Source organism: Cynocephalus volans, chromosome 1 (assembly GCF_027409185.1).
Source record: "Cynocephalus volans isolate mCynVol1 chromosome 1, mCynVol1.pri, whole genome shotgun sequence".
Taxonomy (NCBI): domain Eukaryota; kingdom Metazoa; phylum Chordata; class Mammalia; order Dermoptera; family Cynocephalidae; genus Cynocephalus; species Cynocephalus volans.
The window spans coordinates 233,537,812-233,681,990 of NC_084460.1; the positions used below are offsets into that span (position 1 = coordinate 233,537,812).

Here is a 144,179-nt window from a genome sequence, read left to right on the forward strand (position 1 = left end):
TCTCTTTTATACCATAAATCTCAAGTCAAATATTTAAGTGTTCACTACATTCCAAGACATCATGCCATGAGTTTTGAAGAATAAAGAGACTTGAAAACACACTCTCTGTCCTTTTAGTTTTCTGGTTGGCCAGACAGGGATCTCCTTCGTATAATATAAACATAAGAATTACAGAATTCCAAAGAAGGAAGAACTAACTTGTAGTTAGGGTTGTCAGGAATGGCACATAGAGAAGGCTGAAGGATTGTCAGAATTTTGATGGGGGTTTTGGGCATATCAGATGACAGAATGGTAAGAATTGAGCAGCAAAGGCAGAAGGTACACAGAGCATTTTTAGTGTAATGAAATGCTTTAGTTATGCTAGAATAGAGGGCTCCTTCCTGCTATCATGAACAATCAGGCCAGAACAACACGTTGAGGCCATATTATGAAAGCTTTAAACACGGGCAATGGAGTTTGTACTTTATCCTATAAGCACAAGTGTTTCATGGAAAGCTTTTGAGCAAGCAAGTGATGTTACCAAAGAATCAATTTAATAAGATGGTTCTTGAAGTGATACACAAATTACCTTGGAGGGGGAAGAGCCTGAAGGCAGAGTGCTCAGATAAGAGGCCAAGGCATTAGTCCGGATGTTAGTTGGAAAAGACCAGACTCAGGGGACAATTAGGAATGAAGGACAGACTAAACCTGGTTTTTGTTTGTTTTTGTTTTGATGGAGCATTTAGCATATTGCTATAAATGGGTAATATAACAAAAATGCCGAAGTTAAATGTGTGGGTAATCTTCATTGTTGATGAGTGAACATTCACAGAATGTCAGTGTCGTATAAAAGACAGCCACATGAATTCTTTATCTAAACGACGATATCAAGACCATTGTTCATAACCCAGTTTTACTCATGTTCCCTGTGTAATTTTCCAAGTGAGACATTCCATTGACAGTTTAATCCTGGAAACCTTGTTGTGCTTTTGATGAACTGTTATATTTTCTTCTTTCTCATAATAAGAGCTACGAAGCTCAGGCAATCTTCTCTGAATGCCAGCAGGCTCGGAACCAGGCTTTCAGTTTAACCACCACTGCTGCGTTGACTGTGAACTCTAATCTGCTTTCTCCTTTGTTCTAATCCCTCCTCCCCACCCCTCCCACTACTCTTCACTAATCTTACTGTCTTGGTTTCTCCTCTGCACTCAATGTCTCTAAATGATTTTTCAAAGAAGCAAAGGATAAATACAGTACGTTTAATATGTGCCAATAGCTCTCCCTCCTGTCTCCAGCCTCAGTTTCTTCCCTGAACTCCAGCATGCTATTCCAACATCTTGCTTGTATTTCGCCCCAGCCTCTAAACAGGTGGCCCTGTCTAGCACTTCCTTATGTCCAACCTCCAATCTTATTCATATGTGGCCCCGGAATCAACAGCATCAGCATCACCTGAGAACTTTTCAGAAATGTAAATGCTCAGGCCCCACTCCAGAGTACTGAATCAGAAACTCTGGGGGTAAGGTCCAGCAATGTGTGTTGTAACAAGTCCTCCAGGTGACTGTAACACAGGCTGAAGTTTGAGAACCACGGCTCTAGAGAAGGACTACTCTTTTCTTTCTCTCCTGGTCTATGCGTTCTCTAGCTCATGGTGTCTGTGGTCCACTCTGCAAATTTGGCAAATTCTTTATACACTTTTTAGAATAAATATATATTCTATTACTTGGCATTATTGGAAACAGTCCAAGAAAGGCAGTTTACCCATTCTGATTTTTGAAGATGGTTCAGTTAGGATTGAGATTAAAGGTTCTATTGTTAGTGAAGTGGACTAGGACCCAATTCCTAAATTACACAAATGCCATCCAATTGATATCTTTAAAGGAAATGTGTTGCTAAATGTTCCCATTAGTATGTAAAGAGATTATTGCTCCCCACCCACCTTTTTAAAATTAAGAAGCACTTTATAAATTTAAATGTACTGACAGCTTCTAAAACTGGTTTGAAATGTTCAAGTTGTTTTGGTAAGGAAAAGAAGTAGCCAGAAAGTAAGGAGTTTCAGTGGAAATCTCTTATTAAATAGAGGCAGAAAATAGATTGGGGGAGGGGGGGTGTCTTGCAGTTCTGCAGGGTGGCAAAATAAAGAAATAGACAAGTATTATTGCAAAATAAATGAGTTTCTAAGATTTATTTAATTATAATTTGAAAGATGTCAGTAATCCATGCAGCTAATAAGTGGGTCAGAGCAGTCTTGTTCTACAGTTGATTACATTTAATTACTGGGTCAAAGGCGGTCTTGTTCTATAAACAAACAAACATTTATTAGGCATTAATGCTGCATGCATTTCTACCAGGAGCTTTTCATCTACTTGAAGAGTCAAGGTTAGCAAAGTCTAAAGCAACACCCAAAACACAAGATAATAGATGGTTAAGTGCTAAAGTATGTTATCCTTGATGTGCTTTTTTTTTTGTACACTCAGAAATCTCATCCCTCATGACTTTATCTAATAACTATGTAGGTCAGTGTTCTCAGTCTTGAGTAATGTGGGGATGGACTGCTGCAAAAATTTCTTACATTCCCTCAGTACGGGATGAAAACATTTTATTACTATTTTACCTAAACTTGTACCAATCTAAAAATAGATACAAACTGCTTAGGCTTATGACTCTTAAACTACTATTTAAAAAACCCCAACAATTTTCAATTTAAATACAGAAAAGCTATACATTCAACAGAATTCAAATTAATTTAATGGCACGGGTGATGTTTAATTGAAACAAAAGTCACCACTCAAAGCCTGAGCATGGTTCTGCCTGCTATGGTGGTTTCCTTTGTGTTCAATCGACCTTTCTCACTGTGAGTCAGGGATGACTTGGCTCCCAAACTACTGAGAAGCCATCCTTTATATACTTCCTGTGGGTTTTTCTTTCTTCTTCTTTTTTTTTTGTCTGCAATTTGTACAAACACATCGTGTATGTATTAACTCTGCTTATGATATTTTCTCATTATTTGGCAATAATTAATAGATTTCAACCTGATTGAAATACAAAAAAAAAGGTGAGAAATACAATCTTGGGCAATACTTGGTATAAGGAAGCCATCCACATGCCAGCAAGTTTTCTCTTGTTACTTTTTAAAGATCATCATAGATATGAAGACACGAAATCCTCATTAAAAGACATTAAAATTCCCCATTAAAAACTGAGGGTATCTGTGGTGGACACAGCTGTGCCTCCCAGATCCCCATACAAGGAAGCATGTGGTGCCCCAGCTGCCCCAGCCCGCAGCTCTCAGTTCCTCTAAGGTTTTTTCATCTGCAAACAGCTGCCTAGCCCAAGGCTGGAACTCATCCTTCCCCAGATGCCCACATTCACTGACTGATCGAGGCAATTCCTCTCAACAAGGACAACTCCGATGGGCCCTATGTGCTCCAGACTCCCCGCATGCATCGCAGCTCCACCGCTCCCTCCGATCCTGCTTCCCCCATTCCATTAGTGATAATCCCTAATAAATATCCTGCCTGACAAACTTTGTCTCAGTGCCTATTTCCAAAGAAATGAGTAGCCAAGAGCTCTCAGCAGCCTCTCAGAGGACTCCCCAGAGGAGTGAGGATGCATCTTCTGTAGTCCTGATTCTTCTTGCAAACTTCTGTCCTCAAAGTTCAGCTTCGGGTTGTGTATTCCTGCCAGCTCTTCAAGCCCAACAGGTCCAAATCTGATGCATAACCCATCTCATAGGCTTGAGCCTGAGCACAATTTGTGTTTTTTGCCCATGTTATAATTTATTTAATGTTGCTACCAGCACCTCCCCAGAGTATCAAGAGTTGAAAGACAGTTTTGATTCCTCATACACCTTGCTCTGCAGTCTGCTATTCATGCTTCTTAACATGGGGAGAATTTGCTCATTTCCTCAGGGATCCACTTCCCCCTAAACAAGGATGTGACTGAAATGATAATAAAGAGCTTCTGTTTGCTCTTGGGATATCTTTTTTTTTTTTTTTTTAAATAGTTTTGGGTTTCCTTCCCTTCAATTGCACAGACTTTAAAGACAAAAAAAATTTTCTTTCTCCTAAAAAACAAATATGTGAAATTCCAATCCACAATCACCTACTTATTTTGGAGCACACTGTATTGGCTCACATATTAAATAAGAGAGGAATGCTTTGAGGGGATGGCACCCAATGCTTAAAGGCTTAAGACAAAATGTTAATTTTGTCCCAGATTAATGTAAAATACATTCAATTTTTGTTTCTTCTTTATCTTTTACATTGCACTAAAGAGTAAAGAAAACCAGGTCTTGATAAGTGCCAAAATAATAATTTTATAATATAGACACCAAAACACATGTGAATGTTTATTATGTGGTTTAGAAGTCTATGAAAGCATACATATTTTTAAAAGCAGGCAACTCATTGAAAGATACTGTTGTTTAAAATTGAAAGTTGTGTTGTCAGTTGAAAATGAGAGTCCGAGATATTCGTGAGGGACAAATTATCAGGAAAGCAGTAGAACATTTCCTGCCCATGGGTGCAGTCTTGATGATTGGTGATAGCCATGACAAATCCAAAAACCATCACCACAGCACCAATGGGAAGCATGAGACAGGACATTATCTTATCTGAGTGTGTCCTCGGTTCTTCAGACAGTTTCAGATAACATGCTGATGGAATGATGAAAATTAGGGGAGCTGCACAGAGCGTACCCTGTGTGTTGAAAACAAGAAAAAAAGACATTGTTACCAGATGGAAGCATTCTTTGGACAATTTTTAAGAATGTTTAGAAAATGTATTTTTCAATGCAGATGTTAAAAATTCAATAGGTTTAATTGAATCAAACAGAGGAAAGAAAAATAATTCTAAGAAAGACTCGGAAATAGGTTTTTTTCCTTTTCTGATGGTATACAGTATTTCAAACAAAAAGAGTAAAACAGTGTGACAGTATATGGAACTTAAGAAAAGATGATCAGAAAATAACGTAGAAAATAAAGCAGATGGTAAGACTGACTTCTGGAAAGCTCTTGAAATTTTCCATATTCTAGTTACATTATATTTCCTTATACTCTTCATCTGAAATTACTGTGTATCTACTATGCACTTCAAATCTGAGTGGTCTGTCATTTGTGAACAAGTGGGGACTTTGAGAAATTGTACTGGGAATACTGTCTTTCCTCTTTACCTGAGCTTGTATGGAGCCTGTCTGTGTGAGAAAGGCAAACTGTAACCGTAAGGGCACTTAACATGAAATAGCATTTATAAATCCTCTTTCAAAGAAAACTAAACACATTAATTACCCTAAAAGATTGACAGCAGAGCTAAATAACTATAACTCCTTTACCTTCCCCCACCTTAGTTATGGATAAGTCCAACCTAAGGGGGAATGTCAGATTGAAAATAATGGGTAGTAGAGTTGCCTATTATAAAAATACTGAGTTTTTGACTTTAAAGAAGAAGACTTTCCCCTTGAATAGGCTTAATTCACACTACAAGTGTTGCAAATGGGGTAAATGTTAATATTTAATGCATTTTAGGTAATACATTTTTCTAATTATGTTACATGTTACTTATTATATTAAATAAAATGTATTAACATTTATGACAACTGTTATTCTCTTAAATAATAAAACAAGTTTTTAATAAATTGTATTGTGTATATTTGAGGTTTACAAAATAATGTTAAGGGGTACATACAGATATGGTTATTATCGAGGAGCAGATTAACATATCTATCATCTCACATAGTTACTTTCTTGTGTGACAAAAGCAGCTAAAGTCTACTTAAACAAAAATACTAAATACAATACAATTTTATTGAGTATAGTCCTCATGTTGTCCATTAGATCTGTAGACTTGTTCATCTTACATATCTTTGACTTGGTATCCTCTGATCTACAACTCCCTACTTCTTCTGTTCCTCCCTTTGTATTCTCCATTTCTGAATATTTGAGCTTTTTTTCCTTTGAATTCCATATATACATAAGATCATGCAATATTTTTCTTTCTCTGCCTGGCTTATTTCACTTAGCATAATGTCCTCTAGGTCTGCCCACATTGTAGCAAATGGCAGGATCTTTTTTTTTAAGGCTGAAGAAGATTCCATTGTATTCATATACCACATTTTTTTTAGTAGGCCATTGATGGACATTCAGTTTCCATATCTTGGCTATCATGAATAACGTTGCAATGAATATGGGAGTGCAGATATCTTTATGAGGTGATAATTTCATTTGCTTTAGGTATATACCCAGAATACAAGTTGCAGGGTCATGTGGTGGTTCTATTTTTAGTTTCTTTAGCAATCTCCATAATGTCTTCCTTAATGGCTGTACCAGTCTACATTCCCACCAACACTGCACTAAGGTTCTTTTTTCTCCACATCTTTATCAACATTTGTTTTTGTCTTTTTCAAAATAACCACCCTAGTGGGTGTGAGGTAGTATCTCATACTGGTTTTAATTTGCATTTCCCTGTTTATTAGCAGTGTTGAACACTTTTTCACATATCTGCTGACCATTTTTATTTCTTCTTTAAAGAAATGTCTATTCAGGTCTTTTGCCCATTTTTTAATCAGTTCATTTGTTTTTCTGCTTTTGAGTCGTAAGAGTTCTTTATAAATGAAATAGAATTTTGATATTAACCTCTTATCAGTTATGTAGTTTGCAAATATGTTTGCCCAGTTCATAGGTTGTCTTTTCATTTTGTTGATTGTTTCTTTTGCTCTGCAGAAGATTTTTAGTTTGATGTGGTCCCATTTATTTTTGCTTTTGTAGTCTGAGCTTTTGATGTGGTGTCCTAAAAATCATTGCCAAGGCCAACATCAAGGAGCTTTTCTCCTAAGTTCTCTTCTAGAAGTTTTATGGTTTCATGTCTTACATTTAGGACTTTAATCCATTTTGAGTTGATTTTTGTGGATGGTGTGAGATAGAGGTCTAATTTCATTCTTTTGCCTATGGAAATCCAGTTTTCCCACCATCATTTATTGAAGAGGCTGTCCTTTCCCCATTGTGTTCTTTTGGTATTTTTTTTAAAAATTAGTTGATTCTATATGCTTGAATTTATTTCTGGGCTCTCTATTCTGTTCCACTGGTCTATGTTTTTGTTTTTATGCCAGTACCATACTGTCTTGATTACTACAGCTTTGTAATATAATTTTAAATCAAAATTTTAATGTGTGATGTCTCCAACTTTGTTTTTCTTTCTCAGCATTTCTTTGGCTATTCAGGTTTGTTTTTTATGGTTCCATACAAATTTTAGGACTGTTTTTTCTTTTCCTGTGAAGAATGCCATTGGAATCTTGATAGGAATTTTGTTGAATCTGTATATTGCCTTGGGAAGTATAGACATTTTAACAATATTAATTCTACCAATCCATGAACATGAAATATCTTTCCATTTATTTGTTTCTTCTTTAATTATTTTACCAATGTTTTATAGTTTTCAGTGTACAAATCTTTCACCTCCTTGGCTAAATAAAGTGTTTTATTTTGTTTTTTGATGCTATTGCTATTGGGATTATTTTCTTGATTTCTTTTTCGGCTATGTTGTTATTTGTCTATAGAAATGCTACTGATTTTTGTATGTTGATTTTGTATCCTGCAACCTTCCTGAATTAACTTATTAGTTCTAACAGTTTTTTTTGTATGTAATCTTTTGGGTTTTCTAAATATAGAATTATGTTATCTGCAAATAGAGATAATTTTACTTCCTTTCCTATTAAGATGCCTTTATTTCTTTTTCTTGTCTGATTGCTCTGACTAGTGTTTTCAATACTATGTTGAACAGAAATAGTGAGAGTGGGCACCCCTGCTTTGTACATACTGGATCTTAGCAGAAAAGCTTTCAGTTGTTCCCTGGTTATTATACTGTTAGCTGTGGATTTTTCATAAATGGCCTTTATAATGTTGAGGAACTTTCCTTCTTTACCTAAACTGTTGAGAGATTTTATCAAGAATGGGTGCTAAACTTTGTGAAAAGCTTTTTCTGCATCAATTGAGATGATCATGTTGTTTTAAATCTTTCATTCTCTTAATGTGATGTTAATGAGATGTCACAAGGTTTATTCTCTTAAACCATAAAATGTAAGTTTTTTAAACATACAGTCAATGGCAAATGTGATACTGGTTTATAATTAAATGCAAGCTTTCCATAAAATGTGTCTCTATATTTTAAAAAGTTATTATTATGTAAATATGTAAGTATATATAAAAGTAGAAAAGACAGTATAATAAAACCCTATGCACCTATTACTTATGGTTTAAAAACTTTTTGACACATTATTTTGGAGATTTTCCCCAGGGAAAATCACAGCAAACTTAATTTTAAGTTGGATGATGTGAAACAACAGATAATACTTTAAAAACAGCTTTAAAAATAACTATTTTCTCAGTATCACCATTTAATAAAATTACTGTGTGTTTTATACTAAGCACCATCTCCAAACCAGAAATATTACAACTATAATTCCAATAATATAACTCTTTAAGCTTTTACAAAACAAAATGTGTTCAGAGAAATGGCAATTAAGGGTGATACATTGTGAAATCAGCCTAGCCAGGCAGTATTTAAAAATCTGGGTAAGAATGGCACGCACAAAACTGCACAGAAAATATTTCCACACTAAGAGCAATAAGAAGGAGAAAATACTAATTGCATTCTGATTTAAAATGTATGAACAATATACTTTTACCATTCACGGCACCTGAATACAAATGAATACCTACAAAGGTACACAATAAATAGAAGATTAGTCATATGGCTGGAATTCAATGAATTATGGATTCCCTAGATTCTATCATGATACTTAGAATTGACTATGCTTTTTAAGTTATGGAAAATACTGTTGAGTTCAGTCTGTGTTTATAACAAGAAAGTATTACTCTCTGATTTCTTTGAAATAAGTATTTATGAAAATAACAAAAAAGTAATTCAAATACAGATACATATGTGTGTGTGTATGTATATGTGTGTGTGTGTGAGAGTGCATAGATATAGGTATAGATATATACTTGTGCATGAGTGTGTAGGCTCTTTGTAGGAACAAACATGTAAGGCTAATTCATCTGGTATTGCAGAGTGTGAAGATACTATCAGGATGAAAATTGCCACCAGCTGCTGCTAAGAAGCTGTCATCAGTCAGCCTTTTGGGACTCTTCCAAACCTAACTTTCTGCACAGTGCAAAGAAATGGGTGATCTGTTTATGTTATAATTCTTAAGAGCTGAGAAAGTAGCAATTATACGGAAAACTATATAGCTAATGTTTGTACTGGAAGAAGTCCAATATCTTGTCTAGATACCAGCTACTTTCTTGATATTTGAAAGCTCAATTTTGCTGGAGGTTGTTGCTAGGACTCAAGATCATTAGTAAAATGATAGTGCAGTTCCATCTGATCCCTATAAATTAGGCCAGTTTATTTGTTCTATTTAATGCAAACTTGCTTGAGGACACACCACTGGCTTTGGAATAATTTTTGAAATTGCCTGAAAGCATGTAAAACCATAGCTGCTTATTAAAGAGACAATAAAATAGTCTTATTTATAAAGGCAGGACAATTGATAATAATACTATTGATACCAGGGCATTTTGCAGTTTTCAGTAGGGAAAGAACAGAAGGTGCTGAAGATTTTTAACGGCAATACAGATTGGAAAAGTGTCTGAATTCTACCTAAACAGAAACCTCTCAAATAATGCAAGGAAACTGAAAACTAAATGAAAGAATCCTTATAACATACAGCTTTTAAATTTCTACTTTGTAATAAGTTCAGACTTGTGAAATTTATTCCTATACTTAAAAAACAAAATTCTCTCTAGCTCAGGAGATCTTTGGCAATTTGAACTATGGTTTGCACACCCTGATGATTGTATTCCTATATTTGAGCTCTCACTAGGTATTTGGCTAGCTTTCTTCCTTCCACTGTAAGCTGTTCACAATGCTTTCTGGGCTGGTTACTCTGGCCACAGGCACCAGCTGCTTTATTTTTTTTCTTTGTACTGCTGCAGGTAGAAACCCATAGGGCCCAATTACTGCAGATGCCTCTTTTCTGTAATAGTAACATTAGTGCCAAGATGTTGGATTCTTATCACCAAGAATAAAACGTATTTACTTTATTTACTTCTAAAAATAAATCCTTTAAAGTTGAGGATGTGTTTGCTTTTGAAAAACGTTTCATTGTCTATTGCCATGAAAACCACAAAATAAAAGGAAAGCAAAGTTCTAAATGGGGTTTTTAAATAGCTACTTTGTATAACCCCAAATAATTTATCTTATATTATTTAGTTATATAACTAACTTTCCCCTCACTTTGCAAGATCTGATTCTAATGTACATCTCATCTGTGAAGGTCATTACTCTATTTAGTCATGATTCAGAAGACACAATAGAAAAGAATTCCTAAAGTACTATGATTATCACCTAAACTAAAATTATCACCTATTAACTAAAATCCTAACTAAATCCTATTGACTAAGAATTATTGAGACAAAAAACTATTAGTTCCATTTTATTTCATATTCTGGTATATATTTTAATTTATTATTAGAGTCTATCCATATGTATTGTGGATTACTCTTAACCTTACTTCCAGATAAACTCAATGCATAGATTTTTAACTTTATAAATGGATAGAGAAATGAGCATAATAATTTTACATAATTTAAAGCTTACACTTAGGAAATCTCAGACTTGTATAATGATTAAAAATGTGGGCTATCTCCAAATGCATGTGTTCAAATCTTGATTCTTCTACTTAAAACTAGTGTGACCACAGACTATGTATTTAACCATTCTATGCCTCAGTTTCATATCTGTAAAGTTAATATGGATTATGAAAGATAACGCACGCAAAGCACTTGACACAGATCAAGTACTAAATACATGTTAGTACACATTATCATTATGAAGTGGAACACAGCATGCTTTAGTTACTTCTAATGTGTTGCATTATCCAATATGCATTAGTTACTGAGAGAAATAATGCTTGATTTGGCTCTATTAGATATGGTAAGTGCCCACACAAAGGGGATTTTAGCAAAGACTTGAATATGTTATTGTGTACACCAAAATACGTTTATCACTGGAAAAAACACAATATTCTCAGGTGGTCTGACAGAGAATGGAGATCTACATTTTATTAATTCCCACAAAGTACTTTAAAACTAATGTAACATAACATACAATTTAGCATTCTTTATTTTTTTTAATGTACATCTATATAGCAGGTTTTTAAAAATCTAAGGATCTAGAATCATGTTTTAAATTTTTAAATAGTTCTTCATAGCCAGATCAGATTTTGTCTTTACAAGAGATACTCATGGTATTATTCTCCATTTGTTCTATAACACCAGAATTCTGTCTTACCACAAAAAGTTTGCAAATTTATTTTTTTATTTTTTTATTTTTTTTTTTATTTTTTATTTTTATTTTTTTTAAATATAACAGAAAATATTTAATGTGATTACATGCTTACAATTTTGTTGTGCAAGTGTCACAGAGATTAGGATTTAACTTTACAGAAAGTAATAGTTAAATTTACTAAAATATATCATTCCTGAAAAATGAGCAATAAAGGTGTGCTTGGTTAGCTCAAAGAGAATACAAAATTTTATAGGCTATCAAGATGTGGTGAATGTTCAGACAGTAGATAAACATATTTCCTCTCACAACAAAATTCTTACAATATTATAAAACAAACAATCAAAAACATTTGTGAATTAAAATGAGACATTTCGTATACCAAAAAAAAAAAAAACATTACGTTGATCATCTTCACAGGATAATTCAAAGATTACTACTACTGTCAACATCAACAATTTTTTGTAACACTCAATTTTCTGATACTACACTCAAGAATGTATCTTATGTACAGGAATATGTATAGAAATAGGTCCTAAACTGTGGTCCCAAGAGGCAATAACCCACGCAATAATTTGAGCACTGTGTTCTTAGCACTGTGCCAGATACCATGGAGGATAGAGAGGGTGGTTAAATATTCTTGTCCTCAAAGATCTTACTATTTGGCACATAAGGCAAGCTTATGGACATTTCAAACTGTACATGATATGAAATAATACATAAATCACGCTAGTGCCTTTAAGTAGCAGTGATCTACGTACACAAATCAAGATTGGTACATGAAATGATTCAGAGTGGATCTGCCAGCTTTGGCCTATGCAAAATTGGGAAGTAGTTAAAAGTTGCCTTTGACATTTGTCCACCTCTCTTATGAGCTTTCTTTCTACTATTGGTGGAACAGACAATTCCCCAGTCCCCTGAGGTTTTGAAAAGCTGCCTACTCCCCACTTTTTATTTACTTTGCTGCAAGAAAATTCCCACTAGTGTGTTCCTGACTGAATCTTCTACTGCCTTTTCCTGGAATGTCAAATCAAAATGGGATCTGGAGGGAATAGTGACTTGGGCACTGACAATAATACCTTAATCTATCCCTCAACTCTCAATGGAATGAGTAAATGGATGACTTGGGATCCCACCCATAAAAGTCTACCCTCCCAGTGGTGCATGATCAATAAATGCTAAATGGTATATGATTCTGATTAGATATTCTGTAAAGATTGTAGAAGGGGAAGATTAATGACCTTTCAGTGGTAGATCTACTTCATTCCTATCTTACCAAATGGCAACATTATCTTAGTTCCACAAAGTAGAACTAATGAGTCATTCCTAATGTGTCCTTCTATCCCTTTGTCCTCCCAGTTAAATCTGTCACCAAATTGTGTCAATCTTTTCTCAAAAATGTCTTTTGGGAGCCCATCTACTTCCCTCTGTCTTCTCATTGCCTATATAGCAGTTGAACTTTTATGTTGATTTATGAAAAGGCGTAGATCCTTTCTGATTTCCTCTATCATATTTCTATTGTGTGGCACATAGTAATTACCCAATAAGCACATGATCAATGAATAAATGAGTTAGAAGTTGCACTAGACCTTGAAGTCCTTGTGAGATGTGGACACAAGTTAAAGGAAAATAACCATTATAGGAAAGGAAAAACAGACAAGACAAAGGATAAAAGGAAGAAGTATTATGACTTATTCACAAGCAAAAAATAAGATTGACTAGAGCTGAGGGTAGATTTTGGGAAGCAAATGGGAAATAACTTTCCATAGAAGGCATGGGCCAGATTACAGAGACAACAGAGTTTATACTTGCTCTGGTACGAAAGCAGAGATTTTTGAGCAGGTTGCTGATAAATTGAAAGCAGAACTTAAATATATGCTAGTGGAAGCAAAAAAGTCAGGATTAATTCAGATGTGACATAATGAGGACCTAGATTTGGGTGGTGGCAGTGGAAACTACAAAAGAAGGTCTGGAGAGAGAAAAAACATTTAAAGAAAAAGAAAAATAAATTAGGCCATGGCAAGTGAATGTGTAATATAGTATAACTATTTCTTCCATATTTTTAATAAATCTAGACAGACATTTTTACTCAAAGAAAATTTTATAGTTATTTTTAGAAATATGTATGTATTTCAGTAAATGAGATATGTAAAAGTACTCTAAACCAGGATTTCTCAACTACAAACATTTTGGGCTGGATAATTCTTTGTTGTGGGGGGCTGTCTTGTGCATTTTGGGATGTTCAGCAGTCGCCCTGGCCTCCACCCCCCAGATATCAATACAACTACCTACCCAGTGTGTCAACTAAAAGTGTCTCCAGACATTGCCAAATGTTCACTGGGGTTGAAGAGCAAAACTGCCCCATTCGAACCACTGCTTTAAAACTATGTAGTCCTATAAAGTGCACAGTGTCATCATTATAAATATTGACTATTATATTAGAAACACATCTTCATTTCACTTCAGAAAGTGACACTTTAGTTAAGAAAAATACATCATATGCTAAGTGTAAACATTATTTTTAAAGGGATTTTTAAAATGGAAGGAGCAAATATTTACATGAACTTACACTGAGTTCTAAAACTATTCCAAGGCAATCAACCAGCAATGACACAAGTGTGACTACAGTGACGATAACCACCGTTACGAAGATGTGGAACGCTGCCGAAAGATTCCCACCAAAAAACACATTGGCAATTACCTGCCGAATAAACAGATTATTTTGAGAGGGACTCCCAGAGGCATGCAGGACTAATTGAGAGAGTATTTCATAATAGCACTTAGGACTGAATAAAATACTACCAATCAGGGAGTTAATCAAATCACAAGTCACTATGAATATTCTATCTTTTCTAATGTACTTACACATAGACACACATATCAATAACAGGTATTCCTTGCTTAATGATTAGACAGTCTGTGGACTATATTCCAGACCAAGAGTAAGGCATACCAATGTTTGAACACAGCTATTTCTCAAGTATAAGAGAGACCTTGGGAAGTTACCTTATCCTTCTTCCTTGAGTCCAACAAGGTTACTTCTAAAATGAACTATAGATGCTATTTAGATTATTTCACTGACCTCTAAGGAAGGGTTACAAGTTTCCTGTAATAATACTGGATGTGCAATATCCTTTACTAACAGGAAATTAATTCTATGTAAACTAAATCCCATTTGTTATAACTTAAGTCGTTTATCTTGCCTCCTTTCTTCAACAAAAATGCAGAAGAGTTCATCACCATTTTCCTTAATACACAGATCAGGAAATCAGTCAACAGTTATCTATTTGGTGTGTCCCACACTGTGATATGATTTATGAAGAGAAAATGTCTAGGAGATGATTCCTATTCTCAGGAATTAACATCCTATGTAGAGATATACAACCAATCTAAAGAAACAAATAGAGGACAATTTATGACAGGATAAAAAAAAGATCAAACAGAATTTAGAACTAGAAGGAGCTTTAGTTATCTAGATCTGTCTCCCTAAAAGTAATCTCCTTTATAGCATTCCTGAAATGTGCTTGACATACCTAGGATTGAAGTGGGGCTTGAAACATGGAGAGGATTTGGAGCAGAATTACAGGCTGAGGCAGCAGTGTGAAAAAGAGCAAGAGGTAAGAATAGGAGTGATACCTATGGAGGATATGGCAGTGACAGTCTGAATAGATTGGTGACCCTGTGCAAAAGAACAGTGAGACGAGAGTTGAAAATGGTGGGGGGGCGGGGGTCAGATGCTGGGGTATGGTAAAGAAGCTGCTGTCCAAGCTGTATTATCTACATCTGTGACATTTCCCACACAGCACATACTGCCATGACTCTGCCAATAATTTAATGGTGATACTAATAACTTTAACTAATTATAATTTGTAATGTCTTTCCAAATATCAAAGGCATGACCGTGAGAGGGAAAGTCATTCAGTGAGGCAGGCTAGTGAGGAATACTTATTAGTACTAAATTAAAGGGGTAGACAACCTTTCTGGCAACCTCATCTGTGGTTGGCTACTTTACCTATAAATAGAAATGGTTCCAATAATGTTTATGTCATCTGTATATTTGTGCATGTGTGTGTGGGGGGGAGGGGATATGTGTGTGTAGAAAGAAGACAAAGAGAAAAGACATGAATGGGTAAGCAATATAGGACATTTCTCTGCCTAATATTTGCTACCCTGACAGAGATCTTGATTTAGTTCTGTCTTCCTCTCATGGCAGCAAAAAGTAAATTCAAGTTCCAAGCACTAGAGACAGAAATTGTGCAGGTGAAGTGATCAGACTGTCCCAGGCAGTTTACCGGAAACCGCATGAGAATGTATCACGTGTTCTTGTTGATCTAGAGATCAAATTTGAACCTAAAGTTCCAGGTAGAAGCTAAAATAATACCATTTCCTGCATTGAGCAATAGCTGGCAAATTTTTGAAAGACTTTTAAATTTTAAAAAATCTTCATAAAGTAACCTTTGTTCAGTCTACTTACAGTAAGGTGGAGAAATGTGCTGTGAGTTACACATTTGTAAGTGAGCAGAAGTCTAATGGTAAAGGACACATAGTGCTGAATGTTTCTCTCTTCTATGTCTCAGTGCAGTTCCTTATCCCCAGTGCTGGCATCAGGTAAGCACTGGCCTGCCTGAGAAGCCTGCCTTGAAGCTCTGTAGATGTTCAACTTTACACGTTAGACCCATTCACATGGTGCACTGTGTAAACAGCCTCTGGGAACAGATCCTCAGAGTAAGCCGTTTTCAGTGTGATTCTTGAATGAACCACTGTAAAACAGGATCACATTTTATTGCTAACTGGTATGGTGGATTTTTAGCTGACAGCATAAGGAATTCCTGACAACCCATGTTATCCAATTTTATACCACAAGAATTTCCTTTTGGCTAATCTTTCCCCACAAATCCAGGTGGACTATACAACATAATTTGGAGCTGACTTTAAAAAAGAAATATATATATGTATAATATTTTTATGCATTTAAAATATTTTTAACATTTTAAAAATATATGTATTTATATTTTTATATATATATGTATGTATATATGCACACACAAACACACACACATACTTGGAACTTGAATTTACTTTCTAGCTGCCATGACAGGAAGACATATATTTTACATATATAATATACTACATATTTATATTATTATTTATATTATTTTATATGCTATATAAATGAGACTATAAAATATATTTATATAAATGTATAAATGAAATCTATTAAGTTGAATTTCAGTTCTATGGAATAGAAGACATTTTCACTTTTAAAAAATATCAAAACCAATTAGAATTTGATCAATGGTGCCTTTAATATATGTTGACTTATGAAACATCTTAGCAAAAAGACAATTTCATAAAACATTTTAAACATTGGTACTTAATTTTTTTATAAGAATAGTTTAAAAAACAGCCACCTTGGTGTGGCTGTAGAAGGCTGACATTTACTGTGGAATGCAGTTGTCTAAACATTTGTGCTTATGTTAATATAAACCAAGCCACCAAACATAATTTTCAAATTCAACTTTTGAAAAAGTTATCGTGTAAACATTTGAATATAAATTCATCTTTAAACTCTGACATTTTGTATTTGAAAAATAAAATTTTATAAATTATATCACCTGTTATATAATTGGGAATTTGCAGCATCAAATTATTTATAAATCTTCCTTAATTTAATGGGTTAAAGTGTTGAGAAGAATTGTGCTTACCTCTCTAGTCACAAAGCATTCAATTGGGTATGTTAAAATGACACTGATGCCATAAGAAAACCTCCCAACTGTTACCAGATCATCACTTCTGCAATAATTTTCAAATAAGTCTCCTAGAGAATAACATAAAATAAGTTTACTTACTAGATACTGAATATTTGAGATAGCTAATAAATGAGATATTAGATATTTATTATATAAGTGAAGCTGCATAAATTTCATTCCATTTAATTAAGAGAACAGATTACCAGGTCTAAACCTAAGTTTTTGCAGTCAATAATTATGTATTCCCTGACATTAAAACCAGTACATGTTCCACTTGAAGTTAAGTTCATCACTAATAGTTTTTCTCTTATTGTCACTGTTTGTTTTTGGTGGCTTTGCTTCAAATCTGTATCAACTTCTGAAAAATACTTTATCCATTGTCTTCTTACATCAGAATCAACTCCCTACATTCTTGTGCACTAGCTTTGTAAAATTACTTCTGGTCTTTGTTTCTGGTAAGTAAGTGACTTCATTATTTAAGAAAAAAAAAAAAAAAGTCTGTTAAAGTAAACAAATTTCCTTTTGAAATGCTATTCTTAGATCAAGAACAGTCCTGGAAGGAAGAGTAGACCAGTACATCTGGGGAGCTGAATTTCCTGTATATCATGCTATAGAGTTTAATCACAAGCTCAGGGCCACAGCAAAGAATTACAAACTTAACATTGTCTTTGATGGCATCTGATGAGCCCAAGTGTAAATGCGATGATTCAAAACTGTGAAAATATGGCTATTTCCCAGAAAGAACATTAAATAAGTTCCGAACTCAATGATATACCATATATACCTTGAACCAGTACTTATTTAGAGATTGTATTTTCCCAGATATCTATGACGAAATATAAGGATCTAACAAGGGCACAGAAATCATGGCAGTAGAAAACACTAACCAATGCTGAATCAGAGTATTTGGGCCTGTTTATTTTCTGAATATAATATGCTTACATTTTAAAAGTGTGGCATCTTTTTTCAATTGAATAGAAAATTAGATCAAAGTCACACACTACCACACTATTTAAAAAGAAGACAACTAAACACCAATATCTCTGTACTTTTTTTTCATTAAAAAGCTAAATATGTACCTTAAATGACCTGCCTCTTCCCAAGACTTACTTTAAGTGATCTTCTCCCCTCATCCCATCTAGAACAAATGTACATTCTTTCTAATTATTAAAAGTAAATTACTTTCTAATGTCCCTTTTGGGCAGAAGGAGATTAAACCACAAGACAGTAGAGGCAGAGGCCCACTTCAAGGTTGGTTGAAAAGGTTCCAGCACTCTGAGAAAAAGGGACTAAAGTTCCATTCTCACTAACCTCCACCAAGATATGGGCCCTGCATTGTTTCAAAAGTCACTAGGAAGGTCAAGAAGAATCTAGAATTCCTACTGCCTCAGAAGCTGGAATTTATCTACTGAAAAGGGGAGAACAGAAACATGCAGTTTCCACAAACAAGACCAGATCTGCCTAAGGAGAAAGGGCCTGGAGAAATAATGCCATTTTATTCCAGCTTGAATTTAAGTGTATTTTAGGGAATTGTAGCTAAGCGAAAGATGACAACAACATCAGACACCTGTCGACTTTGTTACAGAAAGATTTAATTATATCTGAGCAATTACTACTGATAAAAACATCAGGAAGGTATGACTAACAAAAAAGGCTTATGTCTTACAGAAAAGGCATTTAAAAACCAAGGTCCTCTACAGATGCAACCCATAGGCCATTCATCTTGGCAAACTATGTAGCAATAGTGATAGATGGCAATGTTTTGAAACACAATTCCTATCAAGACTTTCAAGGTCCCTTGTTACTACACACTAAGGGCACATGCATTTATTACATTTCTGACTGCATTAGGATTAAGATAATCATTATTTTTTTAAGCCATCTTTTTTCATTTCCTGAGAAATACTGCTTTCAATCATAGTGACCTGTAACCTCTATTCCAAATAAGGCAGCTATCCTCCAAAGAGCACCCAGTGTCATCAGAAAGCTAAGCTAAGAGGAGTTAGAGGCTAAGAGACAGGATTTCGTGGGCCACGGTTGACCAAATTATGGGAGGCAGAAAGAGAACAGAAAGAAAACTAGACTTGGGAGTCAGAAGACTTTTTTTACAGTTTGTCAGCAGCCAGCTTGGGCAAGTTACTTCACCTCTTTGTGTTTTAAGCAGGGGTAAAACTAGTTATTCCACTTACCTTCAGGGGTTGTTTGAAGGTCAAATGAGATAACAGACCTGCAAGAGCTGTGAAGTATGTGAATCACAGCATTTAGCCTGTGGTCAGACTACTACACAGATGATTGAGTGTAAGGGCCAATGAAAGGACAAGAGGGGACCATTCAGTTCTTGGGCCCAGGGAGATAAGAGTAAAGAGAAGTAGCTTGGGGGGGCGGGGAGGAGGAAGGGAAAGGGCTGGTTTTGTGGGAAAAATGATGTTTTGTGATTAAGGCAAGAATGGGACAACTAAGTAGAAATGTCCTACAGGCTGCAGATGAAAAGAAAGGTCTGGTCTAGAATTAACAAAAGTGTCTAGAGAATTTGTCGAGAGAAAAGCAGGCAACTTGCCTGAGCCAGTTATTTGGGTGGGGTTAAGGTAGATGGAGCGGGGGATTAGAGAGGGCAAAGATAGAAAAAAGGAAAAACATATGAACAGAGAGGAAGAATTAGGATGATGGTCTAGCAGTGTGCCCTTTTCTCTGAGGGAGGAAAGGTGGAGCAAAGAAAGGATATTCAGTACTGCTCCGTGATTCAGAGGCTCAGGAGAATCAGAACAAAGCAGGTTATTAGCTTTGAACACTGGGAAGCTATTGGCACCTTTTGCAGTGAAGCTGCAATGGAGCAGTGAGGAGGACAGACAGAATTCACGTGCTTGGAAGTGACAGCACAGAAGGACAGTGCGGACTACAGAACTAAGTATAGCAGTTTAATAAGGAAAAAATAAGGAAACAGACACAACAGAGAGGCAGGAGGGTAGAGGAAAGAATGAGTAAAAGAGAGTGATTCCTTGAAATAGAACACTGGGCATACTTGGATCAAAAATGAGTAGAGCATTGGATATACTCGTATCAATCCAGATGAACACCAAAATTCGATATCACCGAATCTCTCATTTTACCTTGAGTGAAGCCAGTAAATGTCAAGTATCCACATGTAGCAAACAGCATACAGATAAATAAAGAAACCACGATGGATATATGAACGATCTTGGACCACTTAGCTACTGTGGGTTCTTCCAAAGAACCATAGACTAAGAAGCAGTTATGGTGGCAAATAAATGCTGCAATACAAAAACAAACAAACAAACAAACAACAACAACAACAAAAACCCCACCGAGCATTATTAAGGCAAGCACCAGAGCACTGGTGTTTTCTTTTTTACTTCTGAAAATTCAAAGGTATGTACTACTTTAGAAGGTCAATGAATAGACTAATGTACTAAATATGTCAGAAAATAATTTTCTAATAGCTCTAGGAATGAGAAACTTCATTCACATCAGGTTTATGTGGTCTCTTCATGTCAGCGTTGATACAGAGCAGGCCTATCCAACCTTCTCTCCCATTTCCCTTTTCCTAATGACCCTTCCCACTTTAAGGAAAATCTAAACACCACCATAATTTTCAGTCCATGCCTTCCTTTGCCATATGGGACATAATCGATTAGCTTTAGACATCCAGCCAATCTGTAACACTTTTTGTGCAAGGTGTTAAAGAAGTTCATAACACTTGTTAGACTTCCAAGTTAAGATACAAGATGACTGTAATGAGTTTTCTGCATAAGAAATGGATTTCTTCAAATTGAAGCAAATTTTAGTGATGAGTGAGAAAAGTTTGAGCCTAATTTTATATTGGCACAAACTATATCATATGCTGCTAACAGGAAGTCTAAAACTTAGGACATCTGCTATCCAGGCATACATATCAAATACAGCACTTTTTCATGGAACAGATGACTCCATATTGAGAAATGGTCTTCAAAACCATGTACTCACCAAAAGACATAACCCCAACAGCCTCAATAGCACTGGGCTTTGCAAATACCCAGGCATCTTCTGTTTTTGGTCTAGAAGAGAAATCAGTCAATTTGATAAATTATTAAACAAATGTAGTATATCAGAGAATAAGAAATTGTCTCACAAATATAAATTATGTATCTTTAAGCCAGAAATTAATAAGGGGCCCCCATTAATCTTATTTAATAGTAAATAAATTTCCCAGGAACATCAACAGTACTCTAAAATGCATGTCAAATACTCGAACAGATTCTATTATTACTTATGTAAAATATCCATTGACTATGGAATTTTGTGAATTTATTTGCTCATCAGTTTAATGACAAACACTTAATACGCACTCACCAGTTGAGATACTTATTGAGGGGAGATACAAAAACTAATAATGCCCAGTTATTGTCTTTTAATCCCTTTTATTTTTCCAAGCTCATACTACCCAAGGAAAATTTAGTGAGCACTACAGTTTGAGGAAGGTAGACATGAACTAATACTAAGTTAGGATGCACTGACTATGTTTTGGGAACTCTGCTGTATTATCTCATTTAAATTTTCACAACAACACTGAAGCATTATTATTCAATACATGAGGAAAGTCAAGCCCTGGGTGGTGATCTAACTTGCCAAGCTTCCACAGATAATAAGTGAAGAGGTTGAGACTTATCTTCTTGGTCTGTTTTTCCTAGGATCTATTCCATGTCTGTCAGTGACCCCAAATTCCCACCTGTGATTCATTTCTCAAAGGCGTTTTGGAAATATATGCACTTTAAATAGCTTGAAGCAGACTATATCTTAGTGGAATTAAAATATTCTGTTTCACAAAAAAAAAAAAAAAAAAAAAAATATTCTGTTTCAGCAGGAATTGGCCTACCTGATTAACACACCCTTGGGTAACAATGGATAGGACAGGCTCCAAGGTTAAATAGCCTGTGTTGTTCTTCTGGCCTCTTCCACTTACTAGCTGTGTGATCTTAGGCAAGTTATTTGACCTCTCTGTGCTTCAATTGCTATATCTAAAAAATGGAGATAATAGTAGTACCTAATTCATTGTTATTGTGTAGATTAAATGAGAAAAAAAATATGTAAAACTTCCAGAAGACTCCATCACACAGTACATGTTCAATAAATGGTTGTTAGTTTTATCATCATTATGTACTCATATTGTTATTGTTATCCACTGTTATTTAATAAAAGGTAGAAATCTAAAAGTATGGCCAACTTCCCTGGAAAAGAAAGGCTTGGGCTGGCCTGTGGCTCACTCGGGAGAGTGTGGTGCTGATAACACCAAGGCCATGGGTTCGTATCCCATATAGGGATGGCCGGTTCACTCACTGGCTGAGCGTGGTACTAACAACACCAAGCCAAGGGTTGAGATCCCCTTACCGGTCATCTTTAAAAAAAAATAAAAATAAAAAAGAAATGCTTGAGAGAGACCCAAAAGAATGCGTGAAAATAGAAGATGGGGACAGGACAAGGGGCCTAGAAAACATAGAGGTACCGGGGGTTTTAAATAAAAGAGGAATTCTAAAGATTAAAACCCATCTTTTTCATAAATTTGGTATCTAGTCTCCATAAAGAAGACACACCAAAAAATGCTGTTTGTTTTGTCAAAGTTTGCAGGATTTACACATTACATTATCTTTCTTTTCCCATGTGAAATGAGCAGTTATAGACACAAAGGAACTTTACAGAAAGGCTAGTCCGCGAGGGAAGCCTCCAACTGTTACATGATTGCTCCAATTCCCAGTTTTTGGAGTGGAAAATGCTGCCACCTGCTGCCTGCACTACTCTTATTGCAGTCAACACTGAAAGACAGCATACCTGTTAAGTCAATGTTAATATGGAAAACATACGTATTTTGTCCATGATCCTTAGCAAATAATTTAGATCAGGCCGCATTAACAGCTGTGGAAAGTTAAAGATTGTCTAACTTTCTAATATGTTTTAAATGATATGCATTCTCTGTTAGGGCTTCTATATGTGAAAAATATTCATTTTTCCCCTCAGTATAAATTGTGGTGGTGTCCTACTTTTTAAATCTTATATTAGTAATTAAAATATAGGAGTTTGATTTTTTTCTCCTCCCATTTAAGTTTTTTTCCTGGTCCATATGGTTCCTTGAGTATATTCCTGGAGTATAAAACAATACCAAGGGATAATTTTGGATTTTTCATCTTAGTGATGTTGATTTTATAAGATGGAAAGTGCCCAGAAAGATATTATTGACAGGAAAATACATGTGTCCAAATCTAGGGGAAGAGAAGGAAAGAGATATTGAATATGGCTTTCCAATCATTTATAGAACAGCCAAGATTGAGTTCCAGAAACAAATAGTTCCACAGGAAAAAAAGAGAGAAAGATTTCCCTGGTATATTTTATATGAAATTGTTGAAACCTTGACACCTAACCTGGATGAAAAAAATGAAGTTATAGACCTTCTGACTTTAGCCTATAGATGCTGAAATACAAAATGAAATGTTACCAAATGCAGTCAAGCCGTTTATAAGATCAAAACTCATGACTAAGCATGGCTTTTTCTAAATAAATACAAATATAGCTTTACAACAGAAACATTAATAGATATTAATGTAATTTGTCACATTAACAGATCAATAGAGGAAAAAAAGTTTACAACCATTTAAAAATATATAAAAAGAATATGGAGCCGCAAGCAGGCACACTGCTGCTACCTCCCCAGGGCCCTGCCGGGGTGCTGAGGCAGGAGCTGGGGGAAGGGAAACCCAGCCACAACCAGGTAAAAAGCACATCAAAAACACTATTTCCACACAAGTAGCCCACAATTGTCATAGCTGCCACAAAAGCAGCTAGTTGCTATAGCAGTCACAGCCACTGTGCAGACGGCACACCAGACACTCGACTGCATTGACATACGGAAAGTCACCAGCAGAGACCAAAAAAAAAAAAAAAAAAAAAAGAAGAAGAAGAAGAGAGGTCCTTTTTCTCCACAAAACACACTCCACAGTAATAAAAGAAGCATCTGCCATATGATAATAGTGGGGGACCTAAACACAGCTCTCTCAGTACTGGACTGATCCTCTAGTCAACAAATCAACAGAGAAACAGTAAATCTATCATCAGAAGGAAAGAACAAACCTGTGGTTATTACAGTGGGAAGAGATTGGATAAGGGGCATAAGGAATCTGCTAAAAAGCATATGATTCAGTATTTTGATAAATATGCTAAGCAAGCTATTAATAAAATAGAATTTCCTTAATCTGATAAAAAATGTCTACCGAAACCTATAGCAAGAGACATATTTAAAAGCTAAAAGTTAAAAAATATTACAATTAAAGGATGAAATTATAAAAGAGAATATTTATATTGACATTGATAAAATTTTAAATTCAATGACATTTAAGTTATTTTTTGAACACCTAGTAGTTTTTAAAGAGAGCCAGAGGCTACCTACTTGATCAGAAAACTTACAGTTTCACTTTCAGGAATTATTGGAGGTCCTACATTTTGTTTTCTTGAGGTGACGTGGCCTCACACATATTATACATTTTTAGTGTGTGTGTGTGTGCGTTTAATGGTCTTTGAATGCAATGGAAAATTAGTTCCTCATGATTTTTACCAAAATGAACTTTCATTGAATGCATAAATAGGCACAAGTAATCAATTTCCAATTTGGGCTACTAAGTAAAGAAATATCCTGCAGAGCAGGATAAAATCTTATTTTAGTCACTGCCTTTCACAGACATCTCTTCCCAAAGCTTTCAGTTAGGCACTAATACAGATGATACTTGCTCTTCCTTTTCTTTCCTAATCTCTTGATCAAGTATAGACTAATAGGGGCTATATACTAAAAGGCAAAGAACGGAACTGGGTAATCCAGCAATTGGATAAATTTTAAGAGAGAATTATTTAACCATCCTTCTTTAATAGACTAACTCTGCTGTCCTTCATAGCATAGAGTGAGTCCCACAAAACATGAAATAACTCTGTACAGTGGAAAATATATTTAAAATAAAATGTTTAAATTTGTACTTAAACCCTCATGCAAATTTATAATCAAAAATTAAACTTGGATATCCAATTAAACATGGGTAGATGAGCAACATAAGTTTATTTCTCTCCTGAGACTCCACTAACATGCTACTAGAAGAATTTAACAGGGGGATAAATTCAAGGGGAAGAGGATGTTGGCAGAAGAGGCATCAGTGGAGAAGACATTTTGTGAAAAGGAAAGCGGATGTTGATGTGGTAACTGTTGAGAATGGAAGACGTTATACCACACAGAGGGAGCTTATGATGAGAGACAGCTAATTCACTTTGCAAAATCCTGTTTGTGCAGGACTCAGAGACACCAGAAAGCTATTAAGGATGTTCCAGGGGAAAAAGAGAACGCAATGAAAAATGGAAGATCTGGGATCCTGGATAGAGGGCATCTGACACAAGACAGAGGCAAAAGGAAGTGGGAGGATGACAGTGGGGTAAGCTGAGAAGTCAATCTGTCTAGAAGGAAGTGAGAGGACAGAAAGCTCTGGAAGGAAGGTCTCCAGGAAAATAATAAAACTGATAGATTATCTTATACGTTTGAGCATTTGGAAAAGGAGTAATAAAAAGATTGAATGCAAAAGCTAAACGGGACATCCAGCTAAACATGGTTACAAACTCTGAAAAGTTGTCAGAATCAAAATGGAGTCAACTGTGTTAAACAAAACCCTGACAAAGACTGCACAAGGCCATGAAAAGAGGGTTCTCCTGCATAAATTCCTGATAAGAATTACCACAGAAAACTCTGCAAAAACCACAACCTTATGCACAGGCCCTCACAACCTTACACACAAAAACACTTCTGCAAGGATATCCACTCAGCAATTGCCTGCTCAGCTGTGGACTGGCACACCCTCGTTATTGATCCTTGTAGCCTAGGACAATTATTATGTATTATGACATGTGAGAATAGGAAAGATAACTTCAGAGAGCTAAATCCTCATCTACTGTAAGAGAAGACAACAGGGAGAGTCCAGAACGAGCAGTTACAAGCATAAAACCTAGAAATAAAGACATGAATGCCAAAAGATAGGCTTAAAGGGTTGAGGTAGGAAAAGATTTAGTAGGAGGCTGCACTATTTCATTAAAAACCATTTGTCATACTTACCTGGCAGGGGAGATACCATGATCACAAAAACCATTTGTCATGTTTGGTTTTATAAAAATATGTGAATGTATTCTTTTGAGAAAAATAAATACATTGAATAAATGTAAGTACAAGTAATATTGAAAAGAAGCAGACCATTTATAATACCTTACAAAGCTCTATAAACATCATGGCAACACAATGGAGGCTACTATAAAATTCAGACCATTTTAGCAACAATGCTTTAAAATATTTTAATACGGCCTGTTTCATTTGATCGTACTTCTCTTTACTCCACTTCACAGATACCATGTTTTTATGAATTGAAGGTTTGTGGCAACCCTATCATGCCATTTTCCAACAGCACGTGCAATGTGTCACATTTTGGTAATTCTTGCAATATTTCAAACTTTTTCATTATTATTATATGTTACAGTGAGCTGTGATCAGTGACCACTGATGTTGCTATTCTAATTGTTTTGGGGGTACCATGAACAGGGCCTATGTAAGACAGAGAACTTAATGCATAAATGTGTGCCCTGACTGCTCCACTGGCCGGCCGTTCCCCCATCTCTCTCCTTCTCTTCAGGCCTCGCTATTCACTGAGACATAATGATATTGAAATTAGGCCAATTAATAACCCCAGGCCGCTTAGAGTGGCCTCTAAGTGTTCAAGTGAAAGGAAGAGTCACACATCTCTTACTTTAAATCAAAAGCTAGAAATGACTAAGGTTAGTGAGAAAGGCACATCTAAAGCCAAACCAGGCCTCTTGTGCCAAACAGCCACACTGTGAATGCACAGGCAAAGTTGTTAAAGGAAATTAAAAGTGCTACTCCAGTGAACACAGAAATAGGAAAACAAAACACTCTTATTGCTGATGTGGAAAATGTTTGGGAGGTCTGAGTAGAAGATCAAACCAACTACCACATTTCCTTATGCCAAAGCCTAATCCAGAGCAAGGCCCTGGCTCTATTCAATTCTATGAAAGCTGAAAGAGGTGAGGAAGCTGCAGAAGAAAAGTCTGAGCTAGCAGAGGTTAGTTTATGAGGCTTAAGGAAACAAGCTGTTTTTGTAACATGAAAGTACAAGGTGAATCACCAAGTGCTGATGTAAAAGCTGCAGCAAGTTATCTAGATCTGGTTAAGATCACTGATGAAAGTGGCTATACTAAACAACAGATCTTCAGTGAAGATGAAGCAGCCTTATATTGGAAGAAGACTTCATCTAGGACTTTCATAGCTAGAGAGGAGAAATCAATGCCTGGCTTCAGAGTTTCAGAGGACAAGCTGACTATCCTGTGAGGGGCTAATGCGGCTGGTGACTTTAAGTTGACGCCAATGTTCATTTACCTCTCCAAAAATCCTAGGACCCTTAAAATTATGCTCAACCTCCTCTGCTTGTGCACTATAAATGGAACAACAAAGCCTGGATGACAGCACATTTGTTTACGGCCTAGTTTACTTAATATTTTGAGCCCATTTTTGAGATCTACTGTTCAGGAAAAAAAAAAAAAAAAATCCTTTCAAAATATTGCTGTTCATTGAAAAGGTGCATTGTCACCCAAGAGCTCTGATGGAGATGTAAAAGGAGATTAATGTTGTTTTCATGTCTACTAACACAATTCTGCAGCCCATGAATCAAGGATTAATTTCAACTTTCAAGACTTATTACATAAGAACTACATTTCATAAGGCTACAACTGCCATAGATAGTGATTCCTTTGATGGATCTGGGTGAAGTAAATTAAAAATCTGGAAAGGATTCACCATTCTAGATGCCATTAAGAACATTTGTGATTCATGGCAGGAGGTCAAAAATATCAACCATTAACGGGAGTTTGGTAGAAGTTTATTCCAATCTTCGTGGATGACTTTGAGGGGTTTAAGACTTCAGTGGCAGAAGTCAGTGCAAGTGTGGTGGAAACAGCAAGAGAACTATAATTAGAAGTGGAGCCTGAAGATGTGACTGAATTACTGCAATTTCATGATAAAACTTGAACGTATGAGGCGTTGCTTCTTATGGATGAGCAAAGAAAGTGGCTCCTTGAGATGAAATCTACTCTTTGTGAAGATATTGTGAACATTGTTGAAATGACAAAAGATTTAGAATATTACACTACTTTAATTGACTCCAATTTTGAAACAAGCTCTACTGTGGGTAAAATGCTATCAGTCAGTGTCATATGCTACAGAGAAATCTCATGAAAGGAAGAGTCAATCGATATGGCAAACTTTATTGTCTTATTTTAAGAAATTGCCACAGCCATCCCAACCTTCAGTAACCACTGCCCTGATTAGTCAGCAGCCGTCAACATCGAGGCAAGACCCTCCACAAACAAAAAGATTACAACTCGCTGAAGGCTCAGATGATTGTCAGCTTTTTTTTTTTTTTTTTTTTTTTTTTTTTTTTTAGCAATAAAGTATTTTTAAATTAAGGTATGAACATTTTTTTAGACACAATGCTATTGCACACTTAATAGACTACAGTATAGCATAAACATAACTTTTACATGCACTGGGAAACCACACAATTTGTGTGCCTCACTCTGTTGTGATATTCATTTTACTGTGGTGGTCTTGAGCTGAACCTGCAATATTACCAGTATATGCCTGTACTAACAAAAATAAAGACTAACTTATGGACGTTTGCAGCCTCAGCGTGGCAAATACTTTTTAAAAAATGATTGCTCCCCTTACTCTGAAAAAATATAATTGGATGCTTAGTTATATAGTTATATAGTTTTAGGAAACCTTTTGTTCGTATGTGGACTGGGAATGAAGAGGTTTTAGGGAGCTGTCTCAATTTGGATTCCTGGATTCAGGCATTTCACCCTGTTCTGAAAGACAAACTCCTCATCTTCACAACAGTTGAGTAGCTGTAAGGTAAGTTATAGGAAGCAAGTCCTAGCAAATGTACCTTCAATCTTCATAGATTGATGACAACAAGCTTCAGGGTGATTGCTTCTAATCCTCAGAAGGTTAGACCCCTGGATCAAGAGGATCAAACAATATCACACCTCTCCAGGGTACCTGCCTGAACTCTCTACGGCTATACAGAGGAACCATCCAAATTACACAATTCTGGCAGAGCCTGCATTTTTGCTGCAAGAGCCTTATATCTTAACCTCTTCAACCAGACACATGTGGGAGTTGAGTGCTCTGGATGGCACACAAACAGAGGCTCCACATTTCCTGTCACACCACAAGCTGCGAATAGCAGATCTGACCACTTCCCCAGCTGGGCTGCAGCTGATAGCTCTTTGCCACTCCCTGGGTTCTGGCTCACTTGTTTGCCAATTGTATTCTATTGACAACTGAAGCTTACATAAACATATAAAACTGCTCAGGAAAATTCTTCTTGGCAATCACTCTAAATATCAAAACTGATCCATTTTACTAAAACACAAATTTTTTTAAAAAGCTAATTTTGAGTTAAAATTTACATGGAACTTTATACTGTTTTTGCCAAAACATAATTTTTTTTAATACAATTCATATAAAATGATTGCACAGCTTGGCCCCATAAACATCACAAATACTTCCTTTTGCCTTTCAGGACACCAAACTCTTGATTCTTATTGTTATCTACTTTTTTTTTTTTTTTTTTATACTACTGTCTCCAATTCCTCTGTCAACTCTATAAAAATTGGTGTTTATCTCTGTTGGTTAAACAGGCAGAGCATGGATGGGAGGGGGCAGGATTTCACTTTTTTTGGGGGGGTGACTGTCCAGTATGGGGATCCGATCCCCTGACCTTGGTGTTACAAGGCTGCACTCTAAGCAACTGAGCTGACCAGCCAGTCTTCACTTTTTTAATATAATGGAAACTTGTTATAACTATGGGTATTGCTTTGGTTCTCTACTGTGTTTTCCCACAAAACAAAATTAAAATACCTAAAATACCATGTGAGTTTATACTAAAAATAAATGTAATTTCAGATGTGAGCTCCAGATAATTATTCTCCATTGAGGTTCTACTTGGGTTGCACCTCTCCTCACCTTGTACACTGACCCTGTACAGTCTTGTCCACACAGAATCTCCCTAAATTCCAGACTTGCATTCCAAAACTCTGGGTGACATCTACTCCATCCCCTAAACCCCCAACACCACCAAGGGTGACACAAAATCAAGATAGCAAAATATTAAAACCTTTCTACATTTTCCCCACATCTGCTTCCTCTTCTATCATGGTAAATAACTTAAAAGAAGTTAGGGCCCTTTATATTTCCATAGGACCCTGCTCATATTTCTATTAAATAGTCTATTGAGGTTAACTTTTATATGCTTATTCACCCCACCCCACCTTCAATAATTTATAAGAGCTTTGCAGAAAGAGACTGTGCTATACTGGTCTTCACAGCTGGAGTACCTAGAGGAATGTCTGACCCAGCAGGCTTTTAATTAATGTTAATTGACTGAACAAACTCTTCCATTTTCTCCCTCTGACAGTGAGTGCTGGACCATATACCAGTCTAATTGCCCAAGCTGGAAATCCTGGTGTCACCCTAGGTAACTCCTGATCTGCTCATTCAGTCACTAAGTCCTACTGATTTTACTAGCTTAAAATTATTTGAATTTTCTCCTCCCTTTCATTTCTACCAGGCTTGTCCTTGTACTGTGCCAGTTGTCTTTTGCCCGAACATTTGCTATAGACAGCCTCCTTCCACATCTCTATACCCCTATCAGCCCTCACCTCTGCTACAAGAGAAGTCTAATTAAAATGGAGACTTGATCTGGTCACTCTCCTGCTTAAGAACTTTCAATGCCCCATCCACTAAAGAACAAGTCCCAGTTTCTTGCCACTACACACAAAGCTTTCCTTTCATCTTGGTCTCTGTCAAACTCTCTAGGCTCATTTCCTTTCACACTCTGCCAAACTTTCATCTCAGAATCACCAAAATTCTAGTTACTTCCCAGACACAGAAGCTATGTAGTTGGTGGTGATGGGAAAGTAGGGGTCAGTGGGTGCTATGGTTTGCATGTAAGTGCTCCCTCCAAAACTCATGGTGAAACAATCCCCAGAGCAACAGTGTTAAGAAGGAAGGACCTTTAGGAGGTGATTAGGCCATGAGGCAGTGTCCGATGGGATTAGCATTATTATTAAATGGCTTGAGGAGTGGGTTCAGCCCCTTTTTTCCCTGCTGTCCCTTTCACCATGTGAAGACACAGCCTTTGTCCCCTCCAGAGGAAGTGGAGTTTAAAGCACCATTTTGGAAGCAGAGAGAGCAGCCCTCATCAGACAGCAAATGCCAGTGATGTGATCTTGGACTTTCCAGCCTCCAGAACTCTGAGAAATAAATGTCTGTTCTTTATGTTACCCAGTCTGTGATGTTTTGCTATAGCAGCACAAATGGACTAAGACTGGGTGAGGACAGCACGTTCTTCGGCAGTTCAGGAGACATGACAGTTGTTAAAACTATGATAAAAATGTATCTGACAAGCAACATAAAAGCAAGATAGAGTTTTTGAGAAAATTGTCAAGGAAGAAACTTTATTTTTAAATACTAGCTTCCCCAACCAATGGCAAAGTATCCCTCCTCTCCAAGTTGCTGCTAATGTTATAAACTTGAACTTCCTCTGCTGTTATATACATCACTTTGCTGGGCCTCACCCATCTCCTCCAACAGTACCTTCCAGCCTCTCCCTACCATTACTCCTTCCTACCTCCTTTTTTGACCCAACTAATGTCCATGCATATTTTCTAACAGCAGATCACATATTATCTTATTCTCAAATATTCCCTGCCTGCACAGGTTGGGTCATTTCAATAGCACTTGCCCATGATAATTCTATTGCATATTATATTGAGATCTTTCACATTTGTTCCATAAATATAGGGATCTGAGGCGAGGGACTGTGCTTTCTTCATCTTTGCAGCCCTAGTACTTAGAAGAGGGACTGGCATCAGTTAGACATTTAATAAGTTGTTATTGGTTCAGAGGACAGGCTACTCTATTTTTGCTCTTTGGTTATGAATCTGTACCAGAGACCAGGCTGGCTTCTAAGTGGAATAACAGGCAGGTGGCAAACAAACCTCACTAAGGCAGCCATTTACAAAAATATGAGATGATAGGTAAAATGAGTACTTAACACTGAGCAGCCTGGGCTGTTCCTCCAGCTTCAGGAACACTTACAGTGACTGGATTAATCCTCTCTGAGAATTTATTGTCTTGCTGGTGTTTTTCCTATTTTCATGTAGACTCAAGTAAAACAATGGTTCTATGTGTTTTTTCATGTGGGCAATATGTCTGGTGAAACATACCGCTAGCTTGAATACTGCAACAGAACCTGCAGTCAAATGGTATTTTAGCAAATGAGTTAGAAAATTTTGCCAGCATGGAAGTAGCCTTAGGAAAATTTTCTTTGACAGTGAACATTTTTGCATGAAATTTTTACTATTTCATTATTTCAAAATTTTGGTCAGTCAATTCCCAAGTTGAATGGACTAAAACAAGAAGGCACATAGATCATCCATGTATTCAATTGATCAATCAGTAATTCTTTGCTGAATTCTAATTCTGTGTTAGGCATTCTGCTGACTAATGGGTGTACAGTATGAGCAAAGCAAATGTGATCTCTGTTCACCTGAGCTTACAGTGTAGTGAGAAACATAAGATACACACACATTTTACTGTCCATGTTCTTATCCTGTTTTCCAGGTGGACGAAGTATCCTAGCTCCTCTTCAAGGATTACCCTAACTACATTGTAAACTCCAATCTTGCAAGGGCCCAGAGGACTTTAGGCTCCATCTTTTGGCTTGGTCTATAACATGCTCAGTATCTCACATAACAAAAAAGGTATTTTTTTCCAGAGGTCTTACTCGCTCAAGCCACTGTTTTGCCATGTTACTTTCATTCATTCATTGAGGCTCTTCATAGAGGAAGAAGAAGGAGGATGAGGAAGAGGCAGAGGAGGAGGTACAGGAGGGGGAGGAGGAGGAGAAGGATTTTCCAAATTCACTTTCCTATCATTCACTTACATCTCGATTCTCTCTAAGCTGGCTTCCACCCATACCATTTGATTGAAATTCCTATCATCTGAAGTGGACTTCTGTGGTTTGCACCATGCAATGGCTACTCCCTCTTCTCCTAGCATCACTGGTTTCCTTTGGGACCATCCTTTTCTCTACACTCAGTCCAGGGGCTTTACTTGGGTTGACTCTATCCTCAGCTCCAAGGGTGGGCATGTGACCTAAACACAAGCAACTCAGCACAGGCCACGATGATAGTGTCTGGGATCATCATGGATCCTCATTTCAGAGCTAATTTTGGGAGTGAGTTGGAGGTATCCTAAAAGATGAAGCTCCCTTTTTATTGTATAAACTTGGACTTGAATGAATGTAGGTTGAGATTGCTGCTGCCATCTTGTCACAGTGAGGGAGAAAGACTTTTAGAAACTACAGCTAAAACAGAAAGCAGAGCCAAGAGATGAAAAAAGAGAAACTGTGTCTGATTTTTTTCAATTGAGCTCCTAAATCTAACCATACCCAGTAATAGAACTAACCTTAAACTTTACGGTTGAGTCAATAAATTCCCTTTCACTTCAGCCAGTTACAGCTATATAGTTATTGTAATTTGCATCAAAAAGGACAATAATTTATACACCACCAAAAAATTCAGTGGTTAGCATTTGTCAGAACTAATCATTCCCTTCCTCAAATACGTACTCATATCCTTTCTTTAATCCACTCTAGTTCTTCTTTACGTGTAGTATCAACTTGTAGAATTTCAGTGTTAGAATGCATAAGGGGCAATGAAACTAATATGTGTTGAGGTCCTTGAGGAAGGCACATTTAATATGCATAAATGCCTGTTGAAAATGTAGACACACTTTTTGGAATTATGTTTGGAATACCACATTACTGATTTCAATGCTGAAAAGAGATGTCATATGAAGGGAAAATGGTTGTGAATTTGGACTGCACGTTATCATTTCCATTCTGAATATAAAGAATTAAGTATTAATGAGGCACTGAATGAACATTTTCACAGAGATAATGCCTCTGATTCTAGTTAGAAAAAAATGGAAAAAAAATGGGAGAACTGTGTTATTGCATTTTTCTATTAGCACACTTTCTGGAAAGCAATTAAATTGGCTTGCCACCTGAATTTTTAAAAAGCAAGGTTAGAAAGTACAATAAAAATCAACATAATTTCCAATGAACTGAAAGTCATTGGACCATAAGATATCTGAAATCATATCAAAAAGCAGAATTTATAGCCTCATGAGTTACAGAAAAGGAAATTGAATTGTGTTTTATTTTCAAAACACAACCACTGAAAAGGTGTTTCCATAGTAACAAGGTCAATACCAGTAGCCATTACAGACCTTCCTCTTTGCTGATAGTGGGTTTAAGGATCTTTTTCAAACACCACTTTAAAAGTCCTATGAAAAAACTATAGCTTTTCTGATCATTCATTTGAACCAAAAATGAAGAAAACCACACATGGAGTATTGAATTTCTCATGAGACATGAAACATGAGAATATTTTATGGATTATAAGCAAACCTATGTGACTAGCTACTATGCCAACCCCTGAACATGGGATTTGATTAACCTGATTGTAAAACAGGGCAAACAGAATGTGTTTGCAGTAATATTCAAACAGAAATAAAAGGAACACAGCATTAAAAAACATTTCTTTAACATCTAAATATTGAAATAGTTAAGTAAATAATCCCTGTTATTAGAAAAATTTCAAAGGCTCAGATAAAATATTATATTGCTCCTAGAGGAAGGTCAGACAGATATAGGCTACAATTTGTTTATAACAGAAATAAATAGCTCTTTGGCCATAAAATCATTTACCCTGTCAGGAAGGGGACCCCCCATTCCTCTTTCCACTGTATCAAGACATACTGCCTATGTGATAGTCATTCGTATAGCTTTATCTTCTCTACTAAACTGTGAGTCCCTTGAGAGCAGAAATATTTTATTTCTCTTGTATTCATAACAGTATCTCCCATGACATTTTGTGTATATAAAATATTGAAAACAAAAACAAAAACAGTAACTAAAATAACTGGTTTAAAATCTCTGGTTTAATTTTAGAAGTGATGTGTCAGTTAAAAATGTGTACTCATGATTTTAATCTCTTTAAACCACGAGGCTCTAGATCCTTGTTCACAGAATCACCAACTGCTAAATAATCAATTCAATTCTAGGCCAATTTCATCAGAATCTCTGCAGGTGGGGCCCTGGCATCAGTCATTTTTAAAGCTATTCAGGTGATTCCAATGTAAAGCCAAAGTTGAACATCGTTACCTCCTTCTTTAGCTACTTTTTCTTCTCAATATTGCTTCATAGTACTATATTTACCAAATGAGACCTTTTTAGATAACCTAATGATTTGTTCCCTAGAATCATTTTTTCATAACAAAAAGTTTCAATTAAAACAATTCAGTTTTACACAATTAACAATTTTAGCCAAGATTATTATTTACTGTATTCTGTTCAATATATTGATTAGCTTTTTGTTGCTGTGAATTCAGCTTTTGAAACCCAGAGATGAATACAGTACTAATGTAAAAAAACATTAAATAAATACCAGTAGAATTGAATATATGCTTTTGTGATTTTATATATACCTTTTCCAGGCCTGTGATGCCTTTTACTCCCTTGTATATCTGAAAGAATTCCAGTTCATCTTTCAAAACACCCAGATTATATTTTCCTTCCTCCCTGATCTGGGCAGAACATTAAGTACCCTCTTCTTTGGCAATGCCTCTGCCCTCTTTCATACTTTTGTTTTGTACTTATTACATTGTACTGTCATTTCTTTTTCTTCTTTTATGTTTTTAAAATAAGTCCTTTCTCCATATTGAATTGTGAACAACTTGCAGCAGATGCTGATTTTATGCCTGTCTCTGCTTTTTTCCTCTTAGGACACAGCAGAGTAGCAGGAAACAATAGGCACTCAGTAAGTATTTACTAAATGAAAGTATAAATGGCCATGTTGAAGTGTATCAGGTGTATTTCAAAACCACTAATGCTATGGACTGAACTGTGTCCCCTCCAAATTCATGTGTTGAAGCCCTAACTCTCAACATGATGATATTTGGAGATGGGGCCTTTGGGAGATAATTAAGGTTAGACGAGGTCATGAGGGCTTCACCCTCATGATAGAATTAGTGCCCTTAGAAGAAGAGACACCAGAGATCTTGTTGTCTCCCTCTGCCATCATGTGAGGTCACAGAAGGAAGGCTACCTTCTGCAAACCAGGAAGAGGGCTCTCACCAGAATCTGGCCATGCTGGCAACCTGATATATAACTTCCAGCCCCCAGAACTATGAGAAAATAATTATCTGCTGTTTAAGCCACTCGGTTTATGGTATTTTGTTATGGCAACCTGAGCTAACTAATACAACTATGAGTCAAGATATAGCTATTTAAAGAGCAAAATAATATAGACATTACAAATATTTCTTATTTAAATCCTCTAAAAAATAGCTGTTTGCTTTTTTAAAGAAAAGGCCATATCAAATGCACTTAGAGTAGATATTGCATACTATCTTCCAAATAAACTTGAGGCATAATTTTTGGTATTTTCCTGGTAAAGTAAAAAGCTTGTTGTAAGCATATACAGTTGAAAATGAAGTAATTTCACAGAGGAACAATTAATCAATAGGAAAGCATAAATTACCTTGAGGAATTCATTATCAATTAGAGTTATTCATCAGGTTTCCGTTTTGGTTTTTCTCACAGAGACCATTCACTAAAGACCCTGTATTCCTTGTACTGAGCTAGGCCTTATGTCTTAAATTAATTTTACTTTGTCTTGTTTAATAGAGAAAATGTTTAAGATGTAATGAAAACTCCCTAATGTATTATTTATATATTCAAAAAAGATTTATTGTGCATTGTGTAAATCCAATTTTGTGTTTAAAGTCAATGTAAGCTGGTTTCATTCCAGCATTTTCTCAGGACTATGAATATAACCTACATGGTGCTTATCTGGTGAATCTATTCTCATAAATGAAGCGTAAAAATATGTACTTTAGATTAGCAGTATATACACTTGAATTTCATGGATGAGTAACATTTTTAAAATTCGAGGAACTAATGCCAAGTTATTAATATTTTACATGGCCAAATAATAACATCAAAAACAAATAAATACCACTCTCAGCTATCACCATTAGTTCACAAATGACAGGGCATTTTAACACAAAATAATTAAAGAATATAATCTTAGAAGAGAATAAAGGGTGGTTTTCAAAGTGATATATTTAGTTTAATTGTGAAAAACATCCACTATGTTCTTTATTTTTCTCATTTCAGACTAAGCTGGTAAAACTTTGGTAAGAACAAATCCATCTCTGGGACAGATATCTCTACTTTGTTCCTTTTTCTCACTATACAAAATCCCTTTCTTATTTTAATTCTTAGAGCTGGTTAATAAAATAATAAGTAAACTTGATTTAATCCCATCAGCCTTGCAGGGTCCAACTGAAAAATGCATATTTACTTACCTGTAAATATTTTCTCTCATTTTGTCAAATACTAAAGATAAATGATGTTTTTGATACTACAATTACTTTACATTTCTGCATTTATAACATGTCATATAAATATTTATGTAAAGGCTATAAATTGAAGGCTAACAAATATAACAATAAAACTTACATGTTTGGGCCTAATGAAACTATCCTTGTAATTACAATTCCAAGAATCAGAGTTGTTAAAACTGTAGAAATAAGGGAGATCTGCAAAAGAAAATGTAAAGATATTGTAAATTTAGGATAGAGATTATTTTATTTAAAACATTACGTTGTTCTCTTTTTTCCTTAAGAAAACTTATGCATAGATTTTTCTATCCAGTTCTCTAGCAGTTTATTCTTATAGTTGGTGTTGATAATCTCAGGCATGTACCTTCTTATCAGATCAGTCTTAGTCCCCCTTCCTCCCCACCCAAATAGGCAAGCAAGTATCATACGTGACTGTTGTTCTAATCTTGCAACATGGCTTTAAACATTTTTAGTGGCTTGCTTCACAGAACACAAAACTAAAGATGTTAGTTTATGAAAGCGAAAGTGAAATTATATTTTTTTTCTTCAGGCCCTATTTTAGTGTAGATTTGTGCTTTTTTCTATCTATAATCGCTTCTACGACATTTGTCTTTATCATACTCTCTCTCTTCCAGCGAAACACACATACTTCCCTGTCCCCAGCACCTTTTGGGGGTGCCTCTGCTTTTTCCTCTCTGCTCTCTAGCCCTGTGGTTTTGTCCTTTGGTCTGTGTTTCTAGGTCTGTTTTGCTTCTTCCGCTCTGTTCTGTCACTATTTCAACTGGTTAAAATATAAACAGGTCTATATGGGTATGTGCTCTGTGCACTCATTACATTAGGTCTGTGTTTCTATTCTTATTTTTTTTAACGGATAAACACACTTTAGATTTTTTCTCTGATAAAAAATAACATAAAATTGCATTTATTTCATGTAATTCTCATTAATCTTATTTTCTAAGTTGTTAATTTTTAACCAGAAACAAGTCTGTATTGTGGGTCTGCTGATCTTCTGAGAAACAGAGATTAAGTAACATGCCCAAGGTCACACAGCTGGAAAGTGACAGAGAGGGGACTCAAATGCAAGCAGCCTGATTCTAGATCAGGGTTCCTGACTACTCTGCTTTGCACATTGGGAGATTTATTTAAATATTTCAATATGACACTTTTAAAGGACATTTCAGGACAAAATGTTCAGGTGCACTGATAATATGACAATATAAATAGCTTTCTTTTCATGAATGCCTGGCTTTCTGCTCTCAGAAGACAACATTTATGTCTGCATTGAACATTTAAAATAAAAAAAAATAATTCAATCATTCAGATAATTTACAAATTCACAAAATGGCCCTTTTGATTATTCTTATTTATTTTTGTACAGCTGTTAGGGATGAAAGGTGTAGTGGTCAGAATACTCTAGAATACTGTTTCCACCCTAAGCTTTACCTGGAAGAAGGGACTTTGTAACTGGATGCATAATAACAAACATCACAGTGAAAAGTATAATTCAGTCAATTTTTGGATTTTTCAATAGAATATAAAAATGTCATACGAATAATTCTTTAAAATTTTTTTCATCAGAATGCTTAGTATCATGTAGACCTAGCACCAATAATATTTTGGGTAAAATATAAACATCCCTTGAGAATAAGGGAATAAAATACAGCCAGAGAAAGGCTCATCTTTGCAAATGAGCTTATGTGATGAGTTAAATAGTTATTTGGTTGGCTTCATTAGAAAAAGTTCAGTATTTCTTTTTTAGCAATAAGAATCATAAATATTGGCCAAATTTTCAATAATTGACCAATTAACACATTGACATTTAAATTCACTGGGTGAAAAACAGGCACAATAGATATTATGATTTACAAATAAAAATATTAAGTCATTGAAATGATTCATTCTTACTTCTTAGTTTATTGTTTAAGTTGTTTAAACTACCTACACACAAAAAAGCGCTTTTCTAACAAATTAGACTTGCTTTAAGTATAGTTCTTTATATTTTCTAAATTTAAAGTGTGCTGTCTGACATCAGTTAGGGTATCTACCTTAAAAAGGAAACAAATATATCTTTAGCTCACACTCATCAACTATTTAAGCATTAATTCCATAAAACAAGCTAATGATTCAACCACAGTTTACTCTAGCATAATCGTAAGTAAACTAAATGAAACTAAAGAAGAATAATGTAACTTTGCCAAATTGACAGTGGGTAGACAAAATTAATGTAGGTGACAAGGTGCATTTCTACACTTATTAAAATGTAAAAATTACCTTTCCAAGCTTTGCTATATTTCGGTACAAGGATAAAGGCAGAGTAAAGGTAACCGTAGAAAGCACAATAATGAAGTGGCGACCAATAAACAAGTTTTCAGGTTCAACTAAAACACAATAAATATTATTGTTTATAGATATAAGTAACATAGTGACACAACTAAATAGCCAAGCATTTAATTATAAAAATGGCTTCAATAACACAAATAATACATAAATGACAATGAATTTGAGTTAATAAATTCCAAAGAACCAGGTAAAAATAGAAATACATTATAAAAATTTAAATACAAAATAATTTAAGGATGGACCTATACTTCAAATTAAGTTATAATATTTTATGTTCAAATTATTTTAATAGCCTCCTAATAAGTATCACTGCTTCTGCCTTCTTTTGTCTCCTTAGCATTTACTTATAACCCAGAAACTATAGAGATTTTTTTCAAAGGTAAAAAGATTATGCCATTTCCTGTCTAAAATCCTCTAAAGGCAAAACCCTTCATATAGAGTGTAAGCTACATGAGGACAAAGAATTTCTTGAGGTGGTTTACTATTATAACGAGTAAATGCAAACAGTAAATAATAGTGTGTGTATACACATTCAAATAGAAATAGAAGTTGTAAACATAAAATAAAATATATAAGGATTTATATATTTTAAAAGCTATGCTAACCAAAATAGTCACTTAAGGAGCTATATAAGCTTTCCAATAAAGACGCCATTGTTTAAATGTTTTTGCTTATATTGAATTTCTTTCAGAGACCATGTCATTATACTGTGGTAATTTCCTCAGTGGTACCAAATCACTGTGCATTAATTTCTGTGAAGTCTAAAGTCTATAGGGGTCAAGTCTTAAAAAAGTGAATGATTGTGGTAAAAAAAAAAAAAAGAGTTACTATTGTGAATAATGAGACTAATTTTCTTATATGGCTAACTAACTTACAAGGAAGTTCCAAGATAGGAATTCCAAAATGACATAAATTTTACTATATACGTATGTGTATGTGAATGTGTATAAATATCTATACACATTTAAAATTATATATGTGCCCCTCTGCTGGGAAGCAGGCAAGTCAGCACACCCAGTGTCCCAGGCAAGGAGCCAAGGGTTGCAGCCCCCTCTGTCTGGAAGCAGGCAAGACAGCACACCTGGGATCCTAGGCAAGGATATGAGGGCTGCAGCCCCCTTCACCTGGGAGCACACAAGACAGCATGCCCAGGGTCCTGGGCAAAGAGCTGATGGCAGTACCCCCTGCTCAAAAGCAGGGAAGAGAGCACTACAAAAACCCCACTACACACAGGTGACCCACTACGGCCACTACCACAGCCACGGCTGCCAAAAAAGCAGCTTGATGCCACAGCCGCAGCCACAGCCACTGTGCAGGTCAACTTTATTGACACGTGGAGAGTCACCAGCAGAGACTGGAAAAAGATGTTTCTCTCCTCAAAGCCCACTTCCAGAGTAATAGAAGAACTATTCTACCAGATGACCAGACATCACTGTAGAGATACTAGAAATACAAAAACCCAAGAAAATATGACACCACCAAAAGAATACAGTAATTCTCAAATACCAGACCCTATACAGCAAGAAACCCTTGAAATGACTGAAAAGGAATTCCAAGCAACAATCTTAAGGAAACTCACTGAGATATAAGAAAATACAGTTAGAAAACATAATGAAATGAGAAAAAAAATAATCCAGGATATGAAAGAGGAAATTTACAAAGAGATTAATACCTTAAAAAAGAATGTAGCAGAACTCACAGAACTCAAAGATTCACTCAATGAAATAAAAAACAACCAAGAGCTTAAGCAGCAGGCTAGAACAAGCAGAAGAAAGAATTTCTGATCTTGAAGATAGTCTTCTTGAAATAACCCAGGTGGACAAGAAAAAGGGAAAGGAGAATTTTTAAAAATGAAGAAAATCTAAGAGAGCTAGCAGACAACCTTAACCACACAAACATTCAAATCATGGGTGTTCCAGAAGGGGAGGAAAAAGGAAAAGGCATAAAGCACCTACTCAATGAAATAATAACAGAAAACTTCCCAGGTATAGGGAGAGATGCAGTGTCACCTCTCCCAGGGTGATGGAGATGAAAAGGATTACTCAAAGCCCATTTCTCCAGAGTGATGAGAGGCCCGAAGGGGTTAATCCCAGGAGGAATTCCCTCAAGAGAGAAGGATCCCAGGAGTAACCCCAAATCAGGTTTTCTCTCAGTTTTTATTGTCCAGGCAAGAAGATTACAGAAAAGAACACAGGTGGTTAATCAGTTATAGTGTAAGCAATTTACTATCTAAGGAGTCAAAAAACTAAGCTATGTGAAATACAAAAAGAAACAATGAGATAATCGTCATGGCAATGCTTAGTTCCCTAAGAAACTTAAAGAAACAGTTGAAGGCAAGATGTGGAATATCCCTCAACCACTAACCTTGAAGTTTTTAGCTCACACGTTCCCATCATTAGATTTAGCTGCACCAAGGACAAATGCCCTTACAGCAATCACTTTTGCTGTGTTACAATTTTCTTATCTATAACAGAGACTTTAGTCCTGAGAAAGTTTTCTGTTTTTTCCAAGCTTAGCATTTCTATGTGTAATTCTAAAAAGTTAGGCTATTCCTTAAACTACAGGGCTTTGGCCCTGCTTAAACTAAGGACTGTGGTCCCACTAAGCTAAAGGTCAAGGCCTTGTGAAATACATGTGCTTTATTAATGTTAGTAACCTCCACAATGCAGACTTTAAGATCCAGGAGGCTCAAAGATCCTCAAACAGATTCAATCCACAAAGATCCTCTCCAAAACAGATTACAATCATACTGGCAAAGCTCAAAGACAAAGAGAGAATCTTAAAAGAAGCAAGAGAAAAGAATCAAGTCACCTATATGGGAGCCCCAGTATGCAGACTAACAGCAGACTTCTCAACAGAAACTCTACAGGCCAGAAGAAAATGGCATGATATATTCAAAATACTAAAAGAAAATAACTGCCAGCCAAGAATACTATACCCAGCAATGCTATCCTTCAGAAATGATGGGAAAAAGGTGAATTCCCCGGATAGACAAAAGCTGTAGGAGTTCACCACCACATGACCAGACCTACAAGAAATCCTTAAGGGAGTCCTGCATCTGGAATCTGAAAAACAATAATCACTCCTAAGTATGCACAAGAGAGTACAAAACCCACTGGTACAACATAAATGCAAGTGAGGAAGAGAAAGAAACTAAATCTTACCACCACAAAAAGCCATAGTGACAATAAATAACACTCCTATTTTATTTCTGATTTTAGTAATTTCAGTCTTCTCCCTTTTTTCTTTGTCAGTTTAGACAAAGGTTTGCAAATTTTGTTGATCTTTTTAAAGAATCAACTTTTGGTTTTGTTGATTTTCTCTATTGTTTTTAAATTCCCTATTCCATATATTTCTTTTGTAATCTTTGTTATTTCATCCTTATATTTGCTTTTGATTTGGTTTTCTCTACTTTTTTCTATTTTCTTAAGGTAGAAGTCCACATTAAAAAAAATTGTTACAAACGTATCATACTAATGTAAGATATTAATAATAGGGGAAGATGGTGGGGGATGTATGAGAACTCTCTGTACTATCTTCTCAATTTTTCTGTACATCTAAAACTGTTCTAAAAAATAAACTCTATTTATAATTAAAGAATAAATAAAATTATGTATATTTAGCTTTTATATGTATATACATATATAAAATAATTTTATATATGTGGATACAGTAATAATTTTATATATGTATATACACATTCACACACACATACATACCAGTATGGAATAATTAATCAAGAGTAATAGTTTAACTCAGCCATAACTAAACAGTCACCATAAAGCTAAGAATTAAAAGGAAGCTCCAGTTCCAAAAACCCTGAACTCACTGCTTACATATTTCATTGAACATAATGAACCAAATTATTTATATAACTGTTTCTATTTACCCCATTCAAACCTTTTGCTTCATTGGGAAAATGTTAAGGCCTAGAAAAACACTGAGACAGAGTGCTATATTAGCATGTAGGAGCCTAATAACTGAGGATCTTCATTAGTGTAAAAGACATTTTTTTACTAATGATCTGATGATGAGATCTATTACCTATACTGATCTACCAAAAATGCACCCAAATATGCATTTTAAATGTTTAAACAATAGTAAAGAAGACTGAACATTGAAATATTTGAAAAACTTCAAAATCATCTGAACATACTATTTCTTACATCAACATTTCTTGTTACTTTGACTTTTATCAAGAATCAAGGCTTTGGTTATTGGAGAAAGCACAAGCAATTACCACTTGCCAGCCTAGGACGTTAGTGATATATTTCAGAAAAAAAAAAAGTAGAGCTTTGCAAAGGATTTTATCTACTTCTAAAAATACTCTGGCCTAATATTATGCCTTACAAGATATACAAAGCATACATTATAAACTGTTACACTGAAAAATGGTGAAGAAAGTACAAGAACGAATTTGTGACCTATGTTTGAAAAGTCATTTTTGATAGTTATAAAATTGATAACCAGGAAGAGGGTTTCAAGGGGACCTTTAGCCTTATGTATAATGTTTTATTTTTATGAGTATATATTCATATATTATTTGTATAATTAAAAATCAATAAAGATTAATCAAAATGTTTCTATCAGGAAAAATTAATTATGATTTATCTAAATGTATAGTAGATTCTATATTAGAGAATACAGAACTTCCATTAAAGCAAATAGGCTAGATCTTTATGTTTTGATATGAAAATATGCCCTTAATTTATTACTAAGAGAAAGAAGCACATTATAGAACAAGATGTGTGTGTTACATTACATGAATATCTGAAATTACATGTATTCTTAAAACTCTGAAAGTATATATTAAAAAGGAAGGAAGGAAGGAAGGAAAGAAAAAAGGATGAATTTAGAAGGACTGTCTCAACCTGGATGTCCCAAGAGGAAGTAGTTATTAGTACTTTCTATTTTCTCCATTTTGCTTGTCTGTGTTTTCTAATATTTTCCCAATAAATATGTATTACTTCTCAAATAAGAAAACAGAGATAAAAATTATTTTAATTAGTAATGCTAGTTTGAAAAACCTTGGAAAATAACAAAGGAAATAAAAATCCCATGAATCTTACAATTAAAAGAAAACCACAGTTTATATGTGAATATATTTCTTTATTATTTTTTCCTAACTTATGTATGCAGAAAATTTACATAATTTAAGTCATATTATATGATGGTATTATATTCTCCCCGTCTCTCCTTAGCATTCTATCTACTCACATGATCTCATTTTATGTAATCATGATTTGGAGGTTGAGGGCTAGGACAGAAGCCACGGACAGTTCAGGGAAATATTTATGTAACAGCACTGAGTAAGCCTACCATGTGCTAGGTACTGCCTATACTATCTATTTTGTTTCACACAGTTCTATGAAGCAGGTGATATTTTAATTCGCAATTTAGAGATGAGAAGACTGGAACTCAGAAAGGACAACTAAATTTCTCAAGGTCACATAGGTAGTAAGTAATGAGTTTGTGATTTGTTAGCCAAGTCTCCTTAATCTCAGGTTCTACTAAACCCTCCGAGAGGAATAGGTGCAATTTATAGCTCTAGGTTTTGTTTCATTTTGTTTCTCATGTCTCTAGAATGAGTGATTCAAACACTAAGAGGAAACGTGTTTTTATTCACCTATAATAACAACTATAGAGTTAGATCACAATGAAATGGGGATTTATGTGGCTTGGATAAGAAGCTTTGAGCAAAAAGAGTCAGGATCTGTGAATTATTCTAATAATCATGATATGGTGAAAAGCTGAATAGGGAGTGGGATTGTGCCACACATTGAAGAGTTCTGCTTGAGAATGTTCACAGTGGCTTTTTTGCAATCATCCCAAACTGGAAACAACACAAATATCTCTCAACTGGGAGACAGATAAACTGGAATCTGTAAAATGGAATGCTTCTCAACAATTTTTCTTTTTTTAAAAAGGAGCAAATGCAAAATACTGAAACATCCCAAGACACAGATGAATTTTAAATGCACCTTGCTAAGTGAAAGAAGCCAGACTGGAAGAGCTACATATTGCATGATGCCATTGACATGGCATTCTGAAAAAAGCAAAACTATGCAGAGAAAAATGAGATCAGTGGTTGCCAGGGACTAGAGACAAGGGAGGATTTGATTATAAGGAGAAATGGTGAAAATGTGGGGAAGTAATGGAATTGTTCTGCATTGTTACTGTGGTTGTGGATATATGACTATATGCACTTGTCGAAATTCACAGAATATGCATTAAAACTGTTAATTTTACTGTATTAAATTATACCTTGATACAAATAATGGGGAAAACAGCCTGCTTATTCAAAAAATGATGTAGTATAAATAGTACATGAAAAAAATGTTCCTATAGAGAGCTGGTGATAGAAAACAAAGAATTTAGAACATGAAGTATTCCAAGTATATGAAGAATAACATTTTTTCAAACAGCTAAAGAACTTAAATTATATATAAAAGTAGATCAACACTTTAGGATCCAAACAGATCATGGGAATTGCAAGATATCTCAATTAACGCAAATTCTTCACTCTTAAATATTTTATTCATAAATTATTATGAACCACATTAACTATAAATAATTATATAAAATTAATACATTTAAATCTTCAAAATTTTTATTTTGTCTTACCTCCTGGGATTCTTTGAAAAACTTTGCTCAAAGTATCTCCGGCTATTATGTTATAACTTATCATAGCTAAAAACATAATTAAAATAATACAGTCATCACCAAGTCATCACATATCTCACCCTGAATATTTTGAAAGTAACCAGTTATTACTTCCCAAATATTGGTATAATCTTACTACTTTCAAATATATATTATGATTACCAATATATACAACCTTTAAAATAACTAGACAACAGATTTATAATACAGTATCAATTTGTATTACAAAAAGATTTTCACTTTACAAATTGATTCATCCCAGAATACCTTTAAATAGTGAGTTTGGGTAGTCATTTAAAATGCAATTTATTTTGTTGTTAACATTCAGTTTCCAAACACCTTTTCAGGAACACATGTACTGCCTAAAGTGAGGAAGAATAACACAGAAAATTTTGAAGGCACCAAAAGGAACTAGTGGTTTGAACAGTAGCTTCTGTAGTATTGATTTAAAAAAGGAAGGTCAATTTGAACATTGGTAAATATTAATATTTTACTTATTTAAGAAGTGCTGGGTGACATTTTCACTATTAAGGTACAAACTTTAAATAGCATGTTGGCCTAGTACATGGCTTCCACAAATCCTTAGGTTTTCAAAAAAAAAAAAAAAGTACTAGGAGTTAGAAGAAATCTGTTATTTTTCTCATTCACTTTAATCTGAGATCTTTCTATTTTTTACCAGATAAGAAAAGCCCAAACATTAACCCAGTGAAAATCATCCTCATTTTACTTCAAAGAAATACTCCAAAAATAAACCAAAAGGACCAGAAAATAAGGAAGAAAATGGTTAAGGAAGTAAACATTTAATTTGGAAGATATTTCAACTGCTAATATTCTTTAATGACAATTTAATGACTATTAAAATTATTTTATTCAGAAACAAATTATGTTTACACAAATAATTGCAATATTCATCTTCACAATCATCTTACCTATAAAGGGATATAAAAACTGTAGAAGAGAGAGGAGGAGATACCCTGGAAAGCCAAAGGTTTTATTAACCAAAGACTGGTAGGTGTCTGTTCCAGAGAGGGCCCCTCCTTTTATCAATAAAACAAGGGAGAAGTCTGTTGCAAAAACAATTGAACAAATGTCAGATTAGTTTTAAGACAAAAGTTTTCCATGTTTTTACTTAACTACCATTGAGAAAAAGGGAAATTTTAAAGAAGAGTTTAGTTTAAGTAGCAGCTAAGAGAGAAAGAAGAAAGGAAAGACAGACAGACCACAGCAGTGTGTTGGACTTGCAGAGAGAGGGAGCATACTTAGGGGTGCAGAATGGGGTGGGGGAAGAGAGGAGGGGGAGGGAGGTCAGGGATTAATTGGGTGGGGGACACGAGGAATAATTGCAGTTTGTGGTAATGTGCATGTTGATAGTATTGATCTGGCCATCACATCTTGGGCACAAGTGGTGATGGTCAGCTTTGCACCCCATGAATATGCATAACCAATAAAATAAAATAAAATAATAAAATAAAATTTAAAAAGAAGAGTTTAATGCTATAATATTACCATGATATGGCTAACTTTCTTTTCTAAAATACTACTTTTTATGAAACTGTAATATTTCCAGTTATATATTTTTCAATCAAGATGCAAATATACTTAATACATCCATGCAACCAACTGGACAGAAGAGGGTACACAGACCAGAGTCAGAGTGCCAGTGTTCCATTTTACTTTCCTAACCTAACCTGTGTAACTACTGTTGTTAGGATGTAGCTCGATTTTCCAAACGACAGAATGTAGGGCATCAGATATTTCGTAGACATTCAACAGGTAAAGACTGAGAATGGAAAATGTAAAGACTAAGAATGGAAAAAACAGAGTGAGAATGGAAAAGCATTTAGGAAATAGGTTTAGGATAATCAAAGCATTGTTTTATAACAAAATAAAATTAGTAACTGTATTCTATAGTTGTTATGGTTAAGAGAGCACTCTAAGAATTTTTTTAAAATTTACATTTTAGGAATTTCAGTTTCAATTTTAAAACTGAGGTTGAAGATGCAAATACATAGAAATTACATAATTAAAAGTTAATCTCTTTTTTTCATTTAACTCAATTTTTTTTTTTTTTAAATTACAGAAAGACCCTTCAGTTATATTGGTTGTGCATTGTGCTGGTACACAGTCATGTACAAGGTATAATATTTGCTCTCTATTTTTTTCTCATGCTTTCATCACAATGATTCCTTTCTATCCTTTCAGTAATTTGATAGTGCATTAAAATGCAAATCATTGCAATGTGGTTTCCACCTGATTCCCTTCCACATCAGTGAAACTTATTTCGAAAGCTCATCACTGATCTCCAAATTAATAAATCCAGTTGATCTCCAAATTAATAAATCCTTATTTATTTATTTATTCATTTATTTATTAATAAATCCTAATTTGATCTCCAAATTAATAAATCCTAAACATTAATTTTATTTGTTCTTTAAGAGCATTTTCTTGCTGCTTACCATTCTCCTTTTTCTCAACCATCCTCCCTTGGCCTTTGTCATACTCCCATCTCTTGGTTTTCCCTCTACCTTTTTGGCCATGTGTATTCAATTTTTCACCAGTTTATTTTACTCTGTTCAAGTCCTGGATTCTTGTACTTTTTTTTTTCACTCTTCAAGATGTCTTACTGAGATCTCATTCATACCCGTGGTTTCAATTTTCATACAGATCTTAATAACCCTTAAATTTGTATTTTTAGGTCAATTCCCTTCCAAATTCCAGACTTCTACATCTAACTGCCTAATAAATGTTTTACCTTGGAAATCTCTTAGACATCTCAGTTTTAAAATGTCCAAATTTTAATTTGTGTATTTGTTCTGGAAATTTATTCTCCATCCATATTTTTCCAATCTATAAATATTGTCAACAGAAACTTGAGACCTACCCTAGATTTCTCATTATCCATTACTTTCTATATCCCTTTGGTCACCAAGTTCATGAACCATTTCATCATAAATATTGAACTGTATCCCCTAATTTCTAATTTCTAACCTGCTTTATTGCAGAATGCTGGCCTAAATTTATAATGATTTACCTAAATTACTGCAACAACCTTCTGATAGTTCTTTCATCCACCAATCTGGCTCCCCACCAAGATACTTTTGGCATCCTCTCCTTACCAACGCATTCTGGACATTCCCTCTCTACCAGGCGAATCTGGTCATAGCATAAACCTAATTTATTCTGCTTAAAATCCTCCAGGGATATCCACTAATTCCTTTGGATAAAAATAAACACCTTTTCATGAGGCAGAAAAAATTATTTCTTAGCAATGTGACCTCGAGTAAAAGACTTGACTTTCCTGAGTCTCATCTGTAAAGCAGGGGACTATGTCATTGAGGATCATGGTGTTTAAACGTCTATCACAATGCCTAGTGTGTTACAGAGGGCAAATGAATGAGAATTTCTGCTATTTTTACTTATTTTTGACAGGCTAGATGTGGTGGTGGAAAAAACATAGTATTTGGAGTCTGATAATAATGATAACAATCACAAAACAATAGCAAATGCTTTCAGAACACTTTTCTGTGTGCCAGATACGTGCTATGATTACCCCCACTTAATAGATGAGAAAAATGAGTCACAGCAGGTTAGTAAGTTGCTGATTTCCACAAAGCTAGTAATGAAAGAGTCAGGACACAGGTCCTGGTGGGCTGGCCCCAGAATCCACACACTTAATCAAAGTCCCAACTCTGTTGCCAGTAACTGCAGACCTTGGGTAAGTTATTTTAACCTATTAAAGTTTCATTTTCCTCCTCCATAAAAGTAAAACATAAATATCTACTTCATGGAGTCAGAAGGATTTAGTATTGCGGCTTCATTGTGCTCAGCACCTAGCCAGTCCTCAGGAAATGGTAATGATCATCATTATAGGAGAGCCTTCATATCTGCCTCTTCAAACTCTCTAACTTCCCCTCTCTCCACTTAGAAACATCAATCCTGCACTTTAGCCAGATTGACTCACTGGCACATTTCCATCTGCATTTCTACATTTCCATCTGCTTTAGTACACATTTTCTTTGCTAACTCACATTTTTTCATAAACACTCAGTGGAGATATTTCCTCTTCCCCACAGTATTCCTTTTCCTTTGAGGATGGGTAAAATGCCAGTGTCCCTATCATCATGTAAATATTTTTATTGTAGCATTTTTCATGAAATAGTGTAAATATGTGTTTTTTGCCAATCTAACACATCACATCATGAGCTTCATAAAGGCATGGATAATGTTCTTCATTGCTATATTGGCAGTGATATCGATGCCTGCCACACTGGTGATAAGTATGTATTTGCTGAATGAATCAATATCAATATAGCAGAATTGCTAAATCTTGACCTATCCAACTCTAATTTAATGTGATACATGACCTAATACATAGATTTTATAGTATTCTGCAAACACAAAGTTGTAGCAATTAATTCTTCTTCCTTTGCTTAAAACTAGGTAATGCTTCACAGAAGAATTGAAAAGTTCCTTGGAGGATAAACAGGATTTCAACAGGTTGAGAAGAAAAGGAATGTCAAACAGGAGGACTATCAAAGGGAAGGCAGTGTGAAAGCATGGGTAGGGAATGGAAAAGTCCAGAATGACTAGAAAAGAGGGTTTGCATGTGATATTGTTGGTGACAGGGTAGGATAGAGGATAGAATATTTTGAAATGAGACTAAAAATGAAGACTGTGGCCAAACTATGGAGGATTTGAATTTGAGCCAATAATTTTTTGGTTGTTGATTTCATTATAGAGTCTTGAAATGTTTTGAATGGGGAACTAACAGAAATGAGGACAAGGTTTCATTAACATAACTCTTGCAGCAATATGGAGGACTGATGACAAAAGAAGGAGGAAGACTTAACAGCAAATAATTATTGGCCAAAGAAGAGAACCATGAGGAGTTGTGTCATAGGGAGGAGGCAACCAGTTTCATAGATGCTGTAAAGGTTTGGTGAAGAACTGGATGTTTGTGATGAGAACACTGAGAGTTTTATAAAAGTTCAAAAGGTACTGTTTAAGGTTAACAATTTGTTAAGAATCTAACCAATAATAAATATAAATGCTTTCACCTGCTTGTAAAAACAGGCCATACATATATTCCTTTAAAAGTATTAGGTATCTCAAATATCAATCACTATAACATTTTGATCTCCCTTTAAATATATTATACACAACTTTTTAAATAATTCGTGAATGAATCAATGTTATTTAACAGGGCAATTTTCTTTTAAATCATTATGTATAGTTTGGACAATAGAAATTATTTCACTCTTATCAACCAAATATAAAAAATCTTAAAGCAAATTAAAATAAAATTATTTGTTATACATATTTATAATTTTCCTCAACATTTCACAAACATGAAAAAAAAGCCTTCCTGTTGAACTGAACATATCTCATTAAAGGTCTTTAAAAGGCAAAAGAAAAATTCTAGAGACAAAGCACTGTTTAATTATAGGGTCAATCTAAAGAAAAAATCAATATTATACCCTACTTATCAATGTTGCTATTAAAAGTCAAATTAAGAAACAAAATGAATCATAGACTATAAATTCTTCTGCCTTTGTGTGGTCATCCTTTATCAAAATTATTTAAAAATCTGGATCATGCACATAAATTTAAAAAGAGTTAGCAATTTCTATAGTAATCTTGCAAAGTACTGCTCACAGTCATTGTTAGAGGCTTATATAGAGTATTAGTTGAAAAAGTTATTCACATTAAGATTTATTTATGTATAATGATTTAGTTTTAATAAACTATTCACTCTTTTCAAGTCCTGAATTCTCAGGTGATATATAGTTTTTAATTTTTTCTATCTACTGGTTTACCATATGTGTAAATGTTTACAATGCACTTAAATAAATCATGGTAATTATGCCTGGGTGGAATTATTTGTCAGCGCTGACTGACTGGGAAACAGGAAATTTTAAAATGACAAGGGTAAATCCTTGAATGGGACTTTTTAGTGTGATGAACGCTCACTATATAGAACGCAATTTTTAAATACTGGCAACTCTTAATAAGCACAAAATTATGGGTCCCACACTATTAATGGGTCTTAAGCCACAAATTAAGACTGTGGAAGCTCAGAGCAGCCTAGGTCTTGGTGGTGGGTGCAGTGAGAAGGCGGACGGAAGTCCAGTGTCTGTGCAGCTTTGAATTTTCTGTCTGTTACATGCTTTACTGTCTCTTCCTCAGCCTGAGGAAGAAGAGAGAGTTGTGGCTCGTCAAGAGAGAGTTGTGGCTCGTCTTGGAAACCTGAGACTTCATGAGGCATGGCACTTTCGTCAGGGTGTCCAGGAGCAGAGCTGAGACAGAGATTCTTGGGCAAGAGATTTATGGATGGCATGCTTTCAGGGGAAGGGGGGTGAGAGGACAGGGCAGGGGAAAGAGCTCAGCAAGGCCTGTGGTGATGGAACTCTGCAACTCCAACTGGACCAAACACTGGTCGCTCCTGGAGGCAAGGACGCCGGCCTTTGGATTCCTACCAGTCAGTCACTGGCTGAAGGCTGTGGGGACATGGGGGCTGGGAGTGACATAATCTCATAGGAGGACGGCTCCCTTGAAGCCCAAGCCAACACTCCACAGAAGGGGCGGCCAGCTGAAATGTGCACTAGCTGGTAAAAGGGCATCTAGGTGCCACACATAGCAGCCACCACAGCAGCATCCCCTGTAGGGGGGTCTACTTATGGTCATGCCTGTTTCACAGTGATCCTAAAGAAGAAGAAAAATGTTGTTTGTCACAAGTTGAGCTGGTAGATGACAGGTCAGGGAAGAGGACAGCAAGAAGCGCAGATGATTATGAGTTGTACAGCTTGCATTTAGAGGAAGGAGTGACAAAACGCAGGAGCGAATAAACATGTTATGCTAAGGGGGGAGGCAGAAGAGAAGGAGCAATACAGAAACACCTTACTGCCGCATTTAAAGACAGTGGCTGGCAGGAAGCATGGACAGGTATGGGCGAGACGGGGAGGGTGGCGAGCCCTGCTGGTGCAGCAGCGGGGCTTTCAGTGCTCCCTGCACAAGCACAGCTGAAGAAGGTTGCTCATTCGCATGCACCTGCCCACAAAGCTCTGCCTTCTGCTCTTTCAGAGCACAGTCCTCCCTCAGCCTTAATCAATCTCTACAATGACTCCCCCCACCTACCACGTTGTGCATAAAATGAACAAGGCACATGAAAAGGATTTAGGCTTGGTAATACATAATGCTCTTCTACTTTTTCTAATCTGTTTAAAGGATTAGTAAAAAAAGTAAATCTCCTCAGACATAAATGCTTCAACTCTTTAGGATTCTTTAATGGACTTTTTAATTAACTAGGAAATTCAATTGCAGGGTGTGTGTGTGTGTGTAAAGTGTCATTGTACAATTGAAGTTGCAGAAAGAAGCAGTTATATAGTATTTTACCTGTAACATATGAAACCCAGAATAAAAGCAATATTCCCAGAGGAAACCCAGCTTGCTTCATTGAATAAGGCAACCCTAGAAAAACATAAAATGCCCCCACCCCTCAAATTAATAAGACAGGAATACAGGTTTCTCTCCAATTCCTATATATAATAAGTTGAGTAAATTTACATATTTACATGACATAGTTGTAAGCGGTGCATAGGACAGTACTAAAATTAAATGTTAACATATTATTTCAGAACAAAATGTTATTAGGTTAGGGAAACGTCAAAAAAGTACATTAATGAGGTGATGCAATAAGAATTAGCAAGCAGCAAATGAGAAATAGATGCCAGTTCACACACATAATACTTTTTTCAGGGTGAGGGCAACATCTGCCCTAGATGTTGAAGAGTAATGACCCAAACCCTTCCTTACATGCTAGCCAGGAAAGCAGAGAGGATAGCAAGTAACGCACCAAGATTATAGAATATTAAGAAAGATCAACTCTGGAGTCAAAATGGGGCAACCATGTAAGAAAAAAGAGAGAAAAACGAGAAAGAAGTATTTTTTACCAAGCTGAAGGTGGTATATAAAATTATTTCTTATAATTTTGGGGGGAAGTGGACAATTTTTGATAATGGACAATAAAATATTTAAACTAAACATAGTTAAAACATTTCCACCAGAATTTTAATTCTCTGAAAAGGTTTCCCATTTAAAAAAAAAAAAAAAAAAGACAAGCTGCTGAGCATAATTAAGTGGTACTTTTTAATATTGCTGACATGAATCAGCTTAAAGTGCTCACATCAGAAATTAACTCCAGAATTCTGCCAAATAGAGCTGCCCACACTTCTGTGGCACATGGAGGCAGAATTTCAAACAAATCTTTGCCCCTACTTGCTTCTTCTTCACCTTAGATACCTCCATTTTATGTACCATTTGAGAAAGAAAAGAAAAAAGAAAAAAAAAAGTCTATATATGGAAAAATGCAAAATCAAGAAGTTTGTGAAAAATAAGAAAAGTATTTCAATCCTGATATACATTCAATGTTCAGAAAATGATGACTGAGACTCAAATGTCAAAACTTTGTACTAAAAAGTTATATTTTCAATGAGTATTGCAGTTTGAAGGATTTTGTTTGGTCCTTGCCTTTTCTCAAATGCAATGTTTTCAAATAGTGAAAAAAATAACCAACACTGAAAAAATAACTGCTTTTATTATTATAATGCAATGAACTTAAAAAAAATTTTTTCAGAATGTTTCCCTTACTTTTAATACATTGAGAAAATGTGAACTGTTTATTTTCATTCTGATTGGCTCCTTTGTTTAAAAAAACATATGTATTTTTTAATTAACAAATGTGTTTTATTGACTAAATGCTATTTAAAATTAATATATCATAATACATTTGTACTTTAAAACTTAACATTGCATAGATAAGTAAGGAAATAGAACGTGGATTTAAGTTTTCACAGGATTGTTTTCACATTAAACTTTTGTACCTGCAATATTTACAAATATCTGGATGTTTCATACGTCCAGTAGGATATACAAAGGTGATTCAAGTAATGGTGGACACTTCAGAGAGAGGAAAAAATGAGGTAACACCTTCAATTGACTACACAGCCTTTAAAAAACCTCAGCATCTCTCAAGTGCAGCTCCACTGTAATCAGGTGGAGGACCCTCTTAACTATGGAAAGGGTGTAAATCAAAACCCTGTCTTCAGGAAATCCATGCATGCTATTATATTGGGAAAAAAGGAAGGCTTTTATGGAATCAAATTAACAATTTCTTGTTTAAGATTTTTTCCTTTAAAAATAATCAACGAACACTAGGAACATATTAAGAGTTTTAAGTTTGGCCTTTTCACTTAAAATCAAAAACAAAACAAAGCACAAAACACTTACCTATCAGACCAGATCCTATAATTGAGTTGACAATATTAAAAACAGCAGCAGACTGACAACTTTTCTCTTTATACTCATGTTCAGAAACCAGAGCTGCGCTGTCATCCAGATCTCTCTGTTTTAATGGATAAAATGGCGATTAAGCAAATATATACTAGCTCATAAAATTTAAAAAGTCAAATATGCAATGCAGGATACTAACACAATATCAGTAGTAATAATAGGTAATGTCAGGAAGGATAATAAAGTAATGATGAGGATAATCATATTAAAGAATAATAATAATATTGAAAAGTTCAACAGAGCTTTGTAAGCAAACTCCATCCTAAAATGTGCTGATTACAGCTGCTCCAACTGCTGCATGGAACCCCAAGAGTGCAGGATCTGTTAGCGCGTCGGCGGTGTGATTTTTGTGAAATTAAAAGGGTTATAATGAGAAGTGCCTGCCAAGAAAAAAGAGAAAAAAGAAAAAGTAAAGAAAGATTAAGGCAAAACTTTTTCTCCGAGGTGCTTCACCAAGACCCCAGGGGAAGTAGTTGCCCTGTTGCGAGGTGAATGCAGCTTGAGGGGGACTGGCGCCAGAGCCTGCCCCAGTCGCCAGTGTTACCTGCGGCGGGGTGACAGGCTGCTGCCCCTGGTAGCCCATGGCTGCGTGCTCTTCCTGAGCAGGTGGAAGGTTCTGGGACCAGCCTCGTCCGTCACCACGCACGCCCAGGATGTCCGCGGGGGGCCAGAGAACTGGAGAGAGCAGGTTCCGCCGGCACCTCGGCTCCCCTGGAGCTCTTAGGGCTGCCGCAGCCCGGGGCGGTTTCTCATGGAGTTTGCCCAGCCACACGCACTTTTCCTCCTGAGGTGGACACGCTGCAGGATGTTTCTGACCTGGGCAGCTCTCTCTATCCCCCGACCCCGCCTCCCTCAGGGAACACGGAGAGCTACTCTTCCCCAAGCTGCAAAGTACAACTTGTCCCATCCACACCGCCCTGCCCAGATTGCACAAAGAGTTATGATGGCCTCGTTTTAGTCCACTCCTAAGATAGCTGCTCTTCTGCTGGAGTCGGATGCACAGGTAACTAGTAGACCCCTGCTCCCATAGAGCATCTTTTCTGTGAGCACCTCCTCCTTTTCTGTGACAGAGATGACGGGGGAAAAGTTAGGACTTTTATTTTAAATGGAAATTGGAAGACTTGTGAGAAGATAAACAGAAAAACCCACAAAACTTTCCTAGGATTTTAGCAGTCTTGATTGTAGAGCATGCTTTTGTCACATGCTTCCTGCTAACTCTTCAGAAGGGGAGACCTAAAGAGAGGAAGGAAAGATGGATTGTTATTGGATTCAGGTAAAGAAACTTAAAAGGGCGAAGAGGGATTCAAGGGGATGGGAAAGACAAGGCACCCAGAGTGTGTGAACTAGAAAGAGTCTTAAATGACTATCTATTTATCCTCTTATATTACAGATGGTGAAACTGAGGAGCAGAGATTATTCAATCACAAGGAGACAGAGTACATAAGAGAACAGTGTCAGGGGCAATGAGAGTGTAAGTAAGACATCAGTACTTAGCAAGTACTGAATCACATAATTGAAGAGGTTCTTTTTTCTAGACATTTATTTAAAATTTTGACAAATGTGTTAAAAGCATAGAAGAACTGAAGAGTTATCAAATAAACTCCATATACTCTCCACTGTCAAATTAACAAATATAAACATGTGTTATTTTCTTTAAATTATAAAAGTGAACATTTACTGTCACCATAAAAACTCCTTTGCTGTGTCCCATTCCTGTAACCCTCCCTTCATACCTCGAGTCATCGAATTCATGAAGTTAGTGTGTATCTTTGCTATCAGTGCTTTATATTTTAATCAATTCACTTGTAGCCATAAACGATAGATAACTCTATCAATATTTACAAAGATGGCCTATATTGTACATGTTATTTTCCCACTGGCAATTTTGTTTATTCAATATACTGTTTTGAGATGTATGATGTAGATACATGCAGATACAGTTTATTAATTTTATCTAACATAGTTCAGTTAGCCCTACCCCTACTGAAAAATATTAAGGTTGGTTCTAATTTTACGCTCTTCTGGAGCATATAAGCAACAGTTTTCCTAGATGTAGATTTGTTAGGGAGTAGGACATGCACATTTTCAGCTTCACTAAGTATTTCCAAATTGCTGTACAGATTGGTTGTATGGAATTACGCTTATACCAGCAGAAATGGAATTCCTGTTTTTCTGTATTGTGAAGAGCACCAGGACTTAGTTTCTCTTCTAATTTTTGTTGTTCCAGTGGGTTTTTAAATGGTATATAATTATTGCATAAATTTGCATTATCCTAATTTATATTGAGAAGATGGAGAATCTTTTTATATATTAATTATATATGTGTACTGTCGTGTTTCTGAATTTCATTTGATATTCTTTGCCAATTTGATTTTGGTTGTTAGCTTTTTACTTATTGATTTGTAAGAGTTATTTTTATATTTGGGGTGCTAATGCAATGTTAGTTATATATATATGTTTTATATAACTTCTCCAGCCTCTCTCTTTTAAAATTGTTTGTAGCATTTTTATTTTGTTAACTAATAATTTTGATATACTCAAAATTAAAAATTTTAATCCTGATATAAGTACACTAAAAGAAAAACACATTTATAACCTTATTTTATTCAAAAATATAGATCCAAAAATCCCAAAGAAAATATTACCAATTGAACCCAACTATGATTGAAAAAGTCAACAATATAGTGACCAAGTTGAGTATACACCAATTTGAAAGGATGGCTTAATTAAAAAAAAAAAAAAATCTATAAATATAATTTCCCACATTAACAAATTATAAGAGAAAACCATGTTGTTATTTCACTAGATGCAGGAAAAAATATTTGATAATATTGAATTATTGATTTAAAAAAACCTCTTTGTAAATTGGAAATATAATACAACTTCCTTAAACCGATAACTGTAGCAAATATCTTCATTATGGGGAAATTTTAAAAGCATTACCATTTCATTCAGAAATGAAGCAAAAACATCTATGACCATAATTTTTATTTAACATGATACTGGAGTTCCTAGCCTAAAGCAATAAGAAAGGAAAGAGAAATCAGAAATATTAGGATTGGAAAGATAGAAGTAAAACTTACTATTTCCTGGTAATAAGATGGTTTATAGAGAAAAATCCAAAAGAATCTAAGATACTATATTATTAGAAATATTATATTATTGGAAATATGAGAGTTTAGGGAGCTGACTAGATACAAGATTAGCCTAAAAATATTTTTATTCTCTATATCAACAACAAACTAGATATTATAATTAAAGAGAATATAATACTGTCAGAGAATATCCAATACTTAGAAATAAATCCAACCAAAGATTCACACAATCTATTCAGAGAAAATTATAACAATCAATATACATTAAAGAAGGCCTAAATATATGGTGAGATATGCCATATTCATGCATAAGAAAAAATAAATATCAAATGATATCAGTTCTGTCCAAATTGATTTATTAATTAAATACAATTAATTTCACCATATTGGCCGCAGATCTCTGGGACTGTAAACTTCTAAAAATTTCCTTTTTTTAAATTACAAAAGAAAAATGTTTGTTTTTAAAAAGTGGAAAATAAAAAGGAGAATTTTATAAATTATTGTATTTCTACTCTCAGTGATAACTCTTTTTTTCAATATATTATATGTGTCTGGGTATGTATGTGTTTGTTTTTGTGAATATGGGCTCTGTGATCATTTAAAACTATGTTCACAAATTCTCTGATATTCCTCCCTTCAAGAAGTGGAGCCTAATTTCCCTTCTCTTGAAATTACTGGGCTTGACTTAATGACTTGCTTCTAATGACTGGTATATGATGGAAGGTATGTGTATAAATTCTGATACTAAATCATAAATAAACTAAATCATAAGCTAAATCATGTGGCTTCTGCCTTGCTCTTTTTCAGATCACTTACTGTGAAGGTTAATTCTAGGTGTCAACTTGGTTAGATGAAGGAATGCTGAGAAACCTGGTAAAGCTATATTTTAGGTGTGTCCATGAGGGTGTTTACAGCAGAGATTAGTAAGAGTCTGAGTGGACTGGGTGGAAAAGACCCATCCTCAATGTGGGTGGGAACCATCTAATCTTCTGGGGGTCCAGAACAAAGACAGAGGAAAAAGGTGAATCTCTGTCTGTATCTGCTGGAGCTGAGATACACTCTTCTCTCCTGTCCATGGACATCAGAGCTCGCGACACTTCAGCTTTTGGATTCCAGGACTCACACCAAGGACACCGTCATCTTCCCTGGTTTTGAGGCCTTTGGAGTTGGACTGAACCACACTCCCAGGATCCAGTTTATAGATGGCCTGTCACGGGACTTTTCTTCATAATTGTGTGAGCTAATTCCCTTAATAAATCCCTCTCATGTAATTATAACGTATCCTATTGATTCTGTCTCTCAGGAGAACCCTGACTAATATACTTACTCTGGGAGGAGCCAGCTGCTATGTTATGAGAAAATTCAAGCCACCTATGGAGAGGCCCACCTGGTAAGGAACTAAAGCCTCCTGCCACTGCCATGTGTGTGAGATATATTGAAAGGGGATCCTCCAGCCCCAGTCAGGCTTTTAGATGACTGCAGCTCATGCCAACATCCTAACTGCAACTTCATGAGAGATTCTGAACAAGGATCACCCAAACAAACTGCTTCCAAGCCCTTGACCCACAGAAAATGTGAGATCACAAATGTTTATTGCCTTATTGGTCACTTAGTTTTAGGTTTATTTATTACACAGCAATAGATAACTAGTATAGAATCTTTCTATACATCTATTTAATGATCTTTAAGAAACTTTTTTAGATTTTAGAAGTATTATGTATTTAATACAGTTTCAAAAGTACTATATTCTCAATGAGAAACCTTGAAAAAGAAAGAAAAGCACACATAGGATCACTAACAATCCTCCCATGCAGAGGTAAACACAGTTCATGTTTTAAACCCTACAATTTAGTCTGATTATACAGTATTTGGTTTGTTGGATAAGTGCATGTTAACATGTACAAAAACAGTTTTATTGAATCTGGCTTAGCCCCAGACATAGGCTATGGGAGCCAGACTTTCAGGAATATAGAGAGCCTTAATTTGATCTTTTTATTGGATTGTATAATTATGTAGATAATATACCAGATCCATGTAGGATTACTACTTTTCTTCATTATTTGGTTACAGTCCAGGCTAGGTGACTTCTAAGAACACCTAGCTCTCTTAGAAATAGTCAAAGAAAGCTTTATCTTGGAAGAAGTCTGAATTTAGAAAGCTCTTCCTGATGAATAATCTGACTCCTTTCTGACATTATTAAGTTTCAAATTTGGCTGAGACTAGAGATGATAACTTAATCCATATCACTAAGAAAGAGTCACTTTTCCCTCAACTTTGGAAATGAGTCTGTAAGAGGGGTGCTTTTGCTTTTTTGTAAAAAAGGATGTTGATATTCTCCACAATATGGGGGTATAGGCTTAGTTGCTGTAACAGAGCACTAATATGTAAAGTCTCAAACAAGATAGACCTTTCTTTCTCTCTTTTTTAACTTTCCAGAGGTGGGAGTCCTGGAAAGAAAGCTCAGATACTTTCAGCTATATAATCACAGTGTATCTTTTCTTTTCATGAATTAGTCCTCTTAAGAAATTACTCTTGTAACTATTTTCTATCATCTATGTATTACTCACCAAATATCTTATTCTTGGTTCCATGTTATCATTACATAGTTAAAGTATTTTGATGTTTTCTAACTTTAATTATTGGAATTCTATAGAGCCAGTGTACTGACATTTCTGGTTAGGAGTCAGGGTGGGTGGGGCACTGTGGAATGAGTTAAGAATTAGTTTGACTGTAAGCCGTGGTTTGCCCAAGACAGTCTTTATTTAGGCTTTTTTCCCCAGTGTAATTGAGTAGCAACTTTTTCATTCTCAAAATTGTCCCTTTTTAAATGATAGATTTAAATGATAGCATGCTACAAAAGGATCTATGGGATAATAATACCACCTAATATCTGCATAGCAAGCAAGCTGTGACAGGCTGGCATATCTAAAAAACATGGACTTTTGGTTAATTCTTTAGTTAGTATAGTGGATTAGGAGCTTGGGCTCTGGGATAAAAAAACAAAAATGAAAACCTAGGTTTTAATCAAAACTCAGGGATCTCATCAAGTTGCTTAATGTTTTGAGCCTTAATGTATTTATTTGTAAAAAGGAAAGACTAACAGTACCTCTCTCATAGCAGCAGTGGTGGGAATTAAAGTACCATAAACTGGATGACTTAAAACAACTGAAATTTGTTGTTTCACAGCTCTGGAGTCTAGAAGTCCTAAATTAAGGTATCAGCAGGACTTTGCTCTCTCTGAAACCTGTAAGGGAGAATTCTTCCTCGCCTCTTTCTATGTTCTGGCAGCTTGGGGGCAATCTGTGGTGTTCCTTGACTTGTACGCATCACTCTAATCCTCCATCTTCACATGCTCCCTGTGTCTCTTGACATAATCTTCCCTCAATGTATATCGGTCTGTGTTCAAATTTCCTTTATTTATAAGGACAACAATCATACTGAATTAGGGACCACCATAGTGACCTTACTTTAACTTGACTTTACCTGCAAAGACCCTATTGGCAAATAAGATCACATTATGAGGTACTGGGGGAAAGGGCTTCAACATATCTTTTGGGTGACACAGTTCAACTCATAACACTATTTTTAAAGGGTTTAGTTGATTGCTGGGTTCATAATAAGCTCTCAATAAATGTTAGCTGTTGCTGTATCCAAAAAGAAAAATACTTTGTTAAGCCAAAATTGTATAAGGTGGAGTTTTGATTACTGCCGCAGAAACTGCTATTTGTCTAAATATTCGTTCTCCCTTCTTCTACCATGAGAGAGCCTCTGATTTTTGTCTGGACCATGAGCACCTGGAAAGAGAACTGAAATTTATATCTCTCTTGTAGCTGGTGGTCGTCATGAAGCTAAATCTGACTAAGAGGATGCAGGTGGAATGTGTGTCTTTAAAGAGAAGCTTCGTAATAACTTTAGTTCTCTTTTTTTCCCTCTTGCTGGCTGCAGCACAGAGACACGATGGCTGAAGCTGAACTGTGTCCTGGAGTGGCCACCTGTTGGAAACTTTATGTTGAAAATGGCTGAATAACAAGATAGAAAGGATTTGGGTCCCTGGTGGATACGGCAGATCTGGATTGTTTATAGTACAGTAAGAAGGAAATAAATTTCTGTCTTGCTTAAACCACTGTTATTTAGGGTTTTCTGTCATTTACAGACAAGTCTAACCATTATGAATACACCTTCTCTCTGCACCAAGACTGTGATTCTAACAGCCAAATAGAATTTATACAACCTAAATATTTCTACATAACAGCACTTATAGAGGTGCTTTAACTGAGATCCCTAAGGAGGGGTTCATTGTACTTTATTCAATTCTGTATTAGTAAATATATAGTTTACCATTATATCCAAATATAATAAACTGTGAATCATTGGACTCATATTTTTTAGTTTTGCTTCACTAATGAACTGGTGAGAAACCTTGGCTACTATAGCTAGGGGAATACTCTCTCTGTCAGTACGGTATGGACCTTCTTCCTCTTTGTGTCCTATGTTGGTCTTATCTTTAGATCCTTAGGTGTGTAGTCAGCATAGCTGTCCAGGTCTTGCTTTGGGATCTTCAGGGAATGTTTAGTCTTTGATCATTAACTCAAGAACTGACCCAGCAAATTGCATTTCTGATTCTGACTTGAGTATGCTCTCAGTTTCTCCCACTCCACTGCCTGTAATCTCTGCATATACGATGGAGAATGTCATTTTCAAAAGTGTGGAAAGAAGTCTTTTTACTGGGAGTCCAAATTGATTTGATCTTTCTTGTTTTCAACTCATAGTATTTTCTTTGTGAGATCACAAACCATTTCCCAGGCTTCCGCAGCTGGTGAGTGGATGTTACATCTCAGTCATTTCATGCCCTCTATAATGTGAATAACATTACCCAAGACAGTAGGTGGGAAAACTGAGATTTATCTTCAGAGAGTACCAGCTTTTATCACTCATTCATAAATATGCCTGACACACCCAAAGTGACAGGGATGAAGAAATGAAATTGGGTACTGTACACCCTCGAGTATCTTTTAGTCAAGGTAATCTATAAAGATCACACTAGAATAAGTAAGAGCTCACTTGCCTATTTGATCTTTTTTCTCCTTCTGTTTTAATAAAGTTCCATTTGCAGTATTTTAGCCCTGTATCAGTTGAATTAGACTGGGAGAAAGGATATTATAAAGCCTTAGGATGGGCTGGCTAGGAGGACCAGACTCAGCAAGATAGTACTATCAATAATGTCAACTAAAGAACTTGCAAAACTGGAGCAGAGAGTGGGGTGGAACCTTGGTAGTGGAAATGTTAGGGACAAGTGTGACTGTGCATCCACTTCCAGCTAGAGCATTGCCTTTTCATACACAGTGTTTTCCAGAAATACTCTTTGTCACAAAGAATGGCAAGTGGGGCTAAAATCAGGAAGTGGGAGCAAAGGGATCAAAAAGAACTTTGTGACTAGAGCCAAAATTGCCTACAGTGTAGAAATAAGGGGCTGGCAAACTTCCTAAACCTTCGCATCTGACTTACGTCTCCTTCTTTCTGGTCTTGGATAATTTCGTTCACTACTAGTACACAATGTCTAATCTTTTACTGCATGTTATAGGTAAGCGTAGTCATGTCTGTGGGAATGGTAAGCTCCTTGAGGGAAAAGATCACTTTTATGGTGTTTTTGGTTGTTGTTTTTTTTTTTTTAACCCCACTGAACCAAGCACAGTGATTCACACAATTACTGCTGCTCATTAAAAACATACCAAATGGAAGAAACACTCAAGAGGAATTAGCTAGTAAAAAGTTTTGTTGTTAAGTGACAATAAGTTTAATGTGAACAGTGATAGGACCATCAGGAGAACACTTGAGTAATGGAATTATGCTGCTCATTTGCCTCTAGGGCCTCCGAGAGACTGAGACAGGTCTGGCTTATCTCCACTTTCTAACGAAAACAGGATATTAAAAAGTATAAATTTTAGAAAAGGATGACACAAAATTGTGATACATGTTTAGATGTTTCCATTTAACACATTAATACTTTGATTTTAACCCCCAAATATAGAGTGCAATATCATTCTTTTTTTTTCTTTTTTCATTCTTCATTTTTTAATTGATTACTTCATAACTTTTATAGTAATTCAACATTTGTTTACCCGTATTAGAGAGAAGATATCAAGGGAGGAATGACGTGCAATTTGTTTCAGTAAAATTAGACAGACATCATGATATAATAATGTAACAAAACTACAAAAAAAAGTATTTATATTAATATTTTTGAATTGAAACATAACTGATTGTACATATCTGAGGGGTACTACTTTGAATATCAGTACTTGTGTGCAATGTGTGATGCTCAAATTAGGATAATTAGTATAGTCAGCATTACACAATGTGATCATTTTTTGTGGCCCTTTACCAATTTCTCACTAATCCCCGCTTTCCCATGTCTGGTAAGCTCAGTTCTGTTCTCTCCTTTTGAAAGTTCAACATATTATTGTGATTCTTTTTAATGTTGATTTATGGAGGAGGAAGAGGAAGAGCAGGAAGAGAAGGAGGAGCATAAGCTACTATTTGCCAGGCATTGTACTATTTTTTTATGAATAATCTCATATCTACAATAATATGATAATTTTCTGCGTTAAGAATCCCCATTCTACAAATGAGAAAACTTCTGTTATTCATACAATAGTGAGAAGGTATGTTAAAATATTTAGAATGCATAAAGATGGAGTGGTGGGATAATGAGACATGAATTTAAAATTCATTATGATATTTTAATTTTAGAGTATCTTGTAGCTGTAGGTATAACTTCATTTAGAGTTAAGGTCTAAATCTTTAAGCATTGAAGGCTCGAGTCAAATGGCCCTTTTCAACTACTTGTGACAGGCACTGTCTAACTTAGAAATGTTTACGAGAAACATATAAAAAAGTTGCTAAGGACACTCAGAAGATTAACAGTTGATAGTGTACATTATCTACTCACATTTCAAGAGGATTACCCACTCATGCTCTGTAAGAATGTATACTAGGCTCCATTCATTAGTCCACTGCAGTCACATATCTGGAAGCTCACAGGTGTTAACTAGAAAAACAGTGTAGAATCCACTAGATATGCTTAAATTTTTCATTTTTGATCATTACTAGTTACCAATAAAGATTTTGTGTATGACATTCTATAGGTTCTGAAAACAGTATATGTCAGCTCTATGTTTTGGAGCCAATGCTCATTAAAGGATGACTAACTTGATTAGATAGTGTAAGTGATGTACCAAATAAGTGAAATAGATGTATTTGCTTGAGCAATTTAGAGGAAGAAGTGATCGTAAGAGGCTGGGATGGGTGGACAGGGACATTTGATAGAAGACTGGAAACATAAAATTTATTCTATCAAAGATGAAATTTAAGGTTTCAGGTATCCCTGCATGTTTCCTTTTTCTGTCTATTATGGCCAGCATGATCTTTTACTGATGGAATCTTGGCTTTTCTCCATAGGTCTACTCCATTATTTTGCAACTGACCAGCTAGGTGCTCAATTCTCCCAGGCAAATTTCAAAGGAAGTGAGCCTGATAGGCTTAGCTAAATACCTTCACCTGTGTTGAGCACAGCTTTTTTGAGCACACCTTCTCCGAGGAGGCTCCCCACTATAGGTTTGCTTATGGAACTTAGGGTGCTAGAGATGTCTCAGTCTAATGACCTCCCTCAGCTTGGGTATGAGCACTCCTTGGGCTACCAATCCCTCATCCATTCAATGGCCGGACCGTTGGACCAGCTACTGTGGTTTCTCTGCAAAACAGTGTGGAGAAGAGATGAGGAAAACAGTTTGAGCTAAAGGTGGGACTGGGTGGTGGCACGCACCATGACTGGTATAAATGGATACACAAGACAGTTTTGAGTTTCCTTCCTAACATGTAATTACTCAATTCCATGATGCTAGGTAGGATTGAATTTGCCTTGATTATTGAAAGTAAGGTAAGGGGAGGGTATGGCGATTCCTGATATTGGGAACATGGCAGAAACATGAATTATTGGGGTAAATAAAGTAATAAAGAGAAAGGAGTGTTTAGAACTACATACAGGTATGTTCTGATTAGTTTTATTATTATTTCTCATTACTTTTCAGTTTATAATATTGCCTTCTATTATATACTTTCCTTCTATTAACTGTGGAGGTACCATGGGTCTATCAGTAGACAAAAAGTAGCAAAAGTGCAAAGATGTAAAAATTTTTTTAAGACATGAAGCATTATGAGTGTTTCATGAGTTAAAAATAATATGTCGTAATAAGTGGTTTCATTCATATTAGTGGCTGATTTCTTTATATAGAAAGCCATGTGGGAAAATGAGGTAAAAACAACAATCTAGCAAGGTGTTTGTTTTCCTTGATTCTTTTAGCATTTCTAGCTTTTTTTTTATCTTAAGGCATTGAATTTTAGTTTATTTTGCTCTAATTTTTCTTTCTTAGCTGTGTTCCTTTCTCATAGCTATTGCAACCCATTTCCTACTAGTATGAGACTTGAAGATGTTTTCTGAAAAATGTCAGTAAAAAGTGACCACTTGTCTCACAGCCAGCAACTCAGCCTGATCTTAAAAAAAAGTTTTAAAATAGTACGGGCAAGAATAGTAAGATTCCATTTAGATTTTTTATAAATACTACTACCTCTTCAACTCGATATCCAGAAGGACCTGCATTTCCCTTAGAGCTAGGAAAGAAATAACCCAGTCAGTAGCCATGTTCCCATGACATTGCTTTGCACGGGCCGACCCAGATGTGGTAGGAAGCACAGGATAGCAGATCTCTTACTGAATCTTTTTATGCCTGATGTTGGCCTGGCCTTAAATGTCCCCCCTACAATGACAGAAAGAAATGCCAATTAAATAATGTAAAACATATTGCACATAAAATGTAGATTATCTAGAGGGAAGAAGCCATGAACTTAAAGACTGGGGAATGTTGAACAGTAGCAAAAACAAAGTAAACCATAAGAGGAAAGTGTGTTGTGTGTGTGTGTGTTTTAAAATGTAATTGTAAAAATCAGGTAACTTTTTGGTATGAAATGTGTCTTCCTAAAAAGCCTGTAAATTTTACTGTTGGGTACCTTTGGGGGAAAAATAAGAGCAATCTAATAAGTATAATGCACACACACACACACACACACACACACACACACACACACACACAAACACACTTTAAATGTGAGGGGGAGTGAAAATAAATCATGTACACTTTTCCCCTTTGACTTAAATAGTTAGTTGCTATTAGGGCTCCATACTTCTCTGATTCTGTTAGAGGGAAAAACTACTACATGGTGGGTTTTTTTTTTTTTTTTATTGTACATTTTTCTGTGCTCTAGTTAGAAAAAAATTTCAAAAATTTCTTTTGAAATGATTTTTTATTCCACAACAAATTCTGAAATCATTATTATTCCATTATCTGTCTGTGATAGGTTCTATGTTGGCTCAAATTATCTCTAGTCATTTTTCTGGTAAGCTACTGACATCTTTTTCGTGTGATGTGTCGGATGATAAGATTCTAAGGAGGCAGTTTAACTCCTTATGTGATTTCAGTGATAAAAATATTCACAGTAAGAGAAACATGGTCTTTAGTAGTTGAATGATCCATAATTCATTTGTAAGATCCCATGATCTGGTCCTTCAAGAAGCAGGAAGTCCAGGTCCTAGGATTAATACTGTGGTGAGCTCGGATCTTCTGAGTGGTCCGCTGGGCTACACAGTATCTCTGGAAGGTTGCGTTTTGGGTCCAGAGGATGGCACAGACATTTAAAAACTTTGTCATCCCATCAGCAGCCAGCCCAGGGTCTACCTTGGGCATGAATCTAGGAATTCCCTTTATTTACTTCACTCTTCTCCTTTTTTACCCCTTCCCTTTGCCAATTTTCAATCTATTCTTTCTTTCTCTTTCTTCCCAGAGACTAGATTCCATTTTGGATGGAGTCTCTACTATTTCCTGTCAGAATTAGGTGCTTCTCACTGTGCACAGTGGAACACGAAAAGGCTAACTCTTCTCAACGCTATTGACCACTGCTCAGCTTAACATCTGCACAGCTTCTATCTGCATTTCTCAAGACTCCTTCCTCAACATATTAATTTTTAACACCTAGCCCTACCCACACACACTTCAAAGAAAAAGGAGAACCAGCATCTGCATCATTACAACATGACTCTGTTGGGCCGAGCCCGTGGCGCACTTGGGAGAGTGCGGCGCTGGGAGCGCAGCGACGCTCCCGCCGCGGGTTCGGATCCTATATAGGAATGGCCGGTGCACTCACTGGCTGAGTGCCGGTCACGAAAAAGACAAAAAAAAAAAAAAAAATGACTCTGTTTCCAGTCATAACTGACTGACTGAGGTGGTGGGAGCTTCAAGATGTTTTTAGGCAATCTGATTGGAAGCAGAGGGAAGGAAGGTGGGGATGGTGTTACCTCGTTTGTCTGGAAGTTGAGTTGGCATGGTAAACATACTGCAATTAAAACACAGCTTAATTTTTTTGTCTCTCACTTCTCTCCTTAAAGTTTATTCAGTGGAAAAATGTCCCCCTGCTACTGAATGGTATTTCTAACAGTCCCCTATGACAGTTAGGTAATAGATTCATAAGGTCTCAATTCAGTAACTAAAGCTTTGCAGGGAAGCAGGTGGGAACCTGTGGTCTGGGAGGCAGTGGGGGGACTGGTTGGCCTCTTCTCTCTTCCTCCACCCGGCCGCCTTCCTCGTTTTTGCCAAACTCAGATTTTGGCAGCTCTAGCATTTGAAAGTCTGGAAAAGGCTTCTCTTTCAAGTTCATAAGTGACTGGTGTCATTGTAAACAGGTTTCTTCTTAAAAGATGAAACCTTTCACTTTCTCTCGTGAATTGATCTCATGGGTTGTGAAAACCCCTCTAACATCACTGGTGGTTTCTCAGCTCCCTATCCCATCATTTTACCCCAAAGGCTGTTTAATCCCTCAGAAGCTCCTGGAAATCTGGCTGTGCACATTTTAAGTGTACATTCTATGAATTGTGAAAAAGATATGCATGCTTGTAACCATCTCACTAATCAGGATATAGACCATTTCCATCACTCCAAGGTGTTCCCTCATTTGTTTCTGCCTTCATTAATTTGGAATAATGAACAGATTCATCCGTGTCAATGAGTGTATCATTAGTTCATTCATTTGCATTGTTGAACAGCCATTAAATTGATATACTACAATTTGCTTATCAATTTACTTATCTATTTTAGTTGTTTCCACTTTTCAGCTGTGATGAATAAAGCTGCTGTGAACATTCACGCACAAGTCTTTGTGTGGATAATTATTTTCTCTTGGCAAATACTTAGTGGTATTATTTGGGTCATGTAGTTGATAGAGTTTGGATGTGTTGTCCCCCAAAACTCATGTAGAAATCTGCTCCCCAATGTGGCAGTGTTGGGAACTGTTTGAGTCATGGGCGTGGATCCCTCATGAATGGATTAATGCTCTCCTTGGGGTTAGGGGTTGTGAGTGAGTTCTTGTTCCCACGAGAGCTGGTTGTTTATAGGACCCTGGCACCTCCCCCTTCCTCTCTCTTGCTTCCTCTCACCATGTGATCTGCTTGCACCCGCTGGCTGCTACTTTCCATCAAGAGTAGAAGCAGCCTGAGGCCCATGCCAGATGCAGCTGTCCCAGAACTGTGAGCCAAATAAAGTTCTGTTCTCTATAAATCACCCAGTCTCAGGTATTCTTTTATAGCAACATAAAATGGACTAGTACACGGGCCGAGCCTGTGGCACACTCGGGAGGGTGCGGCGCTGGGAGCGCGGCGACGCTCCCAGCGGCCGCAGGTTCGGATCCTACATAGGAATGGCCGGTGCACTCACTGGCTGAGTGCCGGTCACAAAAAAAAAAGAAAAAAAAAAAATAAATAAATAAATAAATAAAATGGACTAGTACAATAGTAAACATATTTTGAGCTTTATAAATTACTGCACCATTTTACTCTCCCACTAACAATCCGGCTGTTCCACATCCTTCCCAGTATTTGATATTGACAGCTTTAAAATATTAGACAATCTAGTGATGAAATGAGTGATATCTCATTTTAATTTGCATATTGCTGATGACTTATAATATTGAGCATCATATATCTTCTCTTATGAAGTATCTTTTAAAATATTTTGGCCAAACATAGTATCCAGTACAGAAGATCCTCAATAAATATTTGTTGAACTTATACAAACTAAACATGGAAAATGCAGCTCATCAAAGAATTTGAATTAAGTTTAAATTATTTCCTGGTGTTTTTGAGGTACTGAGCAAGATATCAAAGGAGCAAGCCAAAGCTAATTCTAAAAAATTTAAAAGAAAGTATACATTCTCATCTGTCTGTCAAATATGGCCCACTGGCAATTGGCTCAAGGTCAAAGAGGTAGTCAGTGGAACAAAGATGAGAATCCACATTTTGTCATTCTCAATTTAATTCTCTTTATATTTAACTCAGGATATATATAAAGCATTTATTTTTCTATACTATTTTATTGAATTTATGTTTTATTTAATTACCATTTTGCCACAATTATCTCTTCATGTTCATCATTACCAAACTTTAGCTCTGTGATAAAAACCTAACCATCACCTAAAACTTATTTTCCTTCATGAAAATGTGTTCCAAGTTCCAGATGCCTAATTAACAAATGAACTTTTAAGCAAGTTTATTTTGGGAGACCTACACATTAGGTAGCATCTTTGTTTTCTGCCTTATTTTTTTTTATAAGCGATTAAAGGTTAACCAATTCAGAGATGATTGCCTTAAATAAGGAGTGCTCTGTGTATCAGCTCTGAGCCGGGTAATTGCATTTAGCCATGACTCAAATGAGTTGTATGTGTGCTGCAAGCAACTAACTGATAAGTTGGGACACGCCATTGCTCAAACGATAGCATCAGTTCCATTTAAGTGCCTTGTTAACATCAAGTAGCTAATGAGAAACAAATTGATAAAAGTCCCTGGTTTTTATACACAGATATTCAGATAAAAATTTGCCTGAAGCAAAATTCTATTTAGGCAAGGAAATACGGGAAACAGCATTATAATATGGTTCAAATTTCAAAAACAGGAAACTCCTGTAAGCATCATTTATTTGGCTTTATTTTTTTTTTTGGCTTCACTTTAATTTTAAAATTTATTTTTTATTGTAACATAGTTGATTGTACATATCTGTGTGGTACAAAGCCGAATGTCAATACCTGTGTGCAATATGTGATGCTTTAATCAGGATAATTAGTGTATTCAACATTATATAATGTAATTGTTTTTTTGTGGCCCTTTACCAGTTCCTCTCTTAACACTTCTCCCCTTTCCTCTGGTAACATCTAGTAACTTCGGTTCTGTTCTCTCCTTTTGAAAGTTCAATGTATTATTGTGATTGTTGTATCTTTCTTTTTTCTTTTTCTAAAATTTATTTGTTTATTTTTCAGCTCCCACTTATGAATGAGGACATGTGGTACTTCTCTTTCTGTGCTTGGCTTATTTCACTTAGCATGATTTTCTCTAAGTTCATCCATGTTGGTACAAATGCAGTATTTCATTCTTTTTAGTGGCAGAGTAGCATTCTATTGTGTGTATATACCACATTTTCTTCATCCAGTTGTCCAACAATGGACATTTAGGTTGGTTCTAACTCTTGGCTATTATAAATAGAGCTGTGATAAACAAGGGGATACAGGTTTCCCTTTGACATGATGATTTCCATTCCCTTGGGTATATACCCAGCAGTGGAATTGCTGGATCATATCGCAGTTCTATTTGTAGTTGTTTGAGGAACCTCCATACCATTTTCTATAATGGATACACAAATTTGCAGTCCCACGAACAAAGTGCAAGAGTGTTCCCCTTTCTCCACATCCTCTCCAGCATTTGTTATTCTCTGTCTTTTTGATAATGTCCAGTCTAACTGGAATGAGATGATATCTCAGTATGGTTTTGATTTGTATTTCCTTGATGATCAGTGATGTTAAGCATTTTTCATCTGTCTGTTGGCCATTTTAATTGATTTTTTTCTTTCTTTTTTTTAACCAAAATACCCCTCCCTTGTGGTATTCTTTAAAAGAGAAAAAAAGGGAGGAAAATACGTTCCTTAGCCCTTGAGGCATGTTTTAATTATTAGTCATTTCTACCATGGTACATTATATTGACAACTCATTTTTAAGTTCTCCTTTTGTATGTGCTGTTTTTCACTGAATTATAGTGTATAATGAGAAATGGCCTCTCAAATCATCAGATAGAATATATGATAATCAATTCAGTTTGTAGTCAATATTCATTATTCCTCCAAGATTTTTTATTTTGGTAATTTAGTTACAGTTCTTAACAACTACCTTGAAATTTAAAGGTAAAAGTGATGTTTAATTTTGCTATCCTCAGTTACAAAAATAGCTGTGGAACGAACAGTAGAGTGGGGAGATAGATGGGTGAGTCCTCAGATATCCTATCTTATATTAGTTGAAGAAAATTTATTAGGATGTTCCTGTTTCTCCTTACATTTATTAGGGGCTTGACTGTGGGAAAAGAGAAGTAAGGCTTAATTCAGTGGATTATTGATTTCTAGTAGGCACTTCACCAATATTACCGTGCCATTGTATTACCAATTCTTTCTACAGTGTGGGTTTTTACTTATTGAATGTAAACATCCCTAAGAGGTAGTTAATACTATTCCCAATTTAGAAATGTTGAAGATGAAGCTCTACAGTTTAAGCAGATAAACTATCCAAGGTTATGCAATATGTGCTTAGTTAAGCTGGTGAACCCAGGTTTTGACAATTCTGAAGTTCATGCTCTGTCTAACCCCATTGCAAAAATTTACAAAACATCTCACGAAAGGAAACACTTAAAAATTAGGAAATCCACAAGAATTTACGATTTAATATTTATGAAGACATCTGAAAATCCATACATACAGTAGATTTTTAATTAGTTACACCCTGTGTATTTTTCAAAAGGAATACTTTTCAAATATTTGCCTGGTTTTTGAATAGTTAAAATTAGGCTGTTAAAATCTATTTGGCTTAAGTTAACCACCTTTTATATTTAATTATGCTGTAAGGTCAGTGATGTTTTAATATTTTAGATCATATACATATGTATTGGAATATGAAAAAGTAACATTATATTGAATTTTTTCTATTGGTGAAAAAGATATTAGTAATTAATATATATTCTGTAAATCTAAAATACATATTATTAAATCATAATACTCAATTTACAAAGATTTCAGTATTTTGTTTTCGGGTACATGCAATTATTTTAGTGTCTGGAGCAGAGCATCAGAAAGCTTACTGTGACAAGAACTCAAACATGAACTTTCTCTAACTATGATCTTCCTCTTTCTTTGGAAGTGTTGCTATGCTTTCTAGGTATTATGAAGTTCTAGAGAAGAGATTTTCACTTTAGTTTGTGTAAAATTCATGAGTGAATAAATTGTACAATATGCTTAAAATATTCTGAGAAGTAGGGCAGGGAATAACTCTATAATCCTCTTATGGATTTACTGAAGTATTTTGTGTTAATAAAATAATAATATGGAATCTACTTTAAATCTTTTCGAAACAAGGTAGGTGGGGTATAAATAAATAATCCAAGTAACATGATATTTTGAACGTTAGGCAAAAGGACTGACAAGGGTTTGATCCTTCTTTTAGGCCTGGTGGGCCCGAAGTAATCTTATCCACATAAAAAAAAATTCAGAGTGTTTCAAAGACCTGGCTATAATTACACAGTTCATGGTGGCAACTCTTGGAATAAAAGCTCAGCTTATTCATTCTTTCGTCACGTGTTATCCATTAGTTTAGCATTCTTGGATTCCTTAAGATTAAGGTCTAATGAATAGTTTATCTTCATTTGATTGGCAAAGACGACTAATATCTTCTACAAAGTAGAATTTTTCCTTTTCTGTTCATGATACTATATTCATGTGTTCTCATGGTAAATCTTTTCTTGTTCAGTTACTCAGAAGTGATAAGGATAAATGAAGAATAATGTACCTAACATTAGCATAAGTCTATAAAGAATTGTGGGAGTGTCTTGTTTACAGAAAGCCAATTATACACATATTATTCATCTCATGATATCTTTTTGTATAAACAGTGAACTCAGGAATTCATTTTAAACTGAGAGTTTTTTGTTACATGGTTAAGTGATGTAAGTACTACGCAGCAGCCTTTCCCCTGGTATATGATGGGGCAAACTACTGAACCACATACCTATCACAGTTATATTCATAAATTTGATTAGTTATCAGTCAGGATAGGGTAGGTAATTCTCTGGTAACAAACCATAGCAAAATCTCAGTGCTTCTCCTTTGTGGAAAATGGTATGGAGTTTCCTCAAACAATTACAGATAGATCTACCACATGACCCAGCTATTCCACTGCTAAGAATATACCCAGAGAAATGGAAATCATCATGTCAAAGGGATACCTGCACTCCCATGTTTATTGCAACACTATTTACAATAGCCAAGAGTTGGAACCAGCCCAAATGCCCATCATCAGATGAGTGGATAAATAAAATGTGATATATCTACATAATGGAATATTACTCTACTATAAAAGAGAATGAAATACTACCACTCACAATAACAAGGATGGACTTAGAAAAAATTACATTAAGTGAAAGAAATCAGGCACAGAATTAGAAATACCACATGTTCTCACTTATTTGTGGGAGCTAAAAATAAATAAATAAATATACAAACAGAAAGTGGGGGGACGGGGAAAAGACATAACAATCATGACCAAAAAAAGTCTGTACATGTTGAGTACAGATGCAATGTTTTTTTCCAAATATTTTCTGTCTGAGGTTTGTTGAATCCATGAATATGGAACCCATGGATGCAGAGAGCCTACTGTATATATAACAAAAAAGGCCATTTCTTTTACAGATTGTTCTCAATTTGGATTTTTCTGATTGTTTCTTCATAATTAGATTTAGACAAAATATTTTTGGCAAATATACTACACAGGTAATGATGTGTCTTTCTAACACAGGTTTTTCAATTTTAAATTCTGATATTGCCTTTCCTCTACGAAACACAATTATCTTTTGGCCAGCATTCAAAGGAAACATAGACGTCCTTTTAAAATCAAATTTGAGCTGGCAGGTTAGCTCAATCAAGACATTGTGGTACTGATACCAGAGGAGAGGGTCTGGGGAGGACCAATAGCTGGCCTCAGCCCACCCCATCTGTTTACCAAGTTCTTGATTCCACCCCAGGAAAGAATTCAGAGCAGAATCACAGTGGAAAGTGAAAACAGGTTTAATTCAGAGAATAAGTACAGACTTCACAAGGAAATTGTGGCCTAGCTCCAGAGACAGCACCTCCTATCTGAGTACTGGTAACATCAAGGTTCAGATCCCAGTACCAGCCAGCTACATAAAAGTAAAAAAAATAAAATAAAATACAATTTATGCAAGTTTTGAATTTTCCCTCTTGAACTTCCCCTAGCTTGCTTACCTGTCTACAGGGTAATAAAATTATATCCTTGTTCATAGGAAAGGGAAAACCCTGTGGCAGCTGGAATTGCCTTAAGTTATTTATCTCCTATACTACACTTATTTTGAGGTTTAATATTATTATTTTTTTCTGCTTCATCCTGTTATATATATTCTTCTGATATCAATTTATGAACATAAGTTGTTGAAAACAGACTTAACATTTCAACTACTTAAAATTTCATTTTATTTCAGCCATCTGGAAAAGTATTCCTGAATTCTAAAACATGCAGTGCTTTTCTTAGATTCTTTAAGAAGTTTAAACCTACATCACATCTGTCCCAGACATGCCTTCTGTTAGAAAGCTCTAATGGGATTTACCTCGCATAGTTTTGTGGAAACAGAATAGCAACAGCTGCTGCTGCTCCTTCCTCTCCCTGCCTCCTCCTCTTCTTCATACTTACACATGTTTGATCTCTTTTCCACTCACCCCTAAATTAGCAGCCTAATGACTAATCTGAGGGTCAGAGCTTCTCTCCTGATCCCTAGGAAGCTTCCTAAAAAAAAAAAAAAAAAAAAAAAAAAATCCCTCAATAATTGTAGGTTTCAAGGAAACTCTATTTATGCAGTCATTCTCTATCTCCTAGGTTCTCTTTACTTCAAATTACATGATATTTTCTTTTCTCCTGAAATTTGAACTAGAGTTTCTTTGACTTTCTTCAAGTGTTACTACATTAATTCAATGCATGTTAAATATTTAATGGATAAAAAAGTGAACTTGTGCTCAAATTTCAAGTGATATAGGAGTTTCATTAATTCTGCTTAAGTTGGGCTCCCCCAAAATGAGCTTTTATTTTTTTTTTTTTGTCGTTTTTTCGTGACCGGCACTCAGCCAGTGAGTGCACCAGTCATTCTTATATAGGATCCGAGCCCGCGGCGGGAGTGTGGCCACGCTCCCAGAGCAGCACTCTACCAAGTGCGCCACGGGATCGGCCCCCAAAATGAGCTTTTAAACAAGTGCATTACTGTTTGGCCAAAGGCAGGAAATGGGTTTTCAACTTGCGTTCCCTCCACTGTCTACCCTTTCTTGGTCCCTCCCTCCTTCCTTTCCAGTATTAGCTTTAGAGAGGAGCTGTAGCAGAAGAGAACAGAAGGTTTCCAACTGACTTGTCTATTTTGTCTCTGAACCACCACTAACAGCAGTATTAGTCATTGCTCCCCCAGCTGCCCACCATACTATTTAAATATTAATTTGGGTATATTTTTTCCTACGTATCCTTTTTCACTCCATAGTCATGGCTGTGGAGGAAACACTCTAGGCAACACCTCCCACACATGACCACATAAATATTTATTAGTTTTTTTATTTGTATCAATCTGTTCTGTACAACGTGTACAGATTTTCATTGCTGACATCCTTGTTTATTGTTTCAAACGGAAGTTCAATATGATAGTTAAAAGAAGCATTTCCTTGTCCCTGTTTTGAATGGTAGAGAACTTAAATGTTTAAATGTTCAAGTTCTCTACTACTCAAATAAGAAAAGGCCAATAAGAATAAGTGCTTCCTTTTAAAACATTTAAGAAGCATAGTTTTTCCTTTATTTAACTTGCTCACCAACTCATATTTGACTGGAAATTATTCAAAGCTACCTTAGATCAGTTGATGGGCTATATTTTCTCTTTCAATTCGTATTAGTTCAATAAATATTTTATTGAGTGTTTTCTGTGCACCATGTGCTGTATCAGGTACTGGGGATGATTATGAAATGGACTGAGTTCCTAAGCACTTCATAATGGAGCTTAAATTACACAGAAAACAATCTTATTACAAACTATAGATCCTAATAAAAGCTTTCTGTATGCTGGGACCTAAAAGCTTGCTCTGTGTGTTCATGCAGGTAAACAGTTTAATCTCTCTGGACCCTAGCTCCTCTCCGAAAAATGAAAGTGTTGAATTAAGTGATGTATTCCATTATCTAACACTGTGAAATCATTTTAGAGTAGGCATGCTTGTTCTAGACCTGTTTGCCCTCAGATCCATTCCCTGCTCCTCTTTTGCTCTGCTCTGTTGTGGGGGAGAGCGGTTGATCTCTTGAAGCCTAGGGTGGCTTCTCCAGTGGCTTTATTTCCTCTGTGACTCCAGCCCCCTCTGCATCCAGGCCCACCACAGTTCCAGTTTCCATCAGGTGGTCCTTTTGGTGCGAGTAATTGCATGTTTTCCTTTGGTCCCTCCAGCCAAAGTATGATAAAAACTTCCTGCTAATGCTAATCTCCAGGATTATTTTACAGCCCCCTGTTTAACTCTCAGCTTCTCCATTCTCCATGGACCCACCCTACATTTCATTCCTTCTGCAGTGAACAGTTCAGATGGTTTCTGTTTTCTTGGTTAGACTATAACTAATCCACGGTAAATACTTGAACAGTTGTGCTTTAAACAATTGAGGAAGAAAAATATAAGCATCGATACATTAACTGAGCTGACCCAAACTAGCTCCTATAACGGACATAGGCACCAAAAGAAACACTTATTTAATGTCTCTTTTAGTCAAATATTGAAGGACATAACAGGATCCTTTATTTACTGAAAATGCCAAGTTGAATCTCTTGAAAGTTAAGACCCATGTAAATCAAGGTGAGGAAAACCTTTAATGAATTACATTACTCTGTGTACTTCTTGGTTCTTTGGACAAATGCATCACTTTTCCACCAGTAGAGTTAATTAAAAATAAAATGATAATGATAAATGTGTTAGCAACCTAAAGTTTTGGTAAGAGAAAAATATGTAATAAACTCCTTTTTAAAGACTTGCTTAGGCATCATGCTTTTCTTCCATCTCTTTTATCTCTATTATCTTTAGCTTGCTAAGTACTTTCGTCATTTCTAGCAGTTTCACCAGAGAGAGGTCAATAATACAAAGGGAGGTGATTTTTTTCTACCATATGACTCAGCTATTCCACTGCTTGGAATATACCCAGAGGAATGGAATTCATCATGTTGTAGGGATACCTGTACTTCCATGTTTATTGCAGCACTAACTTACAATAGCCAAGAGTTGGAACCAGCCCAAATGCCCATCATCAGATGAGTGGACAAGGAAAATGTGGTACATCTACACAATGGAATACTACTCTGCTATAAAAGAGAATGAAATACTACCATTTGCAACAACATGGATGGATTTAGAGAAAATTATATTAAGTGAAACAAGTCAGGCACAGAAAGAGAAATACAACATGTTTTCACTTTTTTGTGGGGGCTAAAAATAAATAAATATACAAAAAAATAAAGGGGGGAGGGGGAGAAGACATAACAATCACAACAGTTCCTTGAACTTATTAAGACAAGTGAACAGATACAATGTTGATGTGGGGGAGGGGAGAGAGGGAAGGGGTCAAGGAAGAATTAGTAAAGGGACACAAAAATCAACTACATTGTATATTGATAAATTAAAATAAAATAGAATACAATTAAAAAGATAGGTAGTGAAACTGCTCTTGTAGAGATATTCTTTTATTTAATTTATTTATTAAGGGACGTGATAGAGTGAAAATCTGTTCTATCCACCCCCACTCCCACCTTTGGACAGTGATGCAAAAAGGGGAGACATTCATGGTGATTGGGTGACAAGGAAAATAATGGTGCTGTTGCTGATACAGTGACAACCCTAGAGAGAGGAACTACATGGACATCCACTGAATACATCAGTGTAGTGGTTTCCTGTGGAAAGTGGCTTAAAACAGACACTTGGTGGCTTAAAAAAACACAAATTTGTTTACTCACACTTCTGGAGGCCAGAGTCTAAAATCATTATCACTGTACTGAAATCAAGGTGTCAGCAGGGCCATCTTCTCTCTGTAGGCTCTTGGGGAGAATCTGTTCTCTTCCTATCCTAGCTTCTGGTGGCTGCCAGCATTCCTTGGCTTGTGGCCACATCACTTCAATCTCTGCTCCCATGGTCACATTGCTTTCTCCTGTTCTATGGTGATATCTCCTTCTGCCTCCCTCTTCTAAGGACACTTGATATTGCATTTAGGGCCCACCTGGATAATCTTCAGGATTATCTCCCTGTCTCAAGATCCTTAATCACATCTCATAGACTCTTTTGCCATATACGATTATATTCATAGGTTCTAGAGATTAGAATGAGGACATATTTGGAGGTCTTTATGCAGCCTACTACAGTCAGGTAAAGTGCATAGAGAGATTGGTGTGGGTTTCCTTTGCATGTGGTCTCTAGGAGTCTTACAAGAGCCTGACTGCTAAATCAGAGTTAACTGCTGTCTTCAGGGTTAAGATCTCTTAAGAACTGGAGAATATTAGCTACTTCTTAACATTCTGGGCTATACACTACATGTGGAAATAACATTCCCTTGGTGTGGATGAGTCAAAATGTTCAAACTTTATCAAAATTGATATCAGTGTTAATAGTTGTACTTAAGGATGTTACAGAAAAGTGTGTGTTCTCTGTATAATGTAAAATTTAATCATGCCTATTAAAAATATTTTATTATTCTTCTTGAAATTCTGTTTTATTTCCTTGATCAATCTGTTACAGTTATGTTAAAGTTTTAAGTAGATTTTTCTTTTCCTTCTTAATAGTTTTTATTTTATGTATTTTCCCACTATATGGATTGTTTGTGATTGTTATATTTTCACTGTGCATTGTAACTTTTATAGATATATATATAATAAGGATTTTACCTCATTTAATATTTTGCCATGATTTATGATACTTTGTCCGATTCTAATATTTCCATCTTCTTGTTCCTCTGACTTTTTGTATTCCTTTGGACTGGAAAAACTTCTGACCCCCTTTATTTTCAACATTTCTTTGTTAATTTGTTCATATGTATGCTTCTTGTAATTAGCATCCTTGAGTTTTACCTTTTAATCTAACCTGATTGTATTTGTCTTTTATTGATACAGTCTAAGCCATTTACATTTACTATGCCTAGCAATGTATGGTCTTATTTTGCCATTTTATTTTACACTACATGGTTTATATTTACTGTTTTCTTCTCCCCTGTGCATTATATGTCATTGAAGCTTTTATTTTTTCCTATTAGATATTTTTTCTTCAAGTATCTGTAGAATGTACATTTGTACCATTTTTGTTCTATAGTGTTTAGCTATAATATATAATTATATATTATATATACATATTTTATACATATTGTAAAATTACATATACACCCAGATTACTATACAGATATATGTAATTTTCAACCAATGATAAATATATAAGATTACTATTGATTCTTCTGTATAAGAAATTCATTACATTCTTACTTTCCCCTTCTCTCACTCAACATGTATTAATTAATTAGTTTATTTAGAGTAAGTATTTTGGTATTAAGAATTTATTTTTTTATATTGTGTATTCTCTTTCCAAAGAAACATATTTGTCAATGAATTATATAGCATAACTATGTTAAAGACTACTTATGATTTATTAATGCTAATTTTAATGTACAGTACACATTATCGATTTTAAATGCCATATCACTCCTTCATATTTAATAATTTTTGTTTATTCTTTTAGTCAGTTGTAGCATTTTTTCAAGTATGAAGTAATTTTTTCCCCACATATGGCAAATGGATCCTTGCACTTTTTGATTTCCTCTCACTTTAGTAAAAGTTTGACTGGTTTCAGAACTTTTGCCTATAAATCATTTCTCTTCATAACTCAGTAGACTAATCTTACTCAGATAATGATTCTTGGGCCATCTGCCATAGAACTCATGGAGATAAGCTCCAGGAATCTGAATTTTAAACAAGGGTTTGAGGTAATTTAAATTCTTAAGAACTATTTGTATAGAAATTGCTCTCATCACTACTAAAATTTAGTTTTGTAAAAAGAAAGTATAATTTCAACTGATTATTTTTCCTTTGTATGTTATTTTTAGTTTGTGCTTACAAGATTTTTCATTATTCTTGAAAACCATAAATTTCAGGGCCGACCCTGTGGCTCACTCAGGAGAGTGTGGCGCTGGGAGCACAGCAGCGCTTCCACCGCGGGTTCGGATCCTATATAGGGATGGCCAGTTCGCTCACTGGCTGAGCGCGGTCACAAAAAAGGACAAAAAAATAAAAAATAAAATAAAAACCATAAATTTCAAAAATATTTGTAGCTGTGACTTATATTACATTGATTTTGCCAGATTGGCCCTTTTGAATTAGACACTGAAGTATTTCTTTGGCTCAGCATAATTTTCTTTCTTTCTATTTTTTAAAAAAAGAAAAAAAAAAAAAGATGACCAGTAAGGGGATCTTAACCCTTGGCTTGGTGTTGTCAGCACCAGGCTCTCCCGAGTGAGCTAACCGGCCATCCATATATAGGGATCTGAACTCGTGGCCTTAGTGTTATCATCACCACACTCTCCCAAGTGAGACATGGGCTGGCCCATCAGCATAATTTTCTTCTATTTCTCCTTGATTATTCTCTTTCTTCCACATATATTTTCTCTATATGTGTATTGAATCTTTTTGACTTGGTAACACATCTTTTACTTTTTATTCTGAAATAATTATAAATTCAGTGTGTTGCAAAAATAGTACAGAGAAATCTCCTGTATGCTTCATCTACATTTCCCTAATGATTACACCTTCTATAACTATATTCTAGTATCAAACCAGGAATACGGCACAATGTGTATGCATAGTTCTACGCCATTTCATCACGTGTATAGATTTGTGCAGTCACTATCACAATCAAGATGCAGAACTGTTCCATCTACACAAATATCTTTCTCCCTTTTTGGTTACAACCCTCACCCATCTCCCTCCTAGCCTCTGAAACCACCAATCTGTTCTTAATCTCTATAATTTTGTCATTTCAAGAATGTTATATAAGTGAATTCATCTAGTATGTGACTTTTTGAGATTGGCTTATTTCATTCATCAGAATGCCTTTGAGATCGATCTATCCATCTAAGTTGCCACAGGTGTCAATAGTTCACTTTTTTTTTTAAGCTGAGCAGTATTCCAAATGAATGTACCACAGTGTGTTTTGTAAATCTTCTAAATTCTTTATTATCTTCAACTACATTTTCTTTTCCTTTTAGTTCTGGAAAAAGTTCTCAAGTTTATGTTATAAATTACCCTGCCACATTTTTTTCAGAGGAGTTAAGTTACTGTTCATTGTTTCTATTGGCTTTCTAAATTTAATATATACTTTCTTTTGCCTTTATGACGCTAATCTTAATGACTTCAGATTTTTCTCTTTAAGTAGATTAAGTGACTCCCAAATCTTGGTAATATTATAATTGTACTTAATAGTAATATATTGTTAACATAAATTATAATTTTAAAAATGTTTTTGTGTTTACTGGAGGCAATACAGCAAAGTGGCTAAAAGCACAGTTCTCGACTCAGACTATTCTGCAAAAACCCAAACTGCATTTTTAAAGCTGGGGCACCTTCTGAGTGGAGAGAGATGTGATCAGATTTGCTGGTAGGTGGATTGATGAGACTGTGATAGATTGCAACTTAGAGAGGTAAGTAAATATAAATACCAGGAGAAGAAGAGGTCACCAGGTGGGTTATTTAGAGTTCTGTTGCTTGTCTTTTGTTATCGGAAGGTTTAGTAAGCCATCCTTCAATCTGCGCCACGTGGAATTAATTTCATCTATCATTTGCCACTGGAATAATTGATGGTGTGTGAAATTTTAACTGGAATATAGACAGTGTGAATGGGAGTGTTTCGGAGGATGAATATTTTGTACTATCACGAGAAAGCATTGTATTGGGAAGGAAGGATACACACTTGTCTTAGGATGAGTAATATAGTACCAGAGTCATTTTTTCTCTAAATTTTTTATTGTGGCAAAATACACATAAAATAAAATTTATGTGTATCTTAACCCTTTTTAAGTGTACAGTTCTGTGATATTAAGTACAGTCATATTGTTGGGCAAACATCACAACCATCCATCTCTAGAACTCTCCCCTTGCAAAACTGAAACTCCCTCCTTCTCAGCCTCTGGCAACTACCATTCTACTTTCTGTCTCTATGAGTTTGACTACTCCAGGTAACTAATATAAGTTAAATCATACAGTATTTGTCTTTCATGACTGGCTTATTTCATTTAGCATGATGTCCTCAAGGTTCATCCATGTTGTAGCATTTCATTCTGTTTTATAGCTGAATAATATGCCATTGTATGGATATGCCATATTTAGTTTATCCATTCATCTGTCAATGTGCACCTGGGTTGTTTCTACCTTTTGGCTATTGTGAATGATGCTTCTATGATGGAGTCATTTTAAAGTATGAGTTCAGGGTTTTTTTTTGTTTTTTTCTGACTGAGATATACTTGAGATAAATTACGCAGTAGAGCATAAAACATAAATATCTGTAAGGAAGCCAGAAACTGAAGTCCTAGTCTGAAATAATGCCATGGGATATCATGGAATTAAGTAATAACCCATATTGGTGGAAGTATCACTTACCAAGAAGATGATCTTACAGTATAGGAATACTAATTGTTTCGCTATAAATGTATGGTGACTTTACGTGTATGTATAAAATGTATGGTGTATTACATGACTTGCAGGATTGACTTGTAAAATCTCCCAGAGGCTTTCAGGATTCCTGAAACTAGTCCTTCATTCAAAAGTCATCTTCTTATTGTCCATACCTGAACATGAACTTACTCAATTCTAAGGGGCATACTTTCAAGGTCATGAAAAAAAATCTGTTGGGTGTGAGGATAGAGATTCAAGGACTTCCCATAATGGACCATACAATGTAGGATGAAATGACATAAGGGGAAATGACAATGACAATTATAACTTGTATGTGGGGGAACGATTGCTGCCGATCTTGGAAGATTGTTCAAGACTGCATCAAGACTGGGAGCTACACTGAAGTGCTCAGGTAATCAGACATGTATCCTTTGCTTCTGGCTTTCTGGGCTACTGGTGACATAGATTGAAAGTAAAGACAGACCTGTTGTTGACTTTGTTCAATCTACTTTTTTTCCTTTTTATCTTGTTTAATGCCTGGGTTTCCCTTCAAGTTATACCACCATGACTGTATTAGTCAGTATTCTGCAGAGAGACAGAAGCAATACAATATGTACATAAATACATGAGAGGAAATTTATTAGGGGAATTGGCTCCCACTATTATGAAGGCTGAGGAGTCCCACGACAGGCTATCTGCAAACTGGCTGCTGGTAGTATGGCTCAGTCCAAGTCTGGAACCTCAGAAGCAGGAAAGCTGATGGTGTGATTCTCAGTCTGAGGCCAAAGGCCTGAGAGCGAGGGTGCCACTGGTGTAAGTCCTGGAATCCAAAGGCTGAAGAGTCTCGAGTTCAGATGTCAATGGACAGGACAGAAGAGTGTATCCCAGCTCCAGCAGAAATAGAATGAGAAATTCATTTTTTCCTCTATTGTTCTCTCTGGGTTCTCAGTGGATTGGACGATGCCTGCCCAAATTGAGAGCGGATCTTTCCCACCCCGTCCACTCAGGTTTACATGCTAATTTCTTCTGGAAACCCTCTTGCGACACACCCCAAAATAATGCTTTATCAGATTTCTATGTATTCCTTAATCTAGTCAAGTTGACACCTAAAATTAACCATCAGAACAAGGAAACAGGGACCTTAGTCATTAAAGTGGGCATTCTAGTATTTGTTTTGACATGGTGTTAGTCCAGTATTGTATGGGTGAATTCGGGGAAGAAGTGAGCAGAGTCTGTATCCACTCTGGACAATGAGAGGATATCCTTGCTACGATGTTTTAGGCATCTGCCCTGACCCCAAATGAAAGTTGCTGTTGATATCATTAAGGAGAAAAGAGATGCATTGATATTTGTGTTATTAAACATCCCTTAGATAGTAGAGGACTAAACTCTTATGGGCTGATTTTCTTAAGCAAATCTGTGAGGGGAGTTGGCATGGTGGAGAATTGCAGGTTTAATCTCCATTAATAATAATACAAATGGAGAAAATTTAATTGAGGACAGTGTTGAATTTTTAGAGGTCCAGAGATATTTCTTTGTGGAAGGAGAATTTGCTCTATTAAATCTCCATTAGGTAAACTCATATTTTTAGAGGAACGGTAAGAGAAAATGTCTCCAAGTATACAAGCTAAGGAAAATGAGAGAGGGGAGACATGGAATTGGGTCATGTGAACTGTGAATTGCATATAAGAAGAGAAGTCAGAACCAAAGAAAAGCCCTCAATGGGTATAAGAGGTGAAGATATAAAAGGAATTATTAGAGATAGGCCAGAATAAAACTTCCAAAAAATAAGTTTCAAGGAAAAAGTGGACATTATTGGGGTCAAATATTGATTAAACTTCACTGAGATAAAGATGTAGAAAAGGTGTTGGACTTGAACATTAGATTATTAGTAATAATCTTTATGAGCAAGTTTCCAAAGTGTTGTAGAAGTAGAACCCAGCGATTAAGGGAACTATGCGTATGGTCTTTTGCCAAACTGAACACATCACCCTTCCTCTGGATAGCAAACTAGCTTTCCTATTTTCCCTGCTTTAAATCTTATTTCAGTAGAAGCCAGAGGGAGGGTGATGTGTTCAATTTGAAAATGGTAAGATTTGGATGTTCTGTAGGCAACTAGAGGTATTGGAATCCACACTTGGATGAGCAGTTAGATTTGGGAAATCAGATGGGTAATCATGAGTATAAAAATGATAATTGAACCTAGAAAGCAGGATAAGTGGGCCAAGGGAAAGTAAGTGGAGAGATAGCGGGCCTGAGGACTGAGTCTTTTGGCAAGAAGAGGCAGAGGAGTTATTGAAAGGGATGTAGAAGGCAGATAGAGAGGTAGGAGAAACTTATCACAATGGGTCTACTACTCTGGGCCTGCATACTCACACATAGCTTCAAGTTTGGATTTTGGACATGATATCTCGTGAGATCATATCACTATATTTTGAGAATATGTGTTAAACTTTTAATTTAGTAACAGTAAACATTTAAGACATGCTGAAATGTTTGAACTCTTTTTAAAAAAAAAAAAGGAAGTTAGGGCTGGCCTGTGGCTCACTTGGGAGAGTGTGGTGCTGAAAACGCCAAGGCCACAGGTTCAGATCCCTATACAGGGATGGCTGGTTAGCTCACTTGGGAGAGAGTGGTGCTAACACCAAGTCAAGGCTTAAGATCCCCTTACCGGATCTTTAGAAAAAAAAAAAAGGAAGTTGCTTCTACTTCTATTAACCACTGGCTAGTCTTAGGAGGCAAATCAGAAGGAGACTCTCTGGGAATGGGTAATTGAGGATGGAAGAAATGTCAGTAAGAACCAAGAAAAGATCATGGTATTCAGCAAGGAGACCACTAGAGCTGTGTAATAGAGAGATCTGAGTACTGTGGTCAAAGGGGGTCAAAGAATTAGTAAATAGTGAAAAAATGGGACTGGTCTCAAAGATCCCTCAGAGAAGTTTAGCAATTAGAATGGTGTGTGTGTGTGTGTGTGTGTGTGTGTGTGTGTGTGTGTGTGTGTGCGTGTGCGTGCGCGTGCAGGCCATTGTTCATTTTTAACTCTTGTGTTTTACCTCTACCAATACCTAATATTTTCTAGGAAAATGAAATCCTGGTTGAAAGACAGGCCTGTCCCCACTTGTCACAGTGCTCAAGCAGAGCACAACAGGGAGTCTCTTTTTATTTACACTGTGCTGCCGGGAGCCAGAGGTAGATGCAAAAAGATTGCCCTGGAATCTGACTTACGATGACTGAATCAATTTATCCATGAAAGGGCTCTTCAGAAACAGGAGTACACAGCTTAAAGGAATGAGGCTGAAGAGCAGAAAGCTCTAAGCAAAGGGCAGTGGAGGGGAACAAGTGGGGGCTCATCTGGAGTAATTTAAAGCCAAATAGAAATAACTGCTGTTAATGTTCACACGTTTCCAGCTAGCTGCCTCAAGGGCAAGCAGGAGTCATTTAGCACCTGAACTGAGTAGGCATCTAATACTGTTACATGTTATTATACCTCAACCACCACCATCACCATCATTCCCATCCAGTATTCATGGAGCACCCGAAATAGTACCTGAACCAGAAGCAAAAACTCAGGGGTTGACTTGGTTCTGTGGTGTGTACATAGGCTGTTGTTTGCTACATCTGTACCAACCCTCCAGGAAGCATTTGACTTGTAAATTTAGCTCTGTGGCCCACTGAACAGCATTTCCTATGGACAGTGGGTTGAGGAACCTGCCTCAACCTTCTCAAGTTTTTCTTCCCCTCCCTTGCTTTTGTGCTTAAGCACCTGTATAATTCTTCTAGGCCTACATAGGAGTAGGCAGAGCCAGAGTGTCCTGATGTCAACAGAGAATAGTAGTGTACCCAGACTTAATTTGAAGCCATCCTGTCTTCCTGGCTTTTTTTTAAAGCTATGTTCCATGGCCTCTGAGCCAGTACAGTGAGCCCTGGAGGCGTTTGTATTTGCACAAGGAATAGTATTATTTTTTCTCTGCCTAAATAAGGGAGATAGGTGATATCTATCACATATCTATTCATTCATTCATCACTCAATTCCCATTCATTTATTTATTCATTCAAACATTTATTAAGCATGTCTCATATGCTGTGTCCATCCCAGGGGCCACAAAGGGATGGAAAGTATTACTTGCCTACAGGAAGAAAGACCTATACAGATGTAGAATCCAGTCTTAATGGGATTCATAGCTGGAAAAGAACATGTCTGTCCGGGGGCAGGAAGAGGTAGGGCCTGATAAATTTTATTCTAAATGAGTGTGCTTTCTCTGGAAGGTAAGAATTGGACCAAGATTCAAGATTACTGAATCTATTAGCTTTCTGTCACTCATACCAGAATACCTGAAACTGGATAATTTATAAAGAAGTGAAATTTATATTTTACAGTTTTGGAGTCTGGAAAGTCCAAGGTCCAGGGGGCACATCTGATGACGTCTTCTTCTTGGTGGAGATTCTCTATAGAGTCCCGTGACAACACACGGTATCATATGGCAAGGGCTGAGCATGCTTCTTCCTCTGTTTATAAAGCCATGAGTGCCACTCTTGTGAAAATCCATTTATCCACTAATCTATTAATCCATTAATCCACAAATGAATTATTACATTCATAAGGGCATAATGCTCACAATCCAATCACCTCCCAAAGGCCCCAGCTTTCAATACTGACACATTGGGCTTTTATATAAGCTTTGGAGGGGACAAACATTCAGACCATAATACAGAATTTTAAGTCAAATTCTGAACACACTGAAGGAAAAATCTGTATAAATGCAGAGTCATGGTGATAGAGTATTAGGCCCCATTTTCAAACACTTTACTGTGGTCTAACTCAGAATTTTATATTTAAAAAGGTTTAAATGTATCATATCTAGGTGCTCCGGTTCTTTATTTTATTTTACTTTATTTTTAGCAAACTCATTTAAAACCTAAATACTGCACTCCATCTTGGCCTTGGCTGCTTTTCAGTAACAGGAAAGAACCCTAGATTTTCATCAGTTTTGTGCATAGGCCACTAGAGGGGAGCATTTTACTTCTTTTAAGATTTAATGCTAGGCTTCTGCAAAATGCTAAACTGTGCCTGGAGGGCTTTGTGGTGTGGAAACTCTTCGGAAATCTGCAGTGAAACCCACCATTCTCTGATTGGTCCTCAAAGAGGAGAAAAAATTATTCTATGTAACTAGTCTTCTTCTTTGGGAAGTTACCAGGACATTTAAAATTTAAATTCATAATTACAGAGCCACCAGTAAAGATTGGCTTAAGTATATATTTTTTAGTGAACTTTTGTTCTGGTCTATACTCCACTCTTTGGGGTAGAGAGCACTTCTAAATGTCCCCACATAAGCATACTGCTACAGAAACGTGTACATGTCATAACACCTCTTGGTGATGACACCAAGGCAGGCAGCATCTGCCTGTGGGTGCCACCTGTATCTGCTTCTTCCTTCTGTCCATCTTTCCTGCACCTGTCTACTTTCCATTATACTGTATTTTTGTAGCTCTTCATTTAGCATGGTTTCACATGTCTTTGCCTTGTATGTTTATCTCCTCAATTAGTTTGCAAGCTCCTTGACGATGGGGATTATGTTTTACATTTCTATTTCATTCCCTACAGTGTTCCAAATAGGGCACGGAACATATACTCAAAAGGAATTTCCTGAATCCAAGGAAGGAAGAAGTGATACCACCCAGACAAGCACCAATTTAGTGAATTACCTGAAGGGGCATCTTTTGAACCCTATAATTGTGTGTGGAGACTCCCTATTTCCATTCCTAGAGGCTGACCTGGCCTTGACACTTTATATCACTATTCCAGTCTTCCTGTTTTGAGTCTCATTTCATAAGGGTCCAAATCAGAGCACTAATGGGTACTGTCTCCTGAAATACATCTGAATGTTTTCCCGTAATGACTAGATACAGTGTCCTCTTCTCTACTTTCTTTTCCCTTACAAATAGCAATCCTAATGATGGGAATTTCTTGATCAATAATTCCTGTAGAGTTCACAGGAGAGATATTTCAGGTAACATTGTTTCTTAGAAACCCAATCCTTTTGGAAGGAGTCCATGATAAGGAGAGTAGATATATTGTTCTCCTTCCTGACTTTTATAACCTCTTAACATTGTCATTAAACACTACATTTAATTTCATACTGTATTTGATATTCTGTACAGTCCCTTTGATGAATTGTGGAAGATACACTGGATGGCTTGTTTTGTGAGAGAGCAAAAGGGCAGGCGGAGCCTAGTTACAAAAATTACTATTGAATTTCTCCCTGAAAAATCTAAGAGCCTAACCAAAGAGAGGAGGAGACCGTGGAGAAATATTAAGAAGGCAAAACTCTCAGGACCTAGTGATCAATTGGATATGGAAGGTGAGCAGGAAGGAGGACTAGGATTTCTTCTTGATTCTTGAGTGGTTTGAGGAAGCATTATAAGTACAGGGAATAGAGGAGGAAGAACAGATCCAGGGGCAAAGTGAAAGAGTCTGGGTTTATCCCTGCAGCTTGTGAGCCATCTGTGAAATATCCAAATGGAAATGTCAGGAGGCAGAGGAGGTGAGGATGTAGAATACAAAGAGAAGTCTGGGCCAGACATACAGAATTGGGACCCATCAGTGTGTGTGATGGTAGCAAGTCCACATGAGTATAAGATTGCCCACATTAAGTGAAACTTTGAGAAAACCGACATTTATGGGGTGAGGAAAGAAAGATGGAGCCGAGAAAGTAGTGTCTAGGACTGTTGTCAAGGATGCCGAGGAAGAAGATTTAAGAGGAGAACGGGTCAATAGAGCTCAGTTAATAGGAGGTCTGAGAAGACAGGGGATGCTTGAATTATGCAACTAGAAGGTCAGATTCAACAGAGCTATAGGAGGAGAACACGGTTTGTAGTGAGCCGAGGAAGGAACATGCTCTGAGATTCCCCACAGAGCCTAGCACAGTGCTAAGCATGTGGAAGATCCTCAACAAATGCTCTGTTTGTTGAACTGAGCTGGCTGGTAGTGATCATAAAACACCACAGTGATTCTTAAATGGGGAGGGGAGGGATATACGCCCTAAATGACAGCATAACAGAATATCTGGGGCATTTTTTTCAAACTATGCAGGATCCTCACTAATTGTAATTCAGACCTTGGTGACCCCTTACAACTCCTTCTCCAGATGGGAATCATTCCAATTTGTAATTACATTACATACTGAGGGGGAAGTTTTGAACTGTGAACATTATGGAGGTGGGGAAAAAGAAAAGGTGGAAACCACAAAGACACAGCTATATACATAGTTAATTGTATATGTTTAGTTACATTAATTTTTGTATATATGCTTGAGATCTTTCACAATCAGTGTGTTAGTGACAAATAAATATTTGGAGCTTACTATGAAAACATTTTATTGTTTCTTTAAATGCCTAACTGTACCATAGTCCAACACAAAGCCCTTTGCTGAGAGAGATGGAATAGCATAAAGAATTCAATGGTTGGATTTAATAAGTAAACATTTATTGAGCACTAATGAAGTATCAATTACGTATTGTGATTCATTTTGATAAAATAAGCCAGTCCCATAAATTAAAAAAAAGAAATTACATGTTCTGGGTAGAGAATTTGTTCCCTACTTTTCTTTTTCTTGACCATCTAATTTACAGAATGAACACTTCTTACCTCCTTATTTTATTTCATAGCCCTGTGTTCACAATTTGTAATTGTTTACTTACCTGTTTACTCGATTAAGGTATTGATCATGAACTCAATGAAAAGAAAAATCAAATCTGTTTTATTTATTTATTTATTTTTGCATACCTAGCATGTAGAGGAGTACCTGGGAAGTAGAAGGCATTAAGTAAATATTTGTAGAATGAATGTATATATTTCTTGTTTTATATGTAAAAACAATTTGTTATGCAAATCAGTTAAATCCTGATGTTAGTATTTATGTCAAATGATTATTATGTCATACTCATTAGCAGCTAGGCTCTAAGTAACAACCAAAATATGTTTCAAAATATGAAACAATTCATTAATAGGAAATTGAGTTTAGTCTTGTATAAGATTTTCAGGTAAAATATTCTAATCCTTCTCAAGTTATAATGTGTAAGCATATTTAAACTTTAGTCAGGGATGACATTTCTCAGTTTCCAATGGATGTTTACACCTGATGGGTGTTGTCTGTTTTGACTGGTCTGGTGTCCAAGGGTTGATTGTTCAGTGCTTGCATCATATCAATTCTTAAATAATTTTAATATGTAATATTAAAATGTATAATTTGTCTTTGATTTTTTTTTACAACAGATACCTTCATTTATCTAAACAGATATTGATATTAAAATTAGTTTATTTGAATTTTAATGCATTATATACTAGCCAAAACTTCTAAGGCGAGAGAGAGAAAAAGAGAGAAAGAGAGAGAGAGAGAGAGTGTGTGTGTGTGTGTGTGTGTGTGTAAACCACACAGATCAAAAGACAAGCAATCTTGTATAAGTTATTGAGTTCATGAAGGAGTTTACTATAGAGTTAGGTGCAACCTATTTTTAGAATTTGATTTTATATTTTCAATTGGAAGAGTGCTGATCTGAAAGTCAAAAACTCTTATTTTAAGCCACTGCTGCATAAACTTGGGCATCTCAACGTGGGCTTAATTTACCCATTTGTAAAATGAGGTGAATGGACAAGACTTCCTTAAATTCTATCCTAATCATAAATTTTCAAGTTTCTGCAGTATACGTTCCTTTTAACAAGTGAAACATTACCAGGATAAACATAGGAAAAACTGACAATATCCCCCCATCCCAGTGCCTCCAATTTCACCTCCCTTAGGTAATAATCTTCATACGTGCTGTATATCCTTCCATTATCCTTCATGGCAGAATAGAAAAAAGGAATGTTTATTTCCACTAGGAAGCATGCTGAAAGTCTCTACACACCAGACAATTACAGAAGCATTTTTGTAGGAAAAATGAATAAGAATAACCCAAATAAAGACAATTCATACCACCATAATTTTCTTTACTGAAAAAAATCTTTAAAATGGGAACCAAGGAAATTAAACCTACAAGGAAAATTTTAGGTTGCTACAATACGTGGGTAAAATCATGCATATTTCATTATAAGCACAGAGTTGTAGAGATTAATACTTCACTTGACATAAGAATAGAGTGAAAATGACTTCTATTTACATCCATTCCACTGAAACTGATAAAAAGTTATTTATGAAATATCTACATCTTTGACCATGCAAAATGACCTGCTCATGATTTGCCCATTCTGCAAGACCATGACCTATAAGGGCATAAATGTACACTTTAGATACTTTTCCTTATTCACCAGGCTTGATTTCAAGAGCACTTCTTCATCTTCTGTTTAATTCAAAGTTAATTATCCTGCAGGCAAGTCCCAGGACTCCCATGCAGGAAATGCTGCCTCATTTTTTTTTTGACTTGACCAATTACAACTTCTGGAATCCACTGAGATTTTTATATTATGAAGTTAAATATTTTGCATAATCTGAGAGCAAGGTCTATTCTGGTAACATTGTTTAAATGTGATTCTAAAACCATTTCCTGAAGAGTCTATATCATTCTATAAGAAGACTGCAATTCTAATAATCATTGGAGTTTATAGTTTCCATCTCTAATATCAGACTGCAAAGATTTTTGTATAGCCAAGACATTAACATAGTCCAAAAAGCATTTAAAGTCTGGACAATCAGCTTAAGGGAAAATGTTATATTCCAGGGTGTCTTCCTAGTTACTTTGAACCGATATATCCCACAGGAATATGCACATATACACCTTTGAGAAAAATTTATGAGCAAGGACGAAGAAAGAGTTTGTGCATTTCAACTTATCAGGGAGAAAAGATTATGTATCCTATTTTATTAAGATATGTAATAAAATTAATTACATAGAAGAATTATAGAAACCAGCAGAGTCTCTGATCACTCTCCATTCACCTATTTTTATTTGAGTTTTTAAAACTACAAATATTAGAAGTTATGTTTTCAATCAGAAATACATATGAAAGTATATTTTTATAGATCATGAACATTAGAATGAGAAAAAAAGTTGCAGACATGGGATATTTAAGATGAGTATGGAAGTGATGGGTGAACTTCATAGAAAAAGACTAGAAATTTAACAGTGAGCTTAAACAAACCAAAGGAAGAGAATATGTACTTATTGAAATGTTAATTTAAAAATGATTAGGTTTTATTTTTTTCTGTCTTTGAGGGGTATTTTTTTTAAATGCTGAGATACTTCTAAAAACTGATTTTTCTGTTCCTGTTAGTTCATAATCATATATTTAATTGTTCAACATGTCTGTAGATCGATTTTGTGGTTGAGAGTGAACTAGGATATTACTGAGATAAAATGTTCTTAGTTATAACTTTAACATAAAGGTAAAAGATTCTGAGAGTAGTGTTGGTACATTGGTATTACACAGAGAGGCTAACATTTCCTCATGAATATATGTTCTATTTCTACTGTTTTATTTATATATTGTTTATATATTATTAACCAAATTGACAACACTCTATATGAATGGTTGCTAGCTTTTTCAGGACTTGAGCGTTTTAGGATACTTTCACATTTCTATAATTCCATTGTGATATTTATAAAACACCAATGTATTAGGTAAGAAATTATATAAACGATATAAATCAACACCCCTAATTGCACACTAATGAGCTTAGCTTCTTCTGAAGGCTTTCTGTTTTGATCAGGATGTGGAGGCACTTGTGTTTAAACACACACACACACACACACACACACACACACACACACACACACACACACACAAAACCTACAAATAGGGAAAGGTTGAGGCTTGCTAATATGGAAACCAGATCTACTTGCTTAAAAAAGAAAAGTATGTAGGAAGAGCCTATAATTTTCACTACTATCTTTGGGCTTGGAGAAATGCCCAGGTTAGTGACAAAGGGAACTTTGGTGGAAGAATCTAAATCTTCCACATTGTAAGAGAGAAAATGGAAAATCAGATGGATAGCTTCATTAAAAACATAAGCCATGTAGAATCTTCAAGAATTCAAGCAATAATAGCAGGATTTCTATTGACTTTTTTCCACATTGAAATATTACTATGATTTAACCATTTAAATTATTTTGAAAGTAAGCAACAATGCAGCTGTAAACCATTAGCTACAGTCAAACTCATTTCGAATCTGCTTTTTCAGCCAGTTTTCACATACCCCCAATAACCCACTCTTTAAACCTTATTGTTCTCATGGATCTTTACCACTTTTTGAAGCACAATTTATCTTGCATCCATCCTTTTTTTTTCAGATGCTATTTTATGATGTCTAGGCCACTGCTTCTCATACTTTAATGTGCACAAAATCCCCCACAGACTGAAATGGAGATTCTGATTCCACAGATCTTGGGTGGGGCCTGAGAGTCTGCATTTTAACAAGTTTCCAGGTGCCAATGCTATTGTTCTGTGGCCCATACCTTGAGTAGCAGGAGTCTCTAGGATACTAGATCCTACAAAGGCCTCTTAAATGATTATGTAGCACTAGATTGATCTTTCCATAGTACTATTTTAGTAAAAAATTTCCTTTGCTGGAAAAAACATTCAGGGATCTACCAAATCTAATTTAAAACCAAAATCAAGTCATTTGCTACCCTTCATAATTTTAAAATAACTTTCCAAGCTTGTTTCCCACTACTCCCTTCCAAGAATGCTGTGTTTAGTCAGATTTCTTTTTTCTGCAGAGGTTCCAATTATAACCAAGGGGTGGGCCTAGCAGGATTATTACCTAAGGGAGGCTCATTCTCTGCCACCACCAAAATCCATGCCAGAAGAACAAGTGAGGGAAAAATTGAGACAAACGAAAAACCCCTGGGTCAAGGATATGGGAGAGGGAGGAGATTTGAACTCCTGTGTGAATCAGGGGGTGACTTTGGCCTAGGGCAGGAGGAAGCTCAGCCTGCTTGTAGGACACTAAAATAAAAGTTTCTCCCTCCATTCTCTTTGGGGCAATATAATGCCAAGCCCTCTGCCTGCAGCAACCCAAACCTGGGCTCAAGTATTCCCAGCAGGGAAATCAGGGCAGTGTGGATGCTAGTGCTTGGGGAGGCTAACTTCATGGCTTCCCATAGTTAGCCCCCCTGAGCCACGGGGTTGGGGAAGCACATGGTCACTTCAAATAGTTCAATGAAAGATTCATATTATCTTTCAATTCTATTTTTCCATGAACTTCTTGAAATATCCTAGTACAATCTCTGACATTTCTGGGGTGAGCAGTAATTGACTGTGGTTCTCTGGCATCCTCTTCATTAAGTTTAGTTAGCAATGTTATACTTCATAAAAAAAAGTTTGAAAGTGCTTTTTCTTTTCCTATGTTCTGAAACAATTTCGGCAGAATTCGGATTGTCTGGTGTTTGAGGGATGGGTAGAATGGCCATGTGAAGCCATCTGAGCCTGTTGCCTTTTTCAGGTTTGGATATTCTTTCTTCAGCTTGTTCTAATCTGCTGCTTAAGCTCTCCGTTGTGTTTTTTATTTCACTGAATGCGACTTTCAGTTCCAGGAGTTCTGCTACATTCTTTTTCAAGGTATTAATCCCTTTGTAAATTTCATCCTTCATATCCAGGGTATTTTTTTCTCGTTTTGTTGTGTTGTCTTACAGAGTCCTCTTTTATCTTGTTGATTTTTCTTAAGATAGTTACTCTGAATTCTTTTTCAGTCATTTCGAAGGTTTCCTGTTCTATAGGGTCTGGTACTGAATTCCTTCAGTGGTGTCATATTTTCTGGTTTTTTCATATTTCTAGTATCCTATTGTTGATTTTTCGTCATCTGGTAGATCAGTTGCTTCTTCTATTACTCTGGAGGGGACTTTGAAGAGAAAGAATTCTTCCTCTTTTTCAGGCTTATCCAGTGACTCTCCTTGTGTCAGTGAAGTCAGATGTGTAGTGGGCCACCTGTACAGTGGTCAGGGACGTTAATAAGGCAGCAAGCCATCCTTGCAACAGTATTAGCTGTGGTGGTGGCTGTTGTGAACCACCTCCATGGAAGCTTTGTGAAGCCTTGTGAAGGTGGCACAGCACATGGGGTCCTGCCTTCTGCATGGGTGGGGCAGGCCTGGGTGGGTGGCTGGCCTGTTCTCCTGCCTGCCTGGGTGCCTCCACCATCAGTGGCAGTGTGGTGCAGGGTCCTGCCTTCTGCGTGGGTGGAGCGGGGGTCTGGTGCGTGTCTGGCCTATTCTCCTGCCTGCCCTGTTGCCTGTTTGAGGTGGTTTTTTCATAATTTTTCTAACTTTTTTCCTATGGAAATAAGTCTATTTAAGTTACCTATATTTAACAGGATCAATTTTGACCAATTAAATTTACTAGGCAATTACTATTTCATCTCTATATTGTTTTCATAAAGTATATGAAATAGTCTTAAAATATTTGAATTCCCTCTCTTTTAGTAGTTATTTCTTACTGTGTGTATTTAGGCTTCCACCTTTTTTTTATCCCTAATTAGGTTAGCAAGTGATTCGCCCCCATCCCAAACCAACATTTTAATTTATTAATTCTAATATTTTAATAATTAATTTCTGCTTTTATTTTTACCATTTTCATTTTTTGCACTTTCTTGTGGTTTACATTGTTTTTCCTAGTATTCAGGGTTGGGATTTTACTTCATTTATTTTTATTCTTTCTTTTTTATTGATATAAATTCTTAAGGCTATGAATTTTCCTGTGATCATGGCTTTAATTATATTCTATATATTCTGATATGTAATACTTTTATTATCATTTTTTAAAATTCTGTTATTTCATTTAGTATTTCCCTTTCTACCAAAGAATTGTTTAGTAGGGAGATTTTATAATTTCAGATGGAACATCCTTTTTTTTTTTTTCTTATTAATTTCTATTTATATTATACTCTCAATAGAGAATATTGTTTGGATTGTTTCTATGTTATAGAAATTATTGAAGATTTTTTCGTGATATCATATATGGTCAACTTATATAAATATTCTATATGTCCTTGAGAAGAAGGTGCGTAAATTATTATTGGTGGTGAAATTCAATATATATATTTATATGATCTACTTTATTTGCTATGTGATAAGTGTTTTATACCCTTCCTTGTTTTTTGTTCACTTGATTTTCTTGGTCTGGGAACGATAAGATTCAAGGCTCATGTTATTATTTTGTTTTTGACTATTTCTCTGGGCATTTCCTGGAGTTTTTGCTTTAAAAAGGTGGTGGTTGTATTCATGGCTATTTAAAAATACTATTTTTATTATGAATTATGTCCTTTATCATTTTAACATGTCCTTTCTTGTCTCATTTAGTGCTTTTTTGGCCTAATGTATACCGTGTTTGATATCAAGACCATCAACCTGCCTCTTTATTGTTTACATTTGCCTGGTATAACTTCATCCATCCCCTTATTTTTAGCATTCCTGAATCTCTTTAAGTGTGTCTGTAGTATGCAGCATAGAGTTGGGTTTTACCTTGTGTGCTAATCTGAAAATCTCTTTAATAAGTAAGTTAAGTTCATTTATATATTGATATGATTAGTATGTTTAGTCCCAATTCTGTCATGTTATTTTTCATTTACTTTATATATTGTTATAGCTACTTTGTTTTTCCAAGTGGTCTGTTCCTTGCTTTTTGGGGTGGGGTAGTAGAGGGCACAGTATTTAATTTGGTATTTAGGAAAGTTTGTATTTTTCCTAGAGTTTTCCTTTATACCAATACCTTTTATATTTCTCTTAGTCCTTTTATTCCTTACTTAGGTTGCTACTGTATGGCCTGTCACTTTAAAAGGATGTCCTTTATCATTATGTGGTATTCAGTAAGTGCATTTCACTTTTTCCTTTTTTTCTCTTATATGCTCCCATTTCATAGTTGTATAACTTTGTCAGAATATATAATAGTTACATAGTACCCTTTCACCTTTTCCCTCACCTGTACTGTAGTCTTAGATCTACAATTGAATATATACAGTAAATATATTCAGGGCTCACCACCTTCAGAAGTTTCCCCATTCATATCTGGTGGGATGAAGCTCCACCTCTAATAGAATCCTGAGGAAGGGCTCATGAGTTCTGCATTCCTGGGTTGTTGTATGATTAAAATTATTTTCTATCACCTTGACTGTATGTGCAGGGGTGAGAGATCTGCGTGTTTGACTGGGATTCCTGGTTTGAGAATGCCTTATACTGCTGTGCAGTTCAGTACAGTTCATCTAATAGATGGCACCTTTTGGAGGAGGAAGTTGCTGTATCTTCTGGTTCTGATTTTCTTTGGTTTCTTCATTTTTCTTAATTTCTAACACTTTCTTATACTTTCCATTTACCACTAAGCCTACAAGGGTTTCCCCCTCCACTCCCTAGAGGCTGTTCCTTCCCAAGATTGGTACCTGTGATACTGCACACTTTTTGGTCCCTGCCTTTTACTTCTGCAGGAGCCAGTGCTCTGATCCACCAGGTCTGATCCCTGTCCTCAGTATTTCTCTACTCCAAGTGGAACTTTCTCTTTCTGGAGGTGACTTTTTATCTTTCAGGTTCTGCTACTGCTGAGTCCCACTGCTCTTGCCTCATTTTTGCTCTGGAATTGCCCTGGGGTGGCTCCACAGCTGTGGATGTTTATTCCCCACTTAACATGTAAACTGAGGTTTGTCACATTCTCCTTCTCCCAGTCACGCTGTAGGCATGGGTTATTGATCATTTTATTTGCTCTATTTTTGAGTCTGTGTGGGTTTTTGAGAATGTGAGCAGAGAATTTAAATTTAGGCAGTCACCATCACCCTATGGGAACTCAAAAGGCAACAGATATCACTTTTTTATTTCAGTAGTTTGAGCTCAATTATATTGTAGGAACTTTGAGAGCACACCTAATACAGTATTGGACTTATAGTAAATAATGATTAAGCATCTAATAGATAAATTAATTAATAGATAAAATTCACTTTAACAAAAGAGATTATGGAGGAACTATTCTAATGTTTAGGATAAAATAATCATGTTTTTCTTGTCTAAATTTTCTTAGTTGTTGACTCAGTGGCTTAGTCGTTGACAGCCTAACAGTTATATAATATGATGGAAATCAAATACAGAAATTGTTTCATTTATTTGGATGCAATTCTAAGAGAAAAAGTGAGGTGAGCCCATATTAGGATAGAAAATACTATGATAAAGATGATTGTTTCCTAATAATGCATAAAGTGAGATAAAATTTTTAAGCAAAGAATGAATAAGCTATGGAATTATATTTTCTTTGATTAAAAATTCACATATATTAAGCTCTCAATTTCTAGCTATTTGAAGGATGTCATGTAAAAAATAATGTCTAACAAAGTAAACATGCCAAATACAACTTTTATAGTAGATGGTTTTTAGTAGATGATGTTTATAGTAGATGGTTTTCTTAAACTTAATTGTGTGGCTCTGTGATGACACCAAAACAGAGCAATTCAGAAAAGATGAATCAGTACAACTTTTAGGGGATAAGACTGGCAGTGGCTACCATCTTTCTCAAGAGTAGAGCTTTCTTTGAACATGTTCTATGTCTGTGCTGTCCAATAATAGCTACCAGCCACATGTGGCTAATGGACTGAGGAACTAAATTTTAAACTTGCTTATTTTAATTAATTTATGTTTAAATTATGTAGCCACACATGGTGTGGCTATTGTACTGAACACTGCAAATTTCCAGAGGGACATCCATGGGTTCAGGTTTGAAATTATCTAGTTTGAGGACAGAAAAGGAATAGAAGAGGAAGTGGAGTGAAATAAGGAAGTGGGGATATCTATCTATTGATTGATTGATGATCTATCATCCATCTATCTATCCATCCATCTGTCCATCTATCTGAGAAAGGAAGAGAATTACCACTTTTCAGTGGGGAAAAAAAGAAAATGCTGTTTCATTCTCTTGGATAAGCCCAGACTACTTGTTGCAAAGTGTTGAGGACCTTTAGTTGCTGCCTCTGCTATTTTGTACTGGACGATGATATACACATTTCTGTTCATGTCTACTATTCCCTGATTATTATTTCATATAAGTAAAATCCATACATAAGATATCACTTGGTGAATTGAATATTTTGAATACTAAGCTAAAGAAAACATACACTTTCACACTAAACACACCCTGCCCCCACCATTTGTCCACTCTTACATTAGTCCTGTTGTTAGTCAAGAACTATATACGGATTTGTTAACCAGGTCTGGGGTTTACTGATTTGTTGGGTTGCCTAGGGCTTAGGCTAGGATTCAGGTCCCAGACTGAATAGGTTTGATTTGTGGATCCTCCATTTATTAGGCATGTAACTCTTGGATAGATATTTAACCTTTATACCAGTTTCCTCATAGGGCTGTTGTGAAGATTAAGTGAAATCATATTTGTAAAATCTATGCAAGCGTGCCTTGCACTGTTTATCAAACACATTAAATTAAAATTAAAATTTTAAAAAGAGATTACATGCTACCAATATTAATACCATTTTCTCATTTGTCAGAGGAATGTTCTAATATCTATCACATGGTGGACATCACAAATGCCTATCAGGTAGCCAGTCAGGCTGGTGCTGGTTTTGCAGGCCTCACATTTGATGGTCTCCATCTCCAGAGTCTCAAGATGGTTGCACAAGCTCTGTTGTTTTCTATGACTAGGTAAAGAAATAGAAGAAATATTGAGGCTTTTAGTGAGATCAATTTGAATAACCGCAAATAGGAAAAACATGTCTGACTTTGCCATTAAATTTCTTCCAATTTAGCTATCCAGAGACAGATCTGTTTGCAAAATGTGAATAGGTACCCAGGTTAGGCTGGTGGAATACTCAATATTCTGTTGCTAAGGATCTAAGCCTATTCATGGTATCCTATTTTTAGAGTGTACAAGAATGAATCAGAGACCTATGATTAATTATTAATGATTGTGAAATAACACTGTTGGATGACGGAAAGAAAGTTTTAGTAACAACTGCTTTGAGGATTACTTTTAACAAACACATAAAAGGAGTTTTGAAGTTAGATTTTACTTCTTTGGAACATTGCTTGTTTTGAAATAACTTTTCTTTCCTAAAAATCTAGGTTTAGACCTATCTTGAAAAGAAAATACCCTGGCAATGAGAAGCTTTTAAAAGATTAATGATACCTCTTTATTTATTAACATGCAAACCAAATTCCTGAAATTGTGAATGTCTGACAGCCTGTCAGATTTAAAAACAAAAACAAACATTTTTTTTCAGTTTGGCTTTTAGTGTCCATAATAATTAGTGATTTTGATTACTTAACCATGCCTAAGGTCTGTTCTCTATGAGTAAGCTAGATGAGAAAACGCAGGGGTGGAAAGATAAAATGCCTGGTGAAGGTCACGCAGGTAAGTAGTAAGGGATGAATTTGAGCCCTACCAGTCTGACTCAACAACCTGTTCTTTTAACATCAATTTCTTCTCTGGTTCACATTAAGGACCCATCATACATCACTAAACAAGGACATGAAAAGATTCTATCTTGCAATGATTTTATTCTTACGTTAATTACTATAGCCATTCATTTGTTTAACAAATACTGAACACACACTATGCTAATAATAGGTACACTTTACTGAGCATTTATTAGCTAATGGTTTAAATGTATCATCTTATTTAACTCTCACAGCAACCACATTAAGTAGCTTAGAGACCTTAACCTGCCAGTGTCTCACAGTGAGTGCTTGTGGGGTCAAGTGCTCTGACGCCACCACCGATACTCTTAACACATGACAGGCAGGGGATCGTGCTCAGTGCTGTATCACATGGAAACCGCATATATCATAACCCCTTACTTCAAAGAACTTGTAACTCAGTTTTGCCGATTAGATAAATGCACAGAAACAACCTTCATACGTGTGTTGTTAGAGATACAGATAACATGCTATGAAGTCTGTCAGAGAGAGCACTTCTGACCAAAGCAGAAAGACTTAATAGAAAAGAATATTTGAACTTATTAAAGAAAGTGACATTTGGAAAAGGAAAGATTCAAGAGATAAAATTTGGGTAATGAAAACTACCAATAGGGATTTGAAAGAGAAAAAAATCAGTACAATTTTGCTATTAACAGACTGGTTTCCATTTTTAAAACATAGTTAATACAGGAATTTTCTTTCTAAAGTTGATTTACACCTTCCTTCTTTCCTTCATTCAATATATTGATCACCTATTGAATATGAAATATTGCTCATGCAGGCATTGAGAATATGGCAATGTTCCAAAAGAGACAAAACATTTCTCTTGGAGCTATGGTCTAGTGAGGAGAGGCTGACAATGAAACAAGTAAGTGCAGTGCACAGCTTGTGTAATGGTGACGGTGCTACAGTCACACTCAAAGCACGGGAGAGGTAGAGGGAGTTGCGATAGGGAGGAAGGCAGGTTGCTATTTCAAATAGGGTGATGAGAGAAGGTCTCACCCAACGGGACATTTGAGCAAGGACCCGAAGGAGGTGAGAGGGTGAGCTAGGAGGCAGAAGACCAAGTTTTTATGCATTTAGCGTTAAGACTTTGCTACACGAGGGAATGTGCCAGGCAGCTTCCTTTTACCCACCACCCCTTGCTCCCAGGGTCCACTCTCCATCCTCTGTTCCTCTCCACCCTTCTTTCTGCCACAGGAGGTTGAGCTGTGTGGACTCCGTCAACAGATAACTTTGCACTATGGCTTACAGTTAGGTTCAGCTGACTGGGAGTTCGGCATGAGTAATCAGTGTCCCTGTTTTACAGAGTAAAAGCTGGAAGCAGTAAAAATTGAAAAGATTTGATCATGTTATAACTGGGATGGTGTAACTGGGATGAGAATAAAAACACACTCCAAATACCTAACATTTTGCTTGCTGAAATTAGCCTGCAGAAGGGCAGTAGTTATCTTTACAGATTCTTTTGAGCACTGATGACATTTATTGACCCTATATCCAAAAAAATACATGTACACATGCACACACACACACACATACACACCCCCACTATGATCCTTCGCATGAAAATCTTTAACAGTATTTATAATCGACTAAGTTCTTTTTGTGGCAATTTGGCAGCAATAGAAAACTTGTACATTTACCTAAAAATAAGCCATGAAAAGAATTAGAGCCATTTAAAAAGTACACCAAATATTTTCACATAATTCTACATTCGTTCCTTCACTATTTTTAGGTTGCATGTAAATTGACAAAGAAAAAGGGGAATAAAACAATGTGTGGTAAATAATGTCATTGTCTCATGAACCCACACCACTGATCTCTGGTTCTTTGTCATCTCTCCTTCTTTGACTCTGACTCTCCTGCCTCCCTCTTACAAGGGCCCTTGTGAATATGTTGTACCTACCAGGATAATTCAGGATAATCTCTCCACCAAGATTCTTCATTTAGTCGCAACCTGCAAAGTCCCTTTTGTCACGTAAGGTAGCAAATTCACAGGTTGTAGGAATTAGGCTGTGGACATCCTAATTGGGTGGCCCTGTTATGCTGACCACATCTTCCTGCAGGTACTGCTGATCTGCTTCCACGTCACTAACTCGCAGCTGGGACATAGCTGCCTTGGTCCAGGGCTTTATTTGCTAACCAGAGAATTACTAACCCTAGTCTTTACTTAAATATTTATTACTGAATAGGGTTTAACTCTTTTTTATTTTTTTAGTCGTAGTAGTTCATTCATTCATTCTTTCAACTAATAAACTGAGTCCTACCAATTGATTTTCTTGATAGTGCCGCTTTTTTCCAGTAAATTCTGTAAAATCTTGGCTGATTATTTTACACAGGTAAAAATTGCTATAAATTGCAGGGGTAAAATAATTGTAATTGATACTAAAGTTATTATTTGCTGTCGAATAATAGTGATATTATTATTATTTTTATTATTAGCATGTATGGAGGGAAGATTTACTTTTTGCTTGGAGTCTGATCTAAAGATTTAGATCAGATTTTTTCCCCATTAGGTAATACCGTGGAACAATCTATGTAATCACCATCAAACATCACCTCTCAGCAAGCAGTTGAGAGCATTATTTTTCACCACTTCATGTTCAATATTTTAAAGGTGGTCTCCAACAAGGACAAGACTCAGAGTAAAAATGATAGCATCATTCAGCATTTTTTTATTTTACTTCTATAGCCAATGCAAAGAAAAGACTACAAATTCTAAGATCATTACCCTATGGTAGCCATCTCAATAATATAAAATGCCTATTCAACCATAATCATTCTTAAAAATACATTCATAAAATATTATAACTACAAGAAAAATAAGAAATTACTCAGATTATTCCTTTTTTTGTATAAATGAGGATCCTGAGATCCAGAGGGGAAGTGATTTCCCTAAGGTCAAACAATTAATTAGAGCTAAAGTAAGACTAGACTCACCTTAATTCTTCTGACTTCTGAAGATGGTTCTTTTGAGCACATTTCTATTAAGATATATGCATTGAACATTCCTGTAGAAATGCGACCATGATTTTTTCACACAATGCTGTTGCAGAAGTGACTTCTTGAAGAGCTTCTTCTTTGTTTTTTTATTTTCCTTTCTTCATGACTATTGCAAATCTTACATATATTCTTGTGTGTGTGTGTGTGTGTGTGTGTGTGTGTGTGTGTGTGTGTGATACAAAAGGTACTCTGCTAGTTTCTCTTAGATATGCCAACCAATAGAAGGCTTTGAAGGCTTTGAGTGAAGCCATGAGAAATTAAAGTCCAATATGTTAGTACATGAAAAGAACTAAATTGGTATTGCAGGGCTTCCTTACGTAGTAGGAGTCATCAGTGTGTAACTTATGGAGGAAATAAGAAATGAACCGATCCTTGATGATTGATGATGTCATGACCTAAGTGGCAGCAGTTCGGGGAAGCAAGGCTGTCCAAAGAAAGGAGTACGGCTGGACAGGAACAGGGGTGATGAGAGTTAGAGGAGCAGACAGCCCAGCTAAGGCCACGTCCTCCATTTTGGCCTCTTTCTAACTCTTCTTATCTAGCACCTCTTCTTCAGGGTCCTTCTCTGTAGTCACTGAAGATGTTTTAGTGGGGAAGTGACATTACTGAAGTATTTCTTGATGGTGTTTAATTTGCCCAACTGTGCTGAATGTTTCGGAGTAGGGAGAGAGTCCAGACGCAGCATGACCAGATAGGAGGTGGACAAAATAGTTTAAACCCAAAATACTGAGGGTAGTGGGAGCAAAGATGCTACAGAGAATCAACAGAAGCCTTCACACAGGAATGCTCTGAACTGCCAACCACAGCGTGTATGAGACTGCTGTCATCTGTCCCTCTTCTCCTCCAATGACCGTGGTAGAATGCTTCTTCCTCCAGTCAAGACCAATCTCTCCTGTGTTCTCAATGCCATTCTTTTTTCACTTTCCCAAGAAACTTACATTTTATATCTTTTCTCTGTCATTAGTAACTTCCTCACTATTGACCCCTTCCTTTCAATATTCTCAAATCTCTCCCATCTTAAAAACAAAATTTCCTCTCTACTGTAGTCCAGCCTCTTTTCCCTTTACCGATAAACTTTTTGAAAGCAGTATCTAGGCTCGTGGCTTACACCTCTTCAATTATGTAAACTCAAATATTTGCATTTCCTGATTTTTAGGTAAATTGACAAATTACTTTGGTCTGGTTTTATTCCCGTTTCCTCCAAACAACTATTCTTGCTAAGGTCACCAAAGCTGTCCAGATCAATAAGTCAGACTATTTTCCATCCTGACTTGTGTGACTTTTGAACAGCTTCCAGCACAGCCCATCTTGAAATGTTTCTTCTTCTGGCTTCTACAATACCATTTTCTCCTCGTTTTCCTCATTCTTGAGTTCCAGTCCTTCTTTGCTTCTTAGTCTATCCTGTTTTCCAAAGAAATTGCATTCTTTCTAACCACTTCAATTACCACCTCTATAACTGTAGGTCTCAAATTTATACCTCCAGCCAAGTCACCTTGAGCTCTAGACATGAATATTCATTTGCTTAAGCAACAAATCCACTTCAGTGTCCCATAAGACTTCAAAGGCAACATTTTCAATGCTGAACTCATGATCTTTTCCTCAAAAACTCTTTCTCCCAAATATTTCAGTAAACCGAGCCACCATATGCTCAATTTTTTCTTGTTAGAAACCTTGGCAATCACAGATCTTTCCTGACATTTTCCTCCTCTACTCCTTAATACCTAATTAATCACTGAATGAAGCTAATTTTGCTTCCTAAATATCTTAAATCTGTTCCCTTACTTTCATTTCTTCTGCTGCCACCTTAATCCAAAAAGCTTTCATCTCTCATTTGAGCTACTGCGTTTGCTTCATAATGATCTGCTAACTAAACAGCCTCTCTTTCACCTACAATCTGTTTTCCACATGACAGCTGGAGTATTACCTTAAAAGCCCATAGCAACCACCAGTAATAATAGAATTTGGATATAATATGATTTACGATTGGTTGCTATTATCTATCCTGTTCCCATTCTCAAGCAGGGATGAGCCAAAGTTCTCATCTTTTGCTGGAGGAGCCCACAGATGGGAATGCAAGACCCACTGAGGAGATTTTAGGAATTCTCATCTTGAGAAGTGGATGAGGAACTTCTCCTCTCCCAGTATTCTCCCAGTCCAATTTCCCTAGATGATACCAGCCAAACAAGAGATTGCTGCTATTGTGCCACTGTAACAATCCCAGCCACAGCACTCGGAATCATCCTTACCAATATTTAACCTAGAGTGGACCACTGCCAGTAGATGATACCAGAGTGAAGCTAGGACATAGACCCTACTTGGAGGCATTTGGACAGCTCTTCTGGACTCCCACAACTCACAGCCTTGTAGGCTCATTCAGGTCACTTTACTAACTTCACCATAACAAAACACCTCATTGAATGGCATTGAAAATTTTTGGACCACACTCACTGTGTTGTGGAAGAGTTTTACTGTATTTTACAAACTCAAATCAGAATGTGCCACTTCCCTGGTTAAAACTTTTCTACAGGTTTCTTTGCACTTAGGGTAAAATCTCTAATCACATGGGCTCTGGGACCCAATTTCAATCTCAGATTCCTATGGGAACAGGTAGTGGGTGTGAATGTATGATCCACCTGCCCATGGACTATAGAGTATGGTGAGGCTTGGGCATCTGTGTCTGTATTTTTTAGTGAAAGACTTTCAGATTCAATTAAAAATAAAAGAGAACACACTGTAAATATGCCAAAGGGGGAAACATTTTGGCTAGCGCTTCATGTTAGCTGCTGCTTCCTCACTTTGCCCCCCTTTCTCCCCTGCCCATGTTGCAGTTTTATGAAAATGCCAAGCTCTTTTCTACCTCAGAGTTTAAGAACAGACCGTGTCCTCTGTCCAGTATGCTTACCTCCTTCTTTTTACCTGATTACCAATTTTTCATCTTGTAGACATTAGCTTAAAAAATCACTTAATCATGGAAGCCTCTCCCTTTTGTCCTCCTGCCCTGTATCAGACTCCATTTCCCTGTTATAGTACACTTATCTTCTTAGCCTTTGCTCAAATTTATGATTATTTGTCTGAAATCTATCGTTTTTCTCTCCATTCATCCATCCATCCGATTATCTATTCTATAAATCTTTATTAAGCATCTAATTTTCACCAGGAACCTCCAATGTGTTGTAAGCCCCTGGCATTGACGAGTTGGAAATGAGTGAGGAAGAAAAGGGAAAGGAGATTAAAAAATAACTGTTGGGTATTAAGCCTGGAAAAACAATGAGACCCCCCCCCAAATATAGAAAAATGATGGTTATTTTTAATCTCCTTTCCTTATTTCTCCTTATTCATTTCCAACTAGTTAATGCTAGAAAAATCAGGATGAAAGCAGGTGTAGGGGCAGAAGGAAATATCTTTTTATTCTGAGTGTGGCATGACATGTAGATTAATGTCTTGTGCACAAGAGAAGCTGGGAGCCGTGTGCGAATCATCTACAGAGGTCTGATTACGAAGCTGTGAAACTGCTTACAATCTCTAAGGCATAGAATAGAATGAAAAAAAAAAAAAGGTTGACATATTTGAAGGTCACTCACTGTAGAGAAATTAGCTCAAAAATGGAAAGTTTCCTTCACATTTTGCATAGAATATAACTTGGCAAAAAATAGCTTATCTTTTTAAGAAAGTAAGTATATTTAGCTTCAGTAAACTGGGAAGATTAAAGTCCCTGAAGCACATCATTCCACTAGCAAATAACAGTCCAACTAACTCTTCTAAGGTGGGAAAAAAACGTGGTAAGGCTTAGTTCCTGGCTGTGTGATAATTGTTTTGTAATTGTAAAAGTTGGAGACTTAATTGGCCAATTAAGTCTTGCTTCCTCATCTTTCCTATTTCTAAATATATATTTTGAGTTCTCTTCTGATGTTGGAAAAACTCTTCTCTCTTTGAGACAAAGCCTGAAAATATTATTCAGTAGAAACCCATCTGCAAAGTGATGAAGTCACAACAAATCCAGATTCCTGGAAAGGCGTGTGCTTGTCACATCCCTCCCTTTTTGTAGTTCGACACTGAGGACCTTGCAGGTTTGTGTTTGAGAGACAGGATTTTCTGTGCTGTTATACTCTGTCGTTTCACACGAGGGCAGCAGAGAGTCAGAGTAGAAGGCCCTGAATAGCAAACCAGAGGAGCCTGAGGCGCTCATTTTGGGCATAGTGTTTTCAGAAACACTCCTTCAAAAATTAAATCACATGTTTTATCTTTTTAAACAATCCTAGTCAATTGATTTGCCTACTTTTCTCCTTTAGAAAAATCAGACCTGTATTTAAGAGTAGGTAAGTACACGTGAATTCATCTGATTTGCTCAGAATACATTTCCTAATTTTTCTTGGGTAGTTACAATTTGACAACAGGCTTTTTAGTAATTACTTGATTATATTGTCCTATATCCTTAAGAATAATTATTTGAACATAGTCCAAACCTTGACACCCTATTTTGAGATGTACGAAAACACATTTTGGTTAAATGCAGTTTGAATAAAAGATTGGTGAAATAGTGTTTGTTTTGCATTTGTGAACTGGCTTTGGCTATAACCTAGGTTGCAGTAAAAAGTTATTGGGTCAGTCTGAATATCGTGAAAAAGTATTACCATTGAACTACAAGGACAGAGGGTAAAATATACCCCAGGCTTCAGGCCCCCTGTGTCTTGAGAATGTCTTTGTTCTCTCTGCCCATCCCCAGCCCAGACCATTTTCCAGCCACTCCCACCCTTTTGCTTGACTGACTTCTGCAGACTTCAGGTCTCGGGGTGGAGGTACCATCTCCAGGAAGCCTCCCGCCGGCTTCTCGATTTTCTTGGCCATTATGTGCCTCTCCTATTTACTCCCATGGTGCCCTATAGGCTCCTTATGAGAACTGTGTGTTTTTCCTAATTTTATCTTCAGCACCAAATACTATGTACTTAGTAGGGGTCCAATTAAAAAAAAAAGAAGAAGAAGAAGAAATACTTAGAATCTTTATCGAGGTGGGTGGAGGTGGGGAGAAAGAGGAGCAGATAACTATCCAAACTGTAAAGAAGAGGTTAAAAGAGGATTTGCCACCCTGCCTATTTTAGGGTGGGGGGAGGAGCTTAACATCTGAGGCTACACAGCACAGATGATGAACATCAATTCTTCTTAACAAATATTTGACAGTCTCAGATAAGAACAGATAGACCTTAGTCAGGTAGTCCGTCATATGACTCAGTATTAATTAGAACCAGAGGCTTAAAAGAAATAAAAGCATGTTTGTGGAAATGCTTTGTGTAGTCCTAAGCACAGAGGAGTGAGCACTGTATATCTGTTGAAAAACAAAAAAAGCTTAGACTTCATAGTGATCCCAGCAAAACTCTTCTCTTGTAGCTTTCTGGTTTTTAAAGTGATTCTCTCAAGGGCATCAGTCTGTGCTGGAGGTCATTGCAGCGGGGTGGGGAGAGAGGGAGGGAACTCTTTCTAGAGAGGACTCAGCTGCCTTCTTAGCATCTTGTTGCTAGGGAATGGCTCCTCCAGTGAAAGCTCATCTCCCGCTTTAAAGATGGAGTGAGGGCTTGTGGGGGGAAATGCAGTTTGTATAACTTGAACCATATGCAAACAGTGTCTTGCTTTAGACCTCAGAACTGCTTTATCTTATAAAGGAGACAAATATTTCCTACTTAAAATCCTGTCACTTAGCAACCAGGTACTATAACTCCTCTCTCTCTTTTCTGCAAAGCAATAGACTTTCTTTTTAATCTTATTGATTTATTTTTACCTTTCTACCCATAGGCCTTTCCAAATTGATTTAATGAGATTCGGCAGGGCATTGTTTGTGGTAGTATTTCCCTAGACTGCTGAATTAATTTACATTTGAAAAATTACTTCGAATCTGCAGCTTCTAGCCAGCATCTAACCTATTGCTTTTAACTGCATATTATATTATAGTAAAATATAATGGGTTGTCAATTTTAAGGGCCAATATTTAAAGAATATAGGGTTTTTTAAAATATGAAATGTAGTTGGATGGTACTATTTGTATATATCTGACAAACCTGTTTGCTAGACTATAAAATTTCAAAAATCAATATAGAATAATTATCTGATGCAGACCTGCAAAATATCCTTCAGACTCTAAGAGCTTTCTGCAGTAACCTTTTAACATTTTAAATTGTTGTTCAGTTTAGAGAGGAAAATTTGTAGTTTGCTTTTATTTTCTTGTTTTGTAATAATATTATAGATTTTTGGAAGCTAGTGACCAAATAACATAGCCACAGTATATCAACTTTTATTAATCCTGGAAGACTTGAATTTATAAATAATTAGAGAAATTTAAAGTTAGCTTAGTAAGGAGTTTTAAAATTCTCTTCTAATTATTATTGTATGATTTACATATAGATCCTTGTGGACATTACAATAGTATTTTGTTTTGTTCCTCCAATTTGATCCTGGAGGCCTGACACATAATTGCCACCCAACACCAATAGTTCAGATTAGAAGTCAGAATTTTTGAATCCTTGAGTGAGTTTAGTGAAGTTGAAAGGGTTTCCTGGGGGGCTGGTCCGTTAGCTCACCTGGTTAGAGCTCAGTGTTATAACACCAAGATTGAGGGTTCAGATCCCCACTGGAAAAAAAAAAAAAAAGAAAGAAAGGAAATGATTTCCTGAGTCACTTAATTTTCCTTTCTACCGTCTTCTATCATCCAACTTGCACTTGTTGATTTTTAATCTCTATTAATTAGCATATTTGGTAGTGATAGAACTCTAACTTGAACCAGCTTAAACACAAAAGGGTTTATTTATGGTAGAGCTGAACACCCCAAACCAGTATCTGCCACCAGAATGCTTTTTCTTAACTCTGTCATTTTCAGTTTTTTCATCATGTTCATCCTCTTAAGCTGTCTTTATCTCTGTGTCTGTACCCAGGGCTTCCAGCAGCTTCCTGGATTATATCTTCTTACTTTAAACAGAAAGGAAAGACCTCTAATTTACCAATATTTATATTCTTAGTAAGGACTCAGAAAGGTAATCTTGAACCACATACCCATCGGAATACCAAATCCTGAGGCCATGAAAGCAGAGAAATGAAAGAAAATGGCCCTTCCAAATGTTTGAAAGGGAAGAACGGGGGAATAGAACGGTGATGATGCTGATTGCCAGGAGGGGAGGACTAAGCAAATAAAACTAAAAATAGCCACTACTCCACTGTTTGCCAAATACTTTGAGAAAAAAGATGAGTTAGATGTACTCTCTGCATATAAGGAACACATCTTGTAATGGGACAACAGATTTATAAACTGATAACTCTAACACAGTGTTACCTGTGCAACAATAAATTTGCATAGAGTTCTCTGGGATTTAGAGAAGGGGGAACCAACTTTTCTAAGAATATGTAGATAAGAACTGAGAGGAAATGTACATATGGGGTGTGGGGATGGTGTTGCCAAGAAAGCATTTGCAATGATAGTTGTTTACATTGAATCTTGAATAATATGTAGGATTATGATAGGTCAACAAAGGAAGCTGTTCATTTAGGCAAATGGGAGAGCAAAGACAAAAAGAGCATAGTGTGTTTTTGCAATGTTTGAGGTTCAGTATGGGTCAAGAAAAGGATAAATGTTGGGACTTCCTGGGAGATATCTGCAAAGATAAGCAGGAGCAGTATATAAAGAACACTTTGGGCCATGATAAGAATCTTAATTTATCTTGGATTTGAAAAGGAGTTTTGAGAGATTTAAGTTGAATATAGAAAATCTGGCTGAGCATTATGTGTTAGTAAGTAAACTTTGTGGATCAATATTTAAAATAAAAAATACATTGGCGTCTCTGGTGTTACCTGCATTTTATACCCACCTAGGGATTACCTGGGAGTGGTAACCCCACACTCCAAATACCCTAAGAATTTATTTTAAAGTAGTACTTGCAATGTTTCAAGATGCTGCACACATAGAACATAATACTATACAGCAAATTGAGATAGCCTGAAGAGGGTGTGTGTAGACAGAGGGTGTTTGACCAGCACAGGAGTCCTGGCTGCTCTAGGTCCCATCTATTTGTCATGAGGACTGAAGAGATGTTTCCTGTCTTCTCCGATTTTAACCCATTTGCTGCACACTAGCTGAGAAACTCTAGTTTAGAGATCTGAATTAGAGTAGGGACATGATACCTTTTTCTGCAGAATAGCAGCCTCTTGTTTTGACAGGGAGTACAAACAATGTTAAAGTTTTTGGTGGCAGTGAATTAAATTGGGACATGGTTGGCTCCTTAAAGATCTTTCAGAATTCCACATTATGTGTTCCTTAACAACTAGGGAATGTTTATAAACAAAAACTTCTTGCACAAGGGTGAAATGTGTTTTAAAATGTATGTTTTATTATTATTCAAGTATGATGAGATCCATAGATCAGGAGACAATTGCCATTGAAAAGATAGTTTGTAACTCAGTTCCCAAGAAGGGGGGTCAGGTCAGGCTATGCAGTGCCACCTGGGGAGGACAGAGTCGGTCAAGAGGTGGAGGGAGTGAGGGGGAAATGAGGGCAAGAGCCTTTGTTGTAGTTTCTGTAGGAAAGAATGAGTGAGACAGAGTAAGGAGGCTTAGGCTTGGCCAGTTTGAATAATTTCAGTGGGCTCCGAAGTGTCAAGTGTCTCTAGCTGTCTGTTAACTGGCTCTGGGATAATCAGGCCAGGGGAATAGTGCCCCAGAGGACAAGAGCCCAATAAAAGAGGTGGTTGCGAGTGTAGACTCTGGATTGGTTGTATATGAATGGCACATCCCCTTCAAACTTGCTTTCTCTAGGAACAGTCTCTTCCAGTGTCAGCAAGTCCCCAAGATGTCAAAGCACCAGAAATACACAAAATAAAAAGCATGGTTAATACAAAATTTAATACTCTTGTATTTTCTTCAATACTTTTACATGACAGAGATAAATAGCACAGAAATTACTAAACTTTCTCAGTGGAACGAAGGAAAAAAATTAAAACTCAGACATTTTCTAGATAACAGATGTTGAAAAGAAAGTATAAACAAGACCCTGATAAAAGGTATGTTTATAAAGTGATGATAAAAATTCTACAAACCATAAAATATCTTTTCTTGTATTGTCTAATGATGAAAATACGCCCATTTTGCTGATAAAATGAGCCATTTAAGCACAAAACATTACATGAAAGTAATGTTTGCAATCTTGATAAGCTATCAGTTATCTTATGATAGAAACAATACCTATTCTGAGAAATATTGAAATACATAGTTCAAAATAGTGGTAGATAACTGAAAAACACTTTGGACATACTTTATGATTTTGCTGGCAAATCTCTTTTCCCAATAATGTTTTGCATAGGTAAGTTTTAGAATTAACTTTTACTTCCTGACTAACCACCAATGGAGCAGAAGAGATAGACAAGCAGGACGAGCAAAGAACACATTGGGTAGGAGCAGGAAGCTAATCTGAAAGTTATGAATGCACAGGAGTCTTCCATTTCATCTCCGTAGATTACCAGTTCACCATATAAAGGATTTTAAAACATTGCAAAAAAAAAATTAGAAGTTATAGTATTTTATGAAGATCCATCTATATATATATAATAGAAGTAAAATATGTGAATAATACAAATGTATTATTGTAATGGCAATTGTTTTTATATAGTCTTACTTGTTCTAATTCCTAGTTTAACTATGTAACATAATTCTTTCCCTTCAAGTGATTTTTTTTTCATTTTGCCATTTTTTATTTTTCAGATTTTCTAAATAGTACATACATGCCACTTATCAACTAGAGATACAGTCAGAGGAATATTCTAAGCAAATAGGTCTTTGAACTAAACTCAGATATTTGCATTGAATATGCTGCTTAAAATTTATTTATTCAGTCTCTTAGGCTGTTTAGTATAGTAGTACGCATATAACGTTTGTCAGTTTGCTAAAATGTAGCTAGAAAAATTCTGAACTTAATAATGCTCATAATATTTTTACTGGCAATAGATATATACCAGTAAGTGTATTATAAAAACCATTTGAATTTTAACTTCATTTATTCACAAGAAAGATTATAGCTCTACCTACCATAATTTACTTGTGTGCCTTTCTCTGTGTTTTTTTAAAAAATTCACTCACATACCAATAGATTTAAATAACAGAGAGAATTAAAGACTTTATCATAGACTTATGATTTGTGTCATGTTCCTGGTTGAGGTACTGGGAACTCAATTAACAGAAACTTCATGTTCCTGAAGTTAAAAAGTTGAAGAAAATGCTGTCCCATTTCACGAGGTGGGGTGTGGAGGCAGGGAGAATTACATAAAAATGGTATTAGGAAGTAATGGCCTTTAAATAATGTGCTTAGATATTCAAAGTTAGGTGTTTGAATGTGATTTCCAGGAAGGGAAAATTTCATCAGAAGATCATTAGAATGGCAGAGTCATAGGTGTAGTTGAATTAGAGAAAGGTACAATATTGTAGAAGTAGCATTTATGCTGAATTGTAGAGAATGTCAAGGAAATTACAGTAGTTCACAGCACAACACCTCTGATTATCACGAACCTTTAAACGGAATTTGTTTTCAAATTCGAATGTTAATGCAAATGTTTTATTTGTAATGCCAGAGATGGAAATGTCAGGTTAGATCATCTCCTGCCAATGCAAAATAGACTCCTGAAGTCTGCTTATGATGACTTTGTCCATACCGGTTTAACATTGTTAGGTCAAATTTAATAGTGCTGGAAAAAATATATTTTAATGTAGAATGTAGTCATCTTGATTTTACTATCCTATTAAAAACACCAGTAGAGTGAAATATCACTATTCTGATTTTCAGATAACCCAATTACATATGAGGTGACTCAGAAGAGGTGTCAAAACCAAAAGCAGCTCTGCTATGTCTGATAAACTGCCTGTACAACACTCAAAGTGCTTCATGAATCTTTGATGCTATTTAGGTTAATATGTAAATTATCTAGCCCAGCATGTTCAAAGAGTCACTATGCTTAACACCAAACATCAAAAGCAATATGAGTTGTTCCTGTATCGAACTTCAAAGACTAATAAAAAATTATGAAGAAAGTTAAATAAAAAGTATTTTATATTTAATGCTAAGAATGCTTTAAAAATGTAATGCATACAGTTTTCATTGAACTAAAGATATTCTAGCGAGTTCTTGGTTAAAAGATCACTAGCTGGTTTTCACTGCAGCCTCTTTGACTTCTCCGTAGCTACGAAGACACAAATAAAGAGGAATTCTCACAGTGCAATCCCAACATAAAAATGACATTTAACCTATTGCCAAAATCTGGAAGAAATTTTCAGTAATGGCAAGAACCACGAAAAGGAATTTTAAACTACAGGAAATAGACTTCTAATCTTATGCTGTTTTATTTTTATCAGCTTGAAAGTAGAAAACAATTATTTTTCCTCCTTAGGGCCTCCTTGTCATCCTTTCCCTCCAGACACATACAGCTCAGAGAGACTGACTGAGAAAAACCTGGTGCAAAACAAAATTGTTATTTTAGTGAGTCCTTTGACAAACACACATACATACCCACTATAAGGACAGTTGAGATTGAAGGAGTATTAGACAGAAGGAGGGTGGTGGTGTATTTACTAGCTCTAGCATATTGTATCCTGGAAACCGTGGTCTGCACAAATCAGGTACTGTAGAGGAGATGCCCAGATCCATCTGGGAGAACGTATCAGTCCTTTCTGTAATTTGTAGCGTTCCTGACTTCCCTGTGAAGAGGATCTGAGAGCCAGTGAGTGGGAGGTAGCAGAAGGTTCCACTTCAGGGCAGAGGAACCTCACTAGATTAAAAGCTGCTGGTATTTTGAGAGTGGAACTAAGAACGTGTTTACCTACTTGCCATAAAACTGTATATAATAAAGGGAGATTGTATGAGGACAAGAGGGGCAGAGTTTAATTCGCTCATTTCCTATCAGTAAATGTTTGCTATCAATAAATGTTGAAAGTCTGGAGAGTCATGACTTCCTCCATGTTGAGTACCTGAAAAGAACAAAAATCCACCATGGAGACTATTAAAAATTACCCAGGAAAGAAAGACCTGGGGGAAAAAGTAGTTCTAATAATTAGATTTTAGAAAAATAATTGGCATCCTTGATATGATGCCAAAAGACTTTTTTTTTTTTTTGGTGGTGGAGGGAGTGGTGATTAGGAGCTGGGATGGCAATAGGATAAGACAAAAAGGGATATTCCTGGAGTAAAAAGGGATTATAAAGAGCTAAAAATTCAATATTTGGATTAAAATTCATATTGGAGATAGTAAAAGACAGATTTGACACTGCAGAAAATTGGATCAGTAATGTGAACAATGAGTAGCTCTCTCAGAATATAGAGAAAAAGGTACTATAATAAAAAAGATGTAGAGATATGAGTTCCCTGGAATGGAAAGCTGATCTCAAAATTACACACGTGTGACAAATGGTTCCAGTTTGTCTGGGATGAGGGGTGATTGAGACTTAGGCCTTTCAGGGCAGAAACTGGAAATGTCCAGGACAAATAAGGACCAGTTGTCCACCCTACCTGTTCATTAAATATATAACTCAGATATTGTACTTAGATGATAAAGTAAAATGGTGTTAGTTTATCTCATATTTGGGATTACCTACAACATTGATCAAAAACTTGTGTATATGTAAAGTTTTATTCAACCACTTTCCTGAGAGAAACAAAGCCAAATGCATAGTGGTAGGAAATCCTGTGGCTTTTGATTACTGCTCACTTATTTTTATAAGGTTCAAAATTAGCCTATATTCACAAATTGTTCTGGGCTAGAGAGCCACCGTGAGTCTCTGATCATTCTTTTTTTGATTGAAAATGTTTACCCAAGAGATTATTAAACACAACATGAAACTGTGGAAGCTAAAGTTTATTTTTTTATTTTTATTTTTTCCTGGTAAGCTGTTTTTTGTTTGTCTGTTTGTTTTATTGAAACATAGTTGATTGTACATATCTGTGGGGTACAATGTTGAAAATCAATACCTGTGTGCCATATGTGATGCTCAAATCAGGATAATTAGTATATTTGACATTACACAATGTAATCATTTTTTGTAGTCCTTTACCAATTTTTCACTAACCCACCGTACGCCTCCCCCTTTCCCACCCCTGGTGACCTCAGTTCTATTCTCCCCTTTTGAAAGTTCAATGAATTAGTGTGACTGTTGTATCTTTCTTTCTTTGCTAAAGTTTAATTCTTCCAAATTTTCATATCAGCTATCTACACCCCAGACGACTATGAGTAGGTCACAAAAGATGTTTGTTTTGTGATCTTAATGGATATCAAAATCTTGTCAAACTTTTTCTTAGCCATTGCTAAATATTAGAATTTCTGCCTTTGATTTATGAACTCTGCACATAGAGTTTATAGTCAATAATAATACAATTAAATAATGTAGACAATTGGATTTTGTTTTCCTCTAGTATTGGGTCCTGGTTAGAAAACAAAAAGTAAATTGCCTTTTTTTCTTTCTTAATGTTGTATAGCCTCTAATTACACCCACTTAGTGAAACCAGGAGAACTCTCTCAATCTAGATTCTCTCTTTCCTACATAATGTTTCTGGACTTGTTCAGTGAAAACCAATGCTATATGACAATCTAAAATCTACTCTGTAATTATTTCTGATTATTTTAGATAAAAGTGAAAGGAGGCAGACCATCTGGCTCAGGAAGGCAAGTTACATCTCAAATGCCAAATCTAATTGATTATTAGCGGCTGTAAGGTAGGCTCTGCTAAGGAGAAATGTGAGGTCTGGTGCAGTTTTCTGTGAAAAATTTACTGAAGATGTTGGCAGCGGCTGTGGGAAGTGGGGGCACATATGCACGCCCTAACCTCTCATTAATGGCAAGCCTCACAAAGATGGTAGAGGTACGATCATTATTTCAGCAGACTGTCTGGAAATGCAGGCAGTATCCTGTGAAAAACCGCGTCAGTCGGATGCTAAGCCTGAGGAAAATTTTGCTATTGGAATTCTGCAAAAAGATGTAGAATCCTGTCCCATATGCTCACAGGTGTGTATATTATAACCAGTGGGCATTAGTAGAGTATGGAATAATGATGCCAAAGAAGATCAACTTTAAAAAGTGGAAATCTCTTAAAATATTATAGGTATGTATAAGACAATATTGAAATATTCTAAATTAATTTTTATCAGCATTTTAATGGAGGTAGACTACATTTGGATCTTCTTACAAATTGTGATCTTTGAAATGTACAATCATAGATTATAAGAACTGGAAGTGATTTCACTAATCCACCCTCACCATTTAACAGACAGACAAGCAGTCCAAGGAAGGTGGGTTTAATCCAAGGTCTGAGAGTTTATGTATATCAGAACTGCCCAGAAGTAAGGCTTTCTGGTTCTCAGAGGGCATTTGATTTGTTAAGTGATCAGAATCTGATTTTCAAAGGCCTGTTAGGACTCAGTAGAAGTTATTTCATTTTGCTTCCTATGGGTAGAACTTTCCTAAAATTATTTTGGACAGGTAGCTTATTATTGTCTTTAAAGAGCCCTATGACATTTTGTTGTTTCTATCATCTAAATGTAAGAGAGAAATAGTTTTCTTTGTCTCTTACCTATCTTCCACTAAACTCCTTTCTTTGAATTTTTTTTTTTTTTTTTTGGAAGAAATTCATGAGCATCTTTTGTATATCACCTCATATTTTTTTGGTATGTAAATAATTTCAATATTTTAGTCATATTTTAGGTAAGAAAAAATCCATAACTAGTAAAAAGTATCTACTTTGTAATGCATAATTTAGGACTTTCTTTATTCTAGTGCATCTTAATACCTAATCACTGAATGACTCAGTCGGAAAAAAAAACATTAATTATAATTATATGTAAAAATTAAATTGGTTTCAGGAATGCTTTAAAATGTCTTCATTTTAGCCAAAAAGTAATAAGTTTATTCATTCACTAAAGATTTTTGAATACCAGCAGTATGAACCAGGTACAGTGAAGAATTGAACATGAAATGCCCACAAAATGCTCATGATTTGGAGCATAGAAATGCACAAATGCGGCTAAACATAGTGTATTTCATATAAATAACAAGGACAAAGTGCTCCTGGAGTACAGAAAATATGGTCTAGTAAGATGTCATGAATAAGGTGAGTTTGAGGCCTATAGAGAATTCCCAAGGTAAACAAAACATAACAGAGAAAGGGTACAAGCAGAAGCAAGGAGGTATAATCCTATATGTCATTTTTAAGGAATAGTGAATAGCCTAGTATGACTAAAGTGCAGTGTATATGGGATGGGGTGGCAGGGAACGATCCTAGAAAAGCATATTGTATACTGGTACTATATCCTTAATACATGGACAGTCATCAAAGTTTTTTTAAACAAGGAAGTGGTATAATTAGACCTGTATTTACAAAGATAACGCTAGTGGCAACATGGAGAACAGATTGGAGAGAAGAGATAGATCATAAGCTGCAGGGAACTGAAGTTGGGAGATTTAAGGAACAACGCATTGCTTGGAGACCCCATTGTCTCTTATATTTGCTTCAGTCTTTCTTGTTCTCTTCCTACTGCTTCGCCTTACTAATACATCATCCCAATTACTTAATGCAACTTACAAGATTTGTTATGATTTGGCCCCTGCCTGCCTTTCAAGTCTGGACCAACCGACTTTCCATCTGTGAGGAAAATGGGATAGTTTAGTCAGGCCCCCTCGCCTCAGGTCTGGCTGGGTGTGGTGCAGCACATCCTCTGTAAACATGTTGTGTGGGAGTAGAGTTAGTGCACATGCATGCCCCATGTATCTTTTTGGCTTGTTGCTATTTGTGTGTGTTCTTTGGTGTGTGAGGCAGCGGCTCTGAACTACTGGTTGGCAGAGCTTGCATCTAGAAATAAAGCCTATTATTTCTTCACCCATGGCTCCAAGGACCTTTTCTGTTACATAGCTTGTAGACCTGCATGTGAAGGGTTTATGACTGAGTCTGGACAATGGGCTTGAGGGGTCTGAGCTCCAGCCTTAGCTCTATACTATCTATCACCAAGCCTCCCACATGCTGTTTTTCCTTCCATTATACTTATATTGCAAACTCCTTCCTGCCTCAGGGCTTTTACACATCCAGGGTCTCATGCCTGAACTATTCACTTCCTCCCCCTTTGTATGACCAACTAATTATTTTTTAAGTTGCAGCTTGGCATTACTTCCTTGTATCCTCTTCTTTCAAAACATTCATGCATGCATGCATAAGCGTACACCACTCTCAGTTTTTTTATGTCCCTTAACTATCTTCTCCTTTGCTGTGAGGTCATCTAAAAAGAAAGCCTAGTCTAGACTTTTAAAATAATTACCCATGCAATTGTTTGCTTATTGTTACTCTCTTTCGCCGGAAAAGTTTTGGACTGTGCATATGTTATTTATTGCTTTATGTGCTCAGTAAATATTTTTGAAAAAATGAACATGGCTACCATTTTAAGAGCTACATAACACTAGTGCCCCGCACCAACTAGCTTTTGTCTTTGTATCTTTGAGACAGAGAGACAGAGAGGCAGAGAGGGAGGGAGAAGAGAAAAATTCTGACTGGTTTGGTCATCCTTGTATCATGTTTTCTTTGAAGACAGAGGCTGCAGGTATACTGGGTGTGATGCTCACTCAGCAAGAGCTATGGACATTGGCAGATTTAGTGACACTGGGCTTGAGCATGACAGATACCCCAAAGTCTACTTAGCATGTTAGTAACCAGGCAGGTGGAGCTGAGAAATTCACATGTAGATGTGGAGAGGACATTTAAGAATAAAAAGCAAACTGCACAGATGGAGAATGACTGACCAAGCAAAAATATAGGGCCAAAATTGTTTGGACTATATTCAGTGACTAGCTATGAGTCAACAGTACAATGCCATTTGAAATTTCAGTGACTGAAATGTGTTAATAGAAGGATAGTATGTAACTACTTTCCATAGTCATCATTTACCATAATGTATCTGTTCTAGGCTCCTTTACCTTAAAATGGTAGAAGAGATAATGATTGGTGTAGATGTGAGTAACAGAAACTAATACTGTCTAAACTAAACCTATTAGAATAACTGAAAAAGAAAAATATTGCAAAAAATTGTAATCTCTCTTTGATTTAAAAACAGTTGTTATACATAGAATATTAATGCACCAGTTTTAATTATTCTATGGGACAAGAGGAAGTAGGGTTAACATGATCATAAGCATGTGGGTAAGGACCATGTTATATGTATGTTCACCGTTATTGCCCCAATGCCTACCATAACACTTGGCAAATAGAGAATGCTCGACTAATGTAAATTGAATGAATGAATGAAAGCATTGGTGCTCACATGCATGTACTTCCGTAGAAATAATACCAAACAAATTAGGTGATATTTGAGTGTTTATAATATGAAGCACTGTTCTAAGACATTCCTATGTAAAACTCATTGGATATTCATAACAACCTTGTTTTAAAATGTGGGTTTTATTATTATTCAAGGATGGTGAGGCCAACAGATCAAGAGATGACTGCCGATGTTAAGATAGTTTGTTACTCACACTTCCCATGAGAAAGAGGAACGGCACACTCTACAGGGCCACACGGGAAAACACCAGGGTCAGTAAGGAAACAGAAGAGGCAAGGGGAAAGCATGGGCCACAGCTTTTATTATGGTTTTCTTGGGAAGGAATGGGCAAGGCAGGTTAAGCAAGCTGAGCAGGTTTAGGATTGGGTAGTTTGAATAATTTCTGTGGGTTCTGAGCTATAGGGATGGTCCCTAGAAGTTTGGTACCTGGCCCTAGGGTGATTTAGGGCAGGGGGAATAGTGTCCCAGACTGCAGGAGCCTGATAAAAGGAGGTGGGTAGGGGTAAAAACTCAGATTGGTTGGTTTGCATATCAAAGATGTGCTTACAGGCAAGTTATTTGTTATCTTTGGGAATTAGTTAACCCTGGGAGGGGCGGTTCCTTGTCAGATATACAAGGCTCAAGATGTTAAACATCATCAAATACAGAAAATTAAAAAGAAATGATTAATACACAACCTCATGACGTAGGAATTATTATTATTCACATTTTCAGATAAGCATGGAGGCAGGGAGAGGCTAAATAACTTTCCTGAGGTAGCACAACTAGCAAGCGGTCAAACTGTGATTCAAACCAGTTAAAATGGCTTCAGAGACTCAGTTCCTAACTTCATATTGTACTTTCCATATACATAGTGAGCAACAGCAAATAAGATAAAAGAAACCCTAGGAAAAAAATACAAGCAACCAATACCTGATTTAATAAAATCATGAATATAAATGTATTTAGTTCAATGATTAAAATCTTGGTGAGAAGTGGTCATTAGATGAGAGAAGAACTTTTACTTTCTTTTTTATTTGATGAGGAAGACTTCACAGATGATGATTGATGATGTATTTTTTTTTTTTTTAGAATGAGAAGAAAGATACCTTCATGACAATAAAGACTATATTTACATTTTCTAAATACTTACTTCATGGTTTTGTGATTTTTTTTTTTACATGAATTTTCCACATTAGACATTGCACATGTGTGATAGAGAATGGATGTACGGTATTCTAACAAAATGTGTGAAATATTAAAATTCTGGTGGTAGAATAGTTACATGAATAGATAGATGGTGTCATAATGATAGACATACATACAGACAGATATATATGAGGTGCAGGGTTTTTGAGCACAATGGCCTGGCCTGGATTGTTCTGAACTCAGTGTTCCAAACACAAATTTTTTCCTTATTATAATAGCACAGAAAGAAATATCAGAAATAAAATAGGCACTTAGAGAGGCTGAGATTAGCTCCTGATTGCAGTTTGGTTATTCAGCAACCCAACATACTCCCTAGATCATCGTTCCCATGGTCTTTGTTCATTAGTTATACAACTGGGAGCTAACGGTTAGAATGGCCTAGCTGTGCTAAGGCCAAGCTCAAAGAACTTGGAAAGATGATGACAGGAGACAGTTAATATTTAAAGATAATAAAAGGAGCAAGGATTAATATTATAATAAAATGCCATTAAACTTTTTATATTGGATTAGCATATCTCTGTGTAGTGCTGGTGGTTCGTTTTATATCCCTTGATCTATAGGATGAAATTTGTTTCTCATGGGAGAACACTTCACAAAGCATACTAGAGTTAATTGCATTTAGCTACTATAAATTGTGAAATGAATGCACATTGAATATTAGACTGTTCATACCACAGTCTTTTGCAGAAACTGAAAAGTAAAAGGGCTTATTCCCACATGTTTGTTTAAATTTTAATTGCATTTTAAAGAAACCCAGAAGCTTGTAGCCAAGATTTGCAGATATTGGAATCTAGGTCATTATACTAGTGCACAAATTCTATCTCTAGGACTGTACGAGAGTGATTTACAAGAAATAATTTAAGTAACATTTTTTCTATTGTTTAGCACATTAATAGAAATATTTCAGAGAATTATTATGCTAGGTAAGAAGATGGATTAGTCCTATACACCACATCCTGTGGATTATTTCTCTTTGGTGCCTGCTTGTGTGCAAGTGGTTTAAAACACATGATTCATTAATAATTGCTAAAGCTATTAATTGAAAATGTAGACTTTGAAATCATTTCCTTTATATTACCCTATCGAAGTCTACAGCTTCTAGCTTCTGGTTTTATAATGAGACAACCCAGTTTGACTGACTTCTGTTTTTCTTTTATAAATATTTATGGGGTAAGAAGAGAATAAGTTCAAAGAAGTTTCTTTCTTTTTTCTGATCTATGTTAGACCAAAGTGGATATGACCTATTATTTTAATTACTTATTTTTTTAATACTTCTTTTCATATTCTTATTTACTCATGTGAGTGTCATAGGAGAGGCATAAGGGAGTGAATTTTCCTGAGTCCCCTGTTTACTGGGCAACATAATTTTTAGCATGTGGCTAGGCAAAGTTGCACTATTATTTATTATGTGTTTAAGTTACTTGAAATTTTATACTTTTCAGAGAGAATTTCAGTAAGCAGCAGGGCATTACATATTGTTAAATACATTTTTAAAGGATTTTCAAAAACGTTTCTAATTTATGCCAGTAATGAACTACTCACTATGCACTATGTTGGGGTCACGTCCCAATTATCTGGCAACACATTTAAAATTAATCAACCAAAATTATCCATGAATATATAGTCATTGAATCAATGAGTATATATCTATTACTTGGAACTACAGAATGGTCATACTGTAGATGCCTTATTATGTCTGCTGTAACATAGATTTGTCATACCCTGTCCAATCACATTAGTAGCACCTAAGTAGCTCCTGCTCTCTGCCAATATCCTTCTTGAGAGGGCCTTGGACTGCATGGTGAAGGCAAAGGAGAGCTTGTGCTATAGTGGATAAAAACACTGCTGAGTAAGGGTGGAGGAATTAGGCTCTGGAAAAAGGATAAGAAAAAGATAATTTATCTGTCACCAAAAAGGATATTTAATATTAAAAAGAAAAAAAAAACTCATCTAAAATGTGAATCAACAGTTACAGAATGGTTTTATTAGATAGTAAGCTTGTGGCTGTTTTTGGAAGTCATTTATGTGATACTGAGTATTCCTAAACTACCATGTTATTTTTATTTTTTGGCATGATGTTTATAGAGCAGTAAAAACATTCTGATTTTTTGTATGTCATTTTAACCATACATTTCTATTAAATCTATTTTTATTTTAACTTTGATTTAGTCTTATCTTTACCTTCCTACATTATCCTTCTCTCACCTATTCACCAGGAAATCAAGAGCTGACTATATTACTTTTATAGTTTCAGATGGACTTTAAATAATTGCCAATTTATTACATTAAATATTAATATGTTTAATGAGGAAAGTTACTCTTTGGGTTTTATTATTTCAGGTGTTGTTCCTTGTTATTGGAATTATTTAACATTTCCAGGGGACCAAGTTTAATTTCCAGTGTGAGTTCATGCAACTCAGATAGTTAATATACATATTTTCCTTCTGCAGAACTACAGGTAGAAAATGCCTAATGTGAGTTAAGGAAGGGACTAGTTCACCAGGATAAGATAAATCCATCAGGCTCAACACCTTTTTTGTCTAGAATCTGATGACAAAGAAGGCACCACATTCTTTCTTTACCTTCTGAAATGTTTTATCAATTCATCAAAAATATCTCTATTAAGTGGTGAAGTTTACACTTCCAAATAAACACCAATCTATGACTCTATTTTCAGTATTTTGCTTTGTGTGTATGTAGGTATGTGTGTGTGTGGGGGGGGGGATGACGTTAGTGTGAAGGAAGGAGGAGCTAATACAATGAGCTCAAATAAACTTAAAGGTTATATTCAGTAAGATTTTTCATAATTAGTGGACAGTTCTTTTTTGAACACAAATCTAATCAGAACTTTCTCATAAACAGCATTCTTCTATTTATCAAAATAAAAAAGCAGAAAGCACTTTTAAAATTAGTATACATAACTCATGGTCTAAAGCCTTAAAGGTTCTTTAAGTAAGTACATATTTGAAACAGTTAATGATGTAGTCTTGGGAGTTTTTGAGGAACATAAAATATTTAAAGGTATGTTGTTACTTATATCCATGAAAGTGGCATTAGTGAGAAATAATCTTTACTTGTCGGAAGTCAGGAAAACATATTTAAAATATTGCTATTTGACTTCTGGTTTCTGGTCCAGTATGTAAGGAGATTAGAAGTTGGTACTCTCTCTTAAAAAGTAAAAAGCTGGGGGGAAAAAACTAGAAAATTAACAACTCTTCTTAGATCTATAAGAGTTGAGGTCATAGGGCAAATTGCTGCCCCCCTAATTGGGGACAGACAGATGGATACAAAGAATCACAACTCACAAGAACAGAAAATTACCAGCAGAAACCTCTGAGGGAACCAGTGCTGGTGTGGGAAAACCTGAACTGTAATTGAGGAATTATTGGAGATTCAGTGTGGACAGCTTTTAGAATTAAAATATACAGGGGGACCCAGTCGTAGGACGGTTTGAACACTTTTGTAAATTTTATGTCCAGGAGCTCTACCATGTCCTCCCTTATAGTGAGTATTGAAGAAAAAGCCCATTGTGTTTCGGGCAGGGGTGGGAGAAAATAAACCATTTTGAAATATGCCAGAGCATTCTGTTCTTAACAACACCTGACCTCAGGAGAAGTTATTTTATTAGAGCCTAACATTCTGGGGTTTTTTCAGAGTTTAATTGACCTGGGGGAAGGGAAATAACCAACTGCAGGTCTTTCTAGCCATTCTGACCAACCTAAGGGGGAGGGGGGGTTGTGGTGGAAAACAGAGAAGCACTGGTGAAGTTCACAGTCCAAGGGAATAGGCTCACCAAAAGACTGAAACCTAATTATAAGACTACAGAATGCTTCCCCCCCAACACCTTACCACTACATTACTAAAGGTCTATTCACCACACTTAATTCACCCAGTACATCATGTCCACTTTTCAACACAAATTGAAACAAGGCATACTAAAAGGCAAAAAACAAATAAAGAAACAAAAACAGTTTGAAGAGACCGAACAAACATCAGAACCAGAGTCAAATATGGCAGTAATGTAGAAATTATTACAATAAGAATTTTTAAAACTATGATTAATATGCTAAGTACTTTAATGGAGAAGTAGACAACACGTAACTGATGGACAATGTAAGCAGAGAAATGGAAATTTAAGAATGAATCAAAAAGAAATGCTAGAGATCAAGAACACTGTAACAGAAATGAAGAATGCCTGTGATCAGCTTATTAGAGGACTGGACACAGCTGAGGTAAGAATCTCTGAACTTGAGGCTATCTCAATGGAAACTACCAAAACTAAAAAGCAAAGAGAAAAAAAGACTGAACAAAACATCCAAAAACTATGGAACAACTACAAAAGATGTAAATATGTGTATTGGGAATACTAGAAGGAAAGGAAAGAGAAAGAGGAACAGAAAAAAAGATGAAATCAGTAATGACTGAGAATTTCCCAAAACTAATGTCAGACACCAAACCACAGATGAAAGAATCACAGAGAACACTTAGCAGGAAAAATGTCAAGAAAGCTACACCTAGCCATAATATATTTAAAGTACAGAAAATCAAGGATAAAGGAAAAATCCTGATAGAAGCCAGAGGAAAATAGCACTTTACTTATAGAGGAGCAAAGATAAAAATTACATCTAATTTCTCCTCAGAAACTATGCAAGGAAGAAGAGAGTGGAGTAAAATAAAGTGTGAAGAAAAATAAAACACCAAACTAGAATTCTGTACCCTGCAAAATTATCTTTCAAAAGTGAGGGAGAAATGAATATAAGTAATGACACAAGGGATGTGAGGGAGGAATTAATAATATTTTGTTGTTATAAGATAATTTCGCTACCTGTGAAGCCATTAAGTAGTATTTGAAGGTGAACTTGGATTAGCTGTAAATGTATATAAACTCCAGGGCAACCACTAAAAAAAGTGAAATTGCAAAGTATAATTGCTGTGCTAAGAAAGGAGACAAAATGGAGTCAAATAAAATGCTCAATGAAAACTGTAAAGGCAGAAAAAGTGTGAAAGATAAAAATAGGAACAAAGAACAAGAGCAACAAATAGAAAACAGTAACAAAGATGATAGACATTAATCCAACTATACCAATAGTTACTTTAAATGTTAATGCTCTAAATACAACAATGAAAAGACAAAAATTGTCAGAGTGGATGAGAAGATAGGAACCAACTATGTGGTGTCTACAAGAAACCCACATTAAATATAAAGACATATATACATTAAAGGTAAAGGTATGGAGAGTGATAACATGCTAACACTAATTCAAGGAATGCAGGAATACCTATATTAAATTCAGACAGAGCAGACTTCGGAGCAAGGAAAGTTATCAGGGGTAAAAAGAGACATTGCATAATGATAAAGGGGTCAATTCTCCAAGAACATGTAGCAATCCTTAACTCGTATGTGCCTGTAAACAGTGCATCAAAATAAGTGAGGCAAAAACTGATAGACTTGCAAGCAGACCTATGTAAATCTACTATTAGATAGTTTAAGATTTCAACACCTCTCTATCAGAAATGAACAGATCCAGCAGGCAGATAATTAGTAAGGACATAGTTGAACTCAACACCACCATCAATCAACTGAATATAATTGACATCTATAGTCTATTCAAGGACAGAAGAATACACATTATTCTCAAGCTCATGTGAAATGTTCATCAAGATAAGCCACATCCCAGGTCATAAAACATACCTTAACAAATTTAAAAGAATAGGAATCATGCAATTTTTGCTTTCAGACCACAGCAGAATTAAACTAGAAATCAATAACAGAAAAATAATTGGAAAATCCCAAAATACTTTGAAATTAAACAACACACCTCTAAATGATGAGTCAAAAAAGAAATCTCAGAAGTTAAAAAATGTTTTGAACTAAATGAAAATAAAAACACGACTTATCAAAATTTGTGGAATATGACAAAAGCAGTGCTTAGAGGGAAATTTGTAGGATTGAATACATGTATTAGACAAGAAGAAAATGTAAAATTAATAATCTTAATTTTCATCTTAGGAAACTAGAAACAGAAAAGCACATTAAACCCAATGTGAGTAGTAGAAAAGAAATAAAAATTAGAGCAAAAACCAATGCAAGTGAAAATAAGAAATCAACAGAAAATCAATGAAACCAAAACCTGGTTCTTTGCAATAATCAATAAAATTGAGAAGCCTATAGGCAGGCTAAGAAAATAAAAAGAGAGAGAGAGGACAAAAATTACTAATATCAGAAATGAAAAAAGGGTCATCATCACAGAACCCATGTACATTAAAAGGACAATAGAGGAATATTATACACAACTCTACGCCCACAAATATAATAACCTCTGTGAAATGAACCAATTGCTTGAAAGACACAATCTGCAAAAACTCATACAAGAAGAAATAGACAATCTCAGTAGAATTATACCTACTGAAGAAATTGAATAAATAATAAATAACTTATAATTTTCCAAAACAGAAAGCACCAGGCTCAGATGTGTTCACCTGTGTACTCTATCAAACCTTTAAGGAAGAAATTATACCAAATCTCTACAGTCTCTTCCAGAAAATAGAAACAGAGGGAACACTGCCAAATTCATTCTAAGAGGCCAGCATTTCTATTATATTAAAATCCTAAACAAGGACATTACAAGAAAAAAAAACAACAACAAAAAACTACAGACCCATATCTTTCATAAACACGGATACAAAAATCTTCAACAAGATGTTGGGAAATTGAATCCAACAATCTATATAAAAATTATGCACCATGATCAAGTGGGATTTATTCTAAGTATACAAAGTTGGTTCAACATTCAAAAATCAATTAATATAATAGATCATATTAACAGGTAAAAGAAGAAAAATCACATGATCCTATCAATAGATGCAGAAAAAACATTTGACGAAAATTCAATGGCCATTTATAATAAAAACTTTTAGCAGACCAGAAATAGAAGGGAACTTCCTCAGCTTGATAAAGAATATCTATTAAAAAACCCCACTAAAACTACCATATTTAATGATGAGAAACTTAAAGCTTTCCTACTAAAGTCAGGAACAAGGCAAGAACATTCCTTCTCAACACTGATACAACACTTGCAACATCTTATGAGTACTGAAAGTACTGGCTAATGCAATTAGACAAGAAAAGGAAACAAAAGATATACAGAATCAGAAGGAAGAAATAAAACACTCTTTGTTTGCAGACATGATTGCCTATGTAGAAAATCTGAAAAAATCAACAACAACAACACAAATCTCCTGGAACTAAAAAATTATAGCAAGGTTGAAAGATACTTTCCTTCGTACCAGCAATGAACAAGAGGAATTTGAAATGAAAAATGTGTTACCATTTACATTAGTCCTCTCCAGGAATGAAATACTTAGGTTTAAATCTAAAAATTTTTGTGCAAGATCTATATCAGTTAACCTCTAATTAAAGATATATATTTTTTAAATTCCATATAATTGGAGAGATAGTCCATATTTATGGATAGAAAAACTCAATATTATCAAGATACAAGTTCTTCTTAAGTTGATCTATAGATTCAACATAATCCCAATCAAAATCCAAGCAAGTTATTTTGTGGATATGGATAAACTGATTCTAAAATTTATCAGGAGAGGCAAAAGGCCGATACAAAATCAAAGGAAAAGAACAATGTCAGAGGATCACCACTACCTGACTTCAAGTCTTATTATAAAGCTACAGTAATCAAGGAGTTTCAAGATGGCGGCGGCTGCAGCGGCTGGCGCGGAGTAGCTGAGGTGGAAAAGGTGGCCACTGGGCCTCAGGCAGCCGGGAAACTTGTGGACCTTCCTCTGGCCATCTCTTAAGGGAGGACTGCTGCTGCTGGCCGGTCGTGGGGGCTCAACGCCACTTTGCCCCCAGCAGGAGAGGCTGCCTCATTTACAGGCAACAGCTTTGAAGTGTGGAGCAGGAAAAGAACTGATTCTTAGCTGCAAAAGCGAGTCTCGAAACAGGGAACACGGCGCCAGGGCTGCTGTGGATGCAGCCAGGATCCCGGAGGCTGGGGCCGCACTGAAGGCGGCCAGCTGCCCTATTCAGGATTCGAGGTTTCAGGCCGGCATTAAAGAAGATTCCTGGGAGCGCCCGAGCGGCGCCGCGACTGAACAGCCCGAGGCGGCAGCGCCAAGAACATGGAAGGCAACAAACCAGAGACAGAGCGAGCGCCCGACCTGGCACAGCACTGTGAGTGATCCCTGGCACAGCTCTGTTCAGGGGGTGGATGCCCACGCGGCTCCCGCCTGCACCACCAGGCCACTCACTGCCCGGTGCTGCCTCCATTTTCCCAGGTGCGGGCAGCTCCGCCCTGCTCGGCCATCACTGAGCCCATTTGCTTGGCCTGGCGCGGGGCTTTCCGGACCCTGCGGGCCGGCCTCCTCTCCCACTCCCTCCGCGGTTCTCTGGCGGGGCTGGGGGTGTGGGGCGTCCTGACCAGTGTTGGGAGGGCTAGGAAGTACGGGCGGGCCGACTGTCACTCCACCACACCCTGGACTCCGGCCCCGGTAAACTTCCTGTTACTGGGAGGCAGATACCATCTCTGCGACCACCAGTTTGGAAAAAAGCCTAACGAATTTCTGGTTGGGAATAGTGTGGTAGGAGAGTTCCCAGGTCCGCTTGAACCTGCTGGAGAGCAGGCTGCAGGCGGGCACTAGACTCGGTTTATACCGGGGGGATACAAAGGTGAACAAGACCCGAGAAAGATCTACACAGTGCTACAAAGGCACCCAGAGAGACCGGTCGTCTGTGCCTAGCAGAAACCTGGTAGACTTCCTGGGCGAAGCGGTGCTGAGCAGGGTCTTGAAGGCCCAGCTGATAGACGAGGGGTGCAGAAGACACACCCCAGCCCAGCACAGTGTGCACAGAGGGGGGAGACGTGCGGCCAGGGAGGCGGAGACTCGACAGAAACCACACACCCGGTGGGGTCGCCACTGCACGATCTAACAGCCTGGGCCAGAGCACACTGAACGGGAAGAAGTCCTGTACAGAAAGTGAAAGCTCAACAGAGATCACACACCCTGTGGTACGTGATCCACCAGCCCAGCAGAGTACAAGCTGACCAGAAAGGTGGATCCCCGGAGAAGCCCAAGACCCGAGGCAACCACACACAGAAGACACTAGAAGCCAACTGAGCAGTCACGGCGGGAGCCATACCAAATTGGCAACCACAGCAACATCCTAGTTAGTCATTAGTCTCAAACCGGTGGACTGTGAAACCCCCTGCCACAATGAATAAACACCAAAAAAAAGACACCAGAAATACAAAAAATCAAGAAAGTACACCACCAAAAGTTAATAAATCTCATACTCTAGATCCTATAGAACAAGAAGCCCTTGAAATAACTGACAAGGAATTTCGAGTGATAATTCTAAGGAAACTGAATGAGATACAAGAAAACTCAGCTAGACATCATGATGAAATGAGGAAAAGTATACAGGATCTGAAAGAGGAAATATACAAGGAAATCAATGTCCTGAAAAAAAATGTAGCAGAACTTGCTGAACTGAAGAAGTTTTTCAGCGAAATAAAAAACACAACGGAGAGTTTAACCAGCAGGCTTGTCGAAGTTGAAGAGAGAACCTCTGAACTTGAAGATGGGCTGTTTGAAATAACACAAGCAGACAAAAAGAAAGAAAAAAGAATCAAGGACATTGAAGAAAATCTGAGAGAGATATCAGACAACCTCAAGCGCTCAAATATCCGAGTCATGGGTATTCCAGAAGGGGAGGAAAATGGAGATTCCATTGAAAACATATTCAACAAAATAGTGGCAGAAAACTTCCCAGGTATAGGAAAAATCACACATCTTCAGATCCAGGAAGCTCAACGATCTCCAAACGTATTCAACCCAAAAAGGCCTTCTCCAAGACATGTCATAGTCAAATTGGCAAAACTCAGAGACAAAGAGAGAATCTTAAAAGCTGCAAGAGAGAAGCGTCAAATCACCTATAAGGGAGTCCCAATCAGGTTAACATCAGACTTTTCATCACAAACCCTAAAAGCTAGAAAGGAATGGGATGATATTTTCAAAATACTAAAAGACAAAGATTGCCAGCCAAGAATACTCTACCCTGCAAGGCTATCCTTCCGAAATGAGGGGCAAATAGTATATTTCTCAGACAAACAAAAACTGCGGGAGTTCACTACCACAAGACCACCCTTACAAGAAATCCTCAAGGGAGTACTGGGTTTGGTTCCTGAAAAATAACTACCACTGCCATAAAAACCTAAGAAAAATCTAAACCCGCTAGTACAATAAAAATGGAATCCATGAAGAGAAAACAAGCTAACAAAAACACTATCTACAACCTAAGGAACCAACAAACAAAGAAACCAAACAGTAAATCAGAAAGCAAGGAACAAAAGACACCTAAGACAACCAAACAACCAATAAAATGCTAGGAATAAATCAACACCTTTCAATAACAACTCTTAATGTTAAAGGCTTAAATTCCCCAATTAAAAGACACAGACTGGCTGACTGGATCAAAAAGCAGGACCCAACTATATGCTGCCTACAAGAGACCCACCTCACCCATAAAGATTCACACAGACTAAGAGTGAAAGGATGGAAAAAGATTTACCATGCAAACAGAAAAGAAAAACGAGCTGGAGTGGCTATTCTTATATCTGACAAAATAGACTTTAAACTAAAAACCATAAAAAGAGACAATGAGGGACACTACTTAATGATAAAAGGACTGATCCATCAAGAAGACATAACAATCATAAATATGTACGCACCCAATGTTGGAGCAGCCAGATTTATAAAACAAACTCTATTAGACCTAAAGAAGGAAATAGACACTAATACCATAATAGCAGGGGACCTGAACACTCCACTGTCAATATTAGACAGATCATCTAGGCAAAGAATCAGTAGAGTAACACAAGATCTAAACAAGACTCTAGACCAATTGGAATTGGCAGATATCTACAGAACATTCCACCCAACAACCTCAGAATATTCATTCTTCTCATCAGCACATGGATTCTCCAGGATAGATCACATATTAGGTCACAAATCAAGTCTCAATAAATTCAAAAAAATTGGAATTATCCCATGTATCTTCTCAGAACACAATGGATTAAAACTAGAAATTAATAACAAACAAAACTCTGGAAACTATACAAACACATGGAAATTAAACAGCATTCTACTTAATGACATATGGGTCCAAGAAGAAATCAAGCAGGAAATCAAAAAGTTTATTGAAACTAATGAAAACAATGATACATCATACCAAAACCTGTGGGATACTGCAAAAGCAGTATTGAGGGGAAAATTTATTGCATTAAATGCTCACTTCAGAAGAATGGAAAGATGGCAAGTGAACAACCTAACACTTCACCTTAAAGAACTAGAAAAACAAGAACAATCCAATCCTAAAGTTAGCAGACGGAAAGAAATCATTAAGATCAGAGCAGAACTGAATGAAATTGAAAACCAAAAAACAATTCAAAAGATCAACGAATCAAAAAGTTGGTTTTTTGAAAAGATAAATAAAATTGACAAACCATTAGCATGGCTAACAAAAAAAAGAAGAGAGAAGACTCAAATAACAAAAATTAGAAATGAAAAAGGCGATATTACAACTGATTCATCTGAAATACAAGGAATCATTCGAGACTACTATAAACAACTATACGCCAACAAATTTGAAAATCTGGAGGAAATGGATAAATTTCTGGACACACACAAGCTCCCAAAACTGAACCGTGAAGACGTAGAAAATTTGAACAGACCAATAACAATAAAGGAGATTGAAGCTGTTATCAGAAGGCTCCCAACAAAGAAAAGCCCAGGACCAGATGGATTCACAGCAGAATTTTACCAAACATTCAAAGAGGAATTGACACCGATTCTTTACAAACTATTCCAAAAGATTGAAACGGACGCAAATCTCCCAAACTCATTCTATGAAGCAAACATCATCCTGATACCAAAACCAGGTAAAGATATAACCAAAAAAGAAAACTACAGGCCGATATCCTTGATGAATATAGATGCAAAAATCCTCACTAAAATACTAGCAAACAGAATACAGCAACACATACGAAAAATTATTCATCACGATCAAGTGGGATTCATCCCAGGGATGCAAGGTTGGTTCAACATACGCAAATCAATAAATGTGATACACCATATTAATAAACTCAAACACAAGGACCATATGATCATCTCTATAGATGCTGAAAAAGCATTTGATAAAGTTCAGCACTCATTCATGACAAAGACCCTCTATAAGTTAGGTATAGAGGGAAAGTATCTCAACATAATTAAAGCCATATATGACAAACCCACTGCCAATATCATCCTGAATGGGGAAAAGCTGAAAGCTTTTCCTTTAAGAACAGGCACTAGACAAGGATGCCCACTCTCACCACTCCTATTCAACATAGTGTTGGAAGTACTAGCCAGAGCAATCAGAGAAGAGAAGGAAATAAAGGGCATCCAGATTGGAAAAGATGAAGTCAAACTGTCCCTGTTTGCAGATGACATGATCCTATATATCGAACAGCCTAAAACCTCTACAAAAAAACTCTTGGAATTGATAAATGATTTCAGCACAGTAGCAGGATACAAAATCAACACACAAAAATCAGTAGCATTTCTTTTCTCCAATAGTGAACATGCAGAACGAGAAATCAAGAAAGCCTGCCCATTTACAATAGCCACCAAAAAAATAAAATACTTAGGAATTGAGTTAACCAAGGAGGTGAAAAATCTCTATAATGAGAACTACAAACCACTGCTGAGAGAAATTAGAGAGGATACAAGAAGATGGAAAGATATTCCATGCTCTTGGATTGGAAGAATCAACATAGTGAAAATGTCCATACTACCCAAAGTGATATACAAATTCAATGCAATCCCCATCAAAATTCCAAAGACATTTTTCTCAGAAATGGAAAAAACTATTCAGACATTTATATGGAACAATAAAAGACCACGAATAGCCAAAGCAATGCTCAGCAAAAAAAATAAAGCTGGAGGCATAACAATACCTGACTTTAAGCTATACTACAAAGCTATAATAACCAAAACAGTATGGTACTGGCATAAAAACAGACACACTGACCAATGGAATAGAATAGAGAATCCAGAAATCAACCCACACACTTACTGCCATCTGATCTTTGACAAAGGCACCAAGCCTATTCACTGGGGAAGGGACTGCCTCTTCAGCAAGTGGTGCTGGGATAACTGGATATCGATATGCAGGAGAATGAAACTAGATCCATACCTCTCACCGTATACTAAAATCAACTCAAAATGGATTAAGGATTTAAATATACACCCTGAGACAATAAAACTTCTTAAAGAAAACATAGGAGAAACACTTCAGGAAATAGGACTGGGCACAGACTTCATGAATACGACCCCAAAAGCACGGGCAACCAAAGGAAAAATAAACAAATGGGATATCAAACTAAAAAGCTTCTGCACAGCAAAAGAAACAATTAAAAGAGTTAAAAGACAACCAACAGAGTGGGAGAAAATATTTGCAAAATATACATCTGACAAAGGATTAATATCCAGAATATATAAGGAACTCAAACAACTTTACAAGAAGAAAACAAGCAACCCAATTAAAAAATGGGCAAAAGAGCTAAGTAGGCATTTCTCTAAGGAAGATATCCAAATGGCCAATAGACATATGAAAAAATGCTCAACATCACTCAGCATCCGGGAAATGCAAATCAAAACCACATTGAGATACCATCTAACCCCAGTTAGGATGGCTAAAATCCAAAAGACTATGAACGATAAATGCTGGCGAGGCTGCGGAGAAAAAGGAACTCTCATACATTGTTGGTGGGACTGCAAAATGGTGCAGCCTCTATGGAAAATGGTATGGAGGTTCCTTAAACAATTGCAAATAGATCTACCATACGACCCAGCCATCCCACTGTTGGGAATATACCCAGAGGAATGGAAATCATCAAGTCGAAGGTATACCTATTCCCCAATGTTCATCGCAGCACTCTTTACAATAGCCAAGAGTTGGAACCAGTCCAAATGCCCATCATCAGATGAGTGGATACGGAAAATGTGGTACATCTACACAATGGAATACTACTCAGCTATAAAAACGAATGAAATACTGCCATTTGCAACAACATGGATGGACCTTGAGAGAATTATATTAAGTGAAACAAGTCAGGCACAGAAAGAGAAATACCACATGTTCTCACTTATTGGAGGGAGCTAAAAATTAATATATAAATTCACACACACACATACACACACACACACACAAACCGGGGGGGGGGGAGAAGATATAACAACCACAATTATCTGAAGTTGATACAACAAGCAAACAGAAAGGACATTGTTGGGGGGGAGGGGGGAGGGAGAAGGGAGGGAGGTTTTGGTGATGGGGAGTAATAATCAGCTACAATGTATATCGACAAAATAAAATTTAAAAATAAATAAATAAATAAATAAAAATTAAAAAAAAAAAGCTACAGTAATCAAGACAGAGTGGTAGTAGTGAAATAATTGACAAATAGATCAATAGAACAGAATAGAGAGCTCAGAAATAGACCCACATAAACATAGTCAACTGATCTTTGACCAAGGAGCAAAAACAATACAATGGAGCAAAGATACTCTTTTCAACAAATGGTGCTGGAAGAACTGGACATCCACATGCAAAAAAATGAATCTAGATACAGACCTTACACCTGTCATAAAAATTAACTTAAAATGCATCACAGACCTAAATGTAAAATTCAAAACTGTAAAACTCCTAGAAAATAACTCCTAGAAGACCTTAGATATGATGATGACTTTTTAGATACAACACAAAAGGTATGACCCATGAAAGAACTAATTGATAATCTGAACTTCATTAAAACTAAAAACTTCTGCTCTTGAAAGACAGTGTCAAGAGACTAAAACAAGCCACAGACTAGGTAAAACTATTTGCAAAACACACATCTGATAAATGACTGTTATCCAATATATATATATAAAACTCTTAAAACTCAACAATGAGAAAATGAACAACCACATTAAATGGGCAAAAAACCTGAACCAACACCTCACCAAATAAGATATACAGATGGTAAATAAACATATGAAAAGGTGTCCAAAAGCATATATCCTTGGGGAATTACGAATTAAAGCCAACAATGAGCTACCACTACACACCTATTAAAATCACCAAAATCCAAAACACTGATAACACCACATGCTGGTGATGTCATAAAGCAACGGGAACTTTGAGTCATTGCTGGTGGGGATGCAAAATGGTACGACCACTATGGAAGACAATTTGGCAGTTTCTTACAGAACTAAACATATTCTTTCCATGTGATCCAATAATCATGCTCCTTGGTGTTTACCCACCTGAACTGAAAACTTATGCCCACACAAAAACCTGCACATGGATGTTTATAGCAGCTTTATTCATAAGTAAGTGCCAAAACTTAGAATCAAGATGTCCTTCTGTAAGTGAATGAATAAGTGAATTGTAGTACATTTGGACAATGGAATATTATTCAGTGGTAAAAAGAATTGAATGATCAAGCCATAAAAAGGCATGGAGGAACTTTAAATGCATATCACTAAGTGAAAGAAGGCAATCTGAAAAGGTTATATATTGTGTAATTCCAACTATATGACATTCTGGAGATGGCAAAACTATGGACACAGTAAAAAAAGAAAAATCAGTGGTTTCCAAGTGTCAGGTAGGTGGGAGGAATGAATAGGTAGAGCACAGAGAAATTTTAGGGTTGTGAAATTATTCTGTACAATACTACATTGGTGGGTACATGTCATTAGACATTTGTCCAAATCCATACAATGTGTACCACCAAGACAGAACCCCTTAATATTTGACAAAGTTTGGATACGTTGTTCCTCCAAAGCTCATATCAAAATCTTATCCCCCATGTGGCAATGTTGGGAGCAATTTCGGTCATAGGGGGTGGATCCCTCACAAATAGATTAATACCCTTCCTGGAGGGGGGTAGTGGGTAGTGAGTCTTGCTTTGTTAGTTCCCATGAGAGTTGGTTGTTTAAAAGGACACTGGCACCTCCCCCCCCTTGCCATGTGATCTTCTTGGATCTGCTGCCATTTTCCACCATGAGTAGAAGCAGCCTGAGGCCTGCACCAGATGCAGCTGTCCCCAGATCATGAGCCAAATAAACTCTTTTCTTTATAAATTACCAAGTCTCAGGTATTCTGTTATAGCAACACAAAAACAGACTAATACAATGTCAATTATAGACTCTGGGTGATAATGATGTATCAACGTGGGTTCAAATGTACCACTCTGGTGGAGTATGTTCATGTGGAGGAGGACGTGGGATGAAGGGGACAGAGGGGTACATGGGATCTCTCTGTACGACCTGCTCAATTTTACTCTGAACCTAAAATTTCTTCAAAAAAATAAAATTTATTAATTTAGGAAAATATATTGTTCTTTTAACTTTTCTGATACCAAGTTGATACTCTATACAACCGTAAAATTTAAAAAAAAATGATTTGACAGCATTTCCTATAGCCCCTTAGAGAAGGAAGATGTAACTCCAGGAGCTTTTGAATTAACAAGCATGTACACATTTATAAGAGTATAACTGAATAAACTCTTGAAGTGTTAATTCTCTTCCCCTAGATTCACACAGAACTGGATACTGTATCTATTTGCCATGGCAATGCTATCTTGATGAAATGTGGGCTCCTTATCAAAATGAGTCATGCTTCTGGTAGTGACAATATGACTCTCTTCCCAGAGCACTGAAGCAACTGATTCTTGGGTTAGGAAAAGAAAGAATGTTTCATGATCGTGTGGGCTGTAAACAGAACAAAGGGGTTATCTGCGATTCAGACTAAAAATAAATTGCAGATTAGCAACAGCGTTCTCACTAAGGCCCTGCTCCAGAAAAGCTTCATGTAAAATCTGGGTTTGAAATTTTCCTAAAGAAGAATCCAAGCATAACACAGAATAGCACCTTTTTAAATATCTTTCCCTAATTACTTAATGGTTCCCTGCCCCACAGCCTATTATTGGTAGACTTAATCTTCCACACCATTTAATAATAAGATTGTAAAAATTTCCTAAGGATGTTGTTACAGAACATTGTGTCCGGACCTAAGGAATTAAATTTACTTTCCAGCCTGGAACTAACAGTGACACTCTTTGCAGACATGCTGTCAACCTAAGAAGGACATTGCTATCAATATGAAACAGGGGTTTATTATTTAGCTTTCTTGCCTGGTGAAAATAGAACACAGTAAAAGGTAAAATTTCTGTTAACATCTGTTAACAACTCCATCACCTAACACTCTGTGTTTCTGTGTATAAATATAAATTGTGAAATCTTCAAGTATAATTAGTGCAAAGAGGTTGATATTTATAAACAGAATTGTTAAATGCAACAAGATGAAGTACTACTACGGGTGTGCCTCTGACATATGGCCATCAGAACACTCCACACTGAATATATTTGTGATTTCTTTTATGATGCTATCTGCAGATGAGGTTTGATAGGTTCATTTCCGATTCTGGGTCTCCTTCGCTCCCTGTCATGTGAACTTTTACCTCATAATGAATGGTAAACAAGCAATGTTTGTCCATGTGGAATATAAAATGACGTTTTATTTTAGGGCAGTGGCTATCAGATTTTTTGATATCAGAACTCTTCCACTCTTAAAAACTACTGAGAACCCCAATGTGTTTTTTGTTTATGTGAGTTATATTTATCGCTATTTACTGTATTAGAAATTAAAACTAAGAAATAATTTTAAAATATGTTCTTATTAACATTTTAAAATAACAACAATCAAATCATTACAGGTAACATAAATAACATATTAGTGTGTTTGTAAAAAACAACTCATTTTCCAAAACAAAGAAAATTCGGTAAGAGTGACACTGCTTTACATTTTTGCAAATCTCTTTAATGCCTGAATTAATTGAAGACAGCTGGATCCCTATATCTACTTCTTCATACAATCTATAGCAATATGTCATTTTGGCTGAAGTGTATGAGGAAAATATAACTTCACATAGATAAGTAGTTGAAAAAGGGAGGAGTATTTTAACAGCTTTTCAGATAATAGTGGATATTGTTCTTTGATACTACACTGAAACTTGACAAGTGGGACTTTCTTAAAAGTTGCAATGTGAAATCTGAAGCCCTGTCAACAAACTTTGCATACTCTGTTGCATATAAAACTTTGAATGGGTCTTAACTCGTGATTTTTTACCATCATGGATTGGTCAGTTGGAAAATATTGCTTCACTGATTTATGCAGATCTTCCAAATGTTAACACATTTCATTATGCAATATCAAAAAATTACATTTATTAATATCATCATTGAATTCATCAGAAGTTTTCAAGTATTGGGAAGCTGTCAAGATACAAGTATCCAAAATTTTTATTTTTGCTTGAAAGCTCGAATTTTATCACTGGCAAAAATACTGTTGGTTGTTTTTCTTGAAGTGACAAGCTTATTTATTTCATTTTCAAGAAAATGCCTGTCAAACACTCAAGTCTGAATAACCATAGCTTGTCTGCCAGTTGTTCTTTCAAGTAAAAATGGTGTTCCAAGAAAAATGCAGCTAGTTTATCTCACAGCTCAATCACCAATTGCTTTTCCTCAAGTGGCAGGTATAAAGGAGAAGGGTTTTTGTGTGCTCCATTTTGTTGCGCAACTCAAAATGCGTGCATTTAATGGTCAAGATTTTATAATATTAACAGTTTTTACTGCTTCATCTAGCACATTTTTAAATGAAATAGGATTAAAATGTGTGGCAGTAATAATATAATGCCTTGTCATACAGCTTGGTGTCACTGCGTTGATTCAGGCTAAGACATCAGCAATTTTACCCACCAGTGCTTCTGTAACATCAGTGCAAATGTCAACATAGTGATAAAAGCAAATGACATCTTCGTATCATTATGAAAATAGTTTTGACCTTGTTGACCCTCTGGAGAGGTCTCATGGATCCCTAAGGTTCTGTGGATCCAAATTTGAAAACTGCTGCTTTATGCATAGTCATCACAGCTATAATCAACAGATCAAAGGTTTTATCTGCTGCTCTCCAAATCCTGGCTTTACCACTCAGTAAACAGTACTCAGGTTATCTGTTTCTGGACAAAAAACCACCTCAAAAATTAGTGGCTTAAACAGCAATTTATTATTACCTCTCATAATTTTGTGAGTTGATTTACTTGAGAAGAGAGGCTTTTACTTGAGGTTTTTAATGCAGTTGTAGTCAACATCGGGGGCCAGAGT

The 144,179-nt window shown here is 36.1% G+C and overlaps 1 protein-coding gene across 2 annotated transcripts; it reads right to left on the reverse strand.

The window, feature by feature from the left end:
- Window positions 1–4,382: 4,382 nt before the first annotated feature.
- SLC38A11 (solute carrier family 38 member 11) lies at window positions 4,383–56,616 on the reverse strand. Of its 2 annotated transcripts, XM_063077025.1 has the most exons (12): window positions 56,578–56,616; window positions 55,971–56,085; window positions 54,078–54,152; window positions 47,615–47,749; window positions 46,647–46,712; window positions 39,954–40,060; window positions 37,801–37,880; window positions 21,050–21,120; window positions 20,176–20,337; window positions 17,024–17,136; window positions 13,888–14,019; window positions 4,383–4,676 (listed from the first exon to the last, which is right to left on the reverse strand). In XM_063077025.1, the coding sequence occupies exons 1-12, from the start codon at window positions 56,614–56,616 to the stop codon at window positions 4,383–4,385; spliced, it is 1,389 nt and encodes a 462-aa protein (XP_062933095.1). The 2 variants fall into 2 exon arrangements, with proteins under 2 accessions (XP_062933095.1, XP_062933104.1); XM_063077034.1 differs by lacking the exons at window positions 46,647–46,712; window positions 55,971–56,085; window positions 56,578–56,616 and having other exon boundaries at window positions 54,078–54,138.
- Window positions 56,617–144,179: the final 87,563 nt, after the last annotated feature.

Coding starts and splice junctions, on each gene's coding strand:
- SLC38A11 (XM_063077025.1), bottom strand. CDS start 56,616: ATGGGCTACCAGGGGCAGCAGCCTGTCACCCCGCCGCAG. Junction 56,086..56,577: donor AGCCTGTCACCCCGCCGCAG/GTAACACTGGCG, acceptor CCATTAAAACAG/AGAGATCTGGATGACAGCGC. Junction 14,020..17,023: donor AATGCTTTGTGACTAGAGAG/GTAAGCACAATT, acceptor TTTATTCGGCAG/GTAATTGCCAATGTGTTTTT.